General features: G+C 39.6%; 1 protein-coding gene across 5 annotated transcripts; it reads right to left on the minus strand.

The window, feature by feature from the left end:
- Window positions 1-5,741: 5,741 nt before the first annotated feature.
- Window positions 5,742-98,108, minus strand: CHST9 (carbohydrate sulfotransferase 9). 5 transcript variants are annotated; one of them, XM_074880030.1, is made up of 7 exons: window positions 98,024-98,108; window positions 97,187-97,332; window positions 96,991-97,080; window positions 92,479-92,538; window positions 90,283-90,479; window positions 25,736-25,773; window positions 5,742-7,286 (listed from the first exon to the last, which is right to left on the minus strand). In XM_074880030.1, the coding sequence occupies exons 5-7, from the start codon at window positions 90,380-90,382 to the stop codon at window positions 6,189-6,191; spliced, it is 1,236 nt and encodes a 411-aa protein (XP_074736131.1). In that variant the 5' UTR covers window positions 90,383-90,479; window positions 92,479-92,538; window positions 96,991-97,080; window positions 97,187-97,332; window positions 98,024-98,108; the 3' UTR covers window positions 5,742-6,188. The 5 variants fall into 5 exon arrangements, with proteins under 5 accessions (XP_074736131.1, XP_074736141.1, XP_074736151.1 ...); XM_074880040.1 differs by having other exon boundaries at window positions 97,187-97,234; window positions 98,024-98,085; XM_074880050.1 differs by lacking the exon at window positions 96,991-97,080.
- Between the last annotated feature and the right edge of the window lie 46,071 nt (window positions 98,109-144,179).

A 144,179-nucleotide genomic window follows, 5' to 3' on the forward strand; every position in this document is an offset into this window, starting at 1 on the left:
GTACTGGGTTATGCAGCCCTGGTGTCTGGGAGAAGAGAGGAGTTTGCATACATGGATGGTATCCACTGCTTCTGCAGAACTCTTTAGTTGAGCATCACTTTATTTAGGGCTACTGGACCAAAATAAAATAGCTTCTCTTTATTTGGGCTCAGAATAAAATGAGACAGCAATATTCTCATCCTGTCTCTGTCTGCTCTCCTCTGTACAAAAGGAACCGGAGGGGCACTTACTTTCCCCTGGTCAGACAACCTGGCACTGGTTTTATGCTGAAGCAGTGCCTGGGCAGGCCTGACAGATGCACAGTGTTTTGAAACAGAGCTTGCATTCTTAAGGCTGCCAACTACCCTGAACAGAGCTGAATGATGCACTTCTCGTCTGGAACAAATCTGGGAAGTCCCCAGCTTCTTCCATGCCATTGGAAGTGAAACATAAAGAAAGGCCATGAACATCCTATTACTTAAATTCCATACTAATACCCGATTTCTAACCACAGCTATTTATCCACATAGTTCGATGATTTTAGGAGAAAGTGCATAGTTTACCTTCCATTTACAGGACCACTTTACCAGTGAGGAAACAGCGGTTCATGTTTGTCCAACAAGTCCATGAAGTTACGCAACTTGTAGGAAGATCCAGGTCTGTGAAGTCCAAGCCTGTTACTCCAGCCACAAGCAGAGCTATATCTAACATACAAGAAACCTGTGGGATTCACTGCAATTAGCTACAGCTCCAAGAGCTCAACAGTTCTCCACCGAAGTAGATATTTTTATGAATACCAAATTTAATCTAAGACATTCTCATTAAACTAAATAATATGATTGTTTCCTCCACCCACCCACATATAGACATTTGAGAAGGCAAATCAGTCCCAGGTATCCGGGGTTATGGACAGATTCCCTTTGTTGAGTCAGTCAGTGACACCCCACGATGTGTTGTGTCCCTGCCCTGGTCTCTGAAATGTAAATGAATTGGTTGATACAGGTCAGGCGCATTTGTATTTTTTATGAAGTGTAATAATTTATGGTCTGATTTTGGACATTAGGTTCCGAGGCCAAATTCATTTAGTTTTGAAAGCATCACAGCAGGTTATAAAGCTGATAAACTGGTATTAACATTACAGTTAAAAAGACTTATCTGATGTATTGTTAGCCTGAAGGCACATACAACAAAGACTTTTATATCTAACCTACATATACAATACAAAGCTCTAGTAAAATATTTTCCTCTCAGACTTTTGCAAAGTGTCATATTGTAATTTTCATTTAAATTTAAACTACATTTAAAATTAAAGTGGTGATCTCCAATGACACATCACCAAGATAGAACAGCCTGAGGCAGGAGTAGCTCCAATAAATTTGGCCTTTTGGGGGAGTTACATCAGAGGACATTTCAAGAGGATGTGCCATGTTTGATTGCACTGTGGCTACACACCTCTGACTTCCAGCAAGCAACAGTTTACCAGCAGTTTTAGAAGAGGTGGATGTAATCGCTGTGTCTGAGCTTTGCAAGCCAAATGCTCCCTGGAAAAAAAAAGCTGCTTTATGTTGACAAATATATCAGAATTTGAGAATGCACACCTATGCAGTTTAATTTATTATTTATTAAAAATACGTTTATTATTATATAAAATAATTTTATTTTATTTAATATTGGTTCATTTTAGAAGAAAGGCAAATATGTAACATTAGTTTTGAAAAATCAAGTTTTTGTTTTAGGAGGGAAGCATGACTGGTGTTTGGAAGAGAAAAATGAGCCGAGGGAGCACTCTCCTCCTGCTCCAGCCCTCCCACGGACTCACTGTAATGCCTTTACAGCACATTTGACTTGCCCTGACAACCAACCTGCATTAGAAAAGTGCTTAGAGATCTTCAAATGAAGAAATGTTCATAACTGAAAAGCATTTACAGTAATGAAGCCCCTTAAAAGAGGCTCTGCATGCTGCAGCTGATCCTCTAGTATAAGTGTAATTGCACTGAATGTTGTGGAGTGTATTTTCATTCCTCTTCTGCATACGTTCAATATAATTTTCTGAGTAAAACAAACATCTGTGCACAGTTGTGGAGGTGGGATTTTACACTAGTTACAGTGGATGACCTTCAGGTTTTGTTTTTGCCTAGCAGTCTTACAAAATACAAGCAAGTTACAACCCAACCTCACACTTTGACCTTTTAAAATTTACTTTTAAAAATAGAGGTTATCTTTTATGCTGCAAATTATGCCTTTATCTGTTATAATCCCATAAGTCAGATATCACAGTCCCACTTCAATTATGCTAAACTCTTATGTTAATTTTAAATCATGTAACTTAATTCCTGGCAAAGCAGGCTGGTGATTTTCAAAATGTGGTTAATGAGGCAAAGTACAATCTAGATTCTGCTACTGAGATCATCTGAATCCCTTAGGTTGCTGAAGATGACTATGGAGAGGCTCTTCTTTACAAAAGTCTGGGTTAGATTTTCAAAAAATGAATTTTTAAGTGCAATTAGGGGCTATGAAATTTGAAGTTGAGCATACAAAGAAGTTAAATTACTTTCACTAGAGCCATAGAACAACAGCGCGGCTAAAACAATTATGCTTCTGTGTGCATACATGCTTTAAAGGCCTTAAGTACTGCCCTCCCCTTTTAAATCACAAATGCAAACCGTACCAGATTTTCAAGATGACAATCCAGGGACCTGATGTCTATGTCCACAGATGCATGCAAATCAATGTCATTTTCCTTCTCATTTGCAGAAGCCAAACATTTGGTAATAACTTCTTTCACCCCCCCTTGACTCAAACAATAGCTTTATCTAAGATCAGTTAGTAGATGAAATCTTATGAGACTGTACATCTTTTTCAATACAGTTGCATCCCCCCAACCCCCAAATCTCTGTCATTCCCTGATCAGATAGGCTGAAAGTTTGTCACTAAAGCAAGCTCAAGGTGAAGCTTAAGTTCTTCAGAGACTTTGTCATTTAATGCTATTTATTTCTCCGAATTAAATTATTCATACAAAACTCACCTATAAATTGGCCTCCATTCTTTATTAGCATGTTAAACTTTTCTTCCTCATTTGTTTTTTGGAAAATATTGGTACATGAGCCATTTTGTTGTCTGCAAATTAACAATTAATTAACACACTTCCACAACAGACAAGACATATAGACATACAAAGCTTGGTGTACATTCGTTTTTTATTTAACATCTTCAATGGCCTCCCTACAAGGAAAGGAGAGATTCATTCAGTATTTGAGGTGTGAATTAATACTTATAAGAGCAAAGGATCTAGAGAGCTCCACTGTGTCCGTGGAAAAGATGCTTTTTACACCAGGGCCAAATCCAAGTGAAAACTAAGACAGTTTTCACATGAGTTAGGAGGTTGGATGACACAAAATCAAAACTCTGGCAGGAGCTGCTCTTTAATGTCCTTACGCATAGTGTCACTTGAGAGCAACAGTCATGAAAGTGCATGGCCAAAAAAACCCCCCAACTAAATTGTGCTTGGTAAAGACACATGGGAACTCAGTAACAGCCACTAACTGGCATGGTGCACAACACTGGAGTGGCAGTGTACTGGTGTCCAAGATGATAGTGGCTACAAGAAACCACCTCACCAGCATGGTGCCCTGGGGGCCAAGCCCTGGGCTGTGGGGTCTCCCCATGGTGATCTGGGCAGAGTGGTGCAGCTCTGGTGCTCCCTGCTCTGGTTTAACCAGGATAGGGCTAAGTTTCCCCAGAAGCGTGGGAGGAAGCTCTAGCCGGGTTATTCATATGCCATGCTGACGTCACGTCCAGGGGCCAGAGCGCGGGAAGAATCGGTGATTGCGTGGGGTTCACGCCGCCGGGTTTTCTCTCACTGCTATATTGGTAGATATTTTGCCCTGTTCATTGTTATTACTATTATTCTTATTGTTATTGTTGTTGTTGGTTGTGTTGCTATTGCACTGTTGTATTAAACCTCTCCTTATCTCAGTCTTGGGGCTTTGTATTTCACTCCCTTTTGTGGGGGAGGGGCAGCGGCCGCGTGGTCTCAGACCCTGGCAGGGGCTAAACCATTACAAGAGCCCACAGGAAAATCCAGAGGGATTTCTGCCAGGGAAGGTGGGAGTCAGACATCTTGAGTCTAAAGGGGGAGATTTAAGGACACATTGTCCACCTGAGGAAAGGCATGCATCAGGGCAGTTCAAGGGTTGAATATCCCGTCCCAAATGCTTCTCGAGTTAACACCTATGGGTCCGTTTAGGCACAGCAATAGCTCACACAAGTAACAGTGTGTGCGTTTACCTGTCCAAGGCATCCCTGCACCTCCTCATCAGTGCTGAACACCTGCACCTCTCTGCACCTCATGATAATGATTATTTCTGGGCTGCTTCTTTCTCCTCCTCTTTGCTCCACAGCCCCAGGGAACAGGCTGGCTTCCACTATGAGTGCTGCTAGTCACATACAGCATCACCTCTGACTTGGGTTGCCCAGTATGCTTTACCTTTCCCCCTCAAGGCTGGCTCATCCTGCTGCAAGGAGATGTGCAGAGCATGCTCAGTTACACACTGGCACTGTAGAGGCTGGAGGTGGCTTCTTCCTCTTCTGAGGAGAAAACTGAGGGAGAAACAAGCAGCAAGGGGATGCAGGAAATAGTCTCTCCTTTCAGCAGGGACCCCCACTTACTCCTGTGGAAGGACTGAAGCCATACATTTGCCTGAGATGAGGGAAAGGACAGCAATAGCGCTAGTTGTGAGCAGTGGTTGGGAACGGAGGAAAAGGACGTTTTACTTGCATCAGTTTCTGGTCAGGCTGTTTCCTTATTCTACCACTTGCTGTATCCAGATGCTGGAATAAGATGCCCCAAACCACTCCAGGAAGCAAAGAATAGGTGTCATCTTTATTTTGGAAGGGCATAGGTATTTCTCCCTATCCATTTTGCAGAGACTTCTCTTCCTCTTGGGACACCCTGGCCACCCATCCTACACCGCCATGCACAGCTGTGGATTGCAGGAACAACTGCATGCATTGGTCAGATAGCACTTGAGGGAGGAGAGGGAAGAGGAGGAGAGAAGGTACCTTTTCTTTTTATAACCAGGACTGTGGGACTCTGGACACAACTGCCTCTAGGATGAATCAGCAATACCCATCCCACCATGTAACACTGCAGCATCCACCCCACCCCTGGGGTTTGCTGGCTGCTGTCAAAGCAGGAAGGACAGCAAAACACAAGTGACTTCAGGAAGCTCTGGGGACAAAACCAGTCCATGGGTTTGGGAGGCAACGGGCATACACACCTTCTGTGTAACAAATTGCTGGGAGCTGGGCTGATGATCAGTCACTGGCAGACCAAGAGCGATCACAGCAGTTGCAGTGAAGTTGCTTCTCAGAACCGACCTTATAATGTCCCATAGCTGCCACCCTAAGACTCTGCTCTATCACCAAAGATGAAGACTATCTTGAATATTGGGATCACATTATGCATCATGTGGTTGACTCCACTGTAAATGAAAAATGTTAATTTTAATGTCTATGGCAGTTCTCTGAAAGGAGGGTCATGTTTGTCAACTCTAGTGCATCAATCAAAATGGGGTAGTGGACTGGGACTTCAGATCACAGGCATACCTAAATTTACTCTGTTCAACAGTTCAGCTGCTGTGTTATTTGTAATTTTATGCATTTGTATTCAAGAGCATCCTTCAATAAAAAACAGGTCTAAAACCAGCTACAGTCTAATGGTAATCAAACAACCAAGCCTTGCAACTGAGATGCTGCAAACATTTTAGAAAATTAGCCAATGCTTCTTTATTAATAAGTGACAGAAAGTAAAAAATACATTCAAAAAATAGTTTCAAAACCAATTTCTAAAGCAGACACACCAAAAAAGAATCATGCTACTCTGAATGCTTTGTTTTTAAACCATTAAAAGAACATTAGGTGAGCTAATGCAACAGCTGGCTGCGCTACCGCTTCCACAGTATAATCCATAATGGTAAAAGCAGCTTTTTCAGGCATTTTAGTGCAATTTATGCTGTTTACAGGTCTTTTTTTGTGCATTCTCCTATAGTTTAATGTCAATTGATGTTACTCTAGCTTATAAAATCCCCACTAAGTCAAGACAACTCCACTTAGCAGTAACTTTGTTTCCTTTCAGGGCTAATATCAAAGTAGTTGTTTTGAATCCCAAAATGATAAATATCTAATAGAAGCCTGAAGCTATTCTGGTGCTATACAATTGGTGATGTATAATTGAACATTAAGTAATCCAAGTAATAGAAGTCATAGGTCAGCTGTCTCTCCTCCTTAGACAATTCCTTTAAGTATTGCCTCACTACTTCTGCACTTGTTCTCTCATCAGAGGAATGTCTGTCTTTGAATTTAGGAAACTTCAGCTCAGCTGGAGCACCTACCAACTGCAAAAAGTAATTGGCATCTTCTTCCAGGGTTTCAAACTTTCCTATAAAATCATAGTTGATGAGGCAGGGATAGCAGAGCTTACTGACTTGTTCCCAATGAATGTCCATTCCTACTGGGCGATGGGAATCTAACAAATACTGGATAAACTCCTTGAACTTAACTCCTGATCCTGTTTTCAATGACTCTTCATTTGCATTATGTCTATACTTCTTAATTATTGCCTTCCCAAATACCGGATGGTAATAGCTGTTTGGATGTTCAAACTTATCCCTGAAGGCAGATACCAGTCTTTCCATAGGATCACGTACAAATATAGTCTTGGTGTAGGTGTTCAAGCGTGTGTATATCCCTTTTAGGTCATAACTGTCCAGTCTCCTTAGATGCTTTCCATAGTGCACATCATCATGGGAAATGTTGTGTGCTGAAGTGGCGAGTCCATTGAGCACCATGAGGACCCTTTTCCAATTGGAGCAGCCTGCTTTCGGCACTTCGCAGTACAGGACCTTGTGCCTGTCCTCCACGTAAATTCTTGACACCAGGTGCACAAGGTGGGTCCGCAGCTTCTTTCTGCTGTTGTATTTCTTACAGAAGTCATGCAGGAAGGACCTGCGCTTTTCCTGGGCACTATCCACATCCTTCCAATTGCCACCTTTGACTAATGTCTTGTTTAAAGGGTGCAGTGCAGGAGGTAAATATACCCCTCTGAAGTGGCTGAGAGGTGACTCACTCATCTTCTGCTGGTCAGACAGTTGGCTCACCAAGGAAGCAGCCACCACACCAAAAGGGTCAGCCTTGCCCCGCCAGTGCCTGCCACCTGAGGCAGCCATCTCGTGCTTACTGAGGCCAGGAGGAGCACTGCTGTTCCACGCTGCTCTCCTTGTCATCCCCGGAGGTGAGAGTATGAAATCCTGCAAACAGGGAAAGGAGCAGAGCTTACAATGCAGCGACAGCCCAGCCCAGCCTATTCACATTGCAACAGTAGCAAGGATGGTGATGCACACTCACGACCAAGCCGCGTTTAGTACTACAAAGGCTCTTCTGAACCACTCAATCAATACAGCTAATTTAGCAACAAACTGGGCTAATTACTGAAATACATGCTTCTGAAGCTTACCTGTTAGCACGCAGTAGGTCTTCCGAGAAAAACAAAGAGCTTAAACCACACCTTTCAAGAAATCAGAAGAAGTTCACACAGGGAAGCTGACAGTCCTGGTAGGAGTGGGCCAGGTGCTTTTCTCTACCAAACACATTTTCCGCTGTGACAGCACTGGTTGAGTTGCACGGCTGCTAATAGCTCTCTGGAGCACACTGTCACAGTCACATTAACGGCTGCTCAATCTGCTTCCACCACTGACATGGAGCAGGCCTTGTCCCCAGTGGTGGTAGTGGGTAAACCTAGGGCTCCTAAATAGCTGACATCAGTGGGTTTGAGTGGGGTGTAGTGACAGAGTAAATCCTCCCTCCAAAAAGGTCCTATTCCTGTCCCCCTACAGATAGATCATGGAAGTGTGATGCATTGGACTGCATGCACATACACATGTTTGCAACACAGATGCCTGAACCTGAGCTAGCTGCTTTCACAGCTGATAAGGCAAAATAGGTGCCTTCAGAGCCTATTCCATCTGACTTATTTAAACATCAACATTAAAGACATCAACTAACTAAACATCAACTAGTGACCCTGCAAAGAATGTGAAAAGATGAGACTTTCCTCCCAAACATGTCTTTTAATGTCCCCAGCCACCGCGCAGTCCACAAGCTGCAGAAACAGCAAAGCTTGGACTGTGTTTTGCCATCAAATTCTTCAGGGTCTTGTGTCATGCAAGTTGACTGAAGACTTTCTTGCAGTTAGGGTATTTCTGCTCTCTCATTCCCAAGTGGATTCTCGTGTGTCTACTAAGACTTGTAGATTTTTTTCTCCTGTCAATAGGGAAGCCTGCTTCATTGGGACATCTATACAGCTGCCTATTTTCATTACACTTCTGGAGAGGGCGGATGCTTGTTTTTAACCATGCTGTTGCAAATACCAGCTAGCCAAATGGTTAGCTGGACACTCATGCACAGACTGCCTGACTGCTTTCATAAGTTGAACTTCTTTGGAAACCTACATAAAAAGACTCTTCTGCCATAAACTGATTAAACATTTACTAGAAAGTTGATTTGTAGACTGGCAGGCTATAAGTGTGAATTTGGGGGGATGGGAAAGTTCGCAGGCCAACTCAAATAAGGTTGTTAAAAATTCAGAGGAATAATGTAAGAAATGGTAATGCATGGAGCACAATTTGAATTCCAGTTTTAAATAATGCCTGTGGAAAAACAAGCAGTTCCAAGAAAAGTTAGCCTATCTTGCAGTGTAATAATTTCCAATGACAAAAACAAAACTGGGGGATCAGGCTATTCTATATTGCTGCAAATCACTGACGATGAGGTCTTTGTTTTCACTTAACTGAGTAAAATTATTTTTGTATTGGTGAAAGCAAATAAAAGAACAGAGCCATGCAGGACTTGTACATCTGTGAAAGAGGGCATGTTGGCATTCTTAGAGATGCCAAAGGGTACTTGAATTCTTTCAGTTTGATGTGGTCAGTTTTTCTAATATAATTTATTTTCTAAATTCCGTTGTGTAATGTTTAATTTTGTAAAACAACTGAAGCACATGTGCCTAGAGACTTATCCCTTCTGCCCTAGGACAGAAAGAATTCAGGAGCATAGTTAGTGTGTAATAACAGAAGGTAGTACTCATAGTAAAACAGGGGATGACTATGAGCCTGATGGGAATTTCAGCATCACAGTGAATGGTGACTCACAAGTGCTACTGCAGAACTACAGATTTACAAATACATTAAATGCCTTTGTCACGTCCCGCTCAGACGAGGGAGACAAGTGACTCAGATTCGCAGCCTTGACCCTAAAAATGTGAAAATGAAAAATATGGGGTACACAGAAATCAACCACACAGTACCAGGCTCAACAGAAGTAGGAATAAAGTTACACTACAATGCTAAAGTAACCAAAGACTGTAAACTCATCGCTGCGGCTCTGGGGAATGTTATAATTTACAAGACAGTTTCCAGTGATACGTGACTGTACTGGTGTTCCCCAACACAGAGAAAATTCAAGAGAGGGCAGCAGTACCTCATGACTTCCTATGGTATGTAAGCTGAATTCAGGAGTCTATTTCAGGAGATATTTCAGTGCAAAGACACTTAAACCATCTGAATTTCAAACTAATGCCACTAAACTGAGCTCTACACTTCAGAGGAAATTCAGCCTGTGGTCCTGAACTAGTGGAAGATGCCTCAGTTCCACCAGGCCAGGAGGGAAAAGGACAGACTGAAAGGTGTGTGGTCTTGATTTTGTTCCATTTCAAACAGTCTGCAACCTCAGGGGATAACCCAAGCAGCTGTGAATACAGCTGTAGGAACCACTACTGAAGGATTTTTCACTGGATTAAAGAATTCAGAGAAGGATGGGCATAACTATTCAAAGAAATCTCAGGTAACACCCTAAAGGAACAACATATGCACAGTGGGAGTCACTTGAAAGGGGTTCCCTCCAAGCAAGATGAAGCAAAAGAAGAAAAAAATCTATCAGGGAAAAAAAGCCCCAAACATAAGGGGAAAAAAAAAAAGACCTAGGGGAAAAACAATGACACGGGAAGTTCTGAGGACAAAAAAATTATCTAAATATGTAAAATACTATTAGTTGCTTCCCCTCTCCACTTCCCCTTCTCATTGAGACACATATCCCATAGTGAATACAACAGTATTGTGTAATAAATGTTATTATAAGCTCCACGAGGGATAGTGTGCTTGCAGTAAATGCTGGCTGTAACTTTCTCTGTCTAAGAATGGGAATGGGTGGTAATTTTCAAAGGCTTTACATTGACATTGAAGTTTACCAACACACACACACAAAAAGATATCAAACCTTCCTATACACTTGTGTGAGTAACTAGGTTAGTAGTTAGTAGAGGTGAGACAAATGAGCAGATGAATCAAGCTTTACTTTTGATGAGAAATGTTTAACTAGAAAGTTTTCTTGGGAAACTAACAGAAATTGTTGAATAAATAGTGCCATATTTCTTAAACAAAACTACCTGACAGTCTGGCATATTTAGCTGCTATCACTCCTATGTGCATGACAGAGCCGAAAACCACACACTCTGAAAGGATTTTAATGTTTTATGGTACTAGGCTTACACAAAGTGAGATGCCTTCTTTGGATTCCTCTTGGTGCCAATGACTTTTCAATGCCCATTTTATGACACTTTAAAGATCTGATCATCTCCATGTTGTGCTGATTTTTTTCACAGTGGGAACAGGAAAAGAAGAAACTCGCAAATGCAATAAACACTTTTTTTAAAAAAATTGTCCATTATATCTATGTTCCTAACAGTCCACCTCACAAGCTGCTGAGCACCATTATTTTAGAAAATGCCTGAATGTACACCAACAGGCAACACACAGGTAATCCCACATCAGCCACTAACTCTGGATCCAGATCTTCCCATGCAAACACTCCTTACCAGACTATTTGAGACAAATGTCCAAGTGCAGGGATGGCCATTCATGGCTTTCCAAAGAGCTGCTAAGTTTGGGAACCAGCTGCCTGGCATGGGAGATGAACTCCATGGTCACCTTGGAGAGATGCAAGGCTGTCCTTGAGACATGCTGACAACCTATGCAGCAGGTTGTGTACATTTCATCCAAGAAATAAAATCCAGTGACATGTTGCAATTACGTGCAAGTGACGTTGCTAGCAATTACACAGAGTGCCTTATTCTCTGTTTGCATTATCACATTTGAAAGCAAGTTAAGAAATGGCAATATGTACAATTTAGAAGGGTATGCACATCGCCTCTGTCTCCCTTCAGCTAGGCAGGAACTGAAGACAGATTTTAAAATTAGTTTAAATACAACGAAAAAAAGGAAGTTAACAGAGTGTTAGTGTGGTGTTTGGCTACTGGCAGGCAACTCAGTGAAGCTGCTGAAACAAAAGGCCTTTATGTATCATTAGTGAGTTAATGGATTTTTTTTGACATTTTTATTGCTGGAGACTCCCTGCTCCTCCACATCCACAAAAGGGTTTCTCCTCACTGTAAAAATAAGTAGACAATACCTTCTTTTACACACATTGAAGCTGTCCTTTCCTTTAATACCTTCACAAGCCACTGAGGTAGAAGAGATTGACTGTTGCCAAGAATGGTTAAGACTCATCCAATTATGCTTTGTGGTGGTTTTACAATGCACGGGTGGGATCTCATCTAGACAGTTTGCAATTAGAGCAACCCACCATGCAAAAAGATAATGATGTATTGGAAAGAATGATATTCTGAAGCTGATTTACGAAGATTTAATGGCCTTCAGTGCAGACAGTGCTATGTTTCCCAAATGCTTTAGTGCTGGATCTTCATTTTTACTAACAAGAATAATAAAATTAAGTGATCCCAACAGAAAGCATAGGACAAAGAATAGTTGAAGAAAGAAATATTCTGTTTTACTGCGCTTTTCTGTGCTGCCAAATGACTACATCCTAAGTATCAGTAATGTATGTTTGGTTAACATCTAGATAATATGTCTTCTGTCCTAAAACATGCTTCCTGAAATAGTCCTCTAAGATGCTTCTTAGGAGCAACTGCATGAAATCACCTGGGAGCCTACTGTGCTCTGCTTTTTACTGTGGCTTGCACTTGACTGTTGAAGGTTTGAGTGACCTGAGGACCCTGTCAGCACTATTATATTAAACAGCTAACATGGGTGCTCTTCAAACACATGGATATTCAGAGATGATAAAAACTTCATTCCTTAGGACAAGAACAGGTTGAAATATTTTTTTGCAGATCAAAATTATGAAAAGCAATTATTTATAAGGACAGTGCATTTGTGTTTTCTGATCAAGCCAGGCAGGGTTTCTGCAGTACATACTCACAGAAACTTACCCATGAGAAGAAGCAAAGGCCCCTCCCAATGATGAAATGACAGGAGTTTGAAATACGTGCTTGGAGTATATTATATCTTCACTTACATCCCAGTCCTTTTGTACTACATATGTTTGGCAGTGACGAAGTTCAGCATGAACTGAGAGCACTAGATACTTTATTTCACTGTATAAATGTATTTCTTTACGCTGCTTCTTATGTGAGGATTTTTTTATAATGACCATATAATTTCAAGACCTTACTTGTTTACCTAGGATGTCTCTGTAGAAAACATACAGGGAAAGGCTCTTCTGAGACAAGGTTCATTTTCTGATTCACTCTCTAACTCTGTATTGATCAGGGAGTGCATGGAGATCAGTCCCTTAATTTAGGTACTGAGATGAAGGCAGCTTGAATTCTGTAGGGCTATAAAACAAACATCCTCTTACTTGGATTGGAGGATTGTGGGAGTCTTTGAAAAGGTAACACATAGTTTCAGCCTAAACCTCATTTGCTTAAAATATTGAGTTTTTCATATGATTGGGCACAGTTAGAAGGATTTATTCAGCAGAGGTCCATGACTGTGGCAGATGGCTCAGAATTGATATGTAGTGGAAATATGAGGAAAAGTTTGCATGACTCCCAACTTCGTCAAGCCCGTGAAGCCTGGAGCTACTACTACATCACTTTAGCTGTAAAACCATGTAGAACTATACTTACACATGTATGTGCAAGTTTTCTTAAGCCTGCCAAAAGGAGGGATTCTGCCAAGAGGAGGGATTATACTTAATTTTTTTGTGCTAGAAGACTATTTGCAAAGCATAATTCAGAATGGCCAGGCTCCTCTACTACTGTGCTACCTGAGCTAACACATAAACATGCTCACAACTTTCTCGTATCATAGCAGCTGTGTAGTATAATGTTGGTGAGCACAACAAATCCCTACAGGAGCTTCCAATGGAGACACTATCCAGGCTGGCCACAAGTGACAGGAAATATTTGCTGATGAGGTTCTGCACCCTCTGTGCATTGGAGATAAACCTCTTGATTCATCACTTGTGCTTAAAACAGCTACTCCAGAGATAGCCAACACTAACCCCTCATCTCCCATGAATTTTTTGTTTATCTAATTTATTCAGAGCAAATCACCACTGCTACATTCCTCACAAGCCAGAGTTGACATATGTATTCCCTGTGAACACTGCAAGTTTAGTGGAGGTACTTCTGCCAGAGAGACCTTGTGGCTCATACGCAATTCCAATATGGAAAAGGAAGAACGAAACAACTGTGCTTTGAACTTTCATAGTTCTTTCTGCCCCTAAAGTTCTCAAAAACCCACAAAATGTCAGCAAGCTTATCTTTCCTCTAGATTAAGATTTAGGAATATTTTGTATGTGGAACCATCAGTCCTGAAAGGCAAAACCTTATGTACTGGGTCTGGCGGTCAAACCACCACATCTTACTATACAGACACCGCATTTTCTTATGAGGTATGTATCCCTAAAACACACGTACTTCTAGCAAGCATCTCTAAGATTACTAAATGAGTTGGGGGAAAAAAAGAAAAAAGAAATGAGTATACAAGGTGCTCATGGCTTCCTGCAGAGACTAAGAGGCAAACTTTATAGTTTGTAGTTTGTTAGGTTCAAGGGAGGTACTTGCAAACACTAAGTCAGACACAAATGAGAATAACTGATCATAGTAAGAAAAAAAGTAGTACTGCAGGTAAATTTTAATTAACAGATACCAGACATTTTATATACTGCTTTTCAAAACACAGCTTTGTGAATCAGTGACTATTGCCCCTTGAATCTGTTAGCAGAAAGTCTGGCATCTCACTGCAGGGTGACTTGGAGTTATGGCAAGGGCACAGACAAAGCAATGAAGAAGGAAAAGGCAGAGGGAAAGAGATTTTTTTTTTTAATGCGATGTGGCCAAGTGTCAGTGAATGAGCTGGTGTGGAAAAATTTGAAAGGAGAGCACCAGTCCAGAGGCTGGTTTTGGAGAACAACCCAGGCCCACAGGCAATGGGAAAAGTGGAGAGGCCCAATAGGGTAAGATAAACAGTAACATTATCAGGATTATAGTATTAGTCCCATGCCCATTTAATAAGGGGGCAGGAGGAACTCATTTGTCTTTGCCTGAGACCCTCACAGATACATGACTCCTGGCTTTGCACTTGGGCTCCCCTCCTCTCCCTGCCCCCTGCTTGCATCTACAAAAAGCACAGTCACCCATGCTAATGAGGCAAGACAGTCTGCATGAGCCACTTCCACAAGCTGATTCATATGGTCAGCAACTTGGATGAAGGAAATTAATCTCTTATTTTACTTGCCAATTCTTGTCCAAATCTGGAATTAACTCCCTCCTGTTTCTGCCCTCACAGTTAAAATATTTGTTTTCTCCAAAACATGCTCAGAATGGGAAGGATAAGAAAGATCAAGGCACAGTTAACAGAAAAAGTACCAATAAAGATGCTATTAGTATCAGAAACTAAGCAACATGTAAGTTTGCATGACAGATTAAAGATTCACCAAGACAACTGCAAGCAAGTATGGGAAAATAAAAACAAGCACTCCACCCCATTACTACTAATAAAGAAACAATTTTCAAGGTCGATCAATGGTAATGATAAATTGGCATCTGGATAGTGCAATGCTGATGCTGCTTCTCTAGGTTTCTGACAATAGTTTCATGGGGCTGGTTCTTTGCAGTACAACTCACAGACTTCTAAATAAGCACAGAGCCATTGCAGCCCAGACAGCCTGTGTTTGGACAGAGCCTGCATCCAGTTTGCATCGAGTGCTCGTCTCTAGATGTGTAGCTAAGATACACTTAATGAAAGGCAACTTTCAGATCATGGACCACTTAACTCTTGGCCATATTTAGCCCAACCTCCTTCCTGTGCAGTCACACTCGTTTTGGGTACAGGTAAACCAGTACGTTCAAACAGCATTTAATTCCGAGCTCAAGTCCTCCTCCTCTGTGCATACTGTTAATAAAACCTTAGTCAGTCACTGCAGTCAGTGGCCAGAAATCTTTATCAGCACTCACTCTTATTTCTGTACACAACGTCATAGCAAAGCAGCTTAAACAACCTGAAATTCAAAATGGACTCAAACTAAGCACACAATACTCATTTCATGAAGAATAATAGTAGAAAAAGACTCTTGGGTTCCACTGACTAGTAGGTTTACTATATACATACAGAGAGTTTAAATCTGAAGATGACACTTTCAGGTAATATCTGTATATTACATATTTGTCTCTTCTTTGAGTTCATTAAATAATGTTAACATGCCTACTTTTTCGTAACTTAAAGCACAGAAGCAAGTCAACCTAGATAGTTCCCTCTGTTGACAAATGCAATTCTCAAAATCATTACCTCCAAGTGCATGGTAGTTCATATACACAGTTATTTTATGAAGAAGAAAATAAATAATGCCTCTTGCATGTTCACAACTCAAGCCAGGCAGGCATTTTTGAGCACATTTGTTATTTTAAACAACATCTGTTTTCCTCTCTGAAGACAAGGGCTGATGCCTGAGGCTAGATGCCAACATCTTTTTATCCAGAGGTATTAGGGACCATGTTTTGGCACTTGCTGTTCCCCCCTGCACAGGGGAGACCCGGTCCCCATTGCCCCATCCGCATGAGTAGACATATTTCCTGGGAGGGTGATCTGCTGGGCATTAACCCTGGAGGTTAACTAACTCTGTGTTCTGGGACTGAAACCCTGTCTCCCCTCTTCCAGGGAGTGCTGTAATCACCAGACATCAGATGAGCCTCTCTCTCTCTCTCTCTAGTTCAACTTTACATACAGGAGGGATATAACATGGGTCTTACAGGAAGCAGAAGTTGTAGGCTTGAATCTGCTCGGGCAGAGGAAGAAAATGAACCTAGACTTCCATATTTCAGGGAATCACTGACTTAGTTTTCACAGCTATCCCAACACCATCTTAAGAAGACTGCCTGGCATACCTGTACCTCGTGTGGTCCAATCTGGCAGGTTTGAGGTTTCCTGGTGAGATAGCTGTTTCTGGGTTTCCACCACACTGAGAGAAGTGCCTGGGTTGGATCAGTCCTGCCAACACTGGGGCACACCTGTACATGCAGAGGAACAAGCCTACGAGGCTCAGCTGCCTCCTCTGGGAGGTGATGAATGAGCAGAAGACATCACAGATCTGGACTTGAGTTGAATTTAGGCACTTCAGCTTCCTTCCAAACCTGCCCACACTGAACTACAATTAAGCTATAGCTACTTAAACAGTTGCTTAGAATGTTTGTTCTGAGTAGCCAAATATGGAGCTTGGGTGCTCATTAAAATACTTGGAATAAAAAGAAGGCAAAGAGCACGTGTTATATGGGGAAACAATGTGATTCTAAGACCAAAAGGTTTTGAGTTGGGTACCAAATCCTTTCCTCAATTACTTTAAAGGAATTACTTCAGCTGCAAATGTCATCTACAAACAAGCTGTTCAACAAGATGTTCTTACAAGCAGCAACACAAGTGGTAACCTAGTTTTGGAGGAGTTTCAATCACGTTTCTCCATCCCATCTCTCCCTGCCAGCACTTCCAGTTCCTCCCTGTACCCAGCTGGCAGCAGTGGGCAACGCGGTGGCTCACCACCTGCATTCGTGCTTGACAGCCAGGCCTCTACCCTCTCCTGAAATGGATACAGAGCTGGGATACTAATGACTGTCTTCTCAGTGAGGACAAAACTTCCCTTCTGACCAGCCACCACCCTTCACAACACTGAGCTCTTATAACTGTGTCAAAGTTGGCTAAAATTGTCCCCAGCTTCAAACATTACTGCAGGAGGACTGAGAGGGCGATGGCCTGGCAGTATGACTGGACAGGTCTCTCTAGGGCATCCAGGGCATTTACAACTAGCAAAATGTAAAAATGAAGATAATAAACAGCTGTACACTTTCCCCACAAAAGCCAGCATCCCCTTTGAGAAGAGAGGGCTGTAATGTAATGCTCTGCTTCTGCATACATGGCAGTATTTCTCACATTAGTGGCTGTGGTAAGATCCACAGGGATTTTCTGCTGGTAAACAGAATCCATTTCTATCTTCTCTGCAGGTAAACACACTTATCTTCCAGCATGAACGAGACATCTTGCTCTTTTAGAAATAGTAAGAAAAGTTTCAAATGAAACTAGGTTCAGCTGAAGAATATTAATGTATATTCAGGCATGAAGAATTCAATTTCCCCCAAATTGCTTTGGAAGAGACAGTAAGATCTCTAGAGGTCTCAAAGCATTTTCCCCTCAATCACAATTAGCATTTAATTCAAATTAGATTACTTTATTGGTAAATAAAAAATAAATAGAAATGTATAATGCACTCTACGTTGGCAAATACCTCAAATCTGTGTTTGCCTACGTTCATAACACTTTTAAACTAATTCATGTGTTCAATTTTTTTAAAACATTAATTGATTGCATTGAGAATTGATTGCATTAATAAATTAATGTGGGACAAAATAGGCTGTGAATTTATGAAGGGGTTTATCCACTGCACACTCCCTCCTCACACTGACTGAAAGGTAGCATACCGTAGCGTACTGTGGGCTAACTTGTGTTTATCATAGGTAAAAGAAAACACCCTAGTTTATTCTGTAGCAGTTTTTTGTATAGCTATCCACTCAGCATGCATTAATCTGCTAGCAGTGCCACAGATGATCAGTGTGCCATGCAAACACTAAATAGTTCAAGCACCATCCCTCCTTGAAGCAGAGGAATAATGAGAAAGAATGGCATTGTGGTTAAGGGTAGGTGCACCGGCCTCAATCACAGTGTTTGGTTTTGTAACTTTGAGCAAGTCCCTTGACCTTCACACTTCATTTTTTCCATGCCTGCAAAACAAGGAAAGATAATAATTGCCTACTCCATGTGATTATTGTGATTCCTAATTTCTGATTAACACTGGTAGAAAACTTGCCATTTTACAGAGCGAGAAGGGACACTCAAGAAATCTGAGAATCAGGATTGCAACCCAACTTTCCAGCCCGTGCTGCCTTTCATTGCTTAAACCTCACACCATTTCTTTCAGTATTTCTGTTGAACATCCAGTCTTCTTAGTCTCTTGTATACTCTAATGCTTGTTTTCTTCACAAGAAGAATCATTCTCCATAAAATTGAAGATATTTTTATCTTCACACACTGCATGTATACTCCTGTCTATACAGCCTGAGAAATGGTTTCCTTCAAAAGGATACTGAAAAGGTTCTCAAATAAAAGTGCCTGCTGTTCTTATTTGAATAATATTTCCTCCTGCATTTTTCTGACATTCTCCATCTCAGTACTATATATTATTTAATCAGTAAAGGACTGTTATGTTATCTAAACTTGAAGTGGGCAGAAAATGGTATCAGGAGCAGCCCTGATCAGCCTGGAAGAAAGAAAATGTTATGTGTAGGGCAAACCTGAACAATTTTTCCTGTCCGATTTTCCTATCTAATCAGATATCACATAATGAATGGAAAATTAATTTTAAAAAAATGCAACTTCTACTTACTGGTAACAAAATGTGCATGGGGAGCATGATGGATCTGAGAGTCAACCAGACAGGGCTCAGAGGTGCCCACCTCAAGCATATGCATGTAAACAAGTGAATACCTACAGGACAGCATGATGGGGGAAGGCTCTCATACCTTCTCTGGGAAACCAGCATGGCTGGGTGCCTCTCCACAGTGCCTGTACACTATTGCGCACTAGACAGGGAGAAAACAGGAAGAATTAGAGGTCTGTGTGCAGTCTCACTGGGATCAGAGAGATGTGGTGGGACAGCTCACAGGACTGGAGAGCTGCCATGGATGGATACAGGCTCTTCAGGAAGGGCAGGCTGGGACAGCAAAGCAGGGAGTCACCCTTTCAGTCAGAGAGCAGTGGGGAGACATGGAGCTCTGCTTTTGGACAGATGAGAGTCAGTGGAGAGCTTGTGGGTCATGACTGGAGGGCAGACCAACATGACTAACACTGTGGTGGGTGTCTGTGACAGAAGCACTGATCAGGAAGAAGTAGTAGATGAGGCCTTCTGCAGACAACTGGAAGAAGCCTCACGTTCACAAACTTCGGTCTTCATGGGGGAATTTAAATACCTGCAGCAGAGCAGGGCACAAGCAATCCAGCTTTGGGGAGTGCATTAATAACAAATTCCTAATGAAAGTGGTCAAAGACCCAACAATGAGAGACTGGCTGCTGGACCTCACACTTACAAACACGGAATGACTGGTCGGAGATGTGAAGGTCAGGGTGATGGCAGTTGCCATGAGAAGGCAGAGTTCAGGATCCTGAAAAGAGGGAACAAGCCAAAAAGCAGTATTACAGCCCTGGGCTTCAGGAGAGCAGACTTTAGGGTGTTCAGGGAACTGCTTAGAGGAAACTCATGGCATATGGCCCTGGAGAGGAGAGGGGTCCAGGACATCTGGGTGAAGTTCAAGGATCACCTCCTCCAAACTCAAGAATGGTTCATCCCCATGAGGAGAAAATCAAGCAAAGGTAGCATGGTCTGCCTGTGTGAAAAAGGAGCTTCTGAAAGAAATTAAACATAAAAAGGAGGCATACCAGAGGTGGAAATTGGGACAGGTGACTTGGGGGAATATAGAGACATTGTCTGATCATGCAGGAATGGTATTAGGAAAGCCAAAAGCCACCTGGGAGGGATATGAAAGGCGACAAAAGGCTTCCACAGGTCTATCCACAGCAAAAGAACAACTGGGGAAAAAGTGGGCCCACTGCTGAATGAGGGAGCGACCTGGTGATAGATGACATGGAAAAGGCTGAGATACTTGACACCTTCATTGCCTTGGTCTTTACTAGTAAGACTGGCCTTCAGCAATCCCATGCCCCTGAGACCTATGGGAAAGTCTAGAGTAAGGAAGACTACCCCTGGTGGAAGAGGATCGGTTAGAGAGTATTTAAACAAACTGGACATAAAGAAGTCCATAGGACCTGATGGGATGCACCCATGAGTACTGATGGAACTGGAGGATGTCACTGTGAGACTATTCTTGATTATCTTTGAAAGGTCACAGTGATGGGGGAAGGTTGCTGAGGACTGGAAAAAAGCAAATGTCACTCCTATTTTCAAGGAGGGCTAGTAGGAATGTCAAGGAAACTACAGGCTGGTCAGCTTCACCTCAATTCCTGGGAGTGTGATGGGGCAGAGGATTATTCCTCCCCAAGTGCATTTCACTTTGCTGAACTTCATGAGGGTCCTGTTTGTCTATTTCTTCACCCTGCTGAGGTCCCTCTGAATGGTGGCACACCCATCTGGTGTCTCAATTATTCCTCCCAGTTCTGTATCCTCTGACAACTTGGTGAAGGTACACTCTGTCCCATCATCCTGGTATGTAATGAAGAAGTTAAACAGTATTTTATTGAGATGTGACCCCTGGGGTACTCCACTGGTGACTGGCCTCCAGCTGGACTTTGTGCTGCATAGATTTATGAAGGGGAATGCATGCCTGACCAGTCTGATAGCCCTGTACGATGAGATGACTGGCTTAGTGGGTGAGGGGAGAGTACTGGATGTTGTTTATCTCAAATTTAGTAAGGCTTTTGGCACTGTTTCCCATAGTGTCCTCATGAAGTACAGGCTAGATAAGCGTTCAGTGAGTTGGACTGAAAACTGGCTGAACTAGGCTAGATAAGCATTCAGTGAGTTGGACTGAAAACTGGCTGAACTGCTTAGGCTCAAACAGTTGTGCACAAAATCCAGTTGGAGGCCAATCACTAGTGCCCCAGGGTCAATGGTGCGTCCAAAACTGTTTCATATCTTCATTACCGACCTGGATGATGGGACAGAGTGTACACTCACCAGGTTTGCAGACAATCAAAACTGGGAGGAGTGGCTGATACACCAGAGGGTTATGCTGCCATTCAGAGGGACCTCAACAGACTTGAGAAATGGGTAAACATGAAATTTTACAAAGGCTAATACAAAGTCCTGCACCTGGGGAAGAGCAGCCCAAGGCACCAGTACAGGCTGGGGGCTGGACAGCTGCAAAGTAGCTTCACAGGAAAAGACCTGCGGGTCCTGAAGGACAAACTGACTGAGAGCCAGCAACATGCCCTCATGGCAAAAAAAGGCCAACAGCCTCCTGGGCTGCACTAGGCAGAGCATTTCCAGCAAATCGGGAGAGGTGATCCTTCAACTTTGCTCAGCCCTGCTGAGACGCACCAGGAATGGTGTGTCCAGTTCTGGGCTTCTCAGTACAGGAGACATAGACATACTGGAGTGAGTCCAGTGAAGGGCCACAAAGATATTTAAGCAATAGGAGCATCTGACATATGAGCAGTGGTTGAGAGAGCTGGTACTGTTCAGCCTGGAAAAGAGAAGGCTCAAGGGGGATCTTATCAATGTATTTACATACCTGATGGTGGGAGGTGGGGGAGTAAAGAAGATGGAGCCAGACTCCTCTCAGTGGTATCCAGTGACAGGACAAGAGGCAGTGGGAAACACAAGGAATTCCATCTAAATGTAAGAAAATACTTTTCTACTGGTTGAGTATTGAGCACTGGCATAGGCTGTCCAGAGGCCATGGAGTCTCAATTCTTGGAGGTACTCAAAATCCATCTGGACGTGATCCTGGGCAACCTGTTCTAGCTGACCCTGCTTTGAGTAAGGGGGTTAGACTAGAGGATCTCCAGAGATGCCTTCCAATCTCAACCATTATGTGATTCTATGAAGCACGTGAAAGTGAAATAATAGTTCAGTTTGTTTAGTAGGCTAAATGCATTAGCTCTCTTGAAGATTTTCAAATTCCTAATTTTGGGGAACAAATGAAGTAACACTGAGGAATATGACCCCGAACTGGGAACACAGGACCAAGGGACGTACCTATTAGATAACCTCAAAGCAGCAGCACTAGAAAGCTGGCATACATGGACTGAACTTTACCTAGCTAGGTCATGTGAGAGGATGGAAGGGATAGAGGAGAGTACTGAAGTAAATTACAGCAGTGCACAAGGAAAACCAAGGAGTTTGGACTGAACTGTGAAGTTTTTGCTCATATTAATATAGGTTTATTACACCACATGTGCACCTGAAACATCCTTCAGGTCATAAGCCATTCCCCAAGACGACCTGTGCAACAAACTTACATTGTCATTTAATAGAGGTTTGAGTTTGCTTTCACCTCTTTACTTTGGCATAAGGTGTACACATACTGACAGTAGATCAGAGCTGCAGTTATCCTTGGTCCAAGCCTAGTTCTAGCAAGTACACTGCTTCATCACAGTCCTTTCTGTGTTACTGCTTCCCCAACCCCATATGCAGAAAGGGAAATGCTCCCTGACAGAGATGTTAAAAAGACTAAGAGATGGATATGCCACTGCAAGAGAGCCTGCCTTGAGGAAAGAGCTCCTCAGGGGCAAAACAGTAGGACAGATATTGTGGAGCACTCTCACTAGCCTCCTGACCCAACTTGCAGCTTCACTGCAGAAGGGACAGACTCAAGTCTGAGCTCAAACACAGCTGGGATTTTAACCCAGAAGTCTGGCTGTGCAAACAACTTCGGCTTCTAAATGCAAGTACGCATATTCTTGTTAGTCGTTCAGAGCTTCTGAGAGGCACTGGGCAAAACCACATGTAGGAATATGCATTAAAACCACAACACAGACAAATCTGAGTGGTAAGGATGAAACATAAAGGATTGCCTTCAGACACATTTTGATTGGCGGTCTGTAATATGTTTTTTAACCACGACTGTTACACAGAAGCACAAGGTTTGTTCTTGTTTCCTTGCACTTTCCTTAGCAGTAGTTAACGCGCTACAGCTAATTAGGCTGTACATCGGTGTCAGGATTTACCCTAAAGTGGCAAATGTAGTTAAAAACAGGTATTGAAAAGCAGGGTGCATACCATTTCTGGATCTCTCTGCCCAGGCAGAGTAGTAGATGACCACTGCTGTTAAAAAAATAAGCATACCTATATACATGAATGACAAAAGATGCTCAAGGAAACCAGCAAACGCCTTATGATCAAAGGGAACAAGAGCCAGTGAAGATGATAACTGTAGTCAAAGGTTTCTAGAAGTAGATACTACCTTAGTGTTTTATCTATGACACATTTCACCCATCTTTGCTTATGCTTTAGAAAGAGCCAAGAACCACACAGAAACAACAGTGGTCTCTAAGATGGCAGAGGTCCCAGATACCCACAGACAGTGAGGGGTTTACCTAGCAGGCTATCACTTGGACAGCAGCTTTATCATTTCCCCACCCTCTCTCTGTTTCAAGAGATTTCCTGCTATTTGCCCCTTTGCACTCCTGCTCCTGTCAAGTTGTAACATCATTCATCTTCTGCAGAGCCACTTCTCCCTCACTTAAATTTCTGGCAGCCAGTTTAACTCAGTGTTGTTGCACTGACTTAAAGGGGACTTAGAGGACCTTAAGCCAGATAAGTATCTTATCCTGCATATAACATTTCAAGTTCAGTATTGAAAATAAACTGAACCCTTCTATGGGAGATATTCGATTAGGATCAACCCCAGTTCAAATCTTTTTGTTGAAGTAATATTACTACAAATCAAATATGCAGTGCCTCTGCAATTGTGCCCTAAATTATAGACTTGAAAATTAAGTTGATTTCTAATTTGAAACATTCCATTTCTTGGAAGTCCAAAGGAAGTTTGTATGGAATGGGGCATCACCAGTGAATGTCTACCATTTGTCACCAAATCAACTTTTTACAACTTTATTTAGATGCACACTCCACATATCAAGACAATGCAATTTTTCTGAAAAATTAGATGTTCTTAAGTTAACTGCAGAGAGACAGAACAGGTGTGCAATTTGAGGAGGGCAAGGCAATGGCATGCAGGAAAAGACCAAGACAAGGTACACAAAGTACGACACTTAATCCAACTTTGGCAACTGTGCAGATGTCCTTTTTATCACAATACACTCTTCTTCAGAAAAGGGCAATGTCATCCACAGAGCTGACTTGGTCACACAAAAAATGTGCAGAATTAAGTCTCCGATCAGCCATTCACAGCCCTGTCAATGTAGCCTCAAGTTGTATTTTAAAAATACAACTGCCCCCCCTTCTGGCCAATAAGGACTCACAAAAGTGGTTTTGCATGACATTTCAGACTAATTTTAAAATGCAGTTTAGTTTATAAAAGTTAATTAGACTCGTTTTAGGATATAACCTCTCAGTCAACGCACAGAACTTCCGTTAAGATTCAAAATATTTCTACACTTATTTAGAAAAATTTTCCTTTGCTTATGTAATGCCATATTCTGGACTAAATATGCTCACCCATCAATTTCTCAAGATAATGGGAAGGTTGCAAAAATCTCGATATTATTTGGTGTCACAGGACCAGGCTCCCCATAAGCTTCCAGATGCACAAGGGCTTACTTGGTCAGGAACGGTGCCAGCTCAGGCCACTGAAAGTGACACAGTGACATCCGTGCCATGCTCTACCACAGCAGGGGAAATGTTAGACCCAAACCTTAGGTGGTCAGTCACCTGGTGGGTTAGTTCTCCATCTAGATGATCAATTCACAGATAACAGTGACATAATGATGCCAATGGCTCAATTTATAGCTTGAAAGGAAGACTACTTAAGGGAGGGTAATTGCTGGAATACAAATATTTTAATGACTGCTTTTAAAGTGACTTTTCAAAATAAATCTCACGAACAATCCAGATACCCTTTTATATGCCATCTGTATAGCAGCATTTAGTAAGAGGCCAAGAAGCCAAGAATGAGAAGCAGCACAGTAGTTCTGTACAAGTCAGGTCCTTTTGATCCATAAGAGCATGTAATTTAGGAAAGCAAACTCTGGGATTCCTCCTCTCTTTCTGATCAGGAAAAATTTTTTTTCAGTATAGTTCTTATATCCTTCTCCTGATGCTGAAATGCTAAACTGCAGTATATAAAGGGTTTTTTCCTAAATAATTACTCATAACTGATACAGTAATAAAGACAAGACAGAAAACACCTCCACAAGCAACATCATAATTTAGTGAAGCCTCAATGAAAATTCATGGCAGAAATGAAAACAACACTGAAAGACACTGCTTACATGTGTTGTGCATGTATTTCAGATCGATAGCTTTCTGTTGTTAAAAGGAGTACTAGTAAACAGAAGAAATATTACTATTTTTTTTAAAAAAAGCATAATTCTGTGCTACAAAATTTGATACCAGTGAACAAATTACCTCTAAGCTTTGTTCTCACCATCAACACACTGAGAAGTAGATGAACTAAACTGATTCAATGGCAAATCTTAGGTTTAAATCAAGATAATGGCTACTCTTGTGGATTTGACACATCTGCAGAGCTAGGCAGTTGTCAGATATGTGGTCCCTAGCACACCTATAGTTAATATTAAGACTGTCAAGTTCTCACCTTTAATTGCTACAATTCTATGTGAAAAACTAAGTAACAAAATGTATGAAAGTGTCAAAATACCTGATTAATTAACTGTTGTTGCAATTTTTTTCCAGAGTCTGAAAGAGAAAAAAAATAATTAGTTTGTACATATTTTAATGAATATTACCATGTACATACAGAATATAAACCAGTGAATTCAACAAGAAAATAACCACACTTTATAAAGAAACAGATTTAACATGTACAAATGACTTGAAAGTTCAAAATGGAAATCCACCTAAAGTAAAAGAAACACAAGCTCCTCTTAATCAAGATGTGAGAAAAAGATTGAACTGGGGAGCCAATCTCGTTAACCTGGAACCCCACAAGAAATTACAACATTCAAAGTGAAGACAACAAGTTTCAAATACATGCTGTGAAGCATCTTAACGTTGTGAGGTGTACTGCTGCATGTATATGTGCCTGAGAGACTAGTAGCATCCAGCTCAGGATTTGACCACTGGAGGAGAAAAGCAGCTTCTGCCATTACCCTAAAATAAAATTACGTGCCTGTGTCAAGACTGAGGTTAGGCACCAGCTGGCTAAAGGGAGAAATTCTATCCTGATAATATCCACAAAGTGGCAAGTTGAATTATGGTCTTGCTTCCTTATTCTGTCCGCCTTCTGCGGTGTCCTACATTGTGCTCCTGAAGACACGATCAAAGCCTAGACAGAACATTGCTTTTCTACAGCCGTCTGGGACCCTAGCAGCAATGACACCTCAAACTTTTTCTTTCCTTTTAGATCCAAAGGGACAGTAATTTTGCCTCATTTACTGTTCCTATATACTAGTTGTCAAAAGGGCTGCTGGTATCAGTTACCATCTCTTTGCTACTAGAGATCATCCACACGTATTGGGGAAAGTCAGGAATTTCACACTTACCTATCCAGCTAGGCTACATGTACCTAGAAGGGGTTTTTTAAGTAATAATGACAGGACACTGTTTGCAACCTGTCAGTATCACTACTAACTGTCAGGTGAACCTGCCTAGCATGGGTGGCTGCCACCTCTAGCACTGGAAATGATACTCCATTTCAACAGAACTTTTTCGTACTGATATGTACAGCACAAGATAGAATTTTTAAAATTAGGTGAAAATATGTTAAGTTTTAAAATACAGTATAAAGACTCTATTAACTAAGGAAAATGATCTTCCCTACTCGTTCCTGAGACTATCCCTCAATGAAAGCATTATAGATAATTTAGATAAAGATATTCACTTTAGGCTATATTAAAGGTTGTCTCATGATAATTATTTCCCGCATACTTGTGCTTTTATTTGCTAAATATAAAAAATATATTATTTTGGCTAAAAAAACCCCGACCCAGCTATCATTTAGGTGAGACTTCTCAAAATGTATCCCCTTGTTCACTGAGTTCATCTTTGGGAGAAATAGAATTTATTCTTGTAACTAGTATTTTAACCAAATAGATTGTTGGTAATAGAAGATTAAAGGAGTATGTGTTTTTAGCATTCTCTAATGATATACAAGTTGCTAGGAAAGCAGAGTGTTTGAAATCTCTCGTTAGATCAACACTATTTTGCTCAAAGGTTTGTGGACTTTGAATACTGATGCTTTCCTGTTTCCCAGTACATTTGTTTTTAGGCTATTTTGATTCACTTTAAAGGAATTTTAATAACTTTCTGTTGACAGCATGGACAGCTGGTCTTGAGAATTAGTGAAAATTCACTTGCTGACTGAGGAAGGAAGTGACATCAATGAGTTTCTAAAGTCAGTCCTGGGGGAAAAGTGCACTCCGCCAGAGTAGCCTTTCATGCCACTGTATTTCCAGTGATGCCTCGAGATGCAAAATTGCATTATCAATCAAACTTGTGGTTTCTACCTCAGACAAATGTAAAAAATGAACAGAAAGACTGGGAAAGACCTCTGTGGCCATTCATGGTGCTGCTAAGGAAAATGTGAAGAAGAATTTATGGTACTTCTTTCCTTGTTCACTCTTAGTTCTTTCTTTTGGCAATTTAAATACTACAGTATCAAGGAAAGGGCAGCTGCAGAAGTGTCTGTATGACATACCAGTAATGATGACATGGGTTAAACAGGACAAAGATTGACTAGGCTGTTAAGGATAGAAGAGAGATCAAATTCAAGGTCACCAGAGAATTGAATACTGTGTTCTCCACTTATTTGCTAGATGATCCTTGTCCTCATCACAGAACAACTACATGAATTTGGCATAGTCAGCAGTTGTGCTCAGAACAAACTAATGTCTGTAATAACAGAAATGCTACAAATTAGGGTGGAAATACATTGGCACCATTATATGGAGAAGCCTGCAAAGTCCTGGTGTGTACTGTACTTTTGTTTTAGGAGAAAAGCTACAAAAAAGTGAAAAACCATGAATACCTACAGCGCTGAAGGGGGAGTTCAGTTTCCAGCTGATGGCTAACAGTAGGGCAGCAGAACGTTTTGTCATAGAAAGTAGTCAGAATTTTGTTTGTCCTGTTTTTTGTTTTGTTTTGTTTTTTTTTTTTTTTTAAATCCCCAGAATTCTCTTACAATGACTAGTCACTAATCTGTGTTTTATTTATGGAACCCTCAATTTTGAGATGGATGTTTCTGTTTAGGTGCCTTGTGATCACTTGTGGTGACCATCAGCATTCACTAGAGGGATTCAAGAAGCTCCACTAGAGAGAGCCCTCCAAATTCAAAGGACATGAGGCAATGAGACACTGATAAAACCAGAACTGTCAGAACATGTCAGCCAGTCCCACAAGCAACACTTGCATTAGTCTCATGAAGTGCAGGTAATTCTTGAGACTTGCCAGAAGTTTCATTACTGGTAGACCTACATATGCTAAATTCAAAATTTATGACAGTTTTTCCAGAGCCACTTCAATGAGGTAGCAACTTATGCAAGACGAATGGATGCATGAACATCAAAGTAACTGGTAAATTTACTGCCATCTGGAAATTTGTATGGAAGCTGCCCAGCAGGTAGCCAATGTAGTCCAAGAGATATATCTTCTGCAACTCAGACTGCATGTGAATGGCTTGCTCTTCTATATTCTTCCTGAAACCTCTCTTTTCTACCTGTTATCTGGCAAAGTGTTCCTCAATGGGCTCAACAGTGCCATCTGACCAGCCTTGAAAACACAAGGAAACCAAAAGGCCTTAATCAGAGACAACTACACTTCACTCATACTTTGAGTCAAAAGATGTATTTACCAGTACAAACTATGGTTCTTATTTGCTGAGGCTCTGCTCTCCTGTCACTCTCACTGAGGCTAAAGTGGTGCAACTGGATTCCAATGATGTTTTTGCATCGGGACTGGAGAAACAGACCTCTCCCAATTCATTTTTAGTGATCTTCTTTTGTCTCTCCAGGTGCAAAAAGTGTAATGGATTGTTGGATGGTTGAGATAAACGGCCTTCTTGGGTTGACCTCAAGCTATATCACTTTAGCAAAAAAAAAAAATTACAGCAAACATTCTTTAAAAGATTTCTCTGTATTTTCATACACTAATTAGTATACTAATTCCTGTTTCCAGGGCAAGTTGGGTTTTTCTTTTTTTTTTTTTTTCCCCCCTTGCTTATTCTTCTTATAAGGAAGAGTACCTTACTGAGAAGAATAATGAATGTTTTCTAATGCAACTGACAACTGCAAGACACAAGCGCATGCTGTAACTGATGCTGTCACGAGGAACCGCAACACTGACTCCTCAGCCTTACGCATGCAACCTACACAGAGAACAACATGAAATTATGCACACTATGCCCTGCTTACCTCCATACAAAGGAATGTGATATTTGTGCAGGTTTACAGATTAATCTGCTGTAATTCCTTTTAATGTTAAACTACTTCCAGCTCAAATATAATTAAGATCACCAGGTACAAAAGATTCAGATTGGAAATATGAGTACACTCCAACAGAACAAATAACAGCTTGATGCTGTTTCTTATGTTCAAATAGCTGGATACATTAAGGATTTTGACAGCATGTTTATTCCCTAAGCATGTAGCAGAAAAAACAAAAGACTTCATTTCAAAAGGTAAAAGACTACTACTGCATTTAATTAGAGTGTAAAATCCCTTAAATACACAGATCTGCCAATTTATGTGACGTGACTGCTACAAGTCCTAGCAACAAAGGATTTCTTTTTTTTTCTTTTTTTTTCCCCTCCCAAAAATCAAATCCCAATTTATACTTTAAGCAACCATCATCAACATCAATAAAATGAAGGCTTTGGAATAAAAAGTTTGTTTCCTTAAGTCTTCAGATAATCCTACTAATATTTGTGACATGGCAGAAAGGCAGGGGATGAACAGAAATTCTGGGTCTGTCTCCCTGTTCCCAGGTGTCTGAGGGCTAACCAACAGACTGAAAAAAGTGTGGAGAATCCCAGGGGGCAAAGGGGACCCTCAGCCTTGCTCTGAAACAGCCATATGCATAGTCTGAAGCAGCCATATTCACTTAACTGCAAGTGGGAACAGCACTACTAAGAAATCAGTTTTGAAGAGGGACTTCGATATTCTAATATCTGTTTAATTTTGTTTTTCCAGTTCGTGACAGAAACACTAACAGCTTTGGATTTTACTTTATTTTTATAGAGCTAAATAAACACATATGCAATCTATTTGCTTATGATCCATCCCACTTTCATTACTGGTTTCCTAATCTACCAGAGCAGATTCTGAGAAGTGAAAGGAAACCAAAGCACTTGTTCGTGACAAACTTCTGCAGCAATTTCCCATGGCACCAGAGCCTGAGGAAGAAACACTCAGATTTGTTTTTCAGACTCATAATGGAGAAGGTGTGAGACTAACAGATTATCTTCTGTGAAAGCCTGTAACTCGGCACATGAAGATTAAAATATTTAGGACAGAACCATACATTTCCTATAAATTATCCCCAGAATCTCCAAGACCTGTGAGCAACACAGCTCCTGCAGCTGTGCATAGCATTTCCTCTTCCTTCTAACAAGGAATTCAGAAAACTGAAACTGCTCATTTATAGCATTGCCTTCAAAACCTAGTTTAGCCTACTTTTGCACCTCTGTGATAATTATGCAACTGAATATGATTACAGTGGCCTAAAATGTATTAATCACATCTTCACGGTATTGCATAATCCTCCTCAGTTGTCACAACGCCAACTCATAAGTTGCGCTGGCAGTAGGAAACATAAAAAGAAATCCAAGTTGATACTGATTGAAGCAAATGAAGGAAAGTTGGCCATCTCAAAACACTGAAACTCTCACAGCATTCCAAGGTCTCCCTAGCTAATTTTTCGTGATTACTTTTGATATGAAAACAGACCTTTAATTGTCAGTCTCTAATAAGGATGCAGAACTGTTCCCTGGGAGGTTCAAAGGACCCTGGGAAATAAACATTTAGGAAAGCTCAAGTAGCCAAATGTCTTGTGTTGATTAACATACACCATTCAGTTTCCACCTAACAGAGTCATAACAAGAAGAAACTCCAAAGGAAAAAAAAACTGGACTGACAAAGAAACATTAGTCTTAATAGGACTGAGGGCCCTCATTCATTAATTCTGTTGCACGTAAAAAGGAGGCGGGGGTGTAACTCAAATCCATTCCTGGATCAAATCCTACATTGACAAACATTGTGTAACTGTACTTACGGCAAGGAGATGTTAGAATATAAATTAATTGAAAATTTGAAGTTTTACCTGCCCTCTGCCTGATCATCACTGATAAATATTTTCAAATAAGACAGAATGCCAGGATGCCTCTAACAGAAATAGTAGGCAGGCTTGTTTGCCAGTTTTCTTCTAGAAGGCTGTGCTTTATACATCTGGGAAAAGGGAAAGCAAAAATTTGTTACCTTCTTCCTTTAAGGATGGAAGATTTGAGATAATGGAAACATGCCAGACACTGTATTTAGTTTTAACATCAACACAATATTGGTATCATGGTTTGGATGGTTTCCAGCTGAATATCGTGTATATTTTCAGTGCCTATTTGGCATTCATCCTGTATCTAACAACAAGAACAGTTTGTTTCAATTTTGTTTTACAGCTTACTATGTAACTGCTTTGAAATGCTTTTTCCTTTCATCCAACTACTTCACAACTTTTTCAGATTCCTGTTCTCTTCAGAAACTGAATGGAGCAAATTGTGGATTCCTACTCATCAGCAATTAGGCAGGAAAAGATCAGTTCATTATGTCTTAGCAGATGCATTTCCTCAAACTCTTATTAGAATGCGATCCAAATCCTAAGGTAGAAATTGCCTCAGTTCTCACACTGCAAGGGCCACTGCTTTTTAATTTGAAATCACATGGACCACCAGCCTCCACTTTCATGTTGCTAGTTATGTATGGTGCTTTATGGTGCTTTTATGATTATCTAGAGGACAGGTCCCATAATCTCTTAAAATGCCTTTCTGACTATGCTCCAGTGTTGAGCTCAATTCCTTATGCAGTTATCCTCCACAAAATAGGTTTGTGGGTGTTGACCCCGAAGAAGCTGTTTCCATCCGTAGCTGGTCCACTGCAGTTTCCTATATCAAGGCTCTTAGTATGTGTTATATGAGGGATTGCTGACCCTGATCTTTTCCCACTGAATGAAAACTATCTGGTGTTTACTCTAAGAACAGCATGGTAAGAGTTGTCATGATGGAAAAGACCATGGAGAGCAACTAGACCTTGAATCAGCCACACACAGAAATAAAGCCGTGGACATACAGCTGTGTCTTTAATATAGCCTGTTATGGTCTTAGGCAGCTGAAGCTTTGCACTGCACTCACAGTAGGGCTGAAACACTGCTGTAGTTTGGCTTTGGTTTTGGTTCCTGCTTAGTTTCTGTCCATATTAAGAACATATGGTTGCCCCCACCCAGACGAGGAATGTGACTGTAGTTAAAATTTGCAGTCAAATTAACCATGTTGAGGCAGAGCCACATGGAGTCATGACTATCCAACCTGGCATATCCTGAAGAAGGTCAGCTGTTGATTTTTCACTTGCAGTGAAGATGACTTGATATCCAGCTCTGAAGCACACCATTGCCATATAATCTTAATTAGAATACCCTGGAAATGGCCTATGAAGATGAAGGCGCCAGTCCTAATGGGAAGCAGCACACAAGCTCCTACAGGGTTATGCCCACAGAGCATATTTTGACTCACCTGCTAGGACAACTGCACCACAAACAGCTGAGCTACAAAGCTTCTCTGGTGTGAATCAGAAGCAGTGGTGTGTGCAAGATGAGCACGCAGCAAGCCCAAACAGGGGTGGAAAAATCCAGCTTCTTGGCACTAATTACAAAGTAGAGTCCCACAGCAAAGTCTCCATGGGAAGCCTTAGTCTACAGTTTATGTATTTCAGAAATAAAAAGGAGATGAATTGTCTATACAACATAAGGCCAGGAAGTGACCAGCAGTGATGAGAGCAAATACTCTTTCAATTTACTACTCATTCCGAGTTATGCCTACATAAATAAACTGTACTTGTTTGAATCTGCCATGTTCCTTTGTTTAAGGTCTAAATGTGCCACTCTAAGGCATGCTCTTAGCACTCTGGCCTCAAATAACTTCTCTGAAATTATTCCATTTGGAAGTAAAATATTCCCCAATGAAAATGTGACACTTACAGAAAGACACTACTCACGTTTACAAGGAAGGTTACATGCAGGAGAATCTGGAATTAATCCACTGGTAAAGAACAGAGAGGAAAAGGAAAAGGTGAAATAGGACCCCTTTGAAATACAACCTTAACACCTGGGAAACAAAAAATTCTCTAAATAGGATAAATTAATAGTGAAAGAAAACTAGGAGGAGAAAGGCAAAGAGAAACAAAGCTAAAACATAACCTTTCCTAATGCACGGCTCTGAATTAAGATTGGTCAGATACAAAACAAAAACCTACAGCAATCATTTGCTGCGGGGAGTACAAATTTATCTACGTTTTGTATAACTAGAGTATGACCTTTTGCGACCAACTCTTGTGCTTGAATTCAGCTGTAGTTATTTGAAGTCATTTGTAAAAGGTCATCCATGACTGAGAATATAATACGAATCCAAGATGCACAAGGGTTCAGGTTTGTGCTACTCGAAAGAAATTGGGGAGAGAGAAGGGGGGGTGGGAAACTCAACCACTGCTACAGATTGAGTTCTCAAATGGATTTGCATAGTTTGACAAGGTGTATTGAATCTAAATGGTCAATTTCCAATATGTGAATGTGAATTATTAGAGAATACACAGATTTGACATTTGTTATTGATGACTACATTACTGAAATGTTACCAAAGGAGGGTGTATTACCAAATAAGACTCATTGTAATTTGAGTCAATTTTTGATGTCTGCAGCACTGTAAAACCTCTTCTTCCCACTGTTTCTCCATTCTAATAAAAGATTATGGATGCTGCTTTTAGTGTGGTAAAGAAATAAGGTACTCAGGTAAAGATCGTTTGTAGCCCTATTAAACATCTATACCTGACTTTCTGCATACACAACTTTAGTACTATTGGGTTTGGGGGTTTTTTTGCCTTTTTTTTTCCCCCAAACAGTACTAAATGGGAGATATGTTAAGGAGCTCCTTACAAGAAGATCCTATAGTGATGCACAAGCAATCCTCAACAAGAAAAGTGCAATAGACATATAAAAACATTTTAGTCATGTTCTCTGAAATAATGATTTGAACATCAGATAATTCAAACAGTATCCTCCATACTGACAGGGTAATTGACTAGGAAAAACAAAAGCATACAAAAATTTATGGAATAGAAGTGAAAGAAAATTCATATAAGAGAGAACTGACAGTAGTCATTTAATCATGATCTTATGAGACCACCTCCACAAAAACCCAAACCCAATTCTAAAGGCCAGACTGTAAAGGATTCACCACCACGATATGAGAGCACATTTAAGCTTTTGAAAATAAAAAAATAATTCTTGTATGCTTAACGTCTTTAAAGCCAAACCTGCAGCTCAAGCTTGTAATCTGCCCTACCACCACCTTTGGCTAGCCAAGTAGCAACTGAGTGTATATTGCACATACTGTGGCTAATTGCAACCGCCTCCTTTCCCACAGGTGAAACACCCTGATGCTCCAAGCCTCACAAACAGCACCATACTCTGCTTTGGCAGGAGCCTTTTGCTTACTGTAGAAATGCCCGTTGCTACGCCAGCTCAGATATTGGCAGTGCTCAAAAGTTGAAAGCAGCAGGGGTGCTGAAGCAAGTTCAGCTGGAGAAATCATTATGAGAACTGAACTCACATATGTCACTGAAAACACGGTTAAAAGTTTCCTTTTAATTAAACCGAGACTGAAAATAACAGCAGTAAGGTGGTACTCAGTACCCAGAAACTGCAGAGTACCCCAACGCCAAAAGCATAAACGATGCACTGTATCAATTTGATCACTTGGGCAGAGTCTAAGTAGATGTTCTCAGGTAGAGCGCACCTTTTTCAGGCACGGAGGGTAAATTGTCAAATGGGCTTTAAAACCACACCTGTAGGTTTTGAACACACAAGCATTTTCTGCCCACAAAATATACTGCTGCTGCTTGCAAAGGACCATATGTACATACCAAAAGCTGGTACCTAGGTACAATTTGCATCCATAAAATGTGCAGGTGCAGTTTTATGGAAACCTACGAGAAGAACGTGACCATATAGCACACAACTACTATTTACATAACAGCCTTCAGACAACAAGCTAAGTAATCTTCCCGCAAGATGTGCCATACCAAGCACAGCAAAAGGAGGTAGAATTTACAGCTGAAATTGCAGCCATGTTCTTGACTGGCAGACTGATTTAAGAGGCAAGTCTACCCAGTCCCAGTTTGCAAACCATAGGTGTGTACTAATACTGGTAGCAATGACAATACCCCAAACTGAGGGTAAGATTAATGTGTCTTCTGCAAAGGTGAAAAGGGAATCCTGAGAGAGTCCTTAGCACCAAGTGATTCAAAATATTTTTTATGACTGAAAAAACCCACCTTGTTTATTCTTCCCTAGTGAACTGTATTCTTTTCCAAAGCACTAAAAAATAATCCTGCGTGCCTGACATGAATCAGCATGTGAATTACTGACCAAGTTAGCTTCAGCAAGTACTAAGTGACATAGTTATAATATGGTGCTTTTATTCACATGTAAATTACTAATTTCTACTGAATTGAGCACTCAGGATGAGACATTTTTCTTCTGACATGAGAACACAGTCAATATTATGTCTGATTATCAACAAAACTTGTTATTGGCTTTTTGCCAACTGCAGGGTCAAGGTCTTCACATATTTCCACAGATTAAGGGGAAAAGGCATATTTCTACTTATCTTATTATTAGTATTTATTTATAATGGACACAATTCTTTATATGAAATCTAATTAAAGAATGTGAAAAGAAATACAAAGGGAATGTGGAAAAATTCTCTTTGGATTAGGAAATATTTTAGACTAAAGCCACACCAATTGCTACTACTTAAATAATTAGTGAAGAGTAAAAAACCCAATTTGACTTAATTTCCTGCCTTCTGAGGAATTTAAAAAAGAAAATGTGATAATTGACAATCCACTCCCCACACAACTTTTGGTCATCACTAACATATTGACCTATTGCTATAATTAAAGTGATTTGTGTACTTTGGATAGTTTACAATATAAAGGCTAGGTCCAATTATTGCAAGCATATGAGAAGCAAATCTTCAGAAAAATTAATTTTACTTCTTGATGTTGCCGGCAGGGAGTGAAAGGAGTGGCCAGCATTTTTAAATGGATGGTTAATTAGATGTACAGCCAGAGACTCTGGAACAGCAGAGCTGCAAGAAGCTCAGAGTTTCAGATTTCTTCTGTTCATACAAACATATCAGTAATGTCCTTACTTTCAACAATACTTTTTGTCCCTTGAATTACAGATAACTAGCTCCCAGAATCACAGAAAAAAATTGAAATATTGCTGGTTGCTACTGTACAGCACCAAACTTAAGTTAAACATAGTAATAAACCCACTGGAATAATGGAAGCTAGGCTTATCGATCACAGGAGAAAGCCACACAGATGCAAAGAAAGTAAGTCACAAAGAAATCCTTCAACTTTTAATTCTCACTTCTGAGAACAGACCAATTCTATTAATGCAATGTGGACTCCTATTTCTTTGCTGGAAAACAAATGGGATCACGCAACCACCTACGCATACTCAACACCCAAATAATATTAGCTAAAAATAGCACTTTAGAAAAGCTACAGACACACAACTTTTCTTAAGGTTTGTTTTCATGATTGGTTTAAGCCGCTCAATGCCTGGCAAAAATGGACAGCCCAGCTTTTGCTGCAGCTGTAGTGACGTGCTCTTCCTCCTCCCTTGTGCCAGCACTAGAGCAGCTGCATCGCAGGGTCAAGACACATCACAGTCCTGATTCAGCTAAAAATTCTCATCTTGCTTAACAGGCTGATTTTCAACCATATCAGCTCAGATCAGCCAGCCACATTAACTGTGCAGGTGGAGACGTATGGTTGGGAACAATGGTGGGGGCAAGAAGAAGTTCCCTTCTGGGGAAGCTCACACGTGGATCAGCACAAACCTTCTGTAAACCCACATCCTAAGAGCCCTGATCTGCCCAGCTGCTACTGAACCATCAGCACCAGAATATCATGATTTGTCACAAGTGACATTCAGTCAAATGAAAGTTCAGATGACCAACAACAAGTCTCTTGACTAATAGTTTCTTTCAGGGTTTGCACTGTATGGGATTCCCATTTTTTTTTATATTCAGATACATTGTGAATTTGGCTTTCCAGAAGGTATTTGATAACATCTTTCTCACAAGATTTCTTAAGGAAACTTAACAGGCACAGAATTAGGGGAAACATCTTTCACAGATTTAGAAAAGCAGATGCTTAAAAGACAGGAAACAGAGCATAGGAATAAAGAGAGAAAAGTGAGTTCTCATCACGAAAAAAAGTCACCAGTGGAGTCCTGCTGTCTTCATGTTGAGGACACCCATGCTCTTCAACATGTTCTTAAAATCACCCAAGAAAGGGACCAAATGGGGAGATGACAATGTTTGCTGATGATATTAAGTTATTTGGGATAGAAATGATGGAAGCTAAAGAACTTTTTACAAGAGTAAGTTGGTAATAAAATGACATATGAAGTGCAATTTATGCAAAGCGATGCTAGAAAAATTTTAGGGGAAAACTTTTAATTTAAACTCAGAAGCGGTGGACTCTGAACTGAGTTCTGAGCACATTGCTACTCAAGAATGAGATCTAGGGGTGGTAAAGCTGTAAACATCACCTCCATGCTCACAAGTTAGAGAAAGCAATTTGAAGACTAGAGGAAAATCAAAAAGAAACCATTGTCTTTCTGTATATACACACTTGTATCTTAAATATTATACACAATTCTGATCCTTCCACTCATGTACAGAACTGGAGAAGAACAGAAGAGGATAAGGTGATGGATTGAAACTATAGACTGGCTTACAAGGAGCAACAGCTATGAAACTTGGTAAAGCAATGATCCAGAGGAAGTATGATAGAGATCTGTAAAATTGTAAGTGACATGGAAGGGGTGAATCAGAACTGACCGTTTGCTGCCTCTTCTAACACAAGGATGGGGGCATCAGATGAAGCAGGCAGATGGCAGGTTCAAAACAAACATGAGGAAGCAGCTTTCCATGCAACTGGGAAAGGAAACTTGGGAACTCTTTGCCAGGGGATGTTAAGGCTGCTAAAACTTTACATGGATTCAGGGGACAACCAAACAAGCTGAGAGATGGGAAACCCTTTGGGGGTTGATAAGCAAACAGAAACCACATCTGGTGTAGGAAGTCCCTGAAACACAAACTGCTGGAGTTTAGGAAAGTCATGTGAGGAGGTTTCATTTTGCTGCTAGGATATTGAGCAAGACACAGCTCTAGCCTCATCCAGTATTGCTGCTGTTATGTGCAACACCACAAGACACTAAAAAAACAAGGCCTCAGTTTAAAATACTTCAGATACTGGACACCCTCAATACATACACCCACCACAGCGTACTGACATGGCCTGCTGGTGGCAGGCAGGCAAGGGAAGAGTAAAGCTGTGCTCTCTATCTCGCACTGCTCTGAACAGCAGGGGTACATCAGACAACTGGTGAGATCATTCTCAGTTCTTGACCCCCAGGCACACAAAGCATTTACTATGCTGTTTTCTGCCACTCAGATTCTTTGCACACGTAAAAGCTGTCTTCTGGTCACGCCAAGGACCCCTAAACCCTGGCAGTGCTGAGCAGTGAAGCAGCCTGTTTATACCTAAGCTCCTCCAGGTGTCACAAATTTAATGCTCCCCCTTTGCTTCTTGTGCTTTCAGGGGCCACGCCAGAGGGAGGTCTCAGAGCAGCGCTTGTTTTTTTGATACTACAGTTTTTGTTTTTAAGAGCACACGTGGGAGACCTTAAACATGGGAGGGCGTATTTCCCTCCTTTGCCAAAGGGGCATAGTGATGTCCTCCTGCTCTGAGGAGATGCCCTACATATCAGGGTGTCATACAGGATGCTGCTGACCTTTCCTGTTGAGCTGATACACACACCTCCAACCACAGGAGACTGACCAGTGCTTAGATAAATTTCCAAGGAAAAGGAAGAACAGACTTACTGAATATTAAAAGCATTAGGCTCTGTGTGCAACGAAAAATAAATAAATATCATGACCTCAGTGACTTCCAAAGTTACCTAGAAAGTGTACTGAGAGCAAATGATCGACCTGCAGTACCCTAAGTCACATGCTAACACCAGACCATTTTTCTATGCCACAGGCTAGAAATGCCAAGTGTTTAGGAGGTATTGCAGGAATTTTTTACCACCTGTCAATTTGCTAGTTTTCTGTTTTTGCTCCCTTGGGACTCCACAAAAAATCACAAGTGAAAAAAAACGAGCCTTTTTGAGAACTGAGTTGTGTTGGATTTTTGTTCATAAAGCAGATATTCATTTAAAGAATATAAATAGCCCAACAGCCATTAAAATGAACTCTTAAGCACTATTTCTAATTATACTGCATTGATTAAATACAATCATATTTTAATTAAGCTTTGTTCATATAGTCATCTTCCTATGGTTTTTCTCTTCTGGAGGAGGAAATGAATCTCTTCTAGAGATTCATTTTCATGGCAAATACTGCTTAGCACTTCATTTATTGTGAAAAAGTGGAAAACAAAATCTGCACAAGACACTAAATATCTCAGTTGTGTTAGGCAAAATCAGCTGTCAATTTTAAAATTCACCTGCATGTAGAATCCCCCGTCAATGCCTGCACTATTTTCATTGCTGATTCTTAAGTCCTGCCAGGAAGCCCACTTTTAGTAGCCTAAGATGTTACAACTCCAACTGCTGAGTTGTGTTAACAGATTGTGTGAGTGCTCCCAGTCTATTTCGATGTAAAATCAGATTACCTACAATCACGGCTGAAGACCAGCCAAGTGATTTGCCCAGCACCTGTACAACGGAGAAGATATCCTGAATGTTGGCACCTACTGCCCTCTACCTGCCTCACTTAAAACGCCTAAGCAGCAAAAGCACAGAGAAAACACTTTGCAATTTTTCCAGTTGACCAGCTGGCCAAAACCACTCTGATTATAACTGATTTCTGATCTAGTTATTTTCAATTACAAGAGTAAGAAGTGTTACTCCTCTCTAGGTTGCAAGCTACACAAGGGAATGCCATTACAAAATGTGCAGATATTTATTTCTTGCATAATTTTATCCTGTTTTCATAAAACCTGACTTTTAATTTCCCTTAACAACATTCAGTGGGACTGTGAAATCAGATGTCCACCTTACCTTTCCAGGAAATGTATTGGGAGCCGCACTGCAGTGAAGTTCATGATGACAGACAGAGAAAAAGGAATTTAAGCTTGTAAATCTTTGTCCTGCAATATGATCCATGCAGTGAAACACTCAGGCCATCTGAGCACCTGGCATGTACTACAGAAGGGTAGACCTTGATGCCTGCACAGATAAGACTGCACCATAACGGACAAAGTTTGTGATGAATTCCCCAAATTGGTGAATGGGGACCTAGAAAAAGTTTATCTCAATCCAGCCTAAGCGATGCTACTATAATCCACAGTTATCATGTCTGACTTGCATTTTAAATTATCAGTTCTGCCCAAGAGAATTGTTTGAAATTCCTTAGCTACAGAGAATCGACAGAAAAATCTATTCTCTTGGTTTTTGTTAGAGGGTATACATATGCACTAACCTCTGCACTTTAATGCTGCTTCCCTCTGACGTGCAGAATAGAAAATATTGCCATGTCCATTTGTGGAGGGACAAAAGCCATGCAGGGGGCACTCAGAGAGCCAAACCTGGCCTCAAGTCCATGAATGCAAAGGCAATGCTGTAGCTGTGGGTATGAATGTCCATTAATCATGAAATAATGGCAAGCATATATGACAATAATGACAATTTTTTTATTGCACCTGTAGGTCTTCCAGAATCACAGCAGCATTCTCTCCATGTGAGGCAGGAGATACGGGGAAATATAAATGCCCACTTAGATATGTAGCTACTTGAACCTGTGTTTTCAAAACACAAAATTTCCAAGTTGCAATATGCTTCAAGCAAAGACTTAATCTGAGGCAATTCAGTTTAAAAAAAAAACCAAACCAACAATAAACCAACCAAACCATATACTTCCAGCATGTTAGGACCTTGTCACTGCTTCTTCTCCTTCTTCTTCCCAAGCTCTGTCACCAGTGGTCTGGCAGTAACCATCCCTTCCCATTCCCAGACTCATTCAGTTTCACACCTGGAATATTCACCCCTGGCTCCACCCTCTCACTACAGCTGATTAATTTGATAACTAACCTGTCAGACTGCCCAGACAGCTAAAAAAACCCCAAGTAACACAGCACTGAGGCCTTCTATGGCAAGCTTTAATCAGACACTGAGGACAACACCAACAAACAGACACACTACAACTGCATGCCATGCTTGCTGAAAGTATGTGTAAACTAATACTTGCATTCTGCATGCCTCAGCATTAAGCTGGCCAGGCAATCACAGTCCCTGAGTGCCTTCTTTACTCTCTGTGATTGGCAGTAACAGCCAGAAAAAGAATACAGCAAACCCCACCCTCGTGGGACACCCCTTGGTTCACTCTCCAGCCCACCGTGATTGTTTATCCATCAGAGGGGTACGGAGAAAAGAGATCCCAGGGCAAATTCTCACAGCCATGCAGCCAGTAGGTAAAATGCATTTCTCAACACAAAGATAGCTTTACAGGCGTACCGGGAGCTGCCAATGTGCCTGTGTGCGGCCAGGGTGCCAGCAAACCTTAAGCATCCCATCAGAAGATCACTGAGGTACAGTGGGGTCTGGCAAAACAAACCACTGGTGCATAATAAATCTAGATGGTATGCAGTGAAGTGTCAAGTATTTTAAATCCTTTTATAAAAGTGCACTCCACTTGGTATCTTAGGTGCTTCATGATTGATATGTGTAAATCAGGGCTTTGTTTTTGTTTGTTTTTAACAACAGGAGGTTTTGCATTTGTAGAATTATAGCAGAAAGATTTTGATACTCAAGAAATGTATCTGTGTTTGTGATTATTTCCCCCCCCGCTGCTAAATATGATAATTTGTTCCACTTCAGGTTTTATTAATTAAATTAACACTAATTGAGCAGCCTTTTGGTATATTTTTAGCCTGAGTGGGTTTTGCGCTAAATCCTGTACACTGTAGCCTCTCCTTGGCCTTCCCCCTTTATCCCCTGTTCCAGAGGAAATGTTTCACTGCAGATCACTAGCCTGAAACTCTTTTGTGTTTGCTATCTATGGCTATAGATGCATACTCTCGAATCAATAATAAAAGGAAATACCAAGAGATATTTTTAGAAGATATTTTAAAGAAGCTTTTACAAAAAAAACCCAACTGAAACACGGCTAATTTTGTGTGACTAAGTGCCCTCTAGTGACAAAGTCCAACTCCAAATAACTCACAGCCACTTCCACTGTTTTGTTTCTCAACATCTCAAATATCCTTTTTTGTTTGCTTGTTTAAAGAAAATGAAGCAAAACAGCCAACTTTATCTAAAAAAAAAAAATAAAAAAAAAAAAAAATCACTGTGTCAGCTTAAAATCAGCCTTATTTATTGAAACATGACTCTAAATGCTTCAGTCTTTTCCTGCAGAGGTAGCATCAAAGTCAATGTGAATATTCCTATAACTCAAGAGAAATGCATAGTCAGCTTCGTGGTGGGTTCTTTAAATTACACAACATTCAACTTCTGTTGCTTCTAAGAGCTGTCTGCCACTGAGTGGTGATGCTGCAAAAGTAGAAGAGAGAATTAACTCTGGGCCACAGCCCTGCAACCCTTGCTTCTTGCTACAAATTCCTCACCCCACACTGAATCCCACCTCAAATCAGTCATTCCTTCCCCAGAACAGCCCACCCATATGCGGGAGCAAACATGTCTAAAGGGCTTCATCTACACAGTTATCTTCTCCAAAGATGTAAGTGGAAAACATGTACTTAGGGAAGCTTGGCTTACAAATGAGCTCTAGAAAACAAAAAACCTCCAAAAGCAAAAATCCTATCTATTTTTCTCCCTCAAACATTTTACATTTATGAAATTAGAGAAATCTCAGAAAAGATACCAATGTCTTTACATGACACTGCTACTCATTAAGGCAAAAGCTGACAATTCACAAACTATTCCTAATACAGAAGAAAATTTTCTGTGTGTATATATACACACACACACACTGCAGACCTGTGACCAGATCTGTGCATGCCACTTCAAAACTATTCATTGCTCTTCTGTAAATAGAGTTCTCCCTTTTTTTCAAATGTTGTCTTTAGCTTTTTAATGTGGAGACTCTCACACTGACAATTACACTTCAGCTTGTAAAACAGCTCTGGGTCATTTTTTAAAAGACCAACAATGACTAATCTAAGTAATACTGTTGTCTGCTTTGCATTTTTTTTTAAAGAGGATGCCACTTCAGTGAAAACGTGTTTTTTTGTCTCCACACTTGATGAGCATGAATTATATTTTCCAGTTTTTCTAATGAAGTAATAACCTTACCACATTAGTTTGCTGCACTCACTGTCTTTGCACTATTACAATCGATGTTAACTAGAAAAGCAATTCACCTGTGTGCTCACAAGTTACTGTAAAACTGGGGGTTTAGTCAAGAGTGCTCCTATATTCCTCTGGAACACTAAATTGAAGGCTTAAAATACAGCTTTTCAGTAAGCAATTTCTTACAGAAGACGAAGAACACTCATAAAACAAAAAAGACACAGCAAATGAGACAAATTGTTCAAATGCAGACAACATAAAAATGCACTGAAGTAAATTCAATCTCCTAAGGAAATTTTGCTTCCTTAAAAACAACAAACACCAATACTGAGATACTCTAAATTGCAATTTGACCTTTCAAATTACTGTCCAAAAAGGTACAGTTTTATTGTTACTACCTGTTCTCAAGTTTTAGCAGAATATTTACATTGCTGTCTCTCTGTTCCTATTCAACATTGGCTAATATTGGTTAGAACTGACCTATAATACCAAGGACTGTAAACACAGACTAACTATCTACCCAGGGGAAGGAATAAACCACCCTTTAGTATTTTCTCAATCATTACAGAAAAATCCAGTGCCTTCTTAAGGCTAATAAATGTAGACAAGAAACATGCTACTCTTATGCTTTCATGAGATATAAAGCTCTGCAGTTCAGTGTCTGTGGAAATTTCTTCTGAACATATTAAAATGATCTTAGGGCTCTACAGAAACCCTGCTCATAAAACAAAAAAGCTAGGATAGTTAAAATTAATACATCATAAATAAAACATGCATTTCAGTATATATTAAGTGACAGGTCTCAGAAACTCCACCGCCACACACACGTTCACAAAGCAGCAAGAACACACGCAATTCATTAAACCCACTCAAGTGTGCTAGTTCTTCCTGGCATTATTCATAATTGAAACATTTCAATTTTAGTTAACAGAAAAAAACCCCTAATTTAAAAGTAAAACAAGGAAATTAGTTCTGTGTTTCTGGATTACAATCCCATAGTGCCTTCAACTAGCCACATTTAGCCTCAGGGGATTTAATTAAAAAAAGTTATGTTTTTTTTTGAAAAAGAAGCAGTGTAGCCCACTCAAACAGAAGCCTCTGCAGACACAGATCTCTTAAATAATTTTTCCAGTATGCTACACAAAGCCAGGCAGAAAAACAATTTTAAAAAGTTTCAACTTATATTTCAACTATATGCCCCGAAAATGCTGTTCCTTAAATAGGAATGCTCTTAAATAGGCACAAAGAACAGACTCTCCCACAGATGGGCTTCAGGTCAGGTTCTCACAGAGAAAAATCCACTGCTTGTAGCAAGAAGCAGAGTAAAAGCAGTGTATCCTGCAGGATGTAGTACCGAGGTGACAGATGACAGGATGGGGGTCACAGTCTCCCCCCACTTGTTCACCTGCTTTAACCACAAAAGCTCCCTGCCAAGCAACTCCACAGCCCCTATGTGGTCAGGACACTTACCTGGACAACTTGTATGAAAGGAGACAAAGCACGCTGAATGAAATGGGTTGGCTTATTACAATGAAAATTAATGGCTGAGATTTAGATTTTTCATCACAGACTCAATATTCATAAGCCAGAGGTGATCACCTCACAAGCTCTGACTTAAGTTCACCATTACTCGACATTGCATTTGATTTGAATTTATTCACAGAGATGAGTGCAGACAGAGTGCATTTCCCTATTCTTGGTCTGTTTTAGTGGCTCACTGGGGCTCCACACTGCTGTCCTCAGACACAGACCCACCTGCTGAAATGAAAAGAGTCACACCAAGATATAGAAGACCTCATGTGAGACACAGGCACACCCTAATTGACTAGACCCGATAATGCCCATAAGTCTCATCTCACTGTATATGCTATACCACTGCCCAGGGCACCAACACTTTGTAGGCAGAGCTGCCTTCACCTTTCCTAAAGCCCTGCTACATTTCAGTGCCATTCCCAGAAACAACACCAACTTTCCTCCATGCTGGACCCTCAAAAGAACAAGGATAAAACCATTTTTTCTTTAAAGTTATTCTGAAATCTCATTATAGTATTACCTAAGTGGAACTGGGAGAGCCCTGGGGGAAGGGACCACAAATTTTTGCTTTATTCCTGCATTCTTCCCTTGCAATCTGCTTTTGGTTACCTTCTGGAGACCAGCTAACTGTACTGATTTTCTGTCTGGCCCCATGCAGCCCATTATCGCTGGGCAAACAAGCAACCAAATTATGTCCTGATTATATAAAATCATGCGAAAGCTATTCCAGCGCAACACCAGATGCAGGAGGAGAACATTATTCTGGGCTGCAGCTGATGAATTCCTGAAATGCAGCTCTGTGTTGTTTCTGTACCTTTTGTCAAGGTATAAAGAAAGGAAGAAAAAACCCAGCAAGCTCCTTGTGAAGATCCCAATTTCCCTAAAACCCTGGTCTGGCTTCTTTATCATCTCTTCTCTGTAAATTGATATTTTCATGATTTGTGGAGTGAAGCAAAAGAGCTGTACACACTTTTCTATTTGCATGATGAAGAATTGATTTTACCTGAAAGTGGGGTTGTAGTAACACTTGATCTCATCAGTCATGTGGGGCCAGAAAAAAACCCACAGTTACTATGTTAAACAATTCCAGCTTTTAAGTTTTTGAAAATTAGTTATTATTATTCTCATCCCTTAATAGCAATATCGGTAAATCTTTACCAAAATCTTCATTTGGAAGAATAAATTGTTCTGAAAAACAAACCAGCCAAAACAGTTATCATGCCATTGTTTAAATAGCTCCCACCACAAATAAAATATGCTGACAAGTCTACACAAGTCCAAGGTCCACGCCTGCGTAAATCAAAAAGACAGATGAAAGTCATTCCATTCATTTAACAGTTAGACAATATTAAAAAAGGAGACAAAAACCTATACTCTTAAATTTTGCTCTGTCCCTCCATAAAATCATTCTCATGAATTCAAATAACAAGCAGTTTATCACTGGAAAGCCGGGTAAGTATCTAAGTGCCATGACTACAACACACCAGCAAGGGGAGTAGTAACACTTTGAGAACTTCTGTCTTCAGCGACAGTAAACTATACATAAATGTAGTAAGGTATAGAATATAGATGCCGGGCTGCATAGACAGTGGAAGGGACATTTATTCTACTGAAAGCCTAAGAAATTAAAAAAACCCACCAGAGTCTTGCAATGCTATTTGTTTTTTAAAAGAAGGTGGAAGCACACATAAACAGTCTCAGATCAGCCCAATATGCCACCCAAAATAAAACCCAGGGCAGCAAGATAAAACCCTCTCAGATCTGAGACTGTTATTTCTAATGTATTTTCTCTTTTTAAACAGCAATGACTACATATTCCTATTGGAAGGAAAGACACTTTCTAGCTCCCTAAGAAAATAAATGTGTGGCACTGCTGTGGCCGGTAGGTAGGAGGACTGAAGCATTAGGGGGTGAAATTTCTTCAAGAAGGCTTCCACTTCTGGATTTCTTAGTTAGGGACAGATAACTGAACTGGCACCTTCATAGGAGAGAACATTTTATAACTGCTGGCAGTCTCATCTTTTAAATGCTTGTGGCTGCAGCACTGACACAGACCTGCCTGTGCGGTTGTGCGAAAGGAAGAGCTGGACATCCCCGAGCTCCCACCACAGCAGGAGGAGGAGGGGGAGCACTGACACTGCCTCTTCGCTGCATCATGTCCACTCTTCCCTTTCAATCTTTGACTACCATAATCTATAGACACCTCTGAGCAGTGGCACTGCCCAACACACCTACAGCCCAGCCACTGTGGAGCAGAGGACCTCAGGTCCCAGCTTGGGGGGACTAGAGAAGCAAAGCTGAGAAGAAAAGCTGCTGCCTCCATCTGGTTCGTCACTGCAGCCAAGGTTCCCACACTCATACATTTTCTAATGCACTGTGAGATTTTTAGAAAGAAACAAGAACCCCTCTTCCTCCAAAATGCTGCAACTTTGTAACAACTGCTATCCAAGTAGGTAACCAAGGCATTTAATCAACTTGTAAATACCCAAGTGTGAAGACATCTTAAGTACTAATCATGAAATTACTATGCATGACAAAACTCAGAATAGTGTTTTGGTGTAATTGTGCATAATTTAACTCAAAAAAGCAAGGGGAGTTATATTTGGATACAGAAGAAAGAGGTCAATTTGATGAGGGGGAAAAAATGCTGTCTTTTTTACTAGTCTGATATAGAGAAATTCTTCACCCAGTGTTAAGAATTTTAGGATGTTGCTTCTCCATTGTGATGCCAGGGGGACAAGCCATTGACAAGGGGGCATCTAACAGAAGAACTGGTGTTCCAGAATCATATTTTTAACAAAAGAACCACCTCTGTTACCTTAAAGCACACTTATAAACTGCTGTTTCAGCAATTAGAGGCAGAGACCTGTATGTTATTATCCCAGAGTACAGCTGTTACAATAAAGCAATATAAAGTTTTCCTTCCTTCTGATAAGAAAGAATGAAAATTCTTTTTTATAATTTTTTTTTAATGAATTAAAAAAAACCCCAAATGGTCTCAGCAATTTCCTAACATTTCTGAACAATGGTCTCAGCGAATTTCCTAATTTTGAGTTTGTGAGTGGACACTGATGGTGTCAACTTCAGGCCTGGCTTGGACAGTTTCTTGTTTTTCTCTAAGGGAAAAGACGTGGGACACAGGGTGTCATCTGTCCTTGACACACTGAGTTGGGAGAGGCTATGTGACCTATTCAGGGCCTCCCAGCACGGGTTTTGAGCTACCCACACACAGAGACTCTTCTGGCCAAGGGGCTGTTCAACTAAGCCAGACTGTGTATGAATTGCCAAGACCAGACAAAGAGATGTGTGGGCAGAGGAGTCAGAAGGTCTGCCCACCCCTGTCAAGTCAGCCTGTGTTCTCCTGAACTCTTGTTAACAGGGCATCACCCACGAAGAACAGTCATGGGCCTCCTCCCATAGCACTCTGAATGCAGACTTTGCCCCCTTTTGTACCCTTCCCTTCGTTAGCACCAACCCAAAACACAGTTATATCTAATCCCTTTACCTGGCAGAAAGCCAGCAGGGAAAAATGAGCTGGCATCCAACCTCAGGACTTGCGTGACAGAGAAGGGAAGGGAAACCTCAGCATGAAGTGCCCTCCACCGAGAAAAGCTTGCCCCACTGCATGGGTCCAAGCAGCCTAACCAATGTTCTCTAACACTATCCTGAAGATATTACTACTTGGGGCATGATTTTTGGGCCAAAAGTAGAAAGAATATGAGGAAACTGATGTCCTAATATCAGGAATAAATGCCTTTTCCACGCAACCAATCTCAAAAAGGGTTCAGACAGCACAGAAGCTACTGTAAGAAACTGTCTTGATGCTAATTCAAATGGTCCTGGTTTCTGCCAAATAGACTCTAGCACTTGACCTTTAATGCATACCTTTCCAAGAAAATATTCTTATTAACCGACAATCAAAATTCCTTTAGATTTATTTTAAATAAGACAAATAAATTGCATTAGCATAAACACATCTCCATCTTAACAGGTAGACTCCTTGATTGGTAGCTTTTAATGCACATAGATTGCAAAAATATGAGGATGGCTTTAAAGATCATTTCCAAACTTGCTAGATTGCAGCTGGGTTGGTAACTCTTCTAAAAGTAGTAAAATGGGTGTATTTTTCTACTGAAGATCTATACCTTTTCAGCTTTTGAAGACTGAAGATGTAATTGATTTTGAAGACCTCTGGAAAAATAAACCCTTTTGGTTTATCTGGAAAAGGTAGTAACAAGAAACATATGTAAATGCAAGGCTCTCTATGCAGGCATGATATATACCACAGTCCTGCCTATGATCTCATCCACAGTCTATATAGACTTAATTCACAATCTAAAATAGATCCCCTAATATTCATGTAGCCATAAAAGGTTTGCTTTTTTCCTGAAATGAGGATGGCTTTAGACATTGTGGTAAGTGATTTTACCTGCACATCAACAGACCCATCATAGACAATCCACTTGCTTTTGCAAATACTAATTTTGACCCCTCTGGCCATGGGCCTTGCTGGATCAACCTAGCACAGACAAGCACAGGCAATCCCACACCCTCAGATGGGAAATGGCAGGCATGACTCAAGATCGAAATCTGCTAATCCTTCTTTTTGCCCATTTCTGTTTCCTCAATTTTTGGTCTCTGTATCACAAACAGGCTCACGGTAAGCCAGTTTTCCCTGTGTTGTTATTCTTCCTTATGTAAGTGAGTCTTAAAGCATAATTTAATTTGCAAAAAGAGAACAAATACTGAAGCCCATAAAAAAGTCAGGACGTTGGACAAAAATGTGCTGGGATGAAGCTGTAATATGAAAATGAGCACAGCCATGGCTGGCCTTTTGTCTTTCCATCATCATCAGGCTCTTTCTGAGCCTCCTAGCTCTGAAGTTTACATGTATGTGCCTCATCTTCCTCCTTCCTCTTTAAGGTAGCAGAAAATTTTATCTCTAATCTCCTTCTCATCTACTAGACAAAAATCCAGATTCCATGTCTTAATTTATTTTTAAAAAATGTATTATTTTCAAGAATGTTCCTCATTATCAGTTACCTTGAGAGCTAACAAACACTTTTCCTATCCTGGGAAAATATTCGGGCTTTTTCAAAAACTTTTCTGCTCCAAATCAGGAAGAAGAATCTAACATTATAATGATTTTATAAAAAAAAAAAAAAAACACCAAAAAAACCAAAACCACAAAACAACAAACTTTTGACTAGCTGAAACTTCCAAATAATTTCAAAACATTTTTTCCTTTTTCTTAGGCTGCAGACTCTGACAAATTCAGAATAACTAAGAAAGGATCCTTTTATTCAGAAGGTGTCAAAACAATAATGTCAACACAATTCTCCAAAGAAATGAATTTAAATAGAAAATTCACTTGAAACTTTCTTTCCCACACACTGTTTCACAGTTGCACTGGATCAGCATTTCTTTCTGAGGGAAAATATTCTGTCAGAAAGATCCCTGACTTGCTCTAGGGCTCTGCGCTTACTTGTATTTTAGCAACAGGAGAATCAAGGTCTGAAAAGATGTTTTTCTACAGTAAGTACCGTAACCCTCCTCCTTGGGGTCCAGCTGCCTGTGATCCCAGGCCCAAGGCCAGTACGACCCAGCTGTGCTACCTTGCCTCAGACTTCTGAGAAAACTGCTAAGTTGTGAGGCAGGGATGTGAGAAAGCACACGGGCTAGAGCCATGTGAGGTAAGAATGGCAAAACTGCAGAGAGAGGACCGTTACTGAGCTGAGGATGGATGCTGCTGCAGGATTCAAGAAGAAAAACACTGACATGAAAAGGTATAAAGTACTTAGGAGAGTGGAAGAAAAACACAGCATCTTACCTTCTTCTTTCTGTTCTCTAATTTCCTGAACTAATGAGTATTTAAAAAGAAAATGCACAAAATAGACAACTGAACTGACTGCAGTGAAAGCTCAATTATAATCTAAAGTATTAGTTCATCTGTATAATTTTAACTCATTTCCCATTGCTAAAGCAGATACTATATATAAATGTATAAAACAGTATTTAGTATTACCCTCAAATAATATTTCAGTATCATACTTAATTTTTTAGCTTCAAGGGTCTAATCTTACCTGATTTACTGCATTATTTATCCTATATCCTCATTTCATAGCTTGGAATGAATTATGGTAAATCTGTACATCTAGTGGCTTCCTGATAAAACACATTTTCCAATATTATTTTTAAGCACTTACAATACAGTGTGGCTAGGGGCACTATGTGACAGATGCTATGGAATCACTGAACATTTGAAGATTACTGCATTAATTTTATAAGAAGCGTTATACATATCCACATGGGCTTGTTAGTGATTGTATTAATGCCTAAGTGGTTAGCAGACAAGTTACCGCAGGAACAAGTCATCAGTAGAGGTCCAGGATACTGAAAAGGCAGGTTCTATACCATACCCAGAGTAGTCTGCAACAAGGATATGCATTATTAAGTATTAATTAATTAATTCTCCCACTGTAGAAGACAGGTGGCCTGCTTTCAACTAAGCATACACAAAGCTTATTTATAACAGGTTTTCTCTTTTCTGAATAAACTCTTTTTTGCTTTAGGAAAGCCTACTGGTAAACCTGTCATTTCCAAACCTGGTTTAATATAAGGGAAGATGGGACAGGACAGGCAAATGAGTTGATTACCACCACATGATCCAGGTCACAGGACATTTAAGATTTAGCTGGGAGAGCACAGTTTGTGGGGCTGAACGGGAGATGCTGATTCTGGCCAGGGCTCTGCAGCATGTTCTGCAAGGAAGGAGATACCTCAAGGATGTCCAGGGAATAAGGCACCTTCCAGATGACCAAAAGCAGATCAGGTTGAAAGGTGTACACCAGAGCCATGACGCTCATCATGCTGGACTTGGCTCTTCACTAACATAAAAAAATTCTTCCATTTGCTCTCATGGCTTTAGTTCAAGTTATAGGATTGTTCTGTTAGATGTTCTGACCTCTCACATTTAACAGCCAAGACTTAACACTGATCTGGGAGGACTTTTTCCAAAGCTCTTTCAAGAAAACAGGCAGTCCACACTGACCACTAGCTGTTGTATGCCACAACTCCAGCTGATCTCAAATAGCATCTCATTCACAAGCCTCTCTAGCCTTAAAGAGATAAAGAACTAGCCTATGCATTAATGTATATTTCAATTTCTTCAGGAACTATAAATACAGGACTTCATTTGCTGAACAGCATCACAGACAACACACTGCAGTACCAAATCTGTAAGAGGTGGTAGTAATTTTCTCCTGAATTTAAAAGGATGCAAGAGTTAGACATACAATAGGACCACATCAGTTACACTCTGCCGTTGGTATGACAGTGGATGATAATTGGCTTAATATCCATGAAAAATAAAGCAAAATGTTCATGTTAATTTATTGGATTAGATACCAAGTTGTTTGCATTACAAAGTCATCGAACAACTGCTTCTAATGGTGCCAACATAATTTATCACAAAACAAATCATTTGTTTCACAACCGAAATCGTAGAAGTGTACAGTACTACCAGATATACTTCGAATACAAAACAGTTGTCACTGTCTGCCAGTCTTTCAAACTAATTATTTAGTTTCCTTGTGGCATTATAGTGATGCATAATCTATATGCAATTCACATCTTTTACTATTCTGATTGTATTTTCTTCCTGTTTCTGAATTCAAGCTATAAACACAAGTAAAACTGTATCTTCACATCTGATTAATTTCATATTAATTTGTCTTAAGTCTGCTCCAACTCAACCTAAAAGACGTGGAGGAAAACAGTTTTGTTTTTCTTTTCGCTTAGATTTAGATTTAAGAAGACAAGCAGCAGCAGCAGCATGAGACACATATACTAGGCTTTAATTACATCTCATACAGGTTTAATTACAAGAAGTGGCAGAACAAACCTGCAACATTTCGTCGCTAGAGAAAAGTTATCAACTGCGTTTCCCAAACTTTCAGTACAGAAGTGCTATTAATTGCTTAATGCCTGCATATAGGATCCATATTTGATATTCAGGCTGATAAACATATCACAACTGCCACAAGAAACGGATAGCAAAATTAGTTTGATGAATTTTGTAATAATAAACCTAGAATTTCCTCAATATGCTTCAGGAACTGAAAGCCTGCATTTACAAGTTTGGATTTCTGCAGCAACTGGTTTGCCCTTTTTTCTTCTTAAATTCAGGTTAAAATATTGCTATTATTATGTCCTTTGATATCCTTGTTTAATTCCCAAAGCACAGACAAGATATTCTATATGCCAACTTAAGTAAAACAATAATTTCAGAACTAGTTAACATACACAATTTCATCCACAGCAGAAACTTTCAACAAGCTCGTTTCTGGGCATGGAAGCTGAGGAGATATTAAAAAAAAAAAAAAAAAAACCAAAACAAAAAAACCCCGACAATTTTAATAAAATTTTTATTGACAATTTTGATTTTTCATTATTTCCTGGCACATCAATTGCAGTTGTACACATTTATTTAGGTGCAAGTGATAACCCTTCATTAGAACCAAGGAGGGACAGATTTAGATGAAAAAAGGCAGTACTGTGTTGATTATTGTATCACTGACAGATTCATGCAGGCATTTATCTAGACCACTTGTAACACACCATTATGTGTTCACTTTATGTTATGCATTATGCAATATATAAGGGAATCATTAGCTATTGCCTAATAATATTTGAAGATACAAACAAGTTCTGGGAAAATTGGAATCATTATTTCAACACTCAGTGGCAATCTGTCAAAACCCCCCTGTTTTTCCAGCAGTGCTGATTTTAACAAGAAAAGCAGTTTTTACTGAAAATAACCTGACAAAAGAATTCAGAGCAGCCTAATCCATTCCTGCCTGCTTTGATGGTATTTCATATGGGATCATTTTGTAGACATTCTGCTATGTTATTGTTGTTAACATCTTTGAGTAACGGCACTCCAAAACTGGTTATTCAGCCTAACCTATTTCCTGGTCATTCTTCATAACACAGCTCAACACTTTTGCTGTGCTGCAGAGAGCGTGTATGAAATGCTAACTACATGCTGACATTTTCAGTTTCATTCCATGTCTTCAAGAAAGAAGGTGTAAACACCAGGGGAAAACCACCAAATATCTGGCTCTGCTACAGGGTGTCATACCCAGTGGCAGAGTTGATATGGAGGATGGGACTGTTTTGGGGTGAGAGCAGCACTTGCTATATAGGACACTGTTGGGCAGCCATCTGGGGGTTAGACCTGTGGACAAAGACTACAGAGACAGAAGTTAGACACACCATCTTCCTTCACTCAGCACATTTTATTTCTTTCTTTCAGTGCAGAATGGGATGTCTCAAGCAACAAAGCTTTAAGTAACATTCTTTAGGAAGCTGTTCAATAACCTATGACTCAACCCTGACAGAAAACTAAATTCCCTTTAATTTAAGGATTCCTGGAACCCAGATGAACACTGCTGCTACTCCTCAGTCACCCAATTGTTTAATCCACTATTCACCACACCTTTCTATGGCTATCAGCATTAGTAGCAAATTCAGTCCCTCCTCTCGAAATAAAATTTAAAAGGCAAATAATGGTGTTCTTTAGCTTCTTTACTTCTAAAGTCCGAGCATGTATAATAAAATACTTGATTTTGTCTTCTGCCCAGGGCTAATCCCAGTAGGTGACATATTTTACTCATCTGCCTCACTGGCATTTTTGACAAGGGGGAAAATCAACAGCATGCTGAAAAGATGCTGTAATGAAGATGTTAAAGAATAAAAATTTGCCCTTAAATCCTGACACCTGCAGAGCCTCATTAGTACAATTCACCCTGTCTCAATTCATCACCATTCTTCACTGCTCATTATTTACAGTCCTTCAACTCACCTACATTCTGTATGGCCATGTTTCTATCCAAGCCAACATGTATTAGTTATTCATGTACACTTTGGTGAGATAGTATCAAAAGGTTTACTAAAATGCGTGTATTATATCACTTGCTTTTCATCTGCTTATTTTGTAATCTTATCAGACAGGTAAAAAAAGCAATCTGGCTAGAATTTATCCTTTCTAAGCCTATTTGTCTTATTGCTTATGGCTCCATTATTAAAGCTGAGGAAAATAATCTTCTTTACTCCACCTCTCAATGCATTTATCATTTGCCTGCTTTTTATGGTTCTAATTTCACTAGCTCTTCCAGTTATAGTCACAAAACACCCCCAAAAATGGACTCGGCCATGGGAAAGAAGCATCTGCACAATAGGGATAACGCATATGGAAAGAAGCCCAGAAATAGAAGCGAAGGTACAGCAAATTTTGATCCTAAATCTGCCTCCTCTGACCTTAATAAACTGCATGTGCTAAAACTCAGTTCTGCAGCAAGGAGCACAAATCAACCAGACAGAGCACTTCAGCATTCTCTTAGCTTTAACCACATGAAAAGTCCCTCTTGAGTGCAGGGTCTACTCAAGTGCCACAAGCTAAGCATAAGTTTCCCAGAAGGAAAAAAATCAACTACAGCGAATCACAGGCCTCATTTATTAGCTCTGAGGGCCCACCTCCTGTAGATGGAGGAAGCAAGAATACAAAACATGGATGTTGGTGCTGCTGAGGAGCTCTGCACAAGCCATTCTTTTCATGCCTTCTTCTGTTATGCCTCCTGACCAGCATTCATCCATATTCCACATTCTCTTTATTTGTTGTGTTCTCTTTGTTTTTACCATTCCCTGGGAGGAACTGTTGTGTGACCTCACTGTTATAATCTCCCCTTGCTACTAAGTTCACATGTACACAATCCCCCTCTGCATCTCCAAATGGCAGAAACGGTTTGAGATGTTACCCTTTACACTGTAGACCAAGCAGAGGTTCTTCAGTCACCAAAAAAAAGATCAAAAGTAAAGGAACTGGAGGGGGGGTCTGTTTTAAAAAGGCATGTCAACTTGGTTCACAGAACCTGTACTCAAGCAAATGGGGCAGATATAGTTAAGAACTGTATTTTTAATATGTCATTTTGCAAGTCCCACTAGAGTTTAAGACTAAGTACAGCTAGAGCATTTCTCCTTAAGTATATTTTCCTCGACCGAAAATAAAAGTCTTCCCAAGAAAAAACCTAAGCCAACTTAAAAAAACCCCACAACCTGCTGAAACTCCCAAACCCAGCCCAGTACATCCACCCAACCATGAACAACATCCACCCACCACTAGCACATTACAGTAACATGATGACGCTTCTCAAAGGCCAAGGAAAAATAAAGAAAATTAATCAATTGTTACATACTGGAATGGAAACATCTGCCAATTCAGTTTCACATGAAAAAATAGCTTGTCCTCTTGGCAGTAGAAGGGTGATATTGTTGTAGGCCAGTTAGAGAATCTCTGACCAACAGCTGGATTTTCAGGAACAAGCACATGTTTGAAAGTGTTCAGCAAAAGAAATGTGTGAACACAGCTGGGGAGGGAAAAGAAGAATGAAGATGGAAGAGATGAAGTCAAAAGAGATGTGACTCTTAAGACATTAAAAAAAATCATGATGTTAAAAATAATCATGATAGAGACTGATCTAGAAGAAAATACACCCAAATAAAAGGGAGTACAAGTGCAGGAACAGTTGAAATCAAGATACTAAAGCAAATGCTGATGAACACTCAGTGACAGAAGAGGAACAATGGTGTTCAGTCTGAACTGGATGCAGAAGCAATTTGAATCACTATATTTACTTCCTCTTTCTGTTTTGGGTTTGTTTTTATTTTTCTTTTATTAAATAAACCATTTCTGCTTACTCCAAGGAAAAAGAAACAAACATGCAACATTTCAGACATCTGTGGAACTTAAAACTCTGCAAGGCCATCCAGGAACACTGTAGATACATTGAACAGGATTCAGTGAACAAAATGGATTTGCTCAGGCTTCTGTGAATGTCATTGACCTCCACAAGAATGAAAATATTAAGATTAATGATTGCACTGTGTTACACCACCAAATAGATCCAGTGAACCCTTGAACAGTTATTGAAGAGATGAGCTGCTCTAATTCTGTCTCCTGCTACTTATGACACATGGAGTATGGGGTCATGCTAACCAGTAACAAGCAATTTAGGAAGTGGATCTCCTGGCTGGTGCAATACCTTCTCAACAGCATAAGGATCTTGAGGGCATTTTGCAACACAGCAGTTGCCAATTGAAGCACAGGGACACTTGTTTCACTGATGGAAGCACAGACCACTTCAGTGCTAGTCAGAGAGACACACGCTAATGCGATCTGGCAGCTGAGGTAGAGGGCAGAAGGGGCAAAGCACACACATGCATGCACTCTGAGAATGCAAAAATCCCATTCATAATTCCCTCTACGTTTCTCAGACAAACAAGTCTCCTCACCCTTTTCAGTTCTGTAAGGAAAAAGGCCCACAACTATGAGTCACACAAAAAGGCAGAAAGGATGCAGCTTCACACACTTAGCACTTTGCCTCAAAATTCAGGTAAGATTTACAGGACTTTCAAAAAGAGGTTCCTCTAAGGTATCTCAGTTAACTTACAAAAAGACAGAGATAGTCCAGGTCACGCATGACTTCTGAAAATTTAGACTAGGTAATGTGTCATAAACATGTAATTAGTCTTTCATTAGTAATTACTCAGGGGGCATAGAACTTTTAATTACAGTCTATTTCAGTGACGACTATTGCATCTACCTATTCAAATACAATGGGTTGTGGAGAAGAACTGCACAGAAATATTTTCATATCTTGCTTTAGTTAACGTGAAGCTATATATCTTTTTTTAAACATTAGTCATTTTTAATTTCAGAACTGTTTTGCTTGTTTAGACATACTGTATTTCAGAACTGCATTATACAACAAAATCTTATGCATTTGCAAAACTGTAGTGCACAGCTGTTTTGTAACTTATATTCCATCTTAAAATTGACTGGTTGGAAAATGAAGGTTTTCTGAAAACAATCAGTTCTGATCTCATTTAAATATACAGAACCCCCTATGAAACTCTCTCTTCTTTGAGCTGCAAATGTGATTCACTAGCAGAATAAATGCTCCCTGAAACTGCAGTCCAGTAAGAAAGGGGAATTTCAGTTTCATTCTCTTCTTATTTGGTGGTTTTCAACCAAAAACCTACAAATGTATTTAAGGGCAGAAGACCCAAGCAAACACAGGCTAACTCAAACTAGAAGGTCAGTAAAGCTGGGAACAGCTGCAGGAGTATCTTGCACTGACTAGGAGCTGTAATTCTCAGAAAATAAATAATTACCTGAGATACAAGTCAAACTAGTTCTGTGAATAGTCTTTTCTGAATGATGTTTTAAAGAAGTAAAAGCATCAAAAAATGTTTGCTCTAAAGAGTTTGCTGTAAAAGTTGTTTGAGCTAAAGAGATTTCATTCAACAGAACTAGAGAAATAAGGGCACCATCTTCTCTCAGGTAAATCAGCAGCACAACTTAGGGTAATTTCAAAAAGAGGAGTCTCAGACCTCAAGAGTAAGGATGGTATTTGTTTCCTAACCAGGAATTCTCTCTACTAATACTAGAGACATATTAGAGAAATCCCTCAAAAATTATGCGTTTGGTGTTTGTTTAAACAAAGAAAGAAAAACTGAAGACATGCCTTTATGCCTGTCATCAACATGCAGTCAGCCCACATCATTACACACAATATGCTGAATACCGGGCAACAAAATTAATGCCTGCCTTCAATAGGTAGCTGTAAGTGACTGATAAAAGGATCAATGGTTTCCAGTTCCATATTCAAAAAGGCACAGGGAGTAATACTAGGCAGTGTTTAATAGTGTTTTGCCCCATCATTTAGTCCTGTGATGTAAATTGACAGTTACCAGCTGCAAGCCTGATGGTGACAAACCAAAGGCAAACAGACCTACTTTTCCATGAGGGTCCTGTCACATCTCCTGGGGCCCTCTCCAGACCTGATGGCTGAGGAGCTGCAGAGTCACTGACATGTACACAAGGGGGTAGGTAAGTGGGGATGTAGCAGCAGTACAGAGAAGGGTGCCACTGTTGGTCTCAGCCAAGTGCCAAACGAATTCAGGTGATGACTAAAAGGTGAAAGAGGGAACATCAGTTAACAAAGGAAGGAGTACAAGATAAGGCCACAGCAAATTGGGGGGGGGGGCAGGGAATCTTACAGAAGGTGTTTTTCAGCAGAGAAAATTATCAGCTCTAACAGAAGCCAAATACTGGGGCCTGACATGTTGCAGGAGGGCATTTCAGCTAACGAGTGACAACTGTCTGAGATAGGAGGCAGAGATCCCCTGCTATACCCCTATACCACCATAACACACTTATACCAACATGTTTGCACAATAACTCAGGGTGGCAGCTGTTACAGAAAAAAGCAGCAACTTCCCTTTTAAAAGTCAAGACTTAAATAGACCTACTTGCTAATTCTGAAGAACAACCATTCTTTGACAGTAGGCTACCAAATATAAAGGAAACTTCCTATTAAATGCAGGAAATCTTCTCTCTCTGTTTCAGCAACAAAACCTGGAATCCCAACAGGCACTAAGGAATTAAACTGTATAAAGGAAAAATAAGTGAAGACTGAAATGATTGCTAGTGGATATTAGCCCATGAAAATGCATCAAGACAGTTACAAGGAGCACAATCAACAGCCAAACTTTCACAGCATTTCCCCTACAACTTCTGTAATACACTGGAAGGTTCAATTTTTCATTGAGCAGCAAATACAAACACATACCATTTGATGAACTAGAAAAAACACCTCTACTCACACAGAAGATAGTGCACAATCAGTATAATTAAGTAATTTGAAAATAGAAAAAAAAGCAGGTTCTGCAGGTTTTGAAGAGCAGGACAGAAATCTGTGCTTCTGCATTGTAATAGGCTATTTCTTCTCTAAAGGCAAATGTTTATTATTTTATGCCAGTCCATGGGATTGTCTCAAGGTAACTAGATCTTCTACATTCAGCACACAAATACATTACTCCATTTTATTCCTATGCAAACAGCAATTTCCCACTATTACAAAATGAGCATAAAATGAATCCCATATTCACCCTACTCCCACAGTGCCTCTTCTTTATACAGAATGAATACAAAATGGGAAGAATTAAGCTTGTGTGGCCAACTCATATTCTAACACCTTCTGAGTGCTTGAAAAGTAAATTATCTCCAATCTTTTATAAATATATACAATCCAAATATATATAGATTAAATTCAGATTCCTTTTTTTATATATATACACACGCAAGAGTTTTAAGGAAAAACTAAATAATGCAGTGTCATTTAAGACAGAATGACCAGAGCAACTTCTCCTTCTTTTCTCTGCTAGAAAATTTTAATTATAAATTTAATGCCATATCCAATGTTTTGTATATTTTTAAGTACAGCACTCAGTACAAGAGTCCCTTTCAGGCCTAAAAACACTGGTATGGTACTATAAAGCCATTAACTGTATATCAAATTATACTACATTTCATTTATGCTACATTTCATTTTAGCTGTGATGGTCCAGTAATTACTACTGATTGTTTCTGATCTCTCACATATGAAAAAGCATGACTGGTAAATTAGTAATGATAACCAACAATGAGAAGCAAGGGCATTTATACTTTCTCTTAGTACACCATTTAATTGTTATTAAAAAATCCATTATGCTCTGTATTTTACTCCGTAAGGCAGATCCAACCCATTAAATATATCTTTTATTTTCGCTCCTTTTTTTAACAAAGATCACAAGATACTATCATAGTACCTTTTCTCTCTCACTGCACTGCCAGGCTCTGGCCAACCAATTCTGAATTTGCTTTCACTTTCAGACATTTATCTGCATATAGTTAGGTGAAAGGTATTATTAATCATATCCTGTTGCTAGGCTACCTGGAGATGTTCATTTAAGCTTAATGTTTCTCTTTGTTAAAAAGTGCCATGAGGAACACACAGATGAGACAAGAAAGCTACCTTGCAGAAACTGCTTTAAAAAAAAAATTAAAAAAAAAAATCAAGACTCTCATAACAGAATATGCATTAAGGAGAAAAATAATTTTAAAAACCCCAGCATAGTCTACAGTTTGTATAGTACAGCTTCATTTGAAATGTGGACCTTTTGGATAACTGAGATGCACAATAAGAATTAAAATCATCATTCAGTGTTCAGCCTCACAGCTGCTGGAAGAGCTTAAAGACACTACAGTGTTTTTATTAGAAATAATTCAGCAATAAGAGCATTATCTAATATTCAGTGAAATGAACAGAAACATACTTACTACATATAATTTGTACAATTAGAAGAAAAATATCATATATGCCTAAGTAAATCAGCACACTATTTATAACTTTAGTGGTATAAACTTATGTGAAGACTAATACCTCTGCATATAAATTCATATTAAATCTATACCTTTACCGTATCATAACACAAGATACTCATTTCATAAACACATTTAATCAAGTAAAACAACTTGATGAAACCCCACCAGCCATATCCACCAGTCCACATTCACCCACTGAGGGGTACCATGTAAACGTAGCCACTTATTCCTGCACACATCCTACTTGCCTATCTGCCACATCTAGGAAGAGTTACCAATGACTTGACGTGGGTTTAAGTTGCATGTTACAAAGTTCTGTGTAAAAAAAGGGGTTAAGGAGAACAAGAATGGGATGTGACTTAAATGGCTCTTTTTACTTAGTGAGTAGCAGTCATAGCTGAATTGGAAAACATGAAGCAAAATCCTAGCACAGAGAAGGCCATGCATAATTCTACTCGAAGATAGCAGGATGACGTTCACTGACTCTCTCAAGGTCTTTAGTAAAACCTGCTCCTTCATTTAAGAATCTGCAGAAGGCCTTGTCTATATTACAGCTTAAATCACATTAGTGAACTGAAGCAAGACAGTCTACACTGTTTCCTTTCTACTCTGTCCCAGCTTGTATATGCAGAATTAAAGGCAAATTAACTTACACTGTGAAGCTGGTGTACGTAGCTGAAATACATCACTCTTACTCAGAGGACTGGCTAAAAAAAAGGACCTACTTGAATGACTTTCCAAGAATTTTGGAGTGCTGATACCCATTGTAATTCTAGTGGATGAGAATGAATTCCATCTCTGTAGGATCCCTTTCCATCACTGAAGACAGAAAGCATCAGCTTCAAGAGTATCAATATCTGCTGTATACACCCATCTGGAAACTTGGGTTGTAGCCCTTAAAAACATGTATGCAGCAGCACCGCTCAACACAGTGGGCACTCATAACATCCTAATTCATCTGTTCCACTGAAATGCAAAAAATCTGAATGTCAGCATAGAATGGTAAACCTTTTCTGTTTCTGGGGAAAGTAAGCCTTTTTCTGAAGTTTTGCCCTGAAAGAGAACACAGCGCTTTGACAACATGACAGTATGCAGTGATACAGAGTTTTCAATAAAGATTCCTGGCTTGGATACTGGTTATCACAGGAAACACACATCAGTGCAACCAGTACCATCAACACCATACTGAATGTAGTCTTCACCCTTTAAAGAATTAAGAAATTAAAAATGACCTTCAGAGACCAGCAGTGACACTGCACTCTTTTTTTAACTCCAGCTACCTAATATTTTGGTGCCTTCCAAGTAACAACTGCAAACAGTTCTCTTCCTGATTCTTTCTGTGAAAAATGGATGCAAAATAATTCTGGAAGACATTACTGCAGTGCATTCATGTCTTGACAAAAATGTCTGTAGTATGGAAGAGTAAGTGATTTTCCAGAGTTTCTTTTTTTAAAGAAATTATTTCCAATTAACTTACATTTCTGCCCTAACATTATAGACTTAGAGAGGTTTGCATTCAGCATTTTCAGAAGTACTAAGCACTGGATTCTTAAGTGCCAAAGCAGAGATTTTTTTAAAAGTTGGGTTTATGTCTTTTGGGTTTTGAAGTGTCTACTGGTTAGTTTAAAAAGAGTTTGCTTCAATCAATATTCAATACTATTTATTGTTCATAGAAAAGACAAGAAAATGTTGTTGTCCAAAATGAACCTAAAAGCCTGCATGCATGTTTCTAGCACCAATTCTGGTCTAAGATCCCTAATTGCAGTTATGTTTTCCTTTGAGAAGGCTGAGATGAAACCAAACAGGCAATGTGGGGGACTAAGCTAGTGCTGATGATATCATCATAAGAATTCTGATTGTTTGATCAAGGACAAATTATTTCATCCTTTTAAAAGCAGCATATATGAGGACAAAAGTCAGCTGAGAACTTGTCATAATAGAAGCTGCCTCCCACTCATGTTTGGAGAGGTCCAAAACACAACTGCAGCTGCTCTTGCAGAGTAAGCAGAACCAGAGTGAACAAAGCTAGGAGGAGAATGTCCTGGACATGCCAGCACAAGCTCTCTAGTCTAAAGGGAAGAGAGCTTTAGAAACCTTGGCCCGTTTACAGATATGCAAATTGAGCATCAGTGACACCAGCATGAGGTCTTGTTTACAGCACCTCATCTGTTGTTTTAGGCTATGTTTAGTGCCTAATGTTAGAGAGGTATTCACATCATTCCATGGTCAAATTCTCAGATGTAAATAGCATGAAAAATACAGAAAGAGGTAATATGTTTTGCTTTGGATAATGACAGGCAAAAATGTTGAGTGAAAACATGCAACATTTGCACAAAGCTACAACTGGCTGCCTGACACAAAGAGTGAGGAACTGCTTCTCTTCCACACTGCAAAAGTGGACAGAAAGACAGAAGTCACGTCAGTTTAGGGAAGGAGACCAAATGATGTTCTGTTAAGTTTTTTAGGAAAAGAGGAAGAGGATTCAATGCATGCTTGGTAACTTATGATACAGTTGTCTTGAAGAGGGGAAGCTGTTCTGGCAGCTCAAAAATCCTTCTGCTTGGTATACACAGAGATGGAGCAGCAATTTTAAGAGACTGAAAGAGTACACTAAAGTTCAATTAGGCCTACCACATAGTAAGGGAAGTAGAGTAAGTCAAGAGCCCTGAATTACTTCATGCTGCGGCAACACTGCTACTTACACACAAACTACCTAGCCTGAAGATAGCCCAAGGTGTCTTCAACTCAGTGAAGTCACTGTTTGTGGATGCAATTTAGAGCACAGAGTAGTTGCCAGGTATCTAGCTCCAAATAACCTCGTTGTTGCTCTTCACCATCATATATATTTAAAGAAGTTTTGCAGCCCAAATTAACACAAATGTATACAAATCATATGTAACTTACCCCATATAAAAAACATTTTACATACAATTATATAAAGGTATCACTAGTTAGATTTAAAAGAATAAGTTAGAGTTGGTTTTAAAAGCGGAACATGCCAACCTCAAAATGCTTTATTGATCAAGCACTTTTATATACATCATAGAATCATAGAACAGTTTGGGTTGGTAGGGACTTTAAAGATCATCTAGTTCCAACCGCCCTGCCATGGGCAGGGACACCTTCCACTAAACCAGGTTGCTCAAAGCCCCATCCAGCCTGGCCTTAACACTCCCAGGGAGGGGGCATCCACAACTTTTCTGGGCAATTCATTCCAGTGTCTCATCACCCTCACAGTAAAGAATTTCTTCCTTTTATCTGAATCTACCCTCTTTCAGTTTAAAACAGTTACCTCTCATCCTATCACTACACTCCCTGATAAAGAATCTATCCCCATCTTTCCTGTAGGCCACCTTTATCATTGCTGACATTGTACTAAAAGTCATATTGATCGATACCTGTACCTCTGGCATTGGTTTTTATGGTCAGTGTACCAGATAGTTATTTCATCAATGAAGATCTATTCAGTTTAAATTATCTTGCAAATAAATTGTTCTGATACCACAACATGTTTTTAAAATTCATTCAAGGAAGAAGAGGTTCAGTTTCATTTAGAAGACCAAGCATTTCTTCAGAGAGAATAACTAAAACATCTAAACAAAATGTGGCACTGCTTTTTTACAGGACTATGCTTTCTGGTTTGGTAGTTTGCTTTAATAATGCTTTGTAGTAGTACTAACTCCACATTGCTACCCAAGTTATTTTTCCCTTGTACTTCAGATTTCAGGTAGGTGGAGGGGAAAAAAACCCCAACAAAACATCCTTTCTTGATATGAGATACAATAAGATAAAAGTCTTCATTTTTAACTTACCACAGTCAGTGTTAATACAGGAAAAGTATACCAAAACATCCCACTTGTAAGAGTTAAAAAGGATAGATGTGTATGTATAATCTAGTTTTAGTTTTGAAGCTGGCAACAAATACATTCTGGTAATTACATCTCACCAGAAGGAAAAAAACCAGTAAAAATTTAAAAATCTTGCTGTGCCTAGTGGTCTGATAACCAGAGCTGCCACACTCATCATGTGAAACATACCTCTCCGTGCATCCCAATGTGTCAATCAAGTGCATAAATAAAGATTATGCTACAGCATGGCAAAAGCAGCATTAAGGTTCCAAGGCAAGAAAGTAATAATGGAGTAACGTACGAACATTGTCTGACATTGTGCAGGAAAAACAAAAGAAGTTTTCATGAGACTGCCACTAAGAAATATAAGAACTGAGATACTATCCCATATCTGATCTGGTAGCATGTAACAGAAACAAGTATTGCATACTTCTGTATAGCACAGGGAAACCCTTACAGTATAGATAACACCAAGACATCTTTCTGACTTCATTGCTCCTTATACTCATTTAACCAATCAAACAAAATCTGCTTCCTGTAACCATGCATTCAGTGAAGTCCTTGTCGTGTAGGTTTTGTCTAAAAGATTCTCACTTCTCCTATAGTACTGTTTCCTCAGATATACAAAGGAGCTTCAACATCTGCTGTCTTGCTAGCACTGTGTATGCAGCTCAACATCTCTAAAAGTTCCAGGTTCCTGCAACAGGAGTAAGATTTCAGCTAATACCACAAATATATTTTCCAGAGCAACAGTCTATGCCCACCTTACAGCAACATCTGGATGTCTTGGCACGCTCCAAGTTTGTAAGTGGCTCTCTTCTACCTTAATTGAAAAGGAAGTCTCTCAAATACAGTTTGTCCTTCTCAACCTTTGTTATCTTCATCCCTCATGAAATATGTCTCCTCATCTGGAAAACTCATTCTGCTTGAATTCTACTCTAGTTCCACCTGACAGCATCCCTCTGTACTTTCTGTCCAAACACCTCTGTTCCAGTGGCTCCAGAGATCTGGCCTCGAGATACTGCATTTGAGCTCTGATGGCCATATATTGCTGTTCATACCAGAATAACTGCAGTCTGAATGGACAATTATAATTTAAGCCATAAATATGTGTTATTAAGAGGCAGAAGATTGTTAACAGATCTCTTCCACATACTAAAATAAATGTAAAAAGATTTTAATTTCTGGAGTACTCTACAAGCATACAAGTTTTAGAGCATGCTTTGAAATACACTTCAGTTATTCTTAATTGCAAAACATGAAGGTCACAGTATGGACTATACATCTTCAAAATGTTTATTAAAGTAGCACTGATCACTAACTTAATTAGTCATATCTGCAGTGTTACTTCTCCTGCTACGTTCCTTCTCTCCGTAGCAGATTCACAGCACTATTTTTTTTTCCAGTATTCCTCTGTAGCAATTCTATAACTCATTAAGAGAAATAACAACGCAGAAAGAGCAAAGGGCATCAATTCTTCTAGGAAGTACTGGGCTATAATAACATCCAACCATCAGTGCACCTATTAAGTGAAAGACATCAAAATAGGACTCAGTCTGATTAAAAGTACCTTTTTAAGCAAATTTCAAGAATCAACATCTATGTTGTTAATATCTGCCTTAAAGGTAATGTTTGAAACTCTGCTGAAAATCAAATATGTTATTTTTAGGTAGATGTTATCATCAAACTCCTATAGCGTCCTGCAGATGCTTCTAAGCCAAGAGTTTTTACTGCTGCTATAGAAAAAACCCAAATATCTAGAAGAAAAAACAACTCAAAAATAAAGTACTGCAAAAAGACAACTATAAAAAAATGGTATATATAAATTAGAAGCAAACTTTCCAATATAGGTAGTCACCTATAGAGACTATCAAAGCTGTCCCAATAAGTAAGATGGGGAGCGAGTAACTAAACAAGAAAAACAATTAACTGAACATCAAGAAAGCCACCTCTTATAGTATGGTTTAGCTGTTCCTCAGAAGGGGAAAGGGGTGTACCACCATCTTCTAAAGGAAAGAAAGGGAGAGACTTAAAACACCATTTGTATTCTGAGGTTTCAACATCCAGTGAGGAATTCAGCAATCCAACAACTTTATGTTTCCATGTACAGGAAAACATGTTGTATTTTGCCTCTCAGGTTTCTTTTAAACACAGGGATAATTATTAAGATTATTTAGATCTCAAATGTCATGGAAAGCTTACATCACTACTAAGATGTTTTACCCAAATTATATATTTTTAAGATGTCAAAATATTGAATGCATATTTACGTTTGGAGACACAAAAAGAGTAAGAATAGCACTTTAATTGCTTTGTTCCTATATACCAGCACACTCACACTCCTATGAAGTTGCAGAGAAATTCAGTAACCCATGAAGAATGCAGTATAATATAACAAAGCATCTGTGAATAACTCCGTCCCCATTTTTTGCTGTTTGGTTTTATAAGGAGTCACAAAAATACTTTACACTTCATTATATAAGCAAAGTGTACTCTGTTTATGTCAGCCAACCAACCACTAAACTACCAAAAGTTTAGTCTTTTAATATTCAAAGTGTCTTCTTATATTCATTCCTTCTGCTACATATATAAAACAAGGGTGTGGGAGAACAGATCCTGCAATTACTAGCTAGAAGGAACAAAGCATACTTCTGTCTGCCAGCCTATAACTCTTATATCACTTGCAATACTTCCTAAATTCTGGTTTTTATAAAAAGTTAAAAGCATGCTGAAGCTATCTAATTCTTGATAAGGAATAAAACACTTCCCTTCAGTAAGCACGACAAGATAACGAACTACACCCACTTGTATACAAAATAGTAAAAAAATAAATAAATCACTGAACAGCTTTAAGTTATGGATGTATGAGAACAGAGAAAATAAACAACGAACATTTTGTGCTAAACCCATGCTGATCAGGAAAGAAAAGTCAAAAAAAGATGGAAAAGGAAAAAAAGTTATCCATATCTCATCAATTTACAAAAAGATATTCTCTTCCCAATACCCCAAGATCCTACTGTATATACAGGCTGAAGGGACAAGAAATAGTGTATACTATAAGAAATAGTGTACACAAGAACAGTGTAAATATGTATTAAAAAATCCTGGTACCAAATGCAAGAGAAAAATACAGCCCAGAGTTCTTTACTTTCTTATGTTTCAAACAGCTAATGGAATTCTTCTCTTACCCATAATTAAATGCTCTTGTTGTTTGCCCATTTTCTGAATTAGGACAATTAGTTTTCCTTTCTATTTCCCACTGCGGACTCAATATGTGCAAGACTTCTGACATGTTCTATTTAGCTTTCGTGTCTCACTATGTTTCTTTCCAAAATGAAGCGTGGGGATTACCTGCAGAAAATGCTGAGCTATTGAGGTCTCCCTCAACAAGCAAAAAAATCGGTTTTGTAGGAATGACATTTCCATTTTGTTCATGTGAGATGGAACCATTTGCTAGGCTCCTAGTGCCTTTCTGTACTGCTGCTCATCTGTGAGGACAAGAGAGCCCTTCAAAATTACAAAACAGCTGTATATCTCTGAGAGACCTCAAGCCAGGCATTAAACAGCTGGTATTAGAAAAAGGTAAAACAGTACTCAAAGCAAAATCCCACTCTACTTCCCATTAAGGTCTGTGTATGTAAATCCTTGGTATCGTTTCATGCTCCGTAATTTAACCAGTAAATTTATCTTGGTAATGGTTTCTAGGCACAGATTTCTCTGGAACTTCAGTGCCCATGGATAGTGAACATTAAAATCCATAGTTTCAGCTAGCAAGAAACCAAAAGCCTCGAAGGGCTTCCACCTTACATTACCAAGCTAACCAGATAGGAAACTACCATCCAAAGCAATACATAATAGGAAACCAGCTTCAGAGGTCAAATTTATTTTTAATTTAAGGACAGAATTATTTGTCCTGGTCAAACAAAATTGCTGTTGCAACAAATAAAGTCTTTTTGATGACAGTACTTCAGACAGCACAAGAGGATACATACAAATAGCCATGCTTTGTATTTTTGACCAGTAGTAAGAACATAGTTTTCACCCACTCTGATTATTGGTATAACTGGTATAGCTTATATTATAAACATTTTCTTTTAAAGTATTTTTGGTACAAAAGAACATCCTAGCAATAAAATATGACAACATTTATGAAAAGGGGGAGGTAGTTTGAGGCTCTTCAGTGAAAATAAGAAAAGCAAAGGAAGTTAACAGGCTTAAGCTAACTTGCTCTTCTTTATTTGTTGGTGCCTATTGGTTCTGAATATTTTTCCTCTCCTACTTTCATATACCTTATTATATATAGCTGTTGGAATTAAAATTATAAGAAAAGAACATTTTGCCTGAGGGACTGCAAGAGAAATGAGAGAACAAAAAGAAACAGTGAATCTGTCAAGCTCAGATAAAAAGAATACTCAAAGAATTATGGGTTTAGATATTGCACAGAAAATTTCATAACTTTGTCTTGAGAAGGTATATCCTTGACAATAAGAGGCATCTGTAGCCATGTCCAGTTGTGGTGTTAAACACCACAAAATACCATCTCTACCACTGCAAGGTGTATTTTCCACCATCTTTGCTACGCTCACTGCCCCTTTAGAATAACCCTTCATTCAAGCGAACGGTTTACAGATCAAGTATGTAGAAAACATGAACCAATCCATACCTTTTTCTATATTAGGCTCAAAAACACTCATCAAAAACCCATCTACTTTGCTTTTGATGAGAGGCAACAAAAAGGGAACTAGAATATGGTAAAAATTTACTATATGCAAAAATATTCAGACTCTATTAGGACTTAATGTACCTGATGCAAAATGTTTAAATATTAACATTAATACCCCCCCAACTCAAAATCAAATACAGATCTATGATACGTAAAGAAGAACGTATCAGGCTTATGAAACAACTCTTGGTTAGACCACTGTGATCAACATTAATACCTTTAATATAAACAGCACTGAAACATCTACCACCATTCCTTTGGAGGGAGTGGATGATGAAATACAAGACTGTAACCTTCATTTGTGTTTCTAGTTTAAATCGTTAGTGAACTATAAGTCATGGTTTTTCCTCTTCTTTTGGCTCTTAAATATGTGAATACTGAAGTTATACACAATTGCCTTACAGATAATGACATATTTATTGAAAGTCTTACTATGAACTTATTAGACTTAAGCTTTTAAAATTAATGTTTAATATTTTAAACTAAGCAATACATATTTGTTGAGGGTGGGTTTTGTTTTTTCTTTTCTTCCTTATCAGGCCAAACATAAAAGGACATACAAAACCAGAAAATTTGACACAGTGAACAGAACTGGCTTCTAAATACAGTAAACTAAATATTCATACTGACATACCAGTTACTGACAGTTCTTAAACTAGGATAAATAAGGAAGTATTTATACAGTTCAGATTTTATGCACCACCTGTCCACTTCACAACCACAGCTTCTGAGCTTGTATACAGTGGCCATTATAATTTACAAGAAATCATTTTATTTGACTAGATAATATATTTTGATAAGATAAATGAATTGGTTATAAGAACGTTGTAAGCAATGAAAGCAGAGCATAAATCTTGAGGCATGGCAGAATTCGATATCAGGATTTAATTCATAATGCCCCAGAGTTACTAAGAAGAAATAGAATAAGCAGAATTTCACCTTTCTGTGAGGAACATTCTCTTGCCTTTGTAAGGGAGAGTCTCAAAGCACACCAAACATGAAAAAAATCTCCACTGAACCTAAGATGATATGTCCCTGTTAGTATGGGATCCAAATACCAGAGGAAACCTGCAGACTAGGACCTGACAACAACCCTGCTTTGTAGACAGGGAATTGGGGCATAAGAGTTTCTTAAGAAACCTTCAACAACACAGGAAATCTATGGCACACTCAGAACACATTATCTTCCACCTTATCTAGGACCTAAGGAAGGGAGGCAAGAGTTTGATGCCATAAATCTCTGAATTTGCTGTTCACCAGGTAAGCACATCATATGTCAAGTGAAAGCCATCTACCTTCATAAAACAGAAGGAAGCTTCCTGACTGTATAATGGCTGCAAGAGGGTGCAGCATGCTATATAACCCTTCTCCTCACAGCATTTTACGTTGCATATCTATTTTGCATTAGTTTTCCCTTCCTATATTCACAGAGGAGTGTCTGCATTTCATTGATTAGCACCTGGTCTTTTAAAAGGATCTTAAAAAAGTTAACTGGAACTATACAACATACAAAGAGTTAACTAAGCTGAATAACCATGGAAGAACCTGGCAAACCTTTGCAGTTTTATATAACCTAGCAACATGAAACCCCTTTCTATTCTTGGCTAGATTTCCTTTGCACACCCTCTTTAAAATGTTTATATAGAGAGAACACAAACTCTAGTACCTCTAAGGGGTATTCATAAGGCTAATTTTAGGCAGAGGAAACCAGCCTCTTTCTAGACTGTCTCTTAAACCTGTGGAAAGGTAGCAGCTCCATAAATGTTCAGAAAAGGATAATTAAACTGGATTTGTAGTTGCAACCAGCAAAAAACCCCCCAAAAAACCCCCACTGTAATTTTGAAACTTCAAACCAGTAATGATCCTGCATCTGTACCTGTCTGCTCTCAACTCATTTGCGGCTTCACCCAGACAAACGTTCCTGTTCCCCCCCAGTCTGCCCATCCTCCAAACAACAAATATTGCCAACTCTCTGGCCCAACCTTAGTCCAAACTGGTGTGTGACACCAAACTCACCAACCTACATTGCAGGAGAGGCTGAGACCTGAAGTTATCTTGGGAAGCAAAAGGAAGCATCCCCCTCTCCACTAACCACAGCAGTCAGGCCTACTGACCCTAACACCTTCTTTTCAAACTGCCCCTTACACATCTTGTCTCCTTCTTTCTCCTATACTTGATGACTCATGTGCCTACACTTAAGATGCAAACCATGATTTGAAATCTCTTTACATCTTCTTTGGTGAGTCTCCATACACAATTTACAAAGCCTTCCATAAGTCCCCCTAGACCAAGACAAAGCTTCTCCCTTATTCATGTGTCACCACCATGGTTTCACAGAGCATGGAAAAACCTGATCTTTTTCAACAAAACTGGGGGTCAAATGACTCCACAACCATAATCTACTAATGTCCCAGGCTAAAATACTACAGCAAATAACCATTTTTATTTTTTTAATTTAGGACCTGTAAGAGGAACACCATGTACTGGAGCATGGGCAGTAGAGCAGCGCCATCCACTACAGGACTATTTACACCCAAGAGCATCCAGAGACACTCATTTGGGGATTCTGTAATCAAGGACTGAAAGCATTCAGGTGTCTTGGTGGCAACAGCCATGTTCAGTACCATGTGGGAAACTTGTTACAATGCGTTATTGCTCAAATCCAAAATACCTCAAACTTTTCAGACTAGAAGTGATCTATGAAAGTGGTCTTATTTGCTTAAAGCATGAAAAGCATAACACTGAAGTAAGCTGACATTACCCTCATTTCCATAAACCACTGCAACTACTGACTGACATTTTGCAATTTAAGCAAGAGAGGAGTCAAATTTATACTGGCATTTCTACTGTCAGGCAAAAAAGTATGAAGCATGCATAAACGTGCAGTCCCATCTAGCGCTTGTCACTGTCTCAGTGAAAAGCAAGTGTATATGTCACTTTCTCCTATCTATTTGCATTACGCATATAGAAGGCATGATGCTCTGTATCTTCTCAAATGCTGTTTTATATTCAACAGTGAGCCTTTACTATTTCAGTATAGTCAACTAGGACAGGCTGTTTGATAGAAACTATCAGATTAGAAGTCATCCTCAAAACAGTTGCCATGTGCTTAGGTGGTGGCTAGACTTTTTTTTTTTTTTTACCTGAACAAAGTGTTTGAACTTCTTCAGCAGAGATTCAGCAATTTGAAATACACATTCTTTCATCTCTTAACTGGACAGTTACTAAAAATAAAGACTTCTTGAGCACTTCTTCCCCAAGAAAATTTACTCTTGAAGGAGGATGTATTTTGTTAAAAACACAAGGTTTCTCCAAACAACAAATGCAGAAAAGAAATTAATAACAGAGTGAAAGGGCTTATATTACTTTCTGAAAGCTCTAAAATGTTTTATCAGATCTGCTTTGGAGATTATTTAATCTGTAACTGAATGTTGCCTTTTTCTTACTTTCAGGTATTGAATTAAAAAGGAATGCAACCTTTATCTAACAGTTCCAAAAGACAGTGCAGTTTCTATCAGAAAATGTAATTTAGTAGAAATAAAACCCCCACCTCAATGAAGGATAGACAAAAATGATTTCTCTGTCAGACTCTCCAACTCATGCTTCAGTAAACTGCCCAGGCAGACTTTGCTCACAAAATTCTGTGGTCTCTTCATCCCAAATCAAAACTTAATCGATTGCTGTTGCAAGGTATCTTTATGAGAAATCATTCTTTAGAGGACAGAATGCAAAATATTTGCTAATAGTCAATGAAGTACTGTACCTAATTAAACAAAGTACATTTGTCAAATAAATTGATACACTATCATTTGCCTTCTCACTCTTAAATTCAAATACAGTAATCTATAATGCATCTCCAATATCAGCATGAGTTTAAGGGGCCTTTGTTACAGCTAGTGAAAACCTCAATTACTCTTCTGAAGGAAAGTCTGACATTCTAATTTTTTTCCATTTTTAACAGGGGACTGAATTTAAGCTACACGGCATAAATTGCTCTGAATCAAACAGTTCCTTAAAAAGCAAACCCAGAGATTAAAGAATGTAATTTTTATTTTTGTTACATTTTTCTTTGAAATAAACAAGAAAGAGGCTGTATTTTTTATTTGTATGTAGTTTCTACTTTGATAAAATTGTACTTTCCATTAAAAAAATCATTCTGAAAGATTTTCAGATACCCTTAATCTTAATTTACTTAATCTTTATTCTTCTGGGATGCAAAGAAAAACATATCATTACAAAATTCTAAAAAAGTCTTTACAATTTTATTTTCCAGATTTCTTTTTTCAAGTGTAAACTCTTGTCAGGCAAATAAGTGAAAATTTTTATGAAAGTTAATGTAGTTACTTGCATCTATTAGTGTTAAGCATAATTTCTCTCAGAGCCTTTCTTTGACCCTCCCAGGCTTGTGGGTTTTTTTCCTCAAAACATTTGTGTTTATTGGTGGTTAGCTAAATTGCTTCAAATTAGTAAAGTTACGTTTTTCCATTCATGCATCCCTCGCATCTGAAAAATTTCATTCTACAGTGGTAATTTGACACTACTTCCTCATTAATTGTCAGCTAAGACAAGAAAATTGAATTTTTGTCTGCTAAAGCTTAGGCAGCAGTTTCATAGCTGGAACACGGTCAGTTGCTGTCAGATGCTCAGTTTCTCTAAGCTAAAGAAGTGAATTGGCATACCTATACCCACTAAAGACAGACAGTTCTTCTGAGATGAAATGGCAGCAGGTCAGTTCCTCTAAGCAGTCGAAAAGTGCGATGGCAATAGCTTCACAAACACTGTTTAATCATTATTCTGTTCCCAAAGGTGTTGCAGCTGATTGATACACTAAAATTTCATTCTAAATGGTGATAAAAAACCCAAGCTATTCTATTATTCTATTTGCTATCATGCTCAGCAAATACTTCGCCCAACTCAGACTGTCAGCTCCATTTCTAATCACTGTACAAGCAACATTAAGCAAATGTGGCACTCGGAACACTTGATGTTTTATATAAAACCACAGAAATCCTCACTTATTTCTCTTTCTCTCAATCTTAGGCACTAAGAGATGCATGTCTTGTCAAAAGCATGGAAAAAATATCCATCTAATCAAAAACTAAACATTATTTCAGTCATGTTACTGACCTCATTATCAGAGAGATGCAGTTCTACCTGTTACCGATTTTTAAATCTGCTAATCTTCCTCTTATGGAGAAAGTGCTTTATACCTAACCCCCTCTTCCCTCAAATGTCTATCAGATCTCTGACCTGCTCTTATCAAAATTTTTTTCCTTGAAAGACAGTTTATTTACACACATGGGAAGTCAATCCCAGAACAGTCATGGGTACAATTAAATAGATACCTCCACCCCTTTTAAAAAAATAATTGGAAAACAACATTGTCCAAGTTACTATCAATTCTTTGGTAGGTACAAAGCTGAAGTGATACAATCAATCATTCCCGACTTACAGTTTTTGATAGAGAAAAGCACAGAAAGTTACCAAGAATGTAAAAAAGTAGCCAGGATGTTCTGCTGAGGCAACCACCCATTAGTCACTTCTTTCTTTTATGATCTTACTTTTATGATGTATTCTTACAGGGACAGAAGGTGAAAAATCTATTTTAGTGATCCAATAATATCATGCTCTGGTGAGTATTTCCATAGAGTTAAACAGCATCATAGGAAAAATGCTACTAGGAGTCTCCAGTACACTCAAGCTGGGCATTCCTCAGCAGCAGAATCCCAGAGGAAAGGCATCAGTAAGCATGACACTGTACAAACTGATGAAGAAGAATAATCTAGGGCTACTGAATACATCTCCAATCTAGGAAGCTTCTAAATTATAAATCACAAAGGGCGAAGAAAATTCTCTGAATTATTATTATAAACTTGCCTTATTTTTACATAGTCTGCTCTAGGCACTCTTGCAGAGACAATATGCTAAGCTTGAGAGACCTTTGGACCTGACCTGGTTTAGTTTTTCTTCTCTGCCAAAGAAAATTGGCTTCATACACCTCTGCTTGAGATACTTGAAGCTAGAGGTGACCTGATATGTCTTACATGGCAGAGGGTGATCACCTCACTACCTTATTACTGTCTGCTTAGCTCAAGTAGCATTTCTCTCTGAAACGTACAGTTTTCAGCTTTGCAGCAGTCTGAATGCCTCCCCTCACTGGTATTCATGGCAGTCTAAGTTATTATGTCCTATAAACATTCCTCATTTAAAAGACTATCTATGATCTATCTTTGATTAAACTCCTGTTCAGAAAAGAAAACTCATAGGAGTCTGATTTGGGCTTTTTGCTTTTCTTGGACCCATCTAGTTAGTCCCAGGCATTTTTTTCCCTAAGGGCTGAATGTCACACCACCAAACCTATTTTACCTCCCTTTCAGGCTCTGCCTTCCCTCCCTTCTACAATTCCTCATTCCCCAGCTCACAGCACCGTTACAAGGCAATGCCTCCACATACAAATGCTTACTGTTACCTTCCATTAGATGTTTAGACATCAGATTAGGCCTCCTTCCACTCCAAAACAAATATTTTGTTTCATTAGTAGCTGGAAAACACTCCTAGATAAGTGCAGTTTCTAGTGAACATCTGTGATGATAGAGTATTTGGCATTACCTGAAATGCAAACATATTTATTTGCTCAGTTTTACTGCTATTTAAGAACAAAATGTTACTGTCTGCAGCAATGTAACTACCTGAAACATTACCTCTACGCCACAAACACTTGCTGCACAAGTGTGCTATCACATCAGAGGAAAACAACAAAAGCCATAGAAAAAGAATATTTAGAAAGGAAGTAGAAACAGACACTTAAGTACTTTCAATTGGTCAAACTTCCGTGTTCCTTGCACATAAAATTTCTTTGTTAATTCTACTGATCACTTGCATGATCAGTAGAAGCATCATCATTCTCTGAAGTACAGACCTTTTTGGCAAGGAGTAATCTTAAGATGATGAAGATATTTTTACTTCTTATCATAAAAAAAAAAAAATGATACTCCTACACATTTGCCCATTGTAAGCCTTTACAAACTGCAGCTGCATTAGCTTCTTCCAGATATTTGGAGGGCAGGAAAAGAAATAGCAGTGGGAACTGGGGTTCTGGAAAAACCTGAAATACCAGAAGTTTTCTCAAGGCAAAAATATAGTTCTGGCCAGGTTAGTCATAATACACCTGCAATACTGTTTCTGCATTTCCTATCCTTCAGAATGGCTGTGTGATGACAGTCTAATTTAACTAATGATTGATATGTGAGAAATGGTAGTCAAAGGACAAAAATCCTTTAGTGATAGGAGCTGCCAAGAAATAGTTGAACCAAAGTAATATGTAATCATGAAAAACATTAACATGTACAATAAATATGTAATAGTATGAAGTAAGTTTAGCACATTTCTCAGAAGTTAGAATTAAACAACTGTAGTATCTGGCTTACTCTCCTATCAAGGGTCAAGAAACCATTCGCTTTTCTCTGTCATTTTTTGAATCTCTCTTTCTTTCTATGGCTATCCTCAGGCAGTAAACAGTAACAAAGCACTTTTATTAGTGAATATGTCCACTTCAAGAAACATGTTATTGAACTAGCCTTTTTGATCCTTTCTTGGATCTTTGGCCCTTGTAGAGGGAATGAAACCAAAAAGGTGCTGGGCTACCAGCTCTGGAGTTAGATATTATGGGAGTCATCTGACCCCAAGGAAATGCCTGGTCTTCAGGCGCAAATGAATGCTGACAGTATAGCAAAAATTGGCAAAATAAACAAATTATCTCCCTCAAGTAATTAATATGATTGCCTTAAGTGGATACTAGTCCATGTGAATTAGCCTTTAAAATACCAAGATTAACCTCTAACTTTCAAGAAAGTCAATTATTTGTAGCATGGCATTGGTCATCACAGACTAATCTTTGCTTAAATTGACTCCCGACTGTCATTCAATTATGTTTTATTTACGACATATTAATGCCAGCTACACAATATGCATATTTTGGTAGCTGGAGAGTCAAGGCTGACTCTACTTGCTTAGAATACCTTGAACCCACCCGTCAGTCACAGCATCTGGCAGTTTTATCTGCATTATATTTATATGTACATCAGTCCTAAACCTGATGCCAATAGAGTTTCGTTATATTGCATGATCAATCATAACTTAAGAGGTAGCACACCTCAACTATTTGCAGATTAATTCTACCAGAAAGAAATTTCTGCTCAAAGGTTAAATAAATCATGAAGTATTTATACCTCACTGCAACTACCTCAGCCTACATAAGCCCAGTCTCATCTGCCTGTTCATCTTCAAAATAGACACATTGAAGTGAAAAATTGTAACAGAAAAGAAGCAGGGTGAAATTAATTTCGCCATCTGTAAGAGGATAAAGCAAATTTTTAAAAAATCCAATAAGCAAAATAATCATGTCCATATTATTTCTTATATTTCACATATACTTTGTGTTGCCCCCTCCAATCCAATGAAACGAATTTGAAAATCGGGCAAAACCAGGTTTTTTTGAGAGACATTTATCATCTCCTTCTCTCTGCTATCAGCCCCAAGACCACAATACCAAATCACTGACATAAGATCATACAGATGAAGAAGAAAAATCATCAAATAATTCTTGTAAAAGTACTTTTGTTTTACATTTTGTTGCTTCATTGGATATCATTTAATGAGGCCAGTCAGCCAACTCACTCTAATGATTTTGCTCCTACAAGTAGTTTCTTTAGTGATTAGGAGTCTATTCATATCAAATGGACTTTATTATTGCATTAATAATTCAGCAACTCTCACAGCAAAAGAGTAAAAACAGAGAAAAATGCATCCAAGTAAATATCAGTCCCTCTACCAACCTGCCTGCCCTGTTTCTTTCCCTCCCATCACAGAACATGACAGATTTGTTTCTTCCCCAGTGTCAGTATTTTACATATTCGACGATCTCTTAGAGGACTGCTAGTAGGCAGAAAAGGTTATACATCTTGAGGATCTTCTATGGAAATTTCAGTTTCTAAAGAAAACAAATTTCTATCGCCTTTATTAATAACTGTTCTGTGGAGCTGCTCAGCCTGAGTGTTTTTAAATAGCTTATAAATCAAGACGAAGTTCATGAAAAGTCTTGATTCTTTGGCCCTACATCAAGAACAGAGCTGCAGATCTTTCTGGAAAGCGTACCATAATTCTTGACTGCAATTACAGAATCATCTTAAAGCAATGACATTTAATGAATTATGTACATAACATGTTTAAAGTAATAGGCTGCATTTTACACACAATTCAAGTGTCATGACCTGTGTCAACAGATTGTAGCCCATTAGTTCTCAGCAGTGGACAAGGCATACTGTGCATTAATGAATCTTTAATGACAGCAAGAAACAGCCAGAAACAAACAAAAATAAAATTAATGCATCTACATGAGTTCCCTTCATTTATCTTGCCATGCTTCACTTGAAAAGTGTACTGTAACACTTTAATATACTGTAATATGTTTTTTTGAATACAATAACATTATTGCAACACAGATACCACTGCATTATTTGGCTACTAAATGTTTTTCCAGGAATAAAGAAATAATTTTGCATAGATTAGCAGAGCAAAAGCTTTTGCTAACTAAAGCCCCTTCATCAATTGCCACTGTTGTGAGGCCAAAGTCAGGAAGAATAAATTTGAAAAGTAACAGGGCTCAAGGATATTTGGTGGAAGAAACCAAATGCTTCCATGACTAGTAGCCATCCATTAATGAAAGAGCTACAGTTTTTCCGACTCCACTCTTGTCTCCAAAGACCTCTACAAAGGACAAAAAAAAGGACAAAGCCAGTGGCCTTCTCCCTGCCAATCCCAATCAGTAAAAGTTTTTTGGCATTCTACTATTTGTGTCCTTCATGAGCATGGACTTGACATTGTGCCCCCTCCAGGGGAGTAGCTGATCCTCCCATGAAGTTTGTATGGTGCGCATGCTGCTCTATTTTCATTCTCACTGAAATCCTGCCAAGAGTGGCCACAGTGGACAGCTTCCTGAGCAAACAAGAATTGTGGGAATCATGCTGCAACTCACAGCTACGCAGAAAAAACACTGCACATCTCAGTAAATGGGTGTCTTCACTGGAGATCCATGGCTCCCATCCTAACCCAAGAAAGCAAGACCTTTGTTCACATTAAGGCTTGCACAGACGCATATTTGGGAACCATCAACAGCTGCATGACAGCAGGAACGTACTTTTCTTTTTAAACATAACATTATCTCCTATCTATACCATTCTCTGAAAACACAGTATGGTTAAGCAAAGTCAAAGTAACCTCTCAGGGCACATACCGGTGACCAACAGAAAAACTATGAGGTTTTGTCAACAATTCAGAAACAACTGTGTTGCTTTCTCATCCTGGGGTTTGTCTGCTCTTTCTAAAAATTTAAGCAAGAATATCAAAGTATGATCAAAGGTCAGAGAGAAAACTGCCTTTCTACACAATGTTTACTACATTTATTATTTCCTATTAGACATATTTTTTTTCCTTAACAGAGCTATTTTGTGGATGAATGGTGAAGCATCAGGCACTGATACTTTTCCCATTTCTATTTAACACAACTGAGTGCTTCCAGCTGCAGCTAACGGAACTCACACACCACATCTCCCTAGTTGATCATAATCAAAAACAGAAGTCCCCAAACCCTCTTTTCTCTTGAAAATAATTTATGAAGAGGCAATATGCACATACCTAGGGCACAACTGCATACCTCTAAACAATCCCAAATTCACTTGAGCTGTTTCTAAGTACATGCTTGTATGAAGCCTAGATTATAATATATCTGTAGCAGAAAATACTACAAACCTTTAACAGCTTCTTCCTCCATCTATGCCCTTACACATGTACATACAGCTGGGCAAGTTCTTCTACTGCTAGATTATAACTGGTACTGAAATGACCTGCTCCATTCCATTCATATTAAATATAAATCAGTTAACACCTCCTCTTCCTTCACCTGGCATTTGCTCACACTGAAATTTAATATTGATTCTGATAATTCTTAACCTTAGGCTGCTGATCTTCAGTTACTTTTCTGGATGTTTACTCAGTGTCCATGACATGCAGAAGACTTTCCCCAAGGTGCATGTCAAATCTTCTGGATATTAGGCCATCATTCATTAGGGCAATAAAATTCTTTGGCAGGAGAGAAGTTATCGCCTTGCTATCTCTGCTTCTCAAGAAACTCAATTTTGCAAAGCCCATGACTTTCTTTGAGTTTTCCCTCCACCCTGTTGTCTGCTTGGCTCACAGCAGGTTTCGTGCATGTGAACTGAATCCTTACAACCACTGCCTCAACACTAGTTACCCCATATCTCACTCCTGCCATTCCGGGAGCTTCTAAGCTTCACCATCCCTGAGCCAAAAAAAAAAAAAAAAAAGTGAAAAAGTAAATTTAAGTCAACTGTCTCTACATCTCTTTCCCTCTACTATTAGTTTGGAAAGGGCTAGCTTTGACCATGTCCTGCTTTTTTTCTTAGAATATTACAGAACTGTAAACTGGAAAATTATTATTAAATAGGTCATGTGAAGTCTTCAATCTTTGCTTAGCACCCTTAGTCACCTCAAGAAAAAAAAAAAAAAGGAAGATTTCTATCATTCCTCAGATATTTTGATAATTCATGTCATCATCCCTTGCAGATAGTGCTAAGTGTAGCTCATAGGAAGCTGGAGGATTAAGAGACAAAAACTGTGCCTACTCAGCCTGATTTTGCTAGAGCTATGCACTGAATTTCTGCCAGGACTGTGTGATAGAAAGCTGCATGGCCAACGTAAATAAAATCATTTGAACCAACAAAGCTGTGAGGGACAAATTGTATTTGCTAGCAGGTATCACACAGGTTTGTTAGAGGTCAATGATAGTCTTGGATTTTGTTACTGTGGGAAGGCTCTCAACGTGGTAAGGAAACCATCATTTTCAATGGAAACGAGTTGGACTGGAAGGAGTGGGAATTCTTAAAGAACTACTATAGGGGATAATATTTTCTAGGTTGCAAAATGCTGTTGCCACTTGCTGCCAACTAAGGCTTTCCAGGCAGTACAGGGAGCTGCTGCACATCTTGGCTAAATCAAGATCAAACCAATCAAAATCCAAACCAAATGGATGTGTGAGATATTTTATTCCCCATCACTTTACATCAAGTGAGGCTCATACATGGCTGAGAACAGTTTTATCCATATACAGGGCAAATCTTAAAATACAGCATATTTTGCAGTTTTTCTTGAGTAATGAATATTTATAATTTTACAAAAAAAGAAGCACCTTTAAGCTGATCTGGTCACTGACACTGACTCCGGATAGAAATTAACAAACTTTGGAAGGTTTTTTGATTTTGGGGTTTTTTTTGTTGGTTTTGGTTTTTAATCTGTTTAAACATAGCATTTGACAGTACCCTCTCCTTTGTTTCTGAAGCCAGTAACGTTCACTCCCACAGGTATAGCCACAAGGCTCAAGGTTGGAGAAGCTAAGAAGGAAAACACTGTATACTGATGTGACAGGAATCTTCCCAGTTTCAAACTGACAGTTATGAAATGCCTTTCACAGAAATACTGTAAAACTGTAGAAACATTATTTTTCTTTGAATACGTCATTACCATAAATACAACAAAAAATACAAAAAGGTATGAGAGACAGTTATCTGAGGCAGCAGGGACCCAAACTTGAAAGCCTAGCCAATCTTCATGGCGCCATGCTGTGATCGTTGCCTTTAAAAATAAAAAAGAACCAAAAATAAAACCAGTTTTTCTATGTTTAAAAAAGTTAAAGGAAATTTTCATCTTCCTTGAACGTTTTGCTCCAAGACATACATCACGTTTTTTCCAGGTAAATCATGCATGTCATCTGTAGCACATTCATCCCTTGTACACTGAAACGGTTCCCATTACTTGTAACCTGTCAGCCTCCTGATCTTTAAATGTTTATTTCACAGATGTTGCAAGATGATCAAGAATTATCCCTAATTTATATCAATAATCTGTTTACGGTAACACCAAATGAGTAAAATGGAAACAAAAAGACAGAAACAAAGGCTCTTGAGACTGAACACTAAAACAAGTCTCCCATATACACTGATCCCTATGTATACAAATAGCTTTCTGTGGTGAGAAGATACGTTTCTGTCTAAAATGCTTCTCCTACCAGCAGTCCCTACTCCCACATAAAGAAGGGAAATAAAGAGGATACTAAAAGTAAATATACATGTATACATATATGTATATACACACACTAAAAACAAATAGCAGAATTTCTGATTTAATTCTAGTAAGTAACCAAAGGTTTCCCTTGGAACGTTGCAGAGACCACACCACATGCTCTAACAGGACTGTTTGTAATCAAGCGACATATCAAAGCAGTTCAATACCTGACACAGAGGTAAGCAGCCTTAAATGTACTCCAGCCGCAACCACTTGCTATTCTGAACATATGCAGTGCACTTAAGGAAAATGGAACAAGTCAGGAACAGAGAAAGTTTTATCTCAAAGTTTTTCTACTGTTACTCCTAAATGATGGACCTACCAGGTAAAGATTACCTCTTCAGCCTTTTTGCTTTGTAAGGCTATGTGTGGCTCTTAAATGGTACTGCATCATATAATCAGTATACTGAAGAGACAGAACTGCAGAGCTTCATCACCTGAATGATCAGCTTTTAAGGAAAGGGCTCTCTGGAACTGATAAGGTGCTATGAATGGCAAGTTATTAAAATCAACAACAGTGGTGGACTATAACAGAAAACTGACCACTTCACTCAATGAAGCACATCTGTTAGAAAATTATACAAAAGTTGAATAGCTCATATTCTGTAAAAAACAGCGTATCTACTTAACAGAAAGAATGATTCCTAAGGGCTCCATGTAAAATCAAATTTACAAACATCACCTAAATGTTCTGCTCCAAGAATGTGAATAACCGTAAAACAGTGTGAAGACTACCTATACATGTTTCATATCCAAATCCAATTCAAAAGAGCATTTTGAAGACAGCGTGACTGACATTCACCCTTCCCAGGAAAGAGGACACCCCACTTCATAAGAGTTCCAATACCAAGCCAAAAAACTTTCCAGTGGTAGTTACAATAGATATTCTGGAGTTCAGTTACGTACCTACAGATATAAGAAAGCTACAGCAGCCTCTTTTGAAAGTCCTGTTTGAAAATAGGCAAGAAAGCATATGTTCAGGTGTCCTCAGTAAATTAAGTGCTACACTTTTCTAGAAGTAGACCTCTGTGGTCTAGGTATAAACAATATTGTGTAGATTTTTAAAAGCTTACACCTAATAATAAACAAAATGTCATCAGCTTCTGCTCAAACATGTTATTGAATATACAGCTGAGGAGAGCCCCCTCCCAAAATCCCATTTAGTTTCTTTTATACCACTGGAAGGTGGAAGCCAAATACCAAAGGATTAAAACATACTAGCAACTCAGAAATGCCCTTCCACAGTACCCTCAAAAAAACAGCATGGCAGGAATTTCTTTTAAAAAAAGAGGGTTTCTGAAATTAGACAAAATTTAGCTATGGGAATGATAAAAGTAAAATGAATGAGATGCAAGGTTGAGGGCTGCTAAATAGCCAGACCTAGGAAGAACATCCTCACAAACAGATAAATACAGCCTTGCATGTTATATGCTGCAATATAAAATTTTAATGTATTTTTCTTAAAGCTTCTGGGTTTTGCAACTGCTGAAGATAGGGCGAGACTCTACAATCACTAGCTCTGAAAACCATAATTTCTTATATCTAGCTTTTACTTGTGTTTTTAGATCATTATGGTTTGCCAGAGTACCTGTTTCTTAATAGAATTTTTTGTGCAAAGACAATTGTTTTCTCCCTACAGCTTGCACCCACTTAAAGGAGGGAAAAAAGAAAACTCATGTTATATGGTGAAATTCACCTAATAAAATCTTGTAGTATTTCTGGGACTTCAACAACTCTATTAACTGCTTACCAAGCAGCATTTACTGATCCTATTGAATCCTATCTTTTGTGCTTCAATCCAATAATGAGGCAGATTTAAAGAAAACCCAACTAAACAAAAACACTTCACACAGAGAAGACAGCATATTCTGACCAGAAGCATAAAACCTAAACACACCCAACCTCATTAGAACAGCCTCGTTAGTAGTTGGGCATTGTAAACCAGGAAGATTTGCTGGCTATACCAGTGGTGTTCTCCAGCAGTTAGCAAGACTCCCACAAACTACCCAAGACTTTGACAGCAGAAATATTTCAAGGTTACTAAAAGAAATAAATTATTCATGATTAATAACCATTATTGAGCAGTGTCCTTTTCTCCTTTATTTACAAACCTGGTTTCTACAAATATATTAGTTTAATGTATTTACTGAAGACTGTCTGGGAAAACTATGACTTCTGTGTGAACAGTTGCCTTTGCAATCCATTACATATGAACCGTCCTTTAAACCACATCAATATTGCTCCATTTAGGCAAGGTTTAAATAAAAATCAACCCACACAAGCAGCAAAGACTAAGTATTACCATGTGTGTGCACACATTCATTTGCTACAGAGTGTAAAGACAAGGAAGAAACATTCTCCATGGACTCAAAATATCTCACCAGATTACAAAAGGACCCAAAAGATCCCTTGGATTACCAAATCTGGCAAAGTGGGTGTTGTAATCCCACCTGTTTATGCCAAATAGTATGGATACAGCATGGATGGCTACAGCAACAGCAGACTAAATTGAGAAAGCTCATGCCAGTTCATGGAATTTCAAACTTTTCTTAAAATGGGTCTTTTATCTGAACTTTTATTCTGTTCTTCACAAAAACAAGTGCTGTGACCTGAGGAACGGGGATGAGGTCTGTGTGATGAAGCTACTCAGGATGCACAAAACTGCAGGAAGGCACACAGACTACAGAAGCGTGCCTGGGCACCCACAGGCTACTGCAAAACTGGTACCCTGCAAAGCGAGGAGAAAGCATGCAGAAAAACCCCAGTATCCTTAAGATGAGATACAAAGCTGCTGGGAAAGAAGAGGCAAACTTTCTCACCCTCAGGAACCAGAAATCTATATCAGGACAGAGGCAGTGCAGCCTTCTTCACATTAATTAGTGGTCATACTGCAGCCCATCAAACACCAAAGCAGTCCTTCGTAATCGTGCATTTACTAGGCATACTTCACAAAAAAGAATTACATAAACTTTAAGGGGAGAAAAAAACCAAAACCAAAACACAACAAAACCGCACACAACAAGCCCAGGACACAGATCTATTCACAAAGATATGCTCAGATTATTTTGTAGTAATCAGTCACACTAAATTGTATCAGCCCCCCCTCAAAAGAAGAGTTTTAAAGTACAAAATTAGAATCCCTAATTTAAAACTCCAATTCATATCTATAACATAGCAGGATTAAACTGCAAGTGTCCTTTGCACCTCACATCCCCTAATTCAGGTGATTCATGGTATAAAACTCAGTATCAACTCTGGAAGACCCAGTAGTTTTCTTCCCCTGTATAAGATTAACAGTTCTGGAAATTACTAAGCATGTAATAAACAGTAATTGCTTTTTAATCAGTGCCACAATATTTGATGCTTTCACTGAAGAATGCAAGAACTGTCAAGTAAAGCTGTAGGATTTAGTTGAATTCACATCAAGCTTCATTTATGTTTATGAATTTATATATAAGTGAATATATTTATATACGGAGAACTTGAAGTGCTCCATATATATTACATTATCAAGTTGATGTCAATGAAGTTTTCAGTCAGATAAAGTCTGCATGTGTCGACATTCATGTCTGACTGTTCTCGACAAGTCTGTTCCCCACTACTCCACTGAGGTGAACTGAAGACACCCAACAGAGGGGCTCTGCTACATCTAAGTAAGGATATATCATCCTGTCTTTATACACTCCATGCACAGAGCCAAAGCAAGAAACTCCCCTGTTCTCTCACTCTGCTAATGTCTCTGAAAAGCCATCAGAGAGGACCACCATGTAGCTAGCAGCTGTTTCTTAGACATCTCTAAATGAAAGGTTTTTTCTTTTTTAAGGTAAAGGGATGACAAATGTGATGAGAAATAATCTGATGAGTCCAAGCACAGTGGGAGGGAGCAGAAGACATGGCTGTGCTGAGAGACACATCCAGCTGCTGAGCCTGCGGGTGCATCTGAAGTAGACTGACAGGATGAAAGATTAGTGAAGGTGTTCCTGTTCTGGATAAATTTGAGGGATGAGGTAATTCTGCAAAAGTAAATCAGAAAAAAACATGCTTAGAGAAGATCAGGTCTAGAGGAAAATAAGACAAACGGGAGAATCAAATCACAGTTGAGATCTCAGAGATGTGAAAAGCAAGTAGAAAGAAAAGTCAAACTATGAAAGAAAAGTGGCATTAGGTCTAGTGTGAAAAGTTAAGAACAGCAAGAAAGATAAAAGGTGGCAATGAGAATGGTCAGTATAAAAGTAAATAGTCTGACTTTAATACACTAGCATAGACGAATACTAATAAGGAACAGGGCATTACCTTAAATTTTCCAATTCCCCACAAAATCTACATCTGATCGGGAATCATTTGCACCACAGCTAGGAGACTGTAAGAAATAAGTATGAACACTACAACCAACCATCTAGTAAAACATAGTATCTCTTCCAGTGGTGGTGATTTATAAATGCTGCAAGTCAGATATTCAGAGGAATGGGGAGGTAAGAAGCAGCACCTCACTGGTGCAAAACAGATACTTTCCTAAACTCAAACACAGCCAACTTTCCATCCTTCAGCAACCAAATGCAAACATGAATGCTGTAGGTCTTGAGCAGGGCACTGTGGAAGATAAAAACAGTTCTGCCTACAACACTTGTCTCTACAGGCTCATAGCATGGCAGTTGCGAAGCACAAGGCACACTTCCATTTCTTAATAGAACATCAAATCGCATGCTCAGCCACTGGCAGATTAAAACTAGCTGTCTTACAGCTGTGAAACTAGTGATACGATTAAAGGAGCCCATAAAATCCTTGTAAAGATACTTGTCAGTGTGGGATTCTTCAGACACAGCTGATCACCAAAAAACCCACAGTGCACAACACATGGCAATGTGAAAAAAACAGCAGAAGAGTGCAAAATGCCCATAACTAAAGTATATTGTGAATATGCAAATATGTTTTATTTCATATTGACTCTTAAGCAGCATACAGGGGGAGAACATTACAGAACTGAGCTGCAGAAGGTTTAGAGGAAATACAGGTGTTTGAAATAAAAAAGAATGGCTCTCTACATGTTAAATTGGAAGAAGAGGCAAGAGCAGACACAAAAAATTATTTTCCCTATGCTCTTTCAGACGTGCATGACCTAGCGACTGTAGAGAATGCCAAAATTCATTTTTTTGAATCTTGCTGAAGTTCTGTCACAACAGCAGTCCAGTGAGATAAAAGGGCACTCAACACTGCAGTCACACTTTAAGATCACTAACCATTCCGTTATTCTCTGATAGTTTCCATTTTATTACAGAAATTTTTTCACAACTTAGGTGTACAAGGAGAGAAGCCTCTCTCCTGAAAAAGATTATGACAATATATCAAGGAAAACGCCAAAGCAAGCATCTGGTTGCCCAAAAGAACACAGTATGTTCTAATTCACCCTTTATTATATTTTTTTCTGTTTCTTTTTAATGGTAGATAGATATAGACAAAAGAAAGAGGTGGAGGAAACAGTGAGAAATAGCAACAAGGAGCACTGCAAGGAAAGAAAGGTTCATTACAGCACAAGAAAAGATGCAAGGAATGTGAAGAATGTCAGCAAGTAAATAAATCAATAATCTACAGTCATCATCTACATTCCTGAACTACCTTGAAAGCAAGGATATCTGCCCTTAACATTCCTGACAACAGTAGATATTTTCAAGGAAGACTTCCCCCTGCAGCACACTGTTTCTGCCAGGACCCTTGTGTCGACAGCTGATTACAAGGGAGCCTGTACTACCGCTTCTTAACAGTTTTGTTAATACAAGCTTGTAAATACCTTGGACCAGCCTAGAAACATTAACAAGCTGAAATTAATGTTGAGATCATTGCACTTATTTAAAAAAAAAAACAACACAACAACCTCAAGGTCACTGTCAAATGATTGCAGGAATAACGCACTAGATTCCCCCCCTCACTACTGCTCTCTAAAACATCCAGAGCCTAGCAGCTCATACAGAATAAAAGCAGAGATCAATAAAGCCAGAAGTCTAATGTGGGTTTACAGATGTATTTTTTCAAAATGGTGTCAGCACTATAAAGTAAGAATTTTACAGAGGAAATGGAAGCGGAACAATAGAGACAAGGGGACTTCTCAAGAAGTTGGGAACATTCCATATTGTTAAGGTGGAAAAAAAATCCTAAAAAACAACCAACCAACACCAAACCCCTAAACTACCAAAACAAGTATACAACTAAAATCAAGGATATGCCATCAAGTAACATGGTACAACAGAAGTGGATCTGCAGAGCAAAACAGTGGGTGTTAAGGACCTTACTGACATCCACCCTACACACATTTCAGGGGGTGGGTTACTTCAGACTAACTCTACACTGGTCCTGTGAACTGAGCATCCACTAGAAGTTGAGACAAATAGCCTGGTTTAGTTTCATCCATAAAGGAATCTAGACCGACCTGTGGCACAAACCAAAATATGGCAAATGGGGACCAGAAATTCAACTCAAGTGTAACCCTGAGCCAATACTAACATAGATTTACCCAAAGTTGCAATATGACTCTGACGCTATATATAAAAAAAGTCTTGTAAATCCAGCACCTAACTCTGTCTCAAACAAGCAACAAAAAAAAGGGGACAGGATGATTCCACATGAGCATTGTTGCTTAAAAGACCACTTTTGCCTACAAGACACAGCAGTAAGTCTCAAAAAAACTGCTTTGCCACACAAAATATAATGTACAAAACCCACAGAAAATCGTCATACAGAATTATTTCTGAACTGGACTTGTTTGGCTTCACGCATACACAATATGCTTTTGCAACACTTGCTTTTGCAAATGAAGCTGATACAATACGATTAGGTAGCTGGGGGCATCTTTTCATGTGACTCAAGTAATTTCTTAATGCATATATGAAGCGTAGCAATTAAAACAAGTCTGTTTTCAATGCCATTCTGCACAGTACCAAATGGGGGAACTCTCCCCGGCTGTCCACATGTATACACAGACTTTACAGTCATCTTTTAAATAATGGGTGCAAAAAAAACCAAGAAGAGAAAACCTACTGTACCTGTATGTTGTTCTTCAATCCAAGCTTGCAGATACATGAAGAGGAGTAGACCAGCTACCCCAAATATCAGTACAGACACAAAAACTTGTCTTGGGTTCATGACCCTATCAGGGGGCTACTTTTCAGCTTTCAGAAGGACGCATGGCTCACTCTTCTGAAGTTTTCAGCATGCCTGCATCTTCTCCTGAAACTTCGACCTGGAATAACAAGAGATAGAGCTAGTTCTCGCGTTACATTTTTATTCTTCACCAGAGACTGTACAAACAGCATACTATATACAAGCTGGAGCTCTTACAAGCTATTACTTTCAATGCTTAGATTTCTGTTCATGATCTCAACAATCTTTCCAGCCCTGGATGAGTTCCAAGCAGAAGTGTTTCTCAAAGTGGCTGCAAAGACCATTCCACCTCCACACCGCCAGACATCTCCTGCTGCTGTAATGGAGGGAGGTGATGTCCCAGGCAAGACGCCCAGGTGTCACACCAGTATCCACTGCCCACCAACCATCACAGGTGAGAAGCTACAAGCAGCAGCTGGAGACCCCCCCCAGGTGGCTACCAGTCCTCTGCGATGAGTAGCTCAGTGCCTCTGCTTCTGCACCGTGTGACCTGGTGCGCCCGAGGAAGTCACCCCCATAACACAACTCTGCTCAGAGTGCCTTGGCATCGGTTCAGCCTACACTTTGGGGAGTCACACTCCGATGTTTACCCTCAGACATGAATCCAAGTTGAGTTTTGCAGGGTTAAGAAAGGTCAGCATAAGATGATATCGGTAATGCAGCAGAAAGGGAATTAACGGATCATCTTTTACTTGGCTATTTTGCAACATGGGAAGGACTTGTCAAGAACCCAATTCTTGCCACGAGGTTCAATGGAAATGAGATCAAATGTAAAACCTTACCAAAAAAATTACTCTCTTGCACAGCAGAGGGCCCAGAAAAGGAAAGTAATTTACCTGATACCCTGCATCTGCCACAAAGGCACCATAAAATTCAGTTTATAACAACAGAACATAGAAGACACTGTGGATGATAAAAAAGCCAACTCCTTAACCTGAATCAGAACACGTTCACTTTTGAAAGCACATTACTAGAAGCTGAAGAGCAGCTGTTGAAACTGGCCTGCACAGCAAAAGAAAAAGTGTTAAAATTCAACACAATGGACACCCTTGTAAGTGCATATCTGATAGAAGTGCCTGGTAAACTGCTGCAAAGAATGCAAAGAAAAACTCAAGCTTTTTAAAGAAGACAACCTACTGGAAAATATTTGAAAGAGAAATCTGTTAAAAGAACAGAGCTAAAGTACATGTACATTCAAATAAACAGAAAAAGAAAATTCAGGCATTTAACAGTTATTCTGAAATGTACAAGTACTGCATGTTCCACAAGTTTGTAATTTTAAATAACTCCTCACTGTTACATCTATAATCACTGAGTTTCTAAAAATAAACATACACATAAAGCTTAGCAGGAACTCCCATTAAAAATTGATGTTGAATGAACACACTATGTTAGAGACAAAAGATTTCAAGAACAACAAAACTGTATTCAGAACTTTACTGCATTTTTTCCCAATTCTGTGCTGTTAAAACCATACACTTCTCTGAAGCATAAACTTGCCTGCAGAAAATATAAACCAGGGTTTAAATATTAATCATTTTATATGTAATTGTTCTATAGCAGACAGATAGCTAGACATTAACAGAATGTAAATGTTCTGTCTGAAGTTTCTTTTGCATGGGTCATGAAGTATCTGGTTTGAACCTGGAAGACCCAAGAAAAGCGAGTAGGCGCTTTATTCCACCTAGTTCTTTCTGCCTTCATTCTGCGGAGGTGGAATTTCCTACATGCTATATACATGTACCTGTTTGCAGCTATTGTGATGATTCACAGGACTGGAAGGAAGCAGTGAAGATTGGGCAAAACCAAAGAAAACGCTTGGGAATTCTCTGTGAAATGTCTTGCGCGAGGGTGTGGGTAGTGGAGCCTCCAGCCAGCCAGCTCTTCACTAGCTGTTGTCACTTGCAATCTTCCGTACCTACACTAAAAGGTTTACTTAGGTCTTTGCACCTAACTTCAGTCCTGCAGCAAATGCACTGTTTGCATATTTTCAGAAATCACTCTGCTGACAAGCCAGAAGCTTCCCAGCATAACCAATGCTTCAAGAACCACTAGTCAAAGGACCAATGAATACAAACCTCTTCTGTTTTCCCCCAGACAAAAGCTGTGTTGTTCATGTAACAGGACACTGACAGCATCTGGATTAGAAAAAAAACCCAACAAATAAGTAAGACATGAAGGTCTGAGCGAGTATCTTTGAAAGAGATTAATTAAATTATAGGTACTAGAAAGCAGGAATCAGTTTCTTTTGGAAAAGTTGTTTGGGATTCATAACTTTCTCTTATAATAAAAAAGTGAGCAATCCAGACACACAGTAAATAGTGGCATGCTTCCAAATAAGCCTACTTTTGTGGTATTGTCACTTGTTTCCATCTCTGACTACACAACACTCTCGCATTTTAAGCTCTTCTTTCTGAAAACCAATGTCCTTGAGTGGGCAAGAAAAGCTTTCTCAGTCCACATGGATGATGCTGAAAGCAAAGCACTCCACACCACATCTCGAGGAACATTTCTGACACGTGTAGGCTGGCAGTGCTGCTCTATCCAGCAACTTGCTCTCATCATCCCTGACTGCCCAGCTCTTGCCACCACGAGGGCTCACACACCTGCACAGTAACATCCAGAAAGCTCATCCAGCTAAAAAACATTCCAGAAAGAAGAAATGGGACCTTACTGCCAAAGGAAGTCAGGAAACACTGGTTTAATCAAACTACAGCCCACAAAGGATGTACCCAAGGAATAGTGCAAATGTTTTTTTCTTTAGCAATACCAGCCATCGCATGCATCCATGACACATGATGGCATAGGATATACAGCTGACCTTGCCCAAATACCATCATGGTTGCATGCAGCACCATCTACAAGCCCTGTGTCATCACCTTTAGGATTCACAGTAAAATCAGGAGCTTCCAAGCAATTTAATCTGTGAATAAGAAAACAGATGTTTTTCTACTCAGGTAGTTTCAGTTTTGAGTAGATAGAAGTTCCTAAAAGGAAACAGCAGTTCAAGATACTTTGGGGTTTTTTTAAACTACCAAACACACCCTAAAGCCAATTTACTCCACCATCAGTCACTACAATTATCTTTGTATCAAGAGCTTTCATGCCGCTTGCTATTAGTTTAATGTATTTAAATTTAATTTATATGAAACTGTACTCTTTGTTTTTGTGTTGGCTAAGTTTTAAGATTAGTTTTAAACAACAGTAACATTAGTTTTAATTAAGACTACCTATTTTAGCAGAGGTTAAGACTCTAAACACATCAAACGCATCCAAAATCTGAAACGATTCTGCTACCTTACAAGATTTTTAAAGACTTTTCAGCTTGAATAGTTTAATTTATTTAACGTAGCGATTTGTAACCCACATATGAAAAAATGATAGCGACATTAAAAAAAGTCTGTGTCTACGAGTCTTCTAGTAGAACTTGAAAAATGGCTGCACAACACTGACAAACCTTTAATATTAAAAAGAAATGGTCATGGGTAACACTCTCTAGCATCCTGGCAAAGAGGAAATACCTGCAAATATTCTTTAATCAAGATGAATGCTCTCCTGTGGCTGTGAAGGTAGAGCCAACAAGCAATTACTTTCAACATAAGTATTTTCAAAAGAGATCAGCTGTATACAGACAGAGGTTCAGCATCCCTAGTTAAGCTGTAAATCTTTCTTTGCTCCGAGTCCTGGGCAACGTGGCTCCACTGGGTGATAGCTTGACCATCCTGTTGGATAGGATGCTTGCTACAGTGAAACTAATGTAGCCTAAGAAACTGCTGTGTCCTTCTCACCTATGTTGAACTTAATTTTTTTCTTTAGCCCAACCTCCCCCCATCTCTTTAGGAATCATGTACCCCCATGTCCCATCCGTTTCAACTCAAGCCTTCACAGAAAATGTCATAGTGACGCATGCACTCCAAAATTTCAAGTTCTTTTGAGTATTGGAGAGAGATTGCTATGTATTGTTCTTATCCATCATGGAGAAACAGTTAATCTGGCAGACAAAACCACAACGTGCCTTAGATGACAACACAGACCTCTTTGCAGCAAAAATTTAGAAACTTGACAAGTTTATAATCATTCACTTCCAAGGCCAAGTTGTTTAATACCATTGTCAAACTTGAGAGTTTCAGGAACCTTCATTCCACTAATGTAAAATCCTTGCATTTTTCCCACTGTGCTTTGGGTCCAGTTCAAAGAGGCAGATTCTTGTACAGGGCCAACACAAGCAATTGAAATAGCACAGCCACCCAAAAATGGTGAAGAGTGCATCTCCTGCTTTTGGCATGATTCCTCATTTTGTATGTTGTCCACCTTTCTCCTCCTGGCTGAGGAGAAGTACCTCAGCAGCTGAGGAGAGGCACCTCCAGCTCTCAGGTACCATTTCTGGCTTCTTCCTATTCCAGACCACACAAAACCAATGGCATCTGGTCACAGTATGTTTGGCTAACTTAAGATTTCCTTGCCATGACTACCCTCACCATCACCAGTTCCAAAATCAAAAACATACAAAAGCAAACCATTAGAATGCCTCAAACTATTTAGAAACCCTTCTTTTTCATTCCCCTTTACCTTTTTTCCTTCACCTGAAAGAAAAAGATGATCAAGATGAGTGGTTAGCCAGTAGAATACTGATTAAAAAAACAGATTCTCTTTATAATGGTCAAAGCATTCATATTACTGTGGGTTACCACAAATTCCCACCCACTCAGCATCTCCTCAGACACAACTGAATTAATGAAAGTTAAATGAGGAAAAGACACAGAAAGCTACTGCAACCCCACACAATATTTTTCTTCCCTCCTTCCTTCCTTACCCCAAGCAGCAATACCTTTTCTGCTGCCTCCACTGGAGTATCACAGCAAGAAAATTTTGCACTGAGGAATGTTCTGCTGGACACTGACCCAGGCTACATTCAGCTCTGTGAGTGGAAGGAGGCAAGGATACCTTCTCACTTCAACGCTCCCCCTCCTCCCTCACTTCTCATCTGTTAGCTTGTGTCCTACTTCACGCGTAGGTGATCCTCCAGGATCACCTTTCCACTGTCCACATCTCAACTTTCTGGCTTCACAACAGCTAGCGCAAGGCACAGCTCCAGCTCTTAACAATGCTTGCACAGTTCCTCATATCAGGCAGTGCTACTCTTCATTCTGGTTTATTCCAATGGTTGCTAGAAAAAAAAAAAACAAACAGTATTTGCTATTTTCTCTTTCTGGCAAGTTATGCTGAGTATTATGGTTGGGTGAAGTCAAAGTCCTTACAGTAATTTGAATTAAGTGCATAACCAGATCAAGATAACCAGACTCAGTGCTGCTGAGAAAGTTTGTAGAAATGAAAAAATTAAAAAAACCCAACCCAAACCAAACTTCCCATAATGTAGCCCTTCCTGTCCATAGGCATCTACTGGGGGCAGTGGGGGGTGGGGGATGGTTAACAATCTGGCAGGCCTCGCTACAGGGGCTGAGTACAGACAGGGCAGTGCAGTGATGAGTTTTTCTCTCACCCCATGACAGCCAGTATTTCAGTACCTGTGCGAAAGAGGGAGATACCCAGCATCCAAGCCCACTACTACATCAGTCCTGCTGACACCTCAGCAACTTCTTCACCTGAAGAGCTACGTGTAAGAAGGTTGTGTCAAAGTGTAACTGAAGACACCATCTGGCCTGCACAACTTTTTATCACTGGCAATAACGGAAGATTACTACCTACCAACCTTGCAAATTGAGTCAAGAGAATTTTGTTAGAGTTCCATGAGTCAAAAATAATGAAATATTTTGTATGAAATACGTAGGTATTTCTTTTCAAAGGAGGGAGCTGTTTAAACAAAGTGAGCATCCTTCACTCACCCACTGCAAATCCTGAAACAATAAAGCCCCTTTAAAAAAACCAGAGCTTAAAAATTTCAAATTTCAAGAGTAGTCAGGAAATTCCAAACATCAACATCACCAAAGTAACTTCCCACCCAGCCAAGTTGCACATATTTAACATTTTTCTACTTCACTCTCCCTTGTTACATAGCAGACCACAATGTTGTTATAGCAATTATGTTTTGTTATTAATGCACTTTATAGCATACAACATGTTATACAAAATTAATAATGTGGCAAAGAAAATATGGTTTGCATTTGATTTGGCCATTTTAATCTATTAAAGTCACTAGTTCATTATCCCTTCAATATATTTCCAAACAAAAAACTTCTCTTAATGAAGCAATGGTTGTAAACAAGACTCATTTTAGTAAAGAAGCACATATTCATTGCTGATGCCATTAAATCTTTCCATAGGAACTGTACTAGGGGACTGAAAGCAGTCCATAGCACTTGCACTGCTTCTGAGAACATGTACCAATACAACCTCTTACCTGGTCCTGCTCCTCAAACATATATCCTATTGACTTTCATTCAGACCGTATTAGTTTAAATCCACACAGCAACCCTCAGCCACTTGTAGATTAATTTAAAGCTGCAGTTCTAGTAATTATTCTTTATGAAGAAACAAACAAAAGCTATGATTGTGTTAACCATAGATAAATGCAGAGTTAACCTATATACTCGTGGGTAGGACAACACAGCATCATGAAAAGTTTCACTTACTTAAATGAGAACAGAGAAGACACTCCAGCACTGAAAGTGGTGGGTTTGGAACTTCCCAAGAGTTTCATTCTACAGCTGCAGGGCACCTCACTTCAAAAAGGAAAAAGCATTATTATGCTTCATTACAGCTCCCAGTCAGGACTGGGGGACCCTACTGCACCTCAGCAAAGACAGGTTTGACATGCTTAGCTCTTACCTGCCTGAAGCACTGCTTGAAGTCAGCGAGCAGTCCCATGCAAGTCACCTGGATTTGGGGAAGTTAAACAGAAACAGGGCTCACGAGACAGCAACTTGATGGCTCTCAATCTTCTTGCAGGATTGGAGGTGGACTTTCTTCGCCCTCTTAGGATAGGGGAGATTAGAAAAAGGACTGTGTCAAAGCAAGATCTTCCTTTTTTTAAACTGGTGAAATTACAGGATCTTGTTTATTGACTGCAGTGAACCGAAGTGTTATCAGCATGCCAAGTAGACTTGCCGTCTGCCCCAATCATTCACTCTACTGCTTGAAAACGCACAGGCAATATTAACCAATTTTTTTGATTTTGGAGACGTGCCCTGAATTCCCGATTCCCGTCGTGTGACGGTGGGGGGCTGTGGGGGGGGCTCTGAGGAGTCAGCAGAAAAGTTGGTCGGTCTGCGGAGCGCTGCCTGGCGCGGTGCCGCAGCGGGGGGCTCACACTCCCCTCAACTTCGGGGGACGAGCCGCAGCCCGCCCTCTCCGAGGGGAGGCGGCCCTCGGCGGCCGGTCCCGGGGCGGGGGGGAGGGAGGGGAGCCCCCTTTCCACGGCCGGGGCGGTCGAAGCAGGGGCTCGCCTCGGGGCACCCCCGCCTCCTCCGGGCGGTCCGCGATAAACGTACCGAGGCGGCCGCGCTGCCTCCGCTGCCTCCTCCCGCTCCCGCCGGTGAAACTCCCGGCGCCCCGGGGCTGGGCGGTGCCGGCGGGGAGCCGCGGCTTGCGGGGCCGGGGAGGAAACCTCGCAGCAACACCCCCCCCCCCCCGCCGCGGGTGAGGGCCCCCGCGGCAGCCCCTCACCTGCCCGCCGCTCCCGGGAGGCGCTGACACACAAACTTTCACCGCAAAACTTTGGGGCCGGGCGGGCTGGGGAGGGGCCCCCGCCTGAACGGGGGATCCCCCCCCGGTGCCGGGCGGGTGGGTCCCTGCGGGGGCAGGTAAACACAGCGCCCGCCGTCCCGCCCGCCCCGCCGTGTCCCTGCGCGGAGAGCTGCGCTGCGCGCCCGCCCCTCCTGCCGCTGCGCGCCCCAGAGACCAAGCGCTCTGCTCGCAGGTTTTGTTTGCGGTGACACACCCGGAGGTAGGTGCTAGCAAACAAATGTAAGCTGCCAGGGAGAGGCCAGTCATAGCTGTAGTTGGCTACTAAAACAGGTAACGTAAAAAGTTTATTGCCGTCTATGGGAAACGGGATGACGGAGAAAAAATATTTAAATAGTGCTTATTAGCACTTCATAGGTGCCTCGCAAACGTTATCCATTTGTTGTGACAGTAGACCAGCCATGTAGATAAATGACATTACCTTTCTTTAACCGGCACGTTGCTTCACTTACATTTCTTCAAGGAAGTCCTTGAAGAAATAGCTCCAGCTCTTGCTAAGATGGGGTAAGCACAGAGGAGTTCTGACTTTCCAGAGCTGTGCTCAAACCGCTTCTGTCTCTCTCCCCTGTGGACATTTTGCTGCAGCTCTATGTCCCTAGAATTACCCCAGCACTTACTTCTGAAATGCTCCCTCAGCCTCTGCCCATCGCTCACTTACAGCATAAGGCCTTTCTTGGAATAAGAGGAACGTAATGCTTCACGTTTTTACAACATTTTTTACCCTAACAGGACTCAAATCATCTCACACACAGTTACAGCCAGCACACAGGGATCACTTCTCCAACTGGCGAAGTACAACCACCTTTGGCGTGAAGCTGAACCTCGCCAACCAGCTCCAGACAGTGTTTCAGAGCAGACGGTAGAGAGCTGTGTACTGCTCTGATTTCCAGGGGGGGTTAACTAGGCAGAGTGTAATTAACCCAACCAGAGCTTAGACGTTGGGGATAACACATGTTCATTGCAAAGTGCTCCAGGATCTGTAGCAGCCATAGGCAGCCAAGACCTGTGCGCAGGGGTGTTCCCTATGGATTTGCAATCCAAGCGCTAAACCATCCCGCTCCTGCTTAGTTTGGGTTGTGTGCGTACATATAGCCTCACCGTGGTGCTATAAATTTTCTGTCTTTTATCTCACTTAAGGATCTCCCTAGTCACAGTTTGTTACAGAGGCTAGCAGCTCAGAGCAAAGATTTTTTTCCTTCTTTTTCTTTAAAGCCAACCATAGATCCACTTTTAAAGTTCTGGTGAGTAAAGACTATTCCTCACACCTGTAGCTTGTCTGGCTCCCTAGTAGAAATAAAAGGGGGAGGAAGGAGGGAGGGAAATAGGTTTAAGAGCAGAATATGCCAGTTGTTTGCTGTTTCACAAGAGTTGAGCGTGTTTCCCCTTTTAGATAACCTGGCAGGCATGTGATACTATGATAACCATATGCCCTAACAAAAAAATGCAACCTCATATTTAAATTACACATCTATTAGTCCCCGATGGCCAGTGAGATTTTAGAGAAAAGTAGCATGCCTACTGAATTTTAGTTTCCTGAGGTAATACACTCAGAAGATTGTAATGAAGGTCACTGAAGCTTCTAATAACGATATACAAATTAACCTTCTGAGTGTTGTAGATTTAATTTCACTCAATAAGTACATGCTGCAAACATATTTCTTCAGATTGATCTATTCAAGCTGTACCCATCAACTGATTAAAGTTATATATAACACTGAAAAGATCAGATGTCTTGATTTTTATTTTTTTTTAGTTAAAGGAAAAAATTAATTGCTTTGGGATTAAAGCCAAGTCTTGTTTTACAATTTAATAATAATAAAAAAAAAAAAACCCATGCATTTAGCTTATATAATATGTGTTCCACCACAGGTTCTTCCAGTGCAGAGGGCATATTCCAGCTATGGATTTAAGAATCTTTACAAGATTAAAAATTCAACATGCAGGTGAAATTGGACACTGGATTAGGAAGCTCATCAACTACGTAAATGTAATCAGCACCTTCTGAAGCCTGACATGTAACAAAAAAGAAATGAATTACGAAAGGGTGGCGGCAGTCTGTCTGTGTCAGCCGGGTTGGTATGGAGCCAGTGCCTGCGTCAGAAACCCTATTCTTGGCAGGTTTCTGCATGTTTCCTATGACTTCTGGTAGACAAGCAGCTCAATGGTTAAAGTAGCAGAGTCATCTTCTGGAAGTAGTGAGACAGTGGCCGGGTGGTGATGCCTTCTCGCAATAACAGGAGTAGTCAGTGCAGTTAGAGACGGAAGATAACAGTCATTAATTGAAACTGAAACCTGCCAAAAATTACAGGTCAATTCGCTGAAATAAAGCCACCTTTTACTCTACAGTAAGACCAATCTAGGCTCTTTAACCACGTTTTCTGTGTAGATTTTCAGCTCAGTTTAGCAGTGACAGCCATGGAGGAAAGTTTGGTGTGGAGGGTAGGTCACAGTTACCCACACTCATGACTGCTTCTCTGAGGACTGCTAGTGCACACTGTGTAAGCCCCCTAAGTGCCCTGTGGGCGCTTGGACCGTTCCCCCACAAGAGGTGGGACAGAAACCCTGTGCACCATTGTTGTGAGCTGTTAGGAAACCCCTTGCTCTTGCTGAACTTTCCACAGGGCCCACGTTTCCATTTGTCATTTTTCAAAGTTTATGGCAAAGCTAGCTCAGCCACCCACACAGATACACACATTTCAAGGAGTCAGAAGTCAGGATTCTTATGTTTAAAGAAAAATTTAATATGAAAACCATGACTCAAACAGCAGCTGTGACAAAACTGTGCCTGTTTGGCCTGATCCTTTTCCAAAGGGGAAGGATTAGACCTTCAGAGGGTGTTTTAGATCAGGCAAATCAATTCCAAGTACCATTATCATTTACTGCAGTGAATTTTGGGACGGGCCACACTGGCACAGTTTCACTGCTGTGGGTTGTATATCAGTAGAAAGCCGATTAGACAAACCTTTGGTGATTAAAAGCATTTTATCATTATGAAGGTGTTTTGCTCCAGGGCATAAACCATTCAGCAAGTAGTTTCATTTTATTTCCTTGAGCTTTTTTAATTTTCAGCTAATTAGCTAGAAATACACCACCTACAACATGCTCCTTTTCTCAGTTAGGAGGCTAAAATTTGCCTCTACTAAGCATTGCTATGGGGCATTTGCATGTTTCTTTAAAAAAAAACCTGCTAGCAACTTGGTATAAACTTCATTTGCTCAGTAACTGGCATGCTGGGGTAATTATCAAAGCCTTTCTAAGCAAGTTGTGTGCTCATTCAAAAATATTAGGCAATTCAAAGTGTCTGTTGTTCTTCAGCTATTACAAAGTTTTGTTTTTAAGAAGTCTTTAAAAACAAACCCAACTTGACTTAAACACTTCAATGAGTTAACTGTGGAGCTATTTTATTCTAATGGGCTCCTGTCTCAAAAGACGTCCAAAAGAAAACAGTAGCTGCAATATTTTTTTCGAAGGCTAGTATGTTATCTTATTCCAGTTCTAAAATGGGAGACAGTTTCTTTGGTGTTTCAGTTATCGGTATCACGGTGTTCACACAAAATTAGTTGTGAAGTTCTCAACTGATTTAAAGACTTTAAAGGCATTTGTTAAGTTCTTGAAGGGTATGTTCTTCATGCTTGTCTTTCAATTTTGACTGAAGGAACACTAGCAGATTATCTCCGTCCATACTGTGGAGTCTGTATTTCTCAGCTATGACTGACTGCTCTTAGGCATTACATAGACTGAAGAAAACCTCACCAAAACCCTTCTAAGAGCAGTGTTACTATCTTTTACATGACTACTAAATGTCAGAGAAGTAAAATCTGAATATTGTTCTTTGGTCTCTACACATCCTCTGAATTTGAGACAAACAAAATTCTCTTACTCCCAACAACACTCCCAGTAGTAGAAAGTTCTGCACTGATTCAACATCTGTTGACAAGCTGTCTATATAAATTGACAGAGAAATGAACTGATACATGAAACTGAGTGTGCCTCCAAAGTGATTCACAATCTGTTGAAACAAGACACCATACCATTAAATATGTAATTCCAGTGTTCTGGTTCCTCTTCCATCCTAAAATACCTGGAATAAAAAGCAGAGATACGGTGACGTGACAGTCTGGCAGCTGCCCTGAAGCACAGATAAAGGAGGATTGAATGAAATGAAACAGTATAAGAGTTCTCTTAGCCAGTGTCAGCATTGTACTACATGTTGAATGTTTGCATTGCTTATTAGGACCAATGGACATATTTTGAACCTATTCTGACAGCCTGGATTCAAACATTGAGCAAATTATGACATTATGGTATTCATATGTGCCAGAAAAAAACTTACTGAGAAATTCTAGGGCAAATGAGGGTGGAAAGTAGAATAAAGACTAAGCAGACTGACAGCCAGGCACTATATAGTAGGAAAGAGACAGAAAGAGAACTACAGATTTTGGAAAGAAAATTCTAGTGTGGGCATTAGTCTCAAGTGTTTGGTCATCATGTAATGAGTACTGCCGTGTGCCTTTGCACCTCCACAAGGTATTATTACAGGGGCAGTCTGAGAAAAATGAGGTCAAATATTCTATACTAGATGTAGGATGCATGCTGGCTAGCCTAAGATTTGGAAGCAATTTCACTGCTCATCACACACTTCCCTTTAGCTAGAAGTTGAGATACATATAAAACAAAAGATAGCTTTTGAGGGGGCATAACCAAGAGGGGCCTATTATTGCCTGTTTTCTGCCAAAAATATTCTCACATCTGGGTTTTTAGATGAAGATATTGCACTGAGACAATGGTGATTGCTCTGGTGGGCCATCTTCTTTTAGCTATAAACTTGTAGTCTAATTACTATGCTAATGTAGCTAGATCTATTGGCAGTATTTGATGGAGTTGACCATCATGTGGTGCTGTTTTCAGTGAGATCTAGCAGGGTAGATAAAGCTTCATATCTCATTCTCTTATCCCTCCTCCTAGCAGGATCATTGTTTGGAACTATGTGTGCTCCTGGTTCTGGAAATATCCTCACATATTAAAAGCTCTTTGTTAAGGTTGGGAGACAAGATGGATTTGTGAGTCAGCAGCATGCATGAGCAATTAAACTCTGTATCTTCATAACAGCATAATCAGGTTTTCCAAACACTGAAGTGCGTAGCTTTACACACTGAAAGGAAGAGTAGAGTAGCCTGGGAAAACCAAATGTGCCTCTTATGTTGGACTTTCAAAGAGGAGGAGATCTGGAAGAATCGTTTCAGCTCAGGCTGGGAACTAGGCTTGGAGCTGTTCTGTAAACAGGGGTGATGTCAGAAAGTTCTCTAGCCGAGGGGTTTTCCCTCCTGTCACATACCCACAGCCATTTTTCCTGCCTTCGGGCTCCGCTGCTGCAAAATGCTGTAGAAGAAAGTGCAAGTGAACACCATGATGGAGCCGCAGGATCATAAAATCCTAACACATCTCACAGGTTTCCTGCTAATTTCCCTTGGCTCAGCTCAGCTCAACTGTATATAAACCATGCTCTCCAGGATTTGGCTTACTTTCTTGCTGGTAATTAGGTTTCCCAGGAAGGTTTTTCTTTATTTTTAGGAAACTTTTCCTCGTAAACAATCTAGTTTTCCTTCATTGATTTCATGCCCTTTTCTTCTTTCTTTTTCCAAAAGACAAAGAATAGCTCACTACCTTCTTTGTGGTAACCTGTTACATGGTAAATCATTTCTTCCTACTAAGGAAATCGCGACACAGAGCAGATTGTTTCCTTAATAAGAAGCAATCATCCTTTACCCTATGTTTGAATTCTGCAATGAATTTATCTCACTCATGAATTCAGTGTAAGCCACCTTCTTTCTGTCTCTGTCTCATTGTAACCTCCTGAACAAAGGTGGTTTCCTCAAGGATTCTTTAAATGATCCATTCTTCTGGCCAGGACTTTCTTTAGATTTGTGCCTACTTGAACTCACCTTTTCCAGATGGTATCATAATTTTCCATCTCTCTGTTTTTGGAATGAAATTTGAGAATACTTGATAAGTAACTTGGGACAGATTATGAACTTCCTCAAATACACTTATGCAGTGCTTTCATTGCTAGAGACTGTTATTCCACATCTGGAGAGGGGAATATGATCTATCACCCCATCCATGAGAGAAGCTGAAATAATTTTAGTGTTCATCTTTATGTAGGAAAACATCTACGTGCGCAATTAGGCACTTGCAAAAACCAATGGAACTGTAGCATATTCTGAAGTGCCTTTCCTAGTACACACCTGATTTGGGCTTCACAAATGGGATGATTGTTTATACTTATTTTTAAGTGTTTTTAAAAAAATGTGTGCTTGGGAATTTAGTCAAATTTTGGAAATGGAAAAGCTTCAATGTTTTTGTTATTTTGTAATTTTTGGGATTATCTTAGTTACTGTGGGAAAACAGCTAAAGCATAAACAAAGCAGCCTGTTATTCTTTTATTTGCTTTATAAATAAATGCTCTAGTTTGTAATTACCCCATTACAGCTAAATGCTTAGGTAAAAAAATATATTGTTTAGGAAAGATTTATAGTGATCATGGCAAATATTTGACAGTACTTGTAGAACTAAAGCACAGATAAAACTGTTTATGGTGTTGTTTAAAATCTGCAAAGTTCTTGGTCAGTAGAGATTGAATTTATTTTTTTATTTGAATGTTAGACAGGAGAAGAAACTGCAAGAAATGTGGGCCCTGTACACACTTAACATCCTTAACCTATCATTTGTGGGTTGTCATTGACCACATTTTCCAACTACAGCTGTCTTAAAACTATTTTTTGATCACATACATTAAGGTCAACAGATGTTTAAGTCTACATGCATACATGATTTGTAAATATATCCTTTGTTTCAAATTTGCAAGTCATCTAAAAAGAGCTGAGCTTACAAAACCAATTGAAACTTTCAGCAGTGAATTAAAGTAGCAGGAATTTTGTTTATTTTCCTTAATCTCTTTCACAGACATCAAATTGGTGTTAGGTACACAGTTGCTGCTTGTGTCAGTGTAATAACACTGACTGCCAAGCTATGTTTTCAAAAGCAAATAAATTGAAATAGTCAGGATTTTCAGGATCATCTGCTGTAAAAATATCCCATATGTTAGGTAGCTTACAGGGAAACCATTATTAGCATATCCCATTGACATCCTGCTGTCAGAGGTCCATACACCACACAGAACCAAATACATCCTCTCACTGTATTTCGGATTTATTAACCTAGAAGTCCAGAGCTCCACAACATGAAACTCGACTCCTGTTGTGTCTGCAGCCTGGGCCACTCCAGAGTTTTCACCTGTGATTGCTCTTCTCACACTCCAGGACCTGCAGAAAATTACTGCCACATCCTTTCTTCCAGGTGGAGTAACTAGCCAGCTGCTGGCTGCCAGCTGTGAAACAACAGATCTTATGGAGGACTGCCCCAAAACCATCAACAGGGACTAACAAGATGGAAAAATTCAGGCTCCCACTGAATCACCAGTCTTACTATCACCAACTGTCAAATTACATGGAGGGGGGAGGGAGGGGGAGAGATGTTTTAATAAAGGAATTAAATGATATTTGGAAAATGTTTGTCTTCAGATCATTTTTTCTTCCCAAGTGTCTGGGCTTTTAGAATATTCTTTTTTTAATATAAGGGTAAAGTATCCTCTATAGAAGGTCAGAGTGAATGAGCGAGCAGTGTTTGCTCAGGTCTCCTTGTCCCCAACAAGTGCATGCATAGTGCTCTAATACTATTCTGGGGCTGCAGGCTGTATATATGATTTCCATTCTGCCACCCTGGCAGCAAAATGGGGCCTCTCATTTAGCTACATCAGATCATGGTTTGCAATTGATGGATCAACTTCAAATAAAATGTATGAAATTCACCTTATGACATAAATGTATCTTGTATTCAGCACCTGCCTTCATTATGCTGCATTCTCTAGCAGCTGCCTGTAAAGATTACATTATATAGAAAAAGAGACTTCTAAGCCATCAAAGAGGACTGAGTGCAATCCTTTAAGAAGATGATGGTAGCATGAAACCTGGTCATTTTCAATAAATGAGTTACAACACCTTTCAGGTATTATACTTGCCCCCGAACATCCTTTTTCATTTCTGCATTGTTACAATCACACTTTCTGCTTCTGTAAGGTCTTTTTTTTCCCCTATCCTAGTGTTAGAAATCCAGAATCACCACCATTACCTCTATCACCACCACCACCAAAAGATGGGATAATTTGATAGGAAAAGCTGTGATACCAACTACATACAATTTAATATCTTGAAGTGTACAGATAAAATGAATTCTACATGCTTTTAATGTATAGTAACGTAGGATGTATGGGTAGGTTGAATATTCAGACAGAATGGCTTTCTTCTAGTCAACAGGCCCACAAAGGCTGATGCTTCATAACATGGAATTTTCCTCTAAATGAAATAATGAAATATCCTGTATTCCAGGAGTGCACACTTTTTCATATGAGATGATGTTAATCACTGATCAGAGCAGGTCAACAAATTTCACATTTCTGATTTCCACTTCGTACAGTGATCTTGTAAATCGGTGTAAATATTTGCAAGTATTTACACATAGCTATTGCAAAACCTATGGGGAACACATGTCATGGCAGAAGTAGTAGTTTATGGTGCTGGGAGACTGAGATTCTGTTGCCAACTAACAGCTTCTAATGGGCACAGGTAATGCATTTTGTTCTAGCATGTCCATGCTCTCCTGCACAAGCATGAGTAGCTGTCACATTAATGCTGCCAAAACTTTGGATTAAGAGTCCTGAAGATAATGGTGGCTGTGGCTCACTCTCATCACCCAAGCCAGCACCCTCCTCCATATTCACAGAGGCTGAGTCATTATTTCCACAGAGTCTGACGGCCACTGCAGTTCCTTGCTTCTTCCCCTTTGAGCACATCTAGATCTTTATCTATTTCTTCCAGGACTGTTTGTCAGAGGGAGTGTAAGTCCCAGTGATGCTATGATTATTTAGAAATTCCCTTTAGCTGTTGTCAGTCCCTTGCTCAAGCAGTGAAAGAGCAGTTCCTCAGGCTCTCTCTGATGAGACAGTGGCCAGCCAGGATGCTGGTGCAAAAAGTCTAGAGCTTCCCACTACACGTAGCAATCATGCTACGTGTTTGGAGGAACCACAAGGGAAAAGGTATTTTATCTGTAAATCACTAACCCCACATTTAGCCACACCTCTGTAAATCTGCAGGGACTTTTCTGAGGCTGATGGGGCAGCTCTAGAGTTACCTCGTTTAGCAGAGCCCCACATAAGAAACAGGGGCATGCTCAGGAGGACAGTGGCTCTATCCGAAAGGTTAAGGTACACAAGAACATTTCAGGAGCTTGAGGAAGAAAATTAGTGTGTGAACATGAGAACCTGAGGAAGGAATGAAGAAATTAATTATCAGACCAGGGGACAAACAAAGAAGCATGCAGAAAAACAATTAGTAGTTGAAAATGCTCTTGAGTCCAATAACCTTGGAGAATGCACTGAGCCTGGTGATGGTGGTTGCTGTCACTTAAGGCAATTATTGGATATCATATAAACCTTTTTTCAAACGAAGACAGAATTGTTTATGTTTTAGGAAGCAGCCATCAATAGTGAAATTAAATATCTGAATGAATGCAGGAACATGTTCTAATAAAACGTGAAGGAAGTAATCAGGGAAGATTATCAGTCTTGTCAGCCTGGTATTTAGCAGTGATAAAAAAAGAAAGCCTGGTGCCAATGCACTTTCCTTTTTGCAAGCTGAGCCTATCTAGCATAATATTAAATAGCAGAGACTCATAAAGAGTTTGAGAGCTTCCCTGCAGGATGGAGCTGAAGACATGCACAAAACTGAGATTCACACTTGATTATTAAAATGGTTTACTTTTAATGCCAAACCAGGGCATCCAGGATCAGCAGTAACTTCCCATGATTGCACAGACCAGCCTCTAGTCACGCAGTTGACCTGAACAGGAGACTGATGACTTGCAAAGAAGTGAGGCTTTGTACTCTGCCCTAAAGGAAAGCAAGACTTGACCAGCCCAGAACAGAAATGCAGGACCCACTTGCAACCCACTGATCTTTCTTGCCCTGTCCCTAGGGAACAAATAAATGATGGCAGTCCCCAGCTACAAAATGCTGTCTCTATCTGGAGGTCCCCAGTACAAATCCCCATGCAGGCAGCCGAAAAGGAGGTCGCTGCATGCAATTACATCCTTACATTGTACCCTGAATACAAATAACACCCAGTGATAGAATATGGTCTCTGGCTGCTACTATAGCTCAACAGATGGAGTAGAAGCTAAGCTTAGCTTGCAGGATAGAGAAATGGATTTTTTGTTTTAGAAGCAAGACTGTGTGCAGATGAACTGAGGATCTCCTACAGATCACACAAATAAAACCTATTACTTAGCATTTTTTTAGGTCAACATACTGTCACTCTCTTCTCTCATCTTTTTTCTGCTTATTTTATTCCAGAAAGTTGTTTGCTTGCTTTTCTCTCATGCTCCAGAGCTGAACTTCAGCAACTGAAATTGGTGGGCCTTGCTCAGAAAGCTTCCTAAAATTATTAATGCTTATCTTCGATGAGATGGCTTAAGACAGCTAGCACAATATATTTGCACGTGATTTCACTTTTTTTCCTGTGCTTTAATTATAATGGTTAATGCTCATCTTTGATAACATGGCTCAAGCCAGCTAGTAAAATATATTTGCATATAATTTTACATTGCTTTTCTGTGCTTTTATTGTAAGTGAGATTTGTATTAAAAACCAAAAATAAACCACAAAAGCTTATATAAAAGTGCAAAGATCTACTTCTCAACACATTCTCCCTAAAATCTCAGAAGGACATTTTAACAGTTTTGGAAGTTGCATTCTTTGTACTTAAGGTCTAATGTCTTTCTTAAAACACCCAAGTTTCTACTGGGAGGTGGTAACCATTTTAGTTACCATCTCGCCAACTCAGGGCCCATCACAGAACCTTAGGCAGCTTTCTTATAGACCAGGCTCCAAATCCCTGAAATACCAACAGAACATTTTTGTGAGATGACATCTTCAGACTAAATCTTTGTATTTACTTTCATGATTAGCATAAGTATTAAAGTGATCTGCCTGAATGAATTTTTTGTTTGCAATAAGAAACCTGTCTCTACCTGCTTCTTTGTTTTAAATTGACATTTTTCCTAAATTGATCAGAACATTAAAATTGCTTATCATGAGTCAAATTTCATTAATAAGGAAAAAAATGTAAGTATGGCTAGAGAGAGATCCATGTGCACTGGGTGTAGACCAACAGAAGGAATGCAAGTGAAAGACTTCACTAGTTGGTAATCTTAAAAGCATAAAACAGGTTTCCTTCTGAATGTAGCCATTACAATTTATGATTTCTGCCAAACTACCTATTGATTTCTCTGTCTTAAGAATCAGCAGCTTTCCCTGCTGATTGAATTCTAATTACTCACTCCATAGTTACATTGATTTTAACAGACTTCTGGACAATTTTGTACCAGGATAGTTTCAAATTACACTTAATGAATTCGTCATGACTATCGATATAAAAACTTCCATTCTACAGCAACTTGAAAAAGAAATAAACTGCTTTTCCTCCCTTCTGCACAGGCCAAACTTGCCCTCAGCTTATACTGTGCTTACCCAGAGCAGTCAGATGGCCTCAGGCAGCACTTCATGACGTCTCTGGGGAGAAAAGGCAGAAAAGAACAGTTGGTTCTGTTTGTCTGAACACAACGATGAGTATGCCTATAGCAAACCGTGATTAGATTCATTGTACAAGTTTGTATTTTCAAACAAAAATTCAAGCACTTTCCAGATATTTCATCAAAGTCAAGAAAATCTTCTATCTGCACTCTCCAAAATACAAGTAATACATATCAAAGATAGATAAATCATATTGGTGCTGGTTATATACTTGTGTAAGGGACCTCTTCATTTATGAGGAAAAGTCTCCCACCAACAAACAGGCAATGTGTGAAGCGTAGTACAGACTAACGGCAAAAAGTTTAATTATAGCTTTGTGATCTGTGCACTTAGGAAATATTTGGCTGCAGCCCATGTGTGTGTGAGGGAGAGACACAGATTACGCATCCAGGTGCTGCTTGGGCACTGTGGGTCCACCTTTACTCCCTGAAGCCATGGGGCATGGGTGACGGGCAGTGAGTGAGGTGCCTGTTTCAGCCACCTGGGGCAGTTGCCAAACATCTCTGCCTGCTCCCAGGGTCACTCCCCCAATGACCAGTCCTCCTGCCTGCCTGATGTGCATACAGACACAGGTATTTGCATAAGTCAATACCACAGTCCGACTGTTCTACAGTTAACTTCAGGGAATCCTTTTCAGCCTCCCGGTTTTATTTGCATTTACCTTGGGCAATGGCTCCCTACTTTTCCGAGTTATTACTATATAAAGGAGCATTCAATATTCAGTCAAGCTGAAAGCTGCTGATTACATTCATCAGCTTTAATAAGATATGTTATTAGATCTTATTTTCTTGAATTATCTATAGATCAAAGATATGATCAATGGCAGTCTTTAAATATTTCCAAGTCAATATTTCCAGAGATGTTTTCATTCAAAAGGACCTAGAAGTGTTTTACAACTGAAGGCCCAGATTCTGTTTGTAGGCTTTCTTTAGGCTTTGTTTTCTCCCTTCAGAAGTTCATTATTTTGGATGCAGCAGTTCTGGTGCCAAGTATGGTTGAAGCAGTAGGATATCTACAGGTCCAGACCATACCTGATGTTTTTATTATTACGACTATATCTAAATCAGACACAGTAGTACCCTGGTGTCCTGTTCATGGATGTATCTCCCCTGTGATTTCAAGCCCATGTTGTGTGAGACATAGGCATGTCCCCGTCTGCTCCCACTGCATCATTTCCATGGGAGGGAAGCGGGGTGTGCAGAGTCCAATTGTGGTGGTCCCCCAGCTCTCTGCCCTTGCCCCGTGCCCTGAAAGGGCCCGGCTGCTGCCCTGTATCTGATGCTTTTCTGAGATGGACTTTTACCTGCTCTCTGCGGGAAGGAATGCAACTTCAGAGTATAATTTTAAGTGTAAATGGCAGAATCGTGGGTGTGTTAGAACAAAAATAAATTAATGGAGAAAACCAATTTATATGAAATCAAACAATGATTTTATAGCACGTGCCTATTGTGCTTTCAAAATCACCTACTTACTACACGTACCTATTCTGGAAGTGGCACACAGAAGTTTTACTGTGATGATGGGTTGTTTTCTTTTCCAATGACTAAATGAACAATGAGTTATCCTCTTTTAACTCTGCACATAGAGAATAATTCCAGTAGGCAGGAGAGTTCGATGATTTTAGATGTTATTTTCTAAATTATAAAGCTTCCCTTGGAGATGAACTTTTTTACAGTCTCTGGCAAACTATCTGGTGATTACTCTGCTAAGAGTAGTAAATGATCTAAAAATATGTACATCATTGTGTGAAGAAGAAAGCAAATTAAGAGTTCTTTAAACCTGAGAGCTGAGTGGTTTGTTTTCTGTTAGGATAAACACATCAAGTTAGGGTTTACTCTGAGCATCCTAGCAGAAAACAATCTGCATAAATAGATGAAATTTTATCAGACAATGAATAAAAGATTCAAACAGAAAATTGCTTTTCTTTAGTTTCTATGAGGACTAAAAAGAACAAAATTACCGGGCTATTTCTTTCCCCTTAAAATCTTTTTATAGATAATGGTGAACAGATGATTCCGTCAAACTTCACTTGCGATGAATTCAAGACAAGATAATATCATCATCTATCTTCTTGATGAACCTCATCATTTTATCTTCAGCCTAAATCCAGGAGAAAAACTGAACAAGCCATGCATCTACACATCTCTTCATTTAAAAATTACAGCTGAAGGTTAGAAAATGTTTAAGGTCAAACTTCTAAGCTACCATCTGGAGCTCATTTAACAATTGCCAAGAACATCTGCCACTACTGCATGTGCCTAAGATGAAACTTAGCCAACATCACCTTTTCTTTTAAGGACAAAATCCTGGAGTCACATGAGCATCGGCTGAGATGCTTTGCTGCCAGCAGTCAGAATTTAGTGCAAATTTAGTGCAGTTTGGCAACGAGTGGAGCCATTAATAAGGACAGCTTTGTAGTTCTTAACACAGTGTTCACCATCTAAAAGCCCCATCTCACAAACAGTAGTGTCATTTATAACTTTGCAAGATGCATCAAAAACGTTGGGGGGGGGTGTGTGTGTGTGTGTGTGTGTGTGTGTGTGTGTGTATCTCCTGCCTGATAAGGACTGAAATGCAGTTGTGGGGTAACCAAAGTAAAATCCCATTGCAGCTGTTGGAGCCGCCCCTCTGCTGTGGCTGCAAGGTGGCTTCAGCTCTCAGATTGCTGAAGGCAGTATTTTTCAAAAGTGTTGTAAGTGAAATATGAATGCAGACACTTAAGAGCTAAACAAAATATTATACCCATCTCTCGTCCTCAGAGATGGGTATAATATTCTCTGAACTTTTATGACAAAACTGAAAGATATAAAAATCAGAGAAACACATGGCTTACAAGGTCTAATTCCTCAGATAGAACTCAGTGTCTTTATTCATATTTTAAGATACAGCAAATCCCACTGGCTATTAATTCCTCACATTGGGGAAGACTTTTAGAATTTTAAAAATAATGTAAGGTTGCTATTCTTTACTCACATGCATGAATTCCTAGAAGCAAGAAGTGGATGATGTGAGATGAAGACCTGTATCACTAAATACAGGAGAAATGTGGGGGTTTTTTTCATGGCCTGTATGGAAATTATCCCGTCTAAATGATGGACATGACATATAAAATGTCTATTAGGACATTATGAAAATTTTAACTAGAAGGAGACATTTTACGTGATTGCATCGTTAATTTAGTGATTTGATCAGACAGGACAGACGCTTTCAGACATGCTTAGTGTGTCAAATTTCTCTAGTTTGGTAAATGTCATGCACTGGATTATTTTCCATAGATGAAAAAGTAATACAATATATTAAGTATTTAGTGATTCATCTGTACTATGTAATAACCAATATGTGCAATTCAAGATAATGCATATGTATATTAATAGGTATAATAAATAATTTAATGCTATTTACAGAATATTGAATCTGTATTTTAATGGTGTCCAGAAAGCAGAGAAAATTGAAATGATTGCTTTCATTCAACTGAAAAGCTGTGAATGTAACTAAAATCCCCACATTGATTAGAGATCAATTTACCTTTGAAACTGAAAATCAGTCAGGAATTACGTTCCATGTCTTGTTCTTTTTAAGGTTTTAAACTACATTACGTTTTGTATTTTAACAGATGGCAGAATATAATCCTTATCAGAGGGACAGGAGTTATGTAGAAACTTGTAGTGGTCTCACAGTGTGGAGAAGATTAACAAAAAATATTGTGTTTTGGTTTTCTTTATTATAGCTAAACATATATCTGCTAAAAGATTATCATCAAAGTGGGTTTTTTAGAGAATCTTTGTGTCTGTATGAAAATGAAGAGAAAGGTTCTTGCAGCCAAACTTGCAATCAAGCAAATATTTGTTTTCCAAAATTCAGAGCACTGTTATCAAATCCATGACACAAAAGACATTGAATGTAATCTCCACCTGGGCTTATCTTTCCAGTTCTGTTCAATAACTTTAACTGGCAGAGGAACCTGTTACTTTGAATGTGTTTTTATATCTTTTCTTGATATCTAGAAATTGTTTATCTTCAGTAGGATCTAAATATTTTCTTCGCTTTTGAAATGTCTCTAGTCTGAAAAGTCTGCTCACAGCTGAAACAGAATTTGTAAGCAGGCTGGCTATCATGGTGTGACTCTGAAAACACCTCCTCACCTGATCCTGATTAATTTAGACTGTCACTGAATCCTCACTCTGCTGAATCCTCCTGGTGAAAACTTTTCTACATTATAAAAATTTAAAAAGATCTTCTGCTTTTGAGAATTAATTGACAAGTGAAAAAGTGATAGTTCTTCACAGAATACCCTTAGATTTAAAGCAAAATGTCTCCAAAACTTTAATTACAGTAAAAGGACAGAGAATGCTGAGATTAATGGTAAACTAGATTTATGACATCAAACATTTAAAAGTTAGAAAAGCCTAGAAGTTAAGGTTGAAAGGCAAAGTTTGCAGGATTTTGTTGTACATTTTGCATACTTTAAAATAACAAAGAAAAATCATGTTTTATGTTTAGCATGGAGCAGGAGAAAGACAAGTCTGAGCAGAAATGTGCATGGGAGTTGTATGTAAGAATTCAGTAACATTCTCTTAAATAGAATTGGAGCTTTTTACTGGGTTATTTTAATTACTATTTTTATTTTGCAAATAATGCCATAATTCTAACAATAGGAATGGCTAAAGCTATGCTTTGTTTGTTTGTAGTTGGTAAGCATGTGTATTTGCTGCCCGTGTTTGCTAAGCTATATTTTTTGTGTTATTGAAGATATGTAAAAAATAGTCACAATTTATTGTGTTAATGCATGTCTAATAGCAGTCAGTGTCACCAGCTACTGCACAATACTTTCTTTGCCCCTCTGCAAAATAGTGATGATAATACTGTTTACATTTACTTTATATTAATGCAGTATTGTGCTCCTTAATCATGTCCTACCAAGCAAGCACACTTAAGCATTGAAGTCCTTGAAAAAGAGGGAAAAAAAAGGAAAAGAAAAAGCAGGACAATTTGAAATCAAATTATACTGGAGGGTGGGGGAACTTTAAACCTGGGGCAAACTAGCTTTTGAAAGAAAAACATCGTGTGGCCAATATTTTCCCTTTGGTTTTATTGAAGATATTTATAGGTTTTAATAACTACAAAGACTCACACTCAGCATCTAATGTTGCGTGTTCAGTTGTGGTTATAATGCTGATAATGCCATAAATACAGCGTTATGATACCTTAGTGGAAACAGATTTTTGTATACTGTGCGTCACTCAGGTGATGACCCCCTCCCACAGACGTGGCTCTGGCCCTCTGTCACGCCCCCTCTCCCTGTGGGTCTTCCTGGGCTGCCTGGCAGCGGTTTGGGGCTGCTGAACAAGTGACAAAATCATCTTTTTTCATTCTGCCTCTTGCTAGCCTGGCTACATCTCTTGGTGCCACCAAAAGCAGACAGACATTTGAAGAATGATGCAAGTCAGAGAGGGGATGAAAAGCCATGTCAGATATACCCTCCTGAGTCCCAGCTGCTGAAAGCTGATGTTTCAGAGTATTCCTCTCCATCATTAAATGGAGGTTTATTGTGGGGATAACAGGGTTTGTGGTGAGGTTCAGTTGGGCTGCGGAAAGAGGGAGTGGGGAAAAAAAAACCATGGAAAAGGGACCAGGGAATAATCATTGAGGAGGGAGAGGTTACAATAAAATTGGAAATTGCAAGAAATATGGGAAAACATAAAATTGAGACTAAAAAGTAGGTTAAAGTGTCTGAGAAAAGGAGCTGGGCAGGAGGGAAGAGAAAGGAGAGGAAGTAGTGAAGGTTAGTTTGAAAAGTTTGCTGACGGTGTCAAAAAATGTGTAGTATCAGGAATTCCCCAGAACTCCCCAACTCTAGAAACAGGAGGAGACAGGCAATGGCTGAAAGAGCTGGTCTTATTTTAATTAAATGTTTATTTAAGTCTAACATATTTGAAAATTATAATTGGTTTCCCCCAGCAATGCCCTTAACCAAGGCCCTTTCACAGAGATCTTTGAAAAGCAGTCAACTCACGAAAAATCCCAGTTGGCAACCCTTTTTCCCTGAAAAAGAAGTTTACCCAAATCTTCAAAGGACAGAATCTGGCATAGTTTTCTCTTGAGTAAAGTTAACTCTGCAAGTTGAAGTCCTGCCAGGAAGCATGACATGCTCCAGCTAGCTGCAAGCGTGGTCGCTGCGTGCACCAACTCAAAAGCAGGAGTGATCGACCTTCCTCCTGCCCATCTGCCTGCCTGGCCATCGATACCTCAGCTCATCCAACATGCTGGTTTTAATGCAGCCTGTTTTCATGAAGGGCCCAGGTGGCAAACTGCAGCCACAGCCAGGGTAGACGGCTGAAGGTAGTACCGATTCAGCTGTTTGGTGTAACCCATCCCTGCTCATGGGCTGTTAGGTGTCCAGCTGTGGCACTACAGAATGTGGTCTATAATCAGGGACATAATCCCATAGTAAGAACAAAATAAATGAGTTTCATTTTGCATGGAGTTTCATTCTGCAAAAGCTAATCTGCTCCCAGCACCCTTTAGTGTCAGCAGAGATCCCCTGCACTAGTGGATGAAAGACAAGATGCAATAACTACACCGGAGCAGACTGTTGTCATCAGAGACTGCAGAGCTAAGGCCTGGCTTAAATGATCATTTCTTGGACAAGGCTTCTGCTGACTGTGATCAGTTTTAATGTGTAAAACCAAATCTTTCAGAAGAAAGAATATCACATTCCTACTACTGTGCAATTAAAATCCACAGGGATATCTATAGAAAATTAAAATTCATGTCCTTGCTGCAACACATGTAAAAATGTGTGGAGTGACTAGGTGCCTAAAAGCTCAAACGGACAGCAAAGCTTTTAAATACGGCTCATGTTGGGAAACCATGGACCTGACGTTCTGAAAATCAGTCTTTTTTCATGTGTTCGAGGTAGGATACTTTAATATTCACATCACATGGTCTTTGTAAATCAAATATTAGAACAGACACAGAATAAAGGTCAACAGAAAGAAAAACTCAACAATAATGAGGCAAAAATGCATATGTATTCAGGTCTTTAGCAGATACACAATGGAGCTGGCTGGGCATGTTTAGAAGAAGCCATTTTTCAGACAGAAAAATCAGTTTGTGAAAGAAAGCTTTCATCAATACTTTATATACAGTTTCAGTGTGGAAAGAATTTCTGGTCAGAGTACATGTAGAACCAATTATCCACTGGCTACAGTTCCTGCTGGGGAGGAGGAATAGAAAGGCCCAAGTACTTGCTATAGCTCATTTTGTCAAGGGACTTGAAACTCCAACTCAGAGGGGAGTGCCCAGACTCCTGGGCCACGGTGGGAAGTGCTTTGAGGGGGACATTCAGAGTGGGACAGTGCCTTCCTCCAGCTCCTCTGTCTCACACTCCCTTCTCGCTCCCAACCCAGCCCAATCAATGCCTGGTGATTGTGGCACTTTTCTGAAATGTGCGTGGGAATCTAAAAAGGGACGTCTCCCATGATATTGGCAGCTGTTGAAGAACTGGAAGAGCCCCCCCGCCTCCCTGGCAAGACTTTGTTAGAAGCATCTTCTCTCTCTCTCTCACTCTTGGTGGTTAACACTCAAGGAGTTCATAAGAGGAAATTGAGTTTTCCATTTCTGAAGAAAAATCAAATGACTTGCTTTTGAGTCCAAGACCTAGGCAGACACAAATATACCAAGTATAATTTTGTGATATCAATTTAATTGCATATTTCTTTCAAACTATATGACCACCTGGCTGCAGTCACAACAATAACAACAGCAAATCAATGCTTGTGAGGAAATGCAGTTAAGTATTAAGATCTAATAATATGCTCTCTTGGAAGCAGCTGTAAAATTCTTTGTTTCCCTTTGCAAACAGAGTGTTAAGAATGCCAAGAACCAACAAGTGTCTAATATTATTCTTCCCCAGATGAAATGAAAAGATATTGATTTCAACGAAATAGATTCCCTAATATGTAAACACATTATTCTAAGGCTTAGAAGAATCATATACTTTTATTTCTGCTCTCTTCTGAAAACACTTGAGTGTTTTAAAAACAAAAAAATAAAATAAAATGTTGTGTGTATCTTTCCTGAAAAAAAGCCACCAAATATATCATACACCTTTTCACATAGTGGACATATACATTCCTAACTTTACCTTATATTTACTTGAATAAAAGAACACTATCTCTGAACACTAAAAGACATGAATCTGCAAGGTTACTTCAGTGCGATTACATCATGTCCGGTCATGAGGTTGGATTTCAGAAGAGGTTCTCCTTCTTACCTCTTGCAAAGACCACTCATGGGCTACGTATTTGAAATGGTGATTCTGCTGCTTTACAGAAGAGATAAGGAATAGGGATGAATCTGGTACAAAGTACCTCCTTTTACTGGAGTGGTTTTGCAGCTGACACTTAGGGGTCTCTCATTAGGTTAATCATTCCTTTTATTTCCTTGAAACAGGAAAACTACACAGATTTCAGAATTTTATTAGCAGTCTGTTAGTCATCTACGAGGTCATTCATCCCAGTTAATGGGACAAGAAGCAGAAATGCCCCAAATACTACAGAAGAAGGATGATACAGGCATGTTCCCAGTCTCGATGGGTAGAGAAACTGTCAAAATCCTAGATAGCATTCTGAAATATTTTTCCAGTGCAATCAGCCGTTTGAGCCCTTGCATTCCTTTTTAGAGTAATTTGTCTGTTATGATAAGCATATCAGGAAATCTATGACTGTACCTAGCTATTTCTATATACAGACACTGAGATAAACTTTTCATATTTAAGAATATTTGATTTTAGAAATATCCTTTGCCCCTCTGTTTTTATTTCTATCTTTTCCCCAGAATGGACAACAATCGTTCAGATTTAACTGAGGCACAGGCTGTTCTAACTCATCAGCTGAAGTACCCTTCTTCCAGAGGCTTGGCCATGGAGACTACTGTTTCATAAATATCTTCCATTTCCCAGCAGCTTTGCCTTGTCATGAGCACATGCATAATGGAAAAGGAAAGGCCCAGAAGTTACCAACTGCTCAGTAAAGGACAAAGAACATTCCTGTGTCTGTCATGGGACAATGCAAAAAAGCAAAGAGAAGCATGTGTTATGTCCATGGTTACCCAGGACAGCAAAAGGGGGAGGCAGCCTCGATATTAACAAAAAAAAATTACCTGATTTGTGATAGCCACAATAACTAGATGGAAAAAAACCCCATATATTAAAATTCAAGTTAAATAAAAGCCTGTTTCTGCCTAATACTTTTGAGAATTTGTCCATGAGCACTTCATTATTTAAACAGCGTTCCTGTGGTACAGCCAAGTTTACAAAGGATTTATTTAACATGCCATTACAGCAATTAGCCCCAGGGAAAGTTCAGCTTGCATACCCAGCTTCTAAATATGTCTTGAGTTTGTATTTATCAAGTGAGTTTCTTTCTCCCCCCTACTGAGTATAAACTTTTCCTTTTTTCCTCACCTCACAGCTCCTGTGAAGCTTTCAACCTGAGCTCTTTTCTGAGCACCTTGAATGTCAGAGTTCCATTCCAGAGGCCCACTTCCACCTTTCCTCCTGAGGACACTGGCACAATGTCCATCCTCAGCGAGGTACATCTGTCAGGCCCCACGTGTCAGTTTGGACCATGACTGCAAGAGTAAGTAGATAAAGACAGGATGTTTAAGAGGCAGAAAGGAGATTCAGGACATTGAAGTTCAATTTCTAGCTCTGATGTGACTTGAGGCAAGTCATTTAGTCATTACCTGTATCTCAGCTCTCCAAGTCTGCATGGGGACAGTAATAATTTATCTCCACCTTGCTTATTCAGTCCATAGTGGATGAACTATTACTTGCAGCATTTATTTACAGCATGTAGCACGTCTAGGGTACAATCTCACTTTAGGCCTCCAGACACAACGGTTCTGCAAAAAAGCTCTTTGAGCCCTATGACTTTGATCAGACCTTCATGCCAAAGAGTGACACTCAGCATGGTGGAAGAAATGAGTTCTGGTGCCTGAAAAATTCTGGGTTTGAGTTTGCCAGGCTATCATGTTAAAAAAAAAGAAATTACAGTTTTAAACATTTTATTTTTATCTTCAGGTTATGTCTGCATGTCAGAAGAACAAAGAAACACATAAATGTTCTAAGTTTACACTAGTGCTGACACAGCATTTGCTGCTATGTGCTGGATATCAGGAAACAGAGAAGTTGTACCTTGAGTACATTCTCCTGAATCCAAGACGTGGCCTCTGTTGCCTGTACCCCTCTCTGGGTGACAAGGAGGAGGAGCAGCACTGGTCTCCCTCACTGCAAAGAACTCTGGGCCACTTGACTTCATTTTTGCTTTTCCTTTTCCATCATACATAGCAGTGACTCTCCGGATTCTGTAGGGAACAGGAAAGGAAGAGATTTCCTGCCATTCAGTTTCAGCTGAATGCAGCATTTGTCACCAACATCCTTATGCCATAATTCCACTTTCATCTGCCATTGACTGGCATGCATCTCACAGTGCATGTGGCAGGAGCTTGTACTCTGCCTTGGGTACCCTCTCCAACATAGTGGGGGACCAGTTTCTGCTACATTTTCAGCAGGATTTCCCACAACATTCAATGCACAGAACAAAATGCAACTGTAATTCTACTGGTTTTTAACTCTACAACTGAAACCAGGTTCTTTTAACAATTTTTGCTGAATATGCATTTTATAGCCATAATGAATTGTGAATTACAAAAGAAAGATGGTATTTCAGAGCTTCTGCTTGCTGTACATATTAGCAGTGCAAGGCTTAGGAAATGTCACTGCCTGGGTTAAAAGAGTAATGTTGCTTTGGTTTTGCAATATACATGAAAAATCAACCTTTTTAACCACTCATACTCTTTCTGCATACCATGCATTATACCGTTCATTCTACACCAGCTCTGAACAAAGCACAGTGAAGTCATTGTACAGTGATACCAATGGAACTTTTTTCTCAAGCATCAACAAGATTGGTCAAACTCTGATTAGTTGGAGGCAATAAAACAGATCTAGTTTTATTTTCTACTAGTTATGCTGTCTGTATCATAAAAATGAACCAAAGTACAATAATACTTCTAGCAAATTACTCAATTCACAAACTCATAATTCCCTGACAGTTTCAACCACCAGACTTCTTTTTGACCCTTTTTATGCAACAGTCTCAATAAATTAAAATCTGAATATTTCCCAATCTATTTCCCAGCATTATTTCCTTTGCATTTCATCTGAACTGTTCAGGATGAATGCCTATGGCAAGAAAAAGTAAGAAGAATTTCAAGGGCTCCATGAACACTAGTTAATGTACCGCTGCAGTTTAAGATTAACTGACATCAGCTTGACCCACTACCTGCCTAAAGGAAAATGGTCAGATAGCATTTGGTAAAGTTTATGAGATGCCAGTTCCCACTGTGGTGTATGCAGGTCTTTAATTTGCTGTAATTTATGTCTGGAAGGCTCCCTAGGTGTACTGCTTTGTCACGAAAATGGCAGAGAATCATTCAAGCCAGTGATCTTTTTTTCTATTTTCCCCAGTATCCTTTGGAATGAAAGGAATGTGATACAGAGAGAACAGTGCAAGTGTGTTCATGGCGCAATCATGAATAAAATAGAAATGAGTTACATAAGCATTTAGAGAGAAAATATATACAACTGCTCTCAACTACTTGCTTAGTTGCACAGAGCTTAGTAGGACACGTAATTTAATTTATTTTTTAAATTCTTCTTAATTCTATTAATTTTAAAAGAAATAAAATTTTATGAATTCTAGTTTGAAAGAGACAAAAACTCTGCTCCCTGATCATAAATCTATGCTACATTCGAAGCACTCCTTTTAACAAATGTAATGAAGAAATATAGAGACAAAGTTATCCTGGAACAATAAATGAACACAAGCTTTGGAACCCCAACTAGCTTTGATAAAGAGCAAACCTCTACATAATGTTAGGAAACAATTCATATATATTTTGGTGGTAAAAGCTGTCTGGTTATAAAGGAAAACAATCACATCTGTTTTTCCCTCACTGAATTCCTGAAATTAATAGGGAATGGCATAGTGGCTGTGAGCATTTCAGTTTCTGGGGTGAAAGGAATATTTCTCACTGATTTCTACTGACCCCTTGTGGTAAACTCAACTGAATAGCATTAGTGAGGAAGACTTTGGCTTCCTCATTGAATGGACAGTGTCCAACATGGGCAGGAAAAGTCTTAAGAACTGATTCTGACCATCTCAATGACCTTCTAAGAGCATGACGGCTTAGGCTGTCAAGAGCCCAGAAGATGGTCAAAATTCAAAAGTTGCTCTTAGTCCATGAGGAGAAGATACTGGACTATGAGCAACAGTACACCTTTCTTGATATTACAACAAGGCTCTAATACTGTGAGACATGTAGTGACATCCTAAACCATAAGGCTGAAATTCAAGTATTTTACTCCAGTCACTGAAACCACAGGATGAAATTGGAGACTAATTTATGTAACTTTTAGTTTGCACTAGTGGGGAATACAGTTGTCTATATAAATGTCTTTCCAAACAAAGTTCATCGCTAAGGTGGACAATTATTCAGAGAAAGGCATTGCCAGTGTGTTGGGTAATTTACTTTAGATTTCAGCCAGAAGGAAGGCCAGACAAGCTATAAGAGGAATGGTTTCAGGTATTCCAACTTTTAGGTTTTCTAAAATATGTATTAAATCTGGCTGTAAGACAAGAGGTTTGAAAAAGCTCTACTGGAAAAAAAAAAAAAGGTTTATTCTAATATATGCTCACTCTCAAGTACTTATAAATGCTTTATAAATCGCCTACTCACTACACAAACATTCCTTCAATTGGGAACAAGCCAAGGTTCTTGGTATTTCCATTTGTCCTAGCAATAGAGCCACTTGCAGAAGAAAAAGGAGTTAATAGGTATATTAAAGAGTGTGTAGCAAAGAGTAGAATTTGTTTTTCACATAGAGGAGGTAATCTCACACAATCCATATACCTAGGAATTGTACTTTACAGATTTTGTCAGCTGTCAAAACACATAATGAATACCTGAAAGTTATTGTTTATTGATGAGAAAAAAAAAACATAAGCAGTTCCAAACCTCATGTCATGTTTCTCTAGTCTTTGCAAAACTTAGAGGGCTGCTACCTTATCTGACATGCCTTCGCTAGAGTTGGTGGTAAGTTATATTGGTTGGGAATCTGTTCCAGACTATTTAACACACATGGAACCAATTCAATGGACTCAGTCAGTATTACTGTTGTTCTTCCCCTTCTTAAGAAAAAAAAATAAAAATAATTGGAACTAGGAATAAATGTTATGTATGTTGGCTAAGCATACAAGGTACTATATACATATACTTCCTCCATGTGTTTTCACTTGTTTTGTGTGCTTCCTGTAAAATTGCTTTAGATTGTCCTTGAAAAGTAAGAGGGAAGAATTTCCATGAGTATTTTGGGTCTCTTAAAACCTAACAAAAAAGACAACAAAAATTACCTTAGATGAAAAAAGTTAGTTATAAAATTTGAGAGCAGGTAAATGGAGCTATTAAGCTTTAAACAAAGTAACTGGGCATCAAAAGCACCTGGGAAAACAAATTTACTTTAGACCTAAATGAATCTGGCCCAAACTAAATCTCCCTGTATTTCCATATCTGCTCTTGAGAAGCATCTTTCAGCTTAACTTTTGGACATGGGAATAATACATGATAGTCATGTATTTCATGCACACAGCATGAAACCTTGACTCCAAAAGAAACATGGAAATTAGGCAAGCCCAATTCTTCCCCCTCAGTTCTAGAAGAGATAAGATTAAAAGCCTGAGAAGATCATCCTGAGCAAAATTTAATCAATCTTGGGACATTGCCCTGAGAAACTGCAGTTTTGATTTTTGCAATTGAAAAAAAAAAGTTTAATTGGAAATTTCTGAATGGCTCCATGGATTCAGCAAAACAAACAAGCCATTCAAAAGCCATAACCAAGCAATAAGTTTGGGATCTAATGTTTTCCCATTTGAGCCAAGCCTCAAAAACAGTCACTAAACATATTTATTGAAATCATAAAACCTACAGTCACATTCTCTACATTTTCATAAGTTTATCTTTAAAATATTGTTCTAATGTCTACAATGAAATTTGTCATCCACTTTTCCTTTTTATGTGTTTCATATACCAGTGCCACTTTAATATGCTTCAGGGTGTTTTTGGCAGGGGTGAGTTTTCTTTTCAGAACCATTTAAATATCTGAACAGATGTAAAATTAGCCAACGCTGCACAGTGTAACCAGTTGTATACTGCAGACACACTTGTCAGAAAATTCTAATATGGTATTTATCAGCTTTTAAATGAGAACACAACTATCAACTTTGACTCAATCTAGGATAATGTAATGTTTACAGCTGAAGAATGACTGAATGCTTGTACTTACAGAGGTGTTTGCTTTTAATGGCCACATTTTCCAGTCCTGTGATACAACAGTATAAAAAAATCTTTCTTTCCTATATGCTAGGTTATAACAACAATTATTATGATTTTTATATCTATACAATTCTGCCTGCAAAATATTTAATACCTAAGCAGCTGGTGCACTGTGGCTGATGCTTACTAAATGAATAAATGTTTTGTCTTGTGTTTCCCCCATGTACTTGCATCCATCTGTTGTCTTGTGTCATTTTTGATTGAGGCCTGGAGGCACTACCACAAAACAAATAATGTCAATTTTATTTTCATTATTGCGGGGCCAAGAACCCCACTTCCAGCCTGAGAACACTTTGGCACTTGGTGCTGCTTAAACACAAATGCAAAGAGATGTTTTCCATGCAGACACAAAAAAAGCCATGCAGTAGGATGTGCTTACAGTACAAAAGTTTGCATGAGAAGTTTAAATTGGTATTCTTTACAGGACAAATAAATTTATCAAGCATGGAGTCTGAGTGAAAGCAGATTTACCAAGCTGGCAGAGGAAACTGTAGTTTCCCCTAATGAGCACTGTAAAGAGAAGCGTGTTCTCTGGGTCAAATGACATGCAAGCATCTGTTTCGCTTCACAGCCTCCCTGTCCTTGCTGCGCCTGCAACCTGCCCTCTTCCAAGACAAGAGCTCACCAGCACCAACCCAAAGACCCCAGGGGTCATGATGTGCTTGTGCTTAGTCCTCAGTTGTGTTACATTGGTGGCTCCTCCTCGCTGTTGGCGGTAATCACTCTGTGTTACTCCAACACAAGCCCATACAGCTGATGTCCATAAGTCCTTTCTAATATGGAGAAGGCAACATAATGATAGTTCCCCTGTGCAGGGCTATTGCAAACAGTGCTGTTAAGGGTTGGGATGGCTTCTCAAGGGGGTGGCTTCTCATTTTCACTGACTACAGAGGGAGGCTGCCTGGCTAACTCAGTCAGTTAATATGCCCAGGTGGCCAAGAAGGCAAATGGTATCCTGGCTTGTATCAGAAATAGTGTGGCCAGCAGGGACAGGGAAGTGATCTTGCCCCTGTACTCGGCACTGGTGAGGCTGCACCTCGATTACTGTGTTCAGTTTTGGGCCCCTCACTACAAAAAGGACATTGAATTACTCGAGTGTGTCCAAAGAAGAGCAACGAAGCTGGTGAAGGGTCTGGAGCACATGTCGTACGAGGAGCGGCTGAGGGAACTGGGGTTGTTTAGTCTGGAGAAGAGGAGGCTGAGGGGAGACCTCATCGCCCTCTACAGCTACCTGAAAGGAGGTTGCAGAGAGATGGGGATGAGTCTCTTTAACAAAGCAATAGGACAAGAGGTAATGGCCTCAAGTTGTACCAGGGAAGGTTTAGACTAGATATTAGAAACTATTTCTTTACGGAACGGGTTGTTAGGTGTTGGAATGAGCTGCCCAGGGAGGTGGTGGAGTCCCCATCCCTGGAGGTGTTTAAGAGTCGGATTGACATAGCACTGAGGGATATGGTGTAGTTGGGAACTGTCAGTGTTAGGTTAGTGGTTGGACTGGATGATCTTCAAGGTCCTTTCCAACCTTGATGATTCTATGATTCTGTGATTCTGTGAATTCAGATGCTTGAAGCACCCTGAAACTCTTATAAATGTTTCAAGACAACTATTGGGTCAGAATCAAACCATAAATTTTGAGGGCTTGTGTGCTCAGCCCTGGCATTACACAAGTATCTGCATTTGGGTGGTGGATTTATACACCTATACAATCATATGCACCTATAGGTATCTATACAGTCTTTCCATTCTTCTATAGCTTATGAAAATACATCAGTGAGGATTACATGATAGAGTGTTTACTGACAGGAAGAGAGAATTTCTGCAGACTGTGTAATATCCACAACAATTCAGCAGCCTGGACCTCTGAAACCCGACCTGTCTGAAATCAAACACTCTTCCTTTGAGACAGTGGCACAGAGGAAAGAGACAGAGTTGCAATAAGAGCAAGAAGGAAAATGACAGAGAAACACGACTGGTTATTGCAGGTTTGCAGAACCCTCTGCTCCCATGTGTTTGGATAGTGACCTTGGTCTGTGAGAGCAATCCAGCATGGACCTTTGTTTGGGCGATATCTTCTAGGTCTAAGCCTTGCTCACTTTACCTATTTAAGCCCAAAGAACAATTTTTGTAAAGACAAGTGGGCTTTCATCCCAAATGTGAGTATTTAGGAGAGGTCTGTTGCCTATCTCATAGTCTGTGAGCTCAATTTTCTCAAGAAACATCTTGGAGTTGTCTGTCTCCACTGAACAAATGGCTTCAGGGACAAAGAGCTGAATCTTGAATTGAGTGAAGTAGATTGTCCCTGGCACCTCTGCCAGGACAAGTTTTTCTCAAGAGAAGGACACGATCTCTTTCTCTTGGAACCGCATAAGAAAACATTCAGTATGGCCATGTTTGACAACTAGAAATACAGCTGTATTCGAGAACTTCAGTTAAGTAACTTAGTATTGTGGAAATTTTTAGGCAAGGAGTTAAAGCTGATGACCCATTTTCCATTCTCTTAAATCCCAAATAAGGCATATTAAATATTCATTTTATATCTGTTTGAGAGTGTATCCCTGAACTTTGAAGACCCTTCCTCTTGGGGAGGAGGAAAAGGAGAAAGGGAAATTTGCCCATATATTCAGAGGAAGATTTATTCTGTTTTGTATGACTGCTGGCATGGGAGAAATCCTTCCCTTTAGAAATGGCTGCATGTCATATGTAGCCAAGCGGTCTAAAATACTAAATTCAGTTGAGGAGGAGTGATACAGCCCAGGTATGGAAATTTTGTGGGAGGAACTGATGAAACATCTGCTTGTTCACCTCTGTCCCCTTCTTTCTTACATAGCATGAAGCCATGCGATGGACCTCATGTTAGACTAACTGGCTATTGAGATGGAGTAATCTCTGAAGAGATTTTATTTTTCCTTGGTTCTGTTTTTACTGAGGTGGTGGTGGAAATATTGACTCCTGATCATTACTTTGCTACTAATTAAATGTATGGCAAAGACTCTGAGTCATACATGGTTTCTTACCTTTTCTTTATATTTTTTTGCTTTTTTTTTTTTCTCTTTTTTTTTTTTTAACAGTCTAGGTAAATGAATAAATAAATGCTTGATTAGCCCATGTAGCAGAGATGCTACTCTGAGCCCTTCCTACATCACTCAAGTGAGCCAAAGCCTGATGGTAAGGCCAGACCCCAATCCCTGATATTATTATTATTACTCCAATAGCATCTACCCCAATTAGGATCAGAGCCCCCAAGTTCCAAGCACTGCACACTACACAGTAAGAAATATTTTCTATCCCTCAGAGCCTTCAACCTAATGTGAATAACAAACAAAGCCAAAGGCTGTTCTGTCATTCATCAGGGAAGCAGACTGAATGGTTGTGCTCTGTGGATTTTGTGTGAGAAAAGTCTGCAACTGCCTGCATTGCTGGCCTTTGTCTGATCCCCAGAGCATGACTAAGAAAAGTGGAAAAAAGTAGGAAGATGAAGGTAAAGTCAGTTACAAAGTCCCATATTTGATAGAAAACTACATGGGGAGTAAAAACAAAATCATAAAATGACAGGACACAAATGCAGTGGGAGTTAGGGAAAGATGAAAGAAAAAAGGAAATTGGATAACAATACTGATCAGAAAGAATAAAGGCAAAGACAAATAATGACAAGCAAGAAAGAAAGAGGATTAGAGGTGAATGATGAAAGCTATGGAAATAAGGATGGTAGCTGCTACCAGAATTACAGGAAGTTATTTTATTTAAGATGTCACTGTTAGGAGTCAGAATTTTTTTTTTTTAAAACTTAGACAATCCTGAGAAGAGGAAGATTTCAAGACAAAAGGGACTCTGGGGAAATGTACAAAAGCAATGGACAATATGTTTACATGGCATTAGCTGCTGCTGGAGTTAGCTGAGGATGGCCTAGCTTGGTACAGCTTGCATTAGCACAGACTTTCACACAGGCTGATCAGGCCTGTTAAAATATAAGGGCTTATAAGGTGCTATTTGAAAATACTCTTAGGTGCTTTTGAAAATTTCATCTGAGCAGGTTTCACCATCACAAGCTGTTGTAGTTACTTTCTTTTTAATTATTTAATAATCATAATTTTTGTATGGGATAAAAAATCACACAACATTGTCAAGAACATCAGCAAACTTCCTTATGAATAGCTGATGCATGTAGAATAGCATAGGTTTTGGAGTTTGTTTTACAGGCAAAATTTTGACTGACTCCCAGGGATTACAAGCCTGAATGAATGTAAGGGACTACAGGTAAAGTGTCAGGCTCTGAATCTGAGAAATCTCTCTCTCTCTTTCTCTCTTGCTTCTCTCTGCCCAGCCCATATCCTAAATTGACATCCGAGATGCTCTTGCCAATAGGCTGTGCTTCTATCATATAGTGCTGAATGAGGGATTTGGGGAACAAGCACCTGAAAATCCAGTTGCCACATAAATACAGCTGTGAACACCTTCCCCCTCCCCAGGCAGCTGAGACTCTTCCCTGCATTGCAGTGATGGCCATAGACCCAGTACTTCCCAGAAACAGATGTCAGCCCAATTTCATTTTTCTCTTCAGAGATTGGTGGGATGAGAAAGCGAGGAGACAGAGAGCCAAACACAGCAGCAGGGCCCTTGCCAGGGCAGGAGCGGAGGAGCCTTGGGGTACCATCGGGATGGAGCCCTGCCATGGCTGAACCATTTCCAGTGTCTCTGTGTCCAGAGGGTGAGGGGTGTTTGAGATCCCAGTGCTATTCCAGGTCTGCTTCCAGCTGCCTGTGCCTAACAGCAGCAGCACAAGTTTTGCAGCACCTGGGTTCTGTGGCTGCTCAAGAGCATCTCCAAATTCACCACCAGAAAGGATTAATTAAAAAGGTGTAAATCACAGTCAATGCACCAGCCATACTAATTTAGAGAAGTCCCACCAAATGTTTTTATATCTCACTGCTGAGTCCAGTAAAAACACGTTTCTCTTGTTCCTTTTAATAGTGCTTTGTTGTCCCCAGAGGAGAATCCTCCTTAACTTAATAGCAGTACATGTGTAGTTAATAGCTGGAGATTGTAAAGCTTATAACACCTTGCTCTGCTTCCCCAAATGCCAAGGTACGCTGAGTTTCTAGGTGGGATTGGTTTACCACAATACCTCATAGTCATGCTGATTAAAAGAAGCTTAATTTCTCTGAGTCTTATATTTCATTGGATTCCTCGCCATTCAGGCTATTTGAGTGCCATCAATTTATTGTGAAGGTCAAATTCTGAAGACCTGACTCATCCAAAAATGGTGTTAGGGATTTGGTAATTTGCAGGTATTTGTGGCACAGGAGAGCCATATGTTTCTGTGACTAAAATGACACAATAGCAGAGATATTATCTGCATATTTTTTTCAGCCAAAGCTCTTGCCTAGATCAGCTCACAGAATGAGGGATATCTGGCTGCAAAGAGATCCATAAACAGTAATTATCAGAGCTGTCTGGAAAAAGATAATTCCAGATCTGGGAGGATTTCAATATTTGATAACTGCTTTCATACTGATTTAAAATGAAAGCTCAAAATGTCAAAGTTCTGCTTAGCCAGACTCCAAGCTCAGTTTAAAATCCTGGGCAGATGCAAACTGTTCCTGAAGCACCAAAAATTCTGAAATATAAACCCTACTGATTAATTAATCTTTCATGTGAAAGGTTTTCCCACCAGGAAGGAAAGGATTTCTGAATCTTTGGTCTTTGAAGCCCACCCAGAGCTGGCAGCCTGGCACGCACAGCTGGTGGCCAGCGGTGAAGGCTCTACTCTCACAGCAGTTTCTCCCAGCGAACTCCAAGCCTCCTTAAACTGGCTTGAGGATGATCCTGCCTCTGATGAAAGGAGCCTCTGTGAGCCATCACTATTCAGAAGGAACTGTCTAGAAAATGTGTTCCTTTCCATTTAGAATCCAAAAAGGGTACAGAGAGTGCCATGTTTCATCAGCATAAATAATTAACTGCAGAAGGACATGTAATATTCATGGCTGAAAATCATTAAACAAAATAGGCTGGGAAAGAAAATCTTAAACATGAAGCAATATTAATCATTTAGCCACAGATTCAGCTTAGAGCTTCTCTTTTGTTTAATTTAATTATTATTTTTTAAAATCTATTCACAGGCAGATGTTGCTCCGCAAACCCGCACAACTAATTCCCACATGTGAGACAGTCAGCCTGAGGTTTAGCCTCTTGTAATATTAATTAACATCATGAGGCATTGTTAATGATAGTGGACAAAGTGAAAATGAAGAATTTTCTGCGCTTGGTAAAATGGGGATGAAAGTGGGTCAAAAGAACAATGCTTTTCAAACAGCATTGTCTTCTCAGCTCTATTGTACACTCCCAGATGTTCTAGTTTATGCAAGGTCAAGAAAAACCCTCTCTAGCTTTTCTGTATCTCCAAACATGCACAACAGGAACCCTCAGAAGGGAGGTGTTTAAAAGCAAAAAAGACTCCAGAAACTTCATGAGGATTTCCTAGCTGGAAGACAAGAAAATGCTTCCATGTAAGAGCTGAATTAGTCTCAGCAGGTAGAGACATCCAGAGGTCCACTGCTCCTCTCACTGAGGAGGTGATGTCAGGGCAAATCTCATGAGCTGGCATTGTTCAGTTTATGGCCTGGAGAACAATCACACACAAATTAACTCTGTCAGATCTCACTGAAGGTCCCCTTGTCCTCCTGCCTTCCTGACATCCCTTCTCTCTTTCCCTCCTTTTCCCCAGAAAACAGAGCTCAGCCTGAACCTGGACTCTCTATGAGATAGCTACAGTTCTGACAAGGGAGATAATATATAAAATAAGAGTAAAAAGTGCAGAGAGGGACTGGTTGGAAATATCTCCTCTGTCTGGAGATAAGAATGTCGAATATTTGCTCCTACAGGATCCCTGGCCTACTATCCATCAGAAAGCTACCAGAACCTCAGATTAAAGAAGAATATGGTTTTTTCCTCTGTTTTTTTATAGTTACCTTGGGTTTCTGGAATAACTACAGCAATTCTTAACTATGACCCATCGTGCCTTTTGTGTTGCACTATGTTCTCAGACAGTTCTGAAAGGCTTCATTCACACAACTAGTCCCTGAGATGCCGAGGAGCCTCTGCAGAGGGAGAAGACACTGTACACCTGAGTTTTGAAGTATAACCTACTTGAGAAAGAAGACATTATTCTCTTAAAATTTCATTGAGTGCTGCAGCCCTTGTAAGTACAAACATCCAGTGCTTGTGAACTGTACTTGTAGTACTATATATACTTCATAAACTTAGGCTGGAGCCACAGACAGACCTTGGACCCTACAGAAACCCCTTCACACCACTAGAGATACACAAAAAGTGACCTAAAGCTACTCTGCTGGGGAATGCAATTGCTTCCCTGAGCCTTGAGTATGGTTAAACATTTGTCCAACATCCAAGGAGTTAGGGCGCCTTACAGTCCCTTGTCTTTTGGCACACATATGCTTTGGAGAGCAGGTATAAAATCTACACAGTGAAGATCCTCCATTCCGTCCCACTTCATGGTTATGTTTGTTATTTACAGACACTTCAAAAGACTGAAGGGGACTGCACAAAAGCAAAACGGAATAAGGGCTTATGCACTTGCAGGTCATACACAGTTCTTTCATGAAAGGTGCAACCATGTAAAACACCTACAGCTAGTACTTCTAGCAAATTGTCTGTGACAGTGAAGTGAGATATTTGTCATCACTAGCTAGCTAAACATCATGCCCTTATCTTGACTATTTTATACTGCCATAAGGGAGTTACAGACACATATATGCTTTTCTGTCTCATCTACAAGGTTATTCAATCTTTTAAAATAAACAATAAAATTTTGATTATCCTGTGGTGATTTACTGTACTATTTTGGGACATCATCACTAAATTGCATGGAAAAGGATTTTTTGTTCTGTTTTAAATTAAAATTATAACACATTCTTAGTTACATAGAGGTCACCAGTGTCTCCATGGCAATTCTCAGATGTGTAAGCAGGTAGTCAATGAAAATTTCTAGTGAAATAATTTTGCTGTGGGTTTACAGTTTTCTTTCCCTATTTAACCATTTGTTTCTGCAGCCTACTCTGTTGGGCTGCACTGCCACCTGAGCTGTGAGGTCTCTAGGGCAGACTGTGTGTGTGCACAGTGCCTAGAGTGATGTCCACTTATCAATATCCTTAGCTCTCACTTAGAATAAATAGGTCAGTTAGCATGTTACGTGCATACCAGCATGGTGACCAGTGAAACCACAGTATTAGTTTACTGCTATAATATTATTTTAGGGCAATATTCCTACTATTAAGTGATATCAAATGTGTGAGAAAAATACTTTTCCTTGCTGGGAAAGAAAGGCAGAAAGGGGGGCAGGATAGAACTCTGGATGACACTGTGTTTTGTAGACAGAATAAGTTGGCAGAAATGGATGCATCAAATTTACTTGTGCTAAAAACTGATCAATTAATCTGGCATGAACTAGGGCTCTATTTCTACTATCAAGATCTGAGGGCATAATTACATGAGCCACAGCACTAGTAAGGATGTTCAACCCAGACATGAATTTATTAGAAAACAGGGCAAACACATTTGCATACTGAGTTCATATTTCTAGAAGAGGAAATCTATGCACTATGCCAAAATAAGAATTTAAATTATCTAATATGAAATTGTGAAATGTAATGAATGATTTAATAACATCATCGGCATTAGCACAGATGGCTCACCATGTTGGTGCTTCACTCTGCCTTGCATAATGGGACTGGTTGAGAAATGCCACACATCTCTACTACACAGTATTATCCTGGGTGCCAGGCCAGTGTACCACTAAAGAAGCTCTAGTGCCAGAGCATGAAAGTTATCACTCACATTTCAACTGCAGAGGAAAAGCCTTGTGGATCTGTTATAAACTGCTGAGTGGTTTAGAACAGGACAGAAGCGATCTTTGACCTTCTCTGGGAGTCACATGTTGCTCTAAAATCATATGCAGCAAAGCAGAGGCTCCTACTGAGCATTACTGCTAAAAAAAAGTTCTTTCTAAGGAGGGGGGGGAAATTAACAATGAACTTTGGAGGTACTGGGTTGGACAGTAGTCTAACCCTAAAAAGTGAAGTATTTGGGTGCATTGCTACCTTTAGTCCGACTTAAGTTATCTTTGAAGGAAACAAGTTTGTCAAATGATGACTAGACATTTTCTGAAATTTCTGAGATTTGCAATTGCTAGCAATTGATGACATGAGAACTGATATATATATAAAAAGGACAAAGCCAAAAAAATGCTATGTTTAAATCTCTGATTTAGTTAATCATGCAGTCTTACAAACCAGCAGAACTTGTGCTTCGGGGAATAGGTAAGAGAGGAGGAATGGGGATTGGTCACAGGTGCAAAGCTGTGGAGGCTGCTTGAGCCAGGACTGTCACCCAGGTACGTGTTTGTTAAATTATACTCTTAAAATCTGATGGATAGCAATCTAGGTAAACCATAGACTCATTTAAGATCAGTTATTTTGTTACAAGAAGAGTGGCAGTAAAGCTTCAGATGCCTCAGACTGGGTACTAATTTGTCTTGGCAGTGAGAACTTGCTTTTTAGCAAATTTAAATGTAACATTTATGGTTGGAATATGGACAAGTTCAGAAAAACTTTCCACAAAACTTGGGAGCATGCAGATGACCTTCCTATTTCAACAGGCATTGCAGATTGTCTAAACAAGCAGATAATTATTCTTATTTTAATATTTTATTCAATACTGCCTCTTCTGGTTTCATTAAAACAGGGAATTATCATAAAAAGCAAGAGAACAAGAAAAAAAGCTCTGATTCCCCTTAAGTTCTTGACAAAACTGTCATTGATTTCAAGAGGAAAGAGATTTGATCTTTTTCTGCAGTGCTTATCTAAATCATTGCAAAACAGAAGTTTTTAAATTTTGCACTAGGACACATCTAGGACTATCAAGCCTTCTTTGAAACAGCAACGTTTCAGCTGCTATTACTCTGAGAAAAGGCAATTACAGGTTTGCTTCTGACATCTGTGTATGTTTTAAGGCTGAACTAAAGTGGATCTTGGTTAAACACCATTTGTGGCAATAGGGTTACCTCGTATGTGACAGCTATCACCTCCTCTTTCATCTCTTCCTGAGAGCATCCTCTTTGATGGCATTCAGTAGAATGAATTATCCCAACACAGATTGCACAGTGAACCCCAGAGCAGTGAACTAGAGGGTAAATTTGCTTTCTGTAAGAGTTTCCTTCTGCCAGAGAGCATGGCTGGAAAAATCAGGATAAATAAGACATTCAGAATTGTACATTGTTGTAGTTAGCAAGTTAGCTCTTAAAAGAGGTACTTTAACATAGTTTAAAGCTAGTATTTGAGTTACCTTCAAATGGAGTAACTTTTGTCTCTTAGCATACGGGGCCTTTGAAATTTGGACAACTTTTATCCTGGTATCATGGATGATATGAAATGTGTTGTCTCCACATGACAAATGTAAGAAGCAGCAACAGACTAGTGAAGAATTCTCCCTGAAGTTTAACGGTCTGTTATTCATCACTGTTTATCAGTGCCCCTACTGTATATTTGCTGTGCTGTCATGGAAACAGATATTCAGCCAACCAATTAAGAGCAAATTAAAGTGATGCTGTCAAGATAAGCATATGTTAGAAATTAATTTCTTACCTGTTTCACAAAATATCCCCAAAATATTTTTAATTCTTAAGAATCCTATTTGCATTCATCTTTTGGGAAAAAAATAAAGACAGAAGCTAGTCCATAAATACACACACACACACACACACAAAAGATATGTGAAGTCTGTGTCTTCGTACAACCTGTATACAATGGATCACAAGTGACATTACAAGTGCATTTAATAGAATTCCTTTGTTATACCATGCTTTTGTTGTTTTCCAGTCCTCACACAGGAGAATCATAGAATCGTTTGGGCTGGAAGGGACCTTAAAGATCATTTAGTTCCAACCCCCCTGCCATGGTCAGGGACACCTTCCACTAGATCAGGTTGCTCAAAGCCCCGTCCAATCTGGCCTTGAACACTTCCAGGGAGGGGGCAGCCACAACCTCTCTGGGCAACCTGTTCCAACATCTCACCACCCTCACCGTAAAAAGCTTCTTCCTTATATCTAGTCTAAGTCTACTCTCTTTCAGTTTAAAATAATTTCCCCTCATCCTATCACTACATGCCCTCATAAAAAGTCCCTCCCCATCTTTCCTGTAGCCCCCTTTAAGTACTGGAAGGCCACTATAAGGTCTCCCTGGAGCCTTCTCTTCTTCAGGCTGAACAACCCCAACTCTCTCAGCCTGTCCTCATAGTGGAGGTGCTCCAGCCCCCTGATCATCTTCATGGCTTCCTCTGGACCCACTTGAGCAGGCCCATGCCCTTCTGACTCCACCTCATTCTGGATGCCAGCTTTTTTTATATGGCGAAAAGGCACAGTAGTAACAGCACATCACATTGGCATATTATGGCACATTATGCCATACTGGCTCTACACTCTGCCCCAAATAGGCAGGAGACTTGTCAATAGGTTCTCCAAAGGTACGGTTTCATAGCAGCATTGGAGGTGCTCTGGCCTTTTCTTCCTCTCTTGTCCCATCCCCTCTCCAGCTGTATCCCTGCTTTTTCCTCTCACTGGCATAGGTATGCATTTGATCTCCCTGTGTTGTGAAGGATCAACATCAGCTGGGTTAATTTTCTTCCTGTACCTGGTTAGATGGGCACCAGTTCCACTGCATAGCACATGGGAACAGTATGTTAACTGGAACAGCATCCTCAACCTAGGATGTGGCTCCACAACATAAGTGCAAGGACAAGAAGGCCTCCAAGATGAAGTCTGATGCAGATGGCTCTCTCAGCCATCTTTTAAAATTGTATTATTCACTTCCATGGAAAGTTGTTCTACTCCATCACCCTCAGTGGAGTTTCTTAAGAGAAGAAGTGAGTCTTCTCTGCCACATCTGCAGTGTGTCCTCTCTTGCCATTGAAGTATATTCTCTCCCCTATTCACGTGGAGGCAGACAGATATGCAGTCATAGAGTCAAGTTGTGCAGAGTTTCGTGTCTTAGGGGACTCTCTGCTAGCACTTTGTGGCCCTATTAGAGCTTCTTGTCGCTGCCTTAGCAGTGCAAAAAGCTATGCTGCACAAGGGAATCTACCCAACAAGACCCTTACTAAAATGTCGCTCACATGAAGACAACACAAAAGTCATCCCCAAAGTCACTAGACTCAAACTCTAAAACTAGACAGAAAATAAGAGGAAATCAAAGCCTGGATGAATAACTCTTCCTGTACTGTTCTTATATTCAGATGAAGAAGGTGAAACAATAAATCAGTGCTAATATGTGTGGAGACCTGGAATGTGCTGCATCTTTCTCCAATGATATATGGTCGAGAAAATGGCTGATGAAAGTAATTATTTATAGCAAGCATAAAAACAGTGCTAGTTAGAACTCAATAGCTGTCACCATCACTTTAACAAAAGCTTGTGAGAGTTATACCAATTTGATGGTGTCTTAAAGTGAGCTGAACTGTAGAGAACTACAGTTTTGTTTCAGATATCAAGAAAATCATCAGAGTAACAGCAGTAATCAAAATGAATGAACCCTATAGAAATATAATGACTATAGCGCTGTCAGCATCTTTTTCCCTCCTGTCCCAGTTGATCCCAAAGAAGAGAGTAGTGAATACGAATCCACTACTACTGTCAAGCATGGTACAGTCTGTGTGAGACTTTCTACTTATTTTAATTCTTTCACTCACCTGGATGTACCTAACCTTATACACAGAATACAGAGGCATTAAAAAATAAGATTTTTAAAAATTATCACTTGGTTTTATGACCTATATTTATGGATGCATTTTGATTTTGCTTATGCTGTTGCCAAAGTTCAATGTGTAACACTCAGCCACGCCAAGTGCCCTCACCATTTAGAACAGACAATGAAGTTGACTTAATTGTAGCACCATACTATATGTGAATTCCTGCAGTGGTTTGTTTTCCTCTTCATCTGAATAAGTAGTATTGCTGGAATATGTTTGACTTATGTCCTCTTCCAATTTCGTGTACACTCTTGCATTAAACTTGCCTTAACTCATGATGAATGTTTTTTCAGAAGCAGTCTAAACTATTACACTGATACAGCAGCATCACTTTACTTCAGGAACAGAATAGTGCAAATTATGCCCCTGCAACAAAGTTCTCTAGTCCCAGCATACCTCTAGGATCACTTTAGTCCTTTCCTGTTGTGTCCCACGATCTTCTTCTCATGACCTCCACTGGTGCTGCCCGCCTTCAGAAGCTTCAGACATCTGTGTCACTCTTTTATCAAACAACACAGATGCTGAATTTATTCCAAAAGGTAATTCAAGAAGTCTCTAGTGACTTTATATGACTTTCAAAGCACTAAACATATTAGGCTCATCTAATGTAAGACACCAGACATACAGCTTGCCTCTGATTCAGAAGTGCTTTGCATCTTTGAAGCCTTGAAGTAATCTAATCATGTATGGATGTGTGCAAGTCTGCAGGAGCCACAGGAATCTTAAACTTTGGTCTGGATTCTTCATAATGAATCAGACTGTGAGCTTGTCTGTTTAGTTACTTTTACAGTAACTTTTTCACTTGATCTAATTTTGTTATTACTTTTTGTTCTTGGATATGAGTCAGTAATGTGCACCTACAGCCCAGAAAGCCAACTGATTCCTGGGCTGTGTCAAAAGTAGTGGCCAGCAGGTCGAGGGAGGTGATTCTGCCCCTCTACTCCGCTCTGGTGAGACCTCACCTGGAGTACTGTGTCCAGCTCTGGAGTCCTCAGTACAGGAAAGACATGGACCTGATAGAGTGGGTCCAGAGGAGGGCCACAAAAATGATCAGAAGGATGGAACACCTCTCCTGTGAAGAAAGGCTGAGGGAGTTAGGGCTGTTCAGCCTGCAGAAGAGAAGGTTGTGGCCTTTAAACACTTAAAGGGCCTATAAGAATGATGGGGACAAACTTTTTAGTAGGACCTGATGTGGTAGGACAAGGGGTAATGGTTTTAAACTAAAAGAGGGCAAACTTAGACTAGATATAAGGAAGAAGTTTTTTACAATAAGCGTGGTGAAACACTGGAACAGGTTGCCCAGAGAGGCTGCAGATGCCCCATCCCTGGAAACATTCCAGGCCAGGTTGGACGGGGCTCTGCACAACTGATCTAGTTGAAGATGTCCCTGCTCATTGCAGGGGGGTTGGACTAGATGACCTTTAAAGGTCCCCTCTAACCCAAACTACTCTATAATTCTGTGATACGGTAAATATCAAAAGGGATAAAAATGTCATACATCTGAATATAGTTCAAGCTGATATTCTATTTCTGCTAGCAACATTATAGTATTTTTGCATTAATCATGTCTTGAGATACTTGCAATGATGATTAGTTATTCATATGCTAACTTCTTTAACTGTGTTGTACAACATTAAGCATACATCTGTTTTTGTACGGTTTATGATCTCACAACCTATTTTATCCTTATTTTTAGAAACAGGATTTTTAACAAACCAAACATTAAAAAAGCTGCAAGAGCTTCTTGACTGTCAGTGTTACTTGTAGGAACACTGAATTCATCAACTTATAACTGTTGTTGCTATGTGATATCAATTGTCCTTGGAATATTCTCTGTTGCCTTGAATCTGGGCAGTGTGTCACGAGCTTTGAGCTCCCTACTGTGCTGGAATTTTATTTCAGAATTTATTGTAATCTTGCTTTGAGATACTGTCTTTTCTTCCATTTTAAAATAACACTATAGTACACTACCTCCCATACAGCTCCCACTGCAATATTTGTATTTGTATTTGTATGTATCAGTGGCCAGACTGCATTCCAGCGTATACAAGATAGTACAAAGTCAAAATATTCTGCCAGTTTATTAGATAGAAAGGTTTATGTTGCATAGAAAAATACGGTGGGTGTAAAGGACAGACCACACCATTACAGTCACCTTGCGAGGACTCCTGAAATGTTGCTTATTTGCTATGGAGGGTGATTAACTCTCGAACACTCTGCTTGCTGCTTGAGAAGATGGGCTGGGAGATCACTGGGCTGCAGGACGACAGCCACTGGTCCCCTTGTGCCTTAGCAAGGGCGCTATGGCCTTGCTGTCTTGCCCCTTGAAGCAGACACCCCAACAGCACCCATCTCACCCGCTGCCACTAACGGCTTTATGAAGCAAATCCACCGCGTTTTATGGCATTTTTATATTAAACACTAGGTGTCACTAGCATACTCTTAACGCAGTCTGTTGAAATTGGCTGCACGGTGTTTGTTCAGCCCGGTACCCAAATGCAGGAGGCTTTTTCAATGGCTGCACCTTGCTGACAGAGGCTCCGCAAATCCTACTCGGTTCGGGTATTAAGATATTTGCAAAGCACCCACAGTGCAGGGTGGCTGCCTGAAATATGTATTTGCATGGGAAGCTGCAATAACAAGTATTTTTGCAAACACAATTTTTGCTGCTTTTGTGTATTCTCACTGGTCTCCGACAAACACATGATTATGGGAAAAAAGTATTACTTACCAAGGGAAAATGAATTAATTAGCCAGTTATCACACCATTAGGGAAAAGACTAATTCACACAGTCCTGTCCCTCCGAAGGAGAATGACTGTCCAGCACAGTGATCAGGTCATACCCATTTATCCATGCAAAGCAGAGTTTTGTTTTGGAAGAGCCATAAACAGGAATGGCGTTTTAGCTGTAGTGGAATCAAACTGAAATATTGCCAGAGGCTAAAAAAAAATTACCTCGATCATTAAATAAGGTCTGAATAAATGATCTTGGTTATTTTTCTATCCTTTGGGCACATTTTAACAAGTACTTTGTACTGAGGTTTATACAACACACTTGTGCGTCACGATGCAAGTTCAACTTCTGCACAGGCTTTTTCCCTCTCTTCAGCAAGTCTGTGGCTGGTAACAGCAGCCAGGAGTCCTGGCATGGGCAAGGTAAACACAAACAGTGCCCAATGGCACACTAGAAGTTATCTTTCAGCTTTTATGATAGCCTTTGGAAAGAACTGAGGCAAACTCTTCTCAAGACCTACTGTGAGACACTGGAAAATGTGCAGGATGAAGTGCAGACTAGCAACGGGCAGCACAGCAGCTGTCCCTTGGTCCAAAAGTCAAGGAGAGCTGAAAGTGGTCTGGCATGGATGAGAGTCTATCGAAGAACTGGCAAAAGACTTTCCCTGCCTCTTTGTTTTTTTTGTGACTGGGCAGATGGAGAGTTGCCCCCAGTTTTTCGAAGTATACAAAAGGGTATGCATATGTCTGAGCTCAGAGGTCTGACTGTGTTCGGTATCATATATTGTGCTAAGGATGAACTCATTTAATGCTCTCAGAAAGTCTGAAAAGCTGAAATAAATGCTAAGGTTAGCACTAAGGTTCTCTTTATGCCTATACAGAGCCGATCACACTTGACTTCGGTTCAAGACATGTACCATGTCCCTCTCCGCAAGTTACATCTACTCAGACAGGAAGCCCCAAGGCTCTTCTCCATTCTTACACAAGTCATCCAGTGGGGGTTTCCTAATCATTCAGGATAATTTTGGACATCTGATCCAGGGCAGGAAAGAAATAATTTTATATGTCATCTTTTAAAACATCAGCCACTCCGTTATCTTAAGGAGCACGAATGGAATCTTATTAGAATCAGTCACATTGAGCTCAATGGCAACCATTAAAAACTCAGGAATTAGTTCCTTCCACAAATAAAAATCACCCAAGTTCCCTGTTTCCTCCATTCCCACACTTCAAATGCTGAGTAAGGAATTGGGTTCATACTGTGCTCTAAAGACTCACTACCTCTGGCCCCAACCTAACCACTTGTTACACAGGTACCAGCAGTCTCTCTATGTTGCAGGCTTGGGGCTGTCAGTAAAAGCATAAAGGCAGAGCCCGAGCTGTCTTATTCTGGCTAGGCATGAAATGAAAATGAGTAGAAAACAAATGATCCTGTTCAAGATAAAGCCATGGAAGGATGAAATCTGTAATAAAGCTTTTATTTCTGAATTGTTCACTCTTCCTTTATCCTTATGTTGTGAATAAAGATTCCATATAAAAAACAGAGCTGATTTACACAGAAATCAACCAAGTAAAATCGCATATTTAAAATATATTACAAATTTATATAGTGGATTAGTATAGATTTTTTTTTACAACTTTTATAATTTTATATATTTAAATGTTTACATAGAAAGCAAACTAAACTTTGTTTTTTCCCCAGAACTAACCCATCTTTCTGATCAAAGGGAATACACTGATATTCAGAATTTTGCCAATCTCTTTGTTCGCCCTTCCTAACATAGAGATTCTCACTAACAACTTTTTCAGACTTCCAAGTGCTGATATAGCTAACAAAGTCATACATTTGAAAATCTAGTGCAATTTCTAAGGATGATAATGTTTATGTGTGCATGCTTCAGAAAGCCATTTATTTACTTGTCTTGAAGAGCTTATCTTGTCCTCACGGCACTGTGCCACACACACTCAGCAACACTGATGTCCTTCTGTTTTACACAAAAAAGAGATATTAGCCTAAATTGATGGAGAGAAAATTTCCATTAAAACCCCAATGGCAAAGAAGTTTCAGTGTGAATATCTTTCTTAAACCCATCTCCCCACATTGGCTTAAATTTTGTTTCAACAACTTTCAAATGTTCAGTTTCAGTGGTAGCAAAATCATGAGTACTATTAGCATTGTATTTATATTAACTTCAGTAAACACATACTTTATTTCAACTTTGAAGTCTCAACTGAAGTGCTGATTCACCAGTAGTGCATATTGCACAAAGTTTAAGTTGCATGTAAACTTTATCTACTTACTCAGAAGCTTAACAAGACACATTATGAAACACAATTAACCATTCTTTTGTTTGATATATTTCAACATTGTCCATGAAATCCTGATTCCACTGAAATCACTAGGAAGTCTACAATTAGTTTTAACAAAACTGGCATTTTACCTCTCTCTCTCTGTGGGCCAAGGATGATGTTACTCTTCTAATAAAATTCCTTAATCAAATTTTTTCAGGAGAGAAACCTACCCAAAATGTATGATTCACAAAGTGACTAATCTACATACCTAACAGGTGAATAAACACTTGCTATTTTGGCATTGGACAGTTTCAACTCTGCATTAGATAGCAATACTAGCAATTCAGGATGTGCTGAGAAATCCACAGAGCAATCAGTAATGTGTTTGAGACAATCACTCAACACCATCTCCAGAGTGTTGCACCGCTGATGGGGATGCAAAAGTTGGGGTACCATCTTCTCCTCCTTGTTGCACTCCCACCCTCCAGACCCCACGTGCTCCTACTCCTGCAGTGCCTGCTGCTCCCCCCTCACTCCGGGCTCTGTTGTTCAGAGGAAAAGAGGGTATATATTTAACTTCCAAGCCTGTCCAGTCATTCCTCTATTCCGTATTTCTTTCCGTAATTTAGGACTATGTTGGGTCTCTGGAAGGTGTTTCGGCTTCTTTTGTCCTTCCTATCACCTTCTGCACAATAAATCTTTTAGCCTTTATATTTATAAAAACCTTAGATGATTTAGCTTCTTTGCCATGCAAACTATTGACACAGTCTTCTATTATTTTCAGTTATCAAACTGTAAAACTCACTTCGTCCTTCCTTACAGCCTGGCTTGTTATCAGACCCATCTGTGTGGTGCATCAGCCTGTGTGATTAGCACACCCGTCTGCTTCAAATCTGTTGATTATCTGCAGATCAAAGTCCCACTTGACTATGGCCATTGACACCTTTCAGCACAAGAATATAATTCAAAATATACTTTTCTAAGATTTTTTTTTTTGGTAGTGCTAAGAATCTGTTTCAGAAGACCGTTTTCTTGAGGAAAGTCCAAGTGCTTAAATGCTCTTGGGAAGTGAGTAAAAAAGGGATTGTGGTGCAAGAGGATCTGGGGCACATTTCTGTGACTGTTGATTCCAGTCTTCCAAGAAACAAAAGGGAGGGACTAGCAGCATTTCACAGTTATCTTGTATTCCATCTCCAATATCTTGGGCACAAACAGTTTTTGCTTTGCATGAAATGTCTTGTCCTCCAAACCCACCTCTCTTTTTCAGTTCCTCTCAGGACTTTGTGGTAACTGAGCTTCCTTGTTTATTAAATGTGACAAAATGTTGCTTTTCTCACAACAACAAAGTCTTCACGTTGGCTGTCAGTCTCCATCGTTTTAGTTTGGAAATTACGTGATGTAAATGATAAAGATTTTCCTGTCCCTTCATGCTCCAGGACAGCCACAAATTAACATCTGTTATGAGCAAGTTAACTATTTAATTGCTTTTTAAAATCAAATATATCGATTGCATAATTTTCTATTTGAATCACCTTGGTAAAGCTCCTTTCTATTTGAATCTCCTTGGTAAAGCAACACTAGATCACAAAAATGTTGGCTGAAGTGAATCCAAGCTCAATATGCAACACAGAGCCCTGGTAAGAAGATAAATCTTTCTGGGCTATCATCTTTTTGTTCTCACATTTCACTGAAATACATTACCCGCTGTGAGGGGAGGAAAAGCCTCAAGGGCTCTTGGTATTTCTCAACTGTGAATTTCCAGCTACTTGCTATATTTATGGCGACATTATTAGTCTTCATCAGGATGCAGTAAATACCTTTGCAGAGGTCAGTATCTTGGATTTAGTTCAATTGTTATTTTCAGTGGTGATAGAAAACTTGACTTAAATCACTCCTGTCATGTACTCAAGACACTCAGCTTGTTTTGCTGTCTCCCTCTGCCTTTTCAAACAAAGGACAGATCCCCTGCCTGCAGCCGCTGAGAATAAGAAACCCTGCTTTGATGCCTTCCTGCCAGCTCTGTTTCGGTCTTCTCGTTCCCGTAGCACTGGTCTGATTCTTCAGACTCTACAGATAAT

This window comes from Strix uralensis, chromosome 1 (genome assembly GCF_047716275.1).
Source record: "Strix uralensis isolate ZFMK-TIS-50842 chromosome 1, bStrUra1, whole genome shotgun sequence".
NCBI classification, from domain to species: domain Eukaryota; kingdom Metazoa; phylum Chordata; class Aves; order Strigiformes; family Strigidae; genus Strix; species Strix uralensis.

Coding starts and splice junctions, on each gene's coding strand:
- CHST9 (XM_074880050.1), bottom strand. CDS start 90,382: ATGAACCCAAGACAAGTTTTTGTGTCTGTACTGATATTTGGGGTAGCT. Junction 25,774..90,282: donor GATTGAAGAACAACATACAG/GTACAGTAGGTT, acceptor TTTCTCTTTCAG/ACTCTGGAAAAAAATTGCAA. Junction 7,287..25,735: donor AACAACAGTTAATTAATCAG/GTATTTTGACAC, acceptor CCCTGTTTGCAG/GATTTCATACTCTCACCTCC.